At 32.5% G+C, this 143,507-nt stretch overlaps 13 protein-coding genes and 1 pseudogene across 19 annotated transcripts; 6 read left to right on the top strand and 8 right to left on the bottom strand.

The window, feature by feature from the left end:
* The first annotated feature begins 28,523 nt into the window (after nt 1-28,523).
* LOC109806651 (adenylate isopentenyltransferase 5, chloroplastic) lies at nt 28,524-31,178 on the top strand. The gene is made up of 2 exons (XM_020369123.3): nt 28,524-28,587; nt 29,911-31,178. The coding sequence occupies exon 2, from the start codon at nt 29,941-29,943 to the stop codon at nt 30,856-30,858; it is 918 nt and encodes a 305-aa protein (XP_020224712.1). The 5' UTR covers nt 28,524-28,587; nt 29,911-29,940; the 3' UTR covers nt 30,859-31,178.
* A 1,492-nt stretch (nt 31,179-32,670) lies between these two features.
* Nucleotides 32,671-34,964, top strand: LOC109806243 (adenylate isopentenyltransferase 5, chloroplastic). Its single transcript, XM_083073325.1, has one exon. It carries the CDS (start codon nt 33,417-33,419, stop codon nt 34,332-34,334), a length of 918 nt encoding a protein of 305 aa, XP_082929451.1. The 5' UTR covers nt 32,671-33,416; the 3' UTR covers nt 34,335-34,964.
* A 5,990-nt stretch (nt 34,965-40,954) lies between these two features.
* Nucleotides 40,955-47,361, top strand: LOC109805951 (ubiquitin receptor RAD23d). The gene is made up of 12 exons (XM_083073209.1): nt 40,955-41,123; nt 41,317-41,478; nt 43,531-43,587; nt 44,025-44,095; nt 44,197-44,244; nt 44,620-44,797; nt 45,502-45,645; nt 45,719-45,781; nt 45,890-45,937; nt 46,033-46,136; nt 46,704-46,782; nt 46,968-47,361. The coding sequence occupies exons 1-12, from the start codon at nt 41,058-41,060 to the stop codon at nt 47,082-47,084; spliced, it is 1,137 nt and encodes a 378-aa protein (XP_082929335.1). The 5' UTR covers nt 40,955-41,057; the 3' UTR covers nt 47,085-47,361.
* A 2,414-nt stretch (nt 47,362-49,775) lies between these two features.
* Nucleotides 49,776-51,547, top strand: LOC109806714 (uncharacterized). The gene is made up of 5 exons (XM_020369201.3): nt 49,776-49,943; nt 50,029-50,132; nt 50,358-50,529; nt 50,615-50,737; nt 50,830-51,547. Exons 1-5 carry the CDS (start codon nt 49,776-49,778, stop codon nt 51,442-51,444), a joined length of 1,182 nt encoding a protein of 393 aa, XP_020224790.1. The 3' UTR covers nt 51,445-51,547.
* Nucleotides 51,548-53,190: 1,643 nt separating this feature from the next.
* Nucleotides 53,191-54,029, bottom strand: LOC109806556 (small ribosomal subunit protein cS23). Its single transcript, XM_020368999.3, has 2 exons — nt 53,774-54,029; nt 53,191-53,674 (listed from the first exon to the last, which is right to left on the bottom strand). The coding sequence occupies exons 1-2, from the start codon at nt 53,984-53,986 to the stop codon at nt 53,393-53,395; spliced, it is 495 nt and encodes a 164-aa protein (XP_020224588.1). The 5' UTR covers nt 53,987-54,029; the 3' UTR covers nt 53,191-53,392.
* Nucleotides 54,030-56,520: 2,491 nt separating this feature from the next.
* Nucleotides 56,521-57,771, bottom strand: LOC109806538 (cytochrome oxidase assembly protein). Its single transcript, XM_020368972.2, has 2 exons — nt 57,612-57,771; nt 56,521-56,921 (listed from the first exon to the last, which is right to left on the bottom strand). The coding sequence occupies exon 2, from the start codon at nt 56,919-56,921 to the stop codon at nt 56,715-56,717; it is 207 nt and encodes a 68-aa protein (XP_020224561.1). The 5' UTR covers nt 57,612-57,771; the 3' UTR covers nt 56,521-56,714.
* Nucleotides 57,772-59,776: 2,005 nt separating this feature from the next.
* LOC109806122 (stress response NST1-like protein) lies at nt 59,777-61,921 on the bottom strand. Of its 2 annotated transcripts, none has more exons than XM_020368494.3 (3): nt 61,787-61,921; nt 61,358-61,718; nt 59,777-60,174 (listed from the first exon to the last, which is right to left on the bottom strand). In XM_020368494.3, the coding sequence occupies exons 2-3, from the start codon at nt 61,715-61,717 to the stop codon at nt 60,004-60,006; spliced, it is 531 nt and encodes a 176-aa protein (XP_020224083.1). In that variant the 5' UTR covers nt 61,718; nt 61,787-61,921; the 3' UTR covers nt 59,777-60,003. The 2 variants fall into 2 exon arrangements, with proteins under 2 accessions (XP_020224083.1, XP_020224084.1); XM_020368495.3 differs by having other exon boundaries at nt 61,792-61,863.
* An 871-nt stretch (nt 61,922-62,792) lies between these two features.
* LOC109805464 (Flavodoxin family protein) lies at nt 62,793-70,016 on the bottom strand. Of its 3 annotated transcripts, XM_020367548.3 has the most exons (12): nt 69,698-70,016; nt 69,455-69,532; nt 69,043-69,147; nt 68,675-68,766; nt 67,522-67,706; nt 66,790-66,887; nt 66,323-66,397; nt 66,027-66,137; nt 65,543-65,665; nt 64,687-64,806; nt 63,590-63,806; nt 62,793-63,490 (listed from the first exon to the last, which is right to left on the bottom strand). In XM_020367548.3, exons 1-12 carry the CDS (start codon nt 69,824-69,826, stop codon nt 62,961-62,963), a joined length of 1,863 nt encoding a protein of 620 aa, XP_020223137.1. In that variant the 5' UTR covers nt 69,827-70,016; the 3' UTR covers nt 62,793-62,960. The 3 variants fall into 3 exon arrangements, with proteins under 3 accessions (XP_020223137.1, XP_029128867.1, XP_020223138.1); XM_029273034.2 differs by lacking the exons at nt 67,522-67,706; nt 69,455-69,532; nt 69,698-70,016; XM_020367549.3 differs by lacking the exons at nt 68,675-68,766; nt 69,043-69,147; nt 69,455-69,532; nt 69,698-70,016 and having other exon boundaries at nt 67,509-67,692.
* Nucleotides 70,017-74,686: 4,670 nt separating this feature from the next.
* SWEETIE (HEAT repeat-containing protein) lies at nt 74,687-111,054 on the bottom strand. 3 transcript variants are annotated; one of them, XM_020369067.3, is made up of 48 exons: nt 110,767-111,054; nt 109,959-110,166; nt 108,713-108,819; nt 107,067-107,303; nt 106,871-106,960; nt 106,706-106,793; nt 105,175-105,239; nt 104,207-104,311; nt 97,916-98,005; nt 97,693-97,773; nt 97,501-97,569; nt 96,553-96,678; nt 95,665-95,768; nt 94,008-94,140; nt 93,490-93,596; nt 93,237-93,347; nt 92,978-93,145; nt 91,911-91,997; nt 91,016-91,109; nt 90,053-90,121; nt 89,841-89,963; nt 89,690-89,758; nt 89,271-89,375; nt 88,853-88,941; nt 87,990-88,146; nt 86,757-86,906; nt 86,384-86,433; nt 86,176-86,275; nt 86,032-86,088; nt 85,877-85,944; nt 85,046-85,139; nt 84,427-84,632; nt 83,961-84,105; nt 83,772-83,840; nt 80,911-80,967; nt 80,606-80,692; nt 80,256-80,384; nt 79,949-80,152; nt 79,359-79,814; nt 78,344-78,409; nt 78,048-78,145; nt 77,839-77,938; nt 77,512-77,656; nt 76,905-77,218; nt 76,687-76,821; nt 76,395-76,559; nt 76,184-76,309; nt 74,687-75,966 (listed from the first exon to the last, which is right to left on the bottom strand). In XM_020369067.3, the coding sequence occupies exons 1-48, from the start codon at nt 110,929-110,931 to the stop codon at nt 74,836-74,838; spliced, it is 6,999 nt and encodes a 2,332-aa protein (XP_020224656.2). In that variant the 5' UTR covers nt 110,932-111,054; the 3' UTR covers nt 74,687-74,835. The 3 variants fall into 3 exon arrangements, with proteins under 3 accessions (XP_020224656.2, XP_020224659.2, XP_020224660.2); XM_020369070.3 differs by lacking the exons at nt 108,713-108,819; nt 109,959-110,166; nt 110,767-111,054 and having other exon boundaries at nt 107,063-107,201; XM_020369071.3 differs by lacking the exons at nt 105,175-105,239; nt 106,706-106,793; nt 106,871-106,960; ... (2 more) ...; nt 109,959-110,166; nt 110,767-111,054 and having other exon boundaries at nt 97,916-97,968; nt 104,207-104,306.
* Nucleotides 111,055-117,895: 6,841 nt separating this feature from the next.
* On the top strand, nt 117,896-118,333 carry LOC145957545 (secreted RxLR effector protein 161 pseudogene; annotated as a pseudogene).
* A 1,425-nt stretch (nt 118,334-119,758) lies between these two features.
* On the top strand, nt 119,759-121,820 carry LOC109806244 (uncharacterized). The gene is made up of 3 exons (XM_083073823.1): nt 119,759-119,859; nt 119,946-120,661; nt 120,703-121,820. Exons 1-3 carry the CDS (start codon nt 119,759-119,761, stop codon nt 121,818-121,820), a joined length of 1,935 nt encoding a protein of 644 aa, XP_082929949.1.
* A 1,628-nt stretch (nt 121,821-123,448) lies between these two features.
* On the bottom strand, nt 123,449-124,587 carry LOC145956986 (putative protein phosphatase 2C 15). 2 transcript variants are annotated; one of them, XM_083073211.1, is made up of 4 exons: nt 124,480-124,587; nt 124,024-124,174; nt 123,876-123,904; nt 123,449-123,595 (listed from the first exon to the last, which is right to left on the bottom strand). In XM_083073211.1, exons 1-4 carry the CDS (start codon nt 124,507-124,509, stop codon nt 123,464-123,466), a joined length of 342 nt encoding a protein of 113 aa, XP_082929337.1. In that variant the 5' UTR covers nt 124,510-124,587; the 3' UTR covers nt 123,449-123,463. The 2 variants fall into 2 exon arrangements, 1 of the variants encoding a protein (XP_082929337.1); XR_014433442.1 differs by having other exon boundaries at nt 123,581-123,595; nt 123,840-123,904.
* A 2,927-nt stretch (nt 124,588-127,514) lies between these two features.
* On the bottom strand, nt 127,515-128,937 carry LOC109806620 (putative carboxylesterase 17). Its single transcript, XM_020369081.3, has one exon. It carries the CDS (start codon nt 128,833-128,835, stop codon nt 127,840-127,842), a length of 996 nt encoding a protein of 331 aa, XP_020224670.1. The 5' UTR covers nt 128,836-128,937; the 3' UTR covers nt 127,515-127,839.
* Nucleotides 128,938-132,006: 3,069 nt separating this feature from the next.
* LOC145957546 (uncharacterized) lies at nt 132,007-136,601 on the bottom strand. The gene is made up of 3 exons (XM_083073824.1): nt 136,192-136,601; nt 135,822-136,067; nt 132,007-132,169 (listed from the first exon to the last, which is right to left on the bottom strand). Exons 1-3 carry the CDS (start codon nt 136,599-136,601, stop codon nt 132,007-132,009), a joined length of 819 nt encoding a protein of 272 aa, XP_082929950.1.
* Nucleotides 136,602-143,507: the final 6,906 nt, after the last annotated feature.

Consider the following 143,507-nt stretch of genomic DNA (forward strand, 5'->3'; position numbering starts at 1 on the left):
GGTGTTGATGCTCAGAATATTATAGGTATTTAAGCATGTTGATTGATTTAGGACTAGAGGAGAGAGTGTTTTTGAAAGATGGATATCCCATAGTATGGACATTGGTGTGTGGTGTTCTATAAGTCTAGTTGTTAAAAAATCCTACTTGAGTAAGTGTTATCTCTTGGAGTAGGGTGTTGAGTCTCTTGTAAGTCCTTAGTTGATGTTTGATTAAGGTATGGAATTGAGGGATAAAACCCTTGATTTATTAATAAAAAGGTGTGTGGTATCACAAGGATAACTAGTGGATTGAATCTACAAGTGACTTGTTTGACTAAGATAGGCTTGAGAAGTCATGTGTGGAGGGCCATATATGCAATTCGATGGCGGTGTTGGTGAGGACTATTTTTGTATAGATTTTGTTGAGTTACTTGACCGACAATCTAAATTAATATATTATAGTTTTGGATTATTGTATATACATATATACCTTTATAGTAATTCTTTTTTTGGTTCGTCCCTAGAGTATCCACCGCCGACAGCAGTGACTAATCTCTTCGCTACGTTGGAGGCACCTCAAAGGGTGGGATAGCTGGCCCCAAGATTTAATGCGGCTGCATATACAAGGCAAGATTCGAACCTCTGACCTTGCTTAAGCGTGGATCAACCCCTACCGCTGAACCACACGCTTGGGGTTTATAGTAATTCAATTGTAGTAACAAAACTTTATTACATATATGTATATATTATCACTATGTTTTTTAGGAACCATATATTTAAATCTTATATAGTTGTTCATTTCCGTTAAATATAAGTATCATGACGAATTTTTATAAAGAAAATTTTATTTCATTTATTCACATACCAACATTTATGCAGATCATCTATACTCGAAATAATTTTATTCTTTTAGCAAATATGAAAAAACAAAGTCATCCTTACATTATTTTTCAAAAATTGTTAAAATATTCTTCATGCATGCATGCTAAATGAATCTTCCTATCGTGTGTCCCTTGTATTTGGTTGGCATTTTTACGAATATTCTTGCATTCAGTGACAGCATGGAAGTATACACCCTACAAATTAAATGTCGTATTTGTATGGAGGTCACTGTATATTTAAACATTATAACTCGTACATAATACTTGCTATTCCAATTTTTTAAAACTGAGCCAAAGATGAAACTAACAAATTCTTAATTCATAGCTTCGATGGATTCAAATGAATTCGCAGTAGTGCAATTAACGATGAAAGAAGGGATTGTTCTAGCAGTACATAATCAATTATTCACAAAGGACGAATTAACACTACAACAAATATTACATATAATGAGTAGTGACATACAAAAAGTGTCACTATAAGTATAATATCTGTAAGTATATATTTATTTGACATATAGCTACACACAATTTTAATGTTAATTTTGAATGAGATTTAACAATACATGTGATGCACTATAGCTTATACCCACACTTTTTAACAATATATCAACATATATTATATTTATTATATAGGTAAAAGTAATTTTTAGTAACACATATTATGTCACTATAGGATGTGTGTCACTATATAACAATTTTCTTATAATATAAATCGATTGATTTTTGTTTTAAGTTTATAACATTGTGTCGTTCCAAAAACAAGTTGCTTTGACTATAATTTACCTCGATGTCTTAAAGCAAGATCTTACAAAATTTTTAAAATTGATTTACTTTAATGATTATAATTTTCATGTGTTGATTTTGTAAAATATTTGATATTATTAATCATATAAAATAATATGTCACATCATTATACTATCTCTTTAATATATCAACACTTGTTATTATATTATCATTTGTCACATCATTTATCATATTATTTTATTAGTGTCATATCGGTAACAACTATTAAATTTTTAATAAAAGATATTAAAATTACATAATTATAATATTTAAAAGATTAAAATTGTTCGACTAAAATTTAAGAGTCAAAATCAAATAATTGTGATAATTGAGAAACTAGAAATACACTTTAGCCTAAATTTAATTATGTTTATATTTTATTGTGTCCTTAATTATTACTTAAAGATAGAGTGATATTTTTAATCACAATTTTATCTCCAATGCTAGGTTCTTATTCGGTTCTTAAGTTTAAGCTCCCATTGCTTATAAAAAACCTGCATTGGAGCATGTTGACATGACATGTCAAATTGCTAAAATTTAAGTACCGTTGCTTAAATAAAAGACGGTTGCTTAAGAATAAAAAAATAATTTAATATTTCCTTCCTTCACTGATGTCAACAACTATAATAATTAAATTTTTTAAAATTTATTAAAAATGAAGTATGAGTGATTAAAAAGTGAAAGTGTTTATAAACAACTTTCATTGAAATAAAAATTATAAAAATGTAATATAAGTTGCTTATGAGTGACATGAAAGTGTGAGATCTATTTAAAATGAATGAGAATTGCTTATAAACAACTCTCATTGTAAATACTTTTTATGATAACGTATCAAATCATTTATGATAACTTTTTATTAATTTATTAAATAAATACTATATATTTTATAAAGTAGGCATTGATTGCTTTAAAAAAAAAGAAAAAAAAGAAAGAAATTTCCGTAATAAGGGGAAGGTGTCGAAAGTTGGTAAATGATGAATTATTGGGTCAAAGGGGGAAGAGGGAGGCCATAAATTCATAATGGTAGGAGACGTAAATGGGGGCAACATGAGGCATGAATGTTTGGCCCCCAACCAAATGAAAGCAAACATGAGTGATGTGTGGGTGTAAAATTGTAGCGCACTTTGCGCCATACCAAATGGGTCAGACTCAGGTCCAATTTCCAACATGCCAATTGCCAATATTTACCCAACCCACCCTTTTCGTTTTGGGTCCAAAAAGCCTTACCTACCGACATCAAGGTTGCCACCCAATTTCCACAATGCCATAACTCTCTGCAATCACCTTCCACCAAATGCACTAAGTACTAACAAAACCATTCATCCAATTACTATTTTATTTTCCTCTTTTAAACCACTCCTTGTAAAATAAAATTAAATTGTAGTTGAGTGAGAAGATTTTGTGATCGGTCAAAATTTTTACTAGAGATTTTAGTTATTAATAAAACTGATGAATATTTCCTAATAATAATAAAATTGGCAATTAATATATATTTATTGTGAAGAAAAATAAAAGAGGTTGAAATAGAACATATTAAAATCATTTTATGAAAAATAGGAAAATTTTATTATGTTTCTTAATATGTGTAAAACAATCTTAAATAATTATTATAACTGAATAAAGGTAGTACGTTCTCTCTATCTCATTTTAAGTGTCATGTTAGAAAAAAAAAGTCCTAAAATAAGATCATGTAAATGTTAACCTTTTGATTTAGTATTAAGGTTTAAATATATTTTTAATCTTTCAAATTTGAGGTAAAGAATCTATCAAATATTGTGTCATATCTTTATTAGTAAAAACTTCATATTAAACTCAACTGATGTGCATAATTATATTAAATGTCACTTTCAGATATATTATTGAAGATATGAGGAATTAAAATAATTTTTAAAAATTATAAAGATTAAAAGTGATTATTTTATATTTAAAGAATCAAAAATAAATTTATCTTAAATTTGAAGAACTAAAAATATATTTAAACATAGTTTAATTTAATTTAATTTTTTCATTTATACCTCTTGATTATTGAGCTGCGTCATTTTTAAATATCCGTAAAACAACTGGCAGGAATGATGAGAACAATAAAACCTTCCGGAAAATGCAAAACCCAACTCTTGAGTCAAAACCTTCCGGAAAATGCAATACCCAACTCTAGAGTCCCACTAGAAACTAGTTACACGTTTATATTTCCCACGTTAGTGCTCCAAAAAGAAAACCAATCACACAAAGGGGAAAACAAGTTTAAGGCATAGCACGGTCATATATGATATTTTCTTGAGTAAATTTTGACGTCAAGCATTATGATGCATGACTAAAAATGAAAATTTCCTTGCTGAATGTGTTCCAACTAGAGAATGCAAGAATGAATTGTAAGAATGGGGACCATGTATAGATTGGAGAAAGAAGAAATTGCGTAATCCAACTTATTGAGTAATTTGCTGGTTTGCTTGTGTCCATTTGAATGAAGTGAATGTTTGAGTTTCAATGCAAACGTGAATTTTCACGTTTAGTTGAAGTAAAAAAATTTTACTTCCACGTAAAATCCATTTTCAACGTGGAGAGAGAGTGTAAAATCAAGTTTAAAAATCCAATTCAAACATGCAGTTGACTCCAAATTGTGAAGTTTGAACGTGAATCATTTCTTTCCAAATGGAGGTGAAACTTGACTTTCCGTGACAAAAACTTTAATGCCTCATTTGTATTATGCTAGTGGTGGTGGTTTCAATATAATTGCATACTTCCTTTTACAAGTTTTTCCTCGAGTCTTAATCAATGTCAGCCACCTATTAGGCCCGCAATCAGTTCTGAAGAAAAGAAAGGGCCAAGTAATGCATTGCGGCCCAAATGATGCAACTCTAAGGGGCTCTGAATAAATATATTTATTGCATTTTTCACTCTTGTTTACGGGCTGTACCTGTACTAGCCAATGCAACCATTAGGTACATATTTTTTTAGTTGTTTAAATATGAGGATTAATTGTTCCTCTTTGAATTCAATGAAGAATGCACGCATACTCATCAATTGCAGGCTACCATGGAATCCCACTATGAATATCTTATTGACAATTTCTTCAACCTGGTTGACAAAATTAACGCTATTCCTGATCCTCAACGTCCACCATGCACCCCCATGTCCTAGATATTCAGTTTGAATAAGGGCAAACAAGGTCTTTCAGCAGGGTCATAGTACTTTCAATCACATTTTCACACACACCCTCCACCACCACCTTTTAACCAAACCCATACTATTCATCCTCCAAAATTACAGCTTCAGCCATTTGAGGGCACCGACCCCCTCGACTAGGTTTTTTAGGCCGTTCAATACTTTTCGTTTTGTCAAGTCCCTCCTGATCAACGTATTTCCATGCTTGTGTTTTATATGAAAGGTGATGCACTCGTTTCAACTGGGTGCATCGCAATGGTCAATTCTTGAATTAGGAAGCTAATTATGTCAATTTTTATTTATAATTATTTATCATTTTATATTAACAAAATTAATTTTCTTTTAGTTATTAACTAGCTTAGTCTTTATGTTAATAATTTTTTTGTAATTAATTGGATATTAGTTACCATCGGCTAATTATACTACAAATCTCCATTTATTGTCTAATATTTGATTTGAAAATAAATTTGGAACAAGCTAAACAAGAGATGACACATGTAAGTGAAGAGGAAAGAATTTTTTAAGACCATTTTAAAGATCCTATAGCACAAGCACCATTTCTTTCACACCCAGTGCCATCTTAGTAAAGAGCATCAGTCTCTCCAATGTCGAGCGCTACTCTGCTCACACTCGACGCTATCTTGACAGAGACCATCCTTGTCACCAATGTTGGACGCCACTTTACCTACGCCTAACACCATCTTGGCAAAGAACCACCCCCCCCCCTTAGGTGTCCAACAAAAAGTGTTCATAACAAAACACCAAAAGAAGCATGGAGTGGAAGGAGACCATCAATCAAACATCTAAGAGTTTTTGAATGCATAACATATGCACATGTTCTAGATTAGCTCAGAAATAAATTGGATGACAAAGAAGAAAAGTATGTTTTCATTAGCTACAACTCAAATTTAAAGGCATATAAATTATACAATCCAAAGACAAAGAAGGTAATTATCAATAGAGTTGTGACGTTGGATTAGAAAGACATTTGGGGTTGGTCTCCTAAATCCCAAAAGGAGAAAATGGTGATCTTTGACAATTACAGAGAGTCTAAATGACAACTAGATCTTGTTGCTAATGAAACAGAATCTTCTAATAGACCAAGGAAGGTGTCATCAACTACCATCTAGATTAGAGGATTATGTTGTGAGTAATGATAATGACTCATCTAATGAAAAGATAATCAATTTTGCTTTATTTGCGAATTGTGAACCAGTGACTTTGAAGAAGTTTCAAGTGATGAGAAATGGAAGCAATGGATGATGAAATTCATGCTATTGAGAAGAATGAAACATGGGAGTTAACAAATTTACCAACAGATATAAGCCCTATTGGAATGAAGTTGGTGTACAAGACAAAGTACAATTCTAATGGAGAAGTTGATCGTTTTAAAGCAAGGTTGATAGCTAAAGGTTACCAACAAAAATTAGGCATTGATTACTTTGAAATATTTGCACATGTTGCAAATGTTAGATACAATTCGTATGATTATTTCTCTTTCGGCTCAAAATAATTGGAAGATATATTAAATGGATGTTAAATGTGCATTCCTAAATGGTATTTTGGAAGAAGTATATGTTGAGCAACCTATAGGACATGTAGTAAAAGGAAAAGAAGATAAAAGTATATAGATTAAAGAAAGCTTTATATGGATTGAAACAAACACTATGAGCATGGTACAAGAAAATTGATTCATACTTTGTGCAATATGGTTTTGAGAGATATCCTTTTGAACACACTCTATATGTTAAATTTGTTGGTCTTGGAGATATTCTTATTATGTGCCTATACATTGATGATCTAATATATACTGGAAAAAATCCAAAAATGATTACAGAATCCAATAGGAGGTTAGGACCAATTGCTTTGAGATGAAAAATTTAGGCCTAATGTCCCATTTCATTGGCATTGAAGTTGTTCAACAAGATGATGAAATTTTTATCTCTCAAAAAAATATGTAGGTATATTCTAAGGAAATTCAAGATGGAGATTTCAATGCTAGTTTTCACGCTAGTTGAAGAAAAGTTAAAGCTGATAAAAGAAAATGAAGACAACAAGGTGGATGTTGTGACACCCTTACTACCCCAACACATACATCGAAATAATATAATAAAATTAAGAAGAATAAACTTAATCAAAGTTGGTAAAAAGGGTTCACATAAAACTTTATAACTGTTTTCGAAGTTGATTGAAAAATAAAATTTGAAAGGTAAAATTTAAGAGTTTACAGATTTTCAAAGAAATTACATTCATTACAATACCAAATTCATATAAATATTCTATCCTAGAAATCCTCTGCCCCGATGTCATACTATCAGAGCATTCCCAGAATTTAACTGTTGGCATTCTAGATACCACTCGTAGCTGGATCTTCTTCACCTAAAATATCCACAATTTATACGGTGAGAAAAGAAAATATCTATATGCGAAGTACATACAAACACATCACAATATAATCTCATCATAACTCATTATTTAAAATATATACAAGCGTATATAGATATATATATATATATATATATATATATATATATATATATATATGTATCAATCACTCATCATCTTCACATCTCAATTCACATTTCACATATCTCATTATTATATACATATCTTAGTCCATCATAATCCATACTAATCATATGATTTACAACATCATTTCCACATCCATTATTCACACCAATCTTACAATTAACAATATCATTTCCACATCCATAATTCATGCCAATCTCACAATTAACACTATGCCGAGACCTCGCCACAGTTGACATAAGTGATACGGATTAATTGCCTCACTCAACCCACACCAGATCAGGGTCACGCCCTCCCTGTAGCATCACTTACCCAGGGGCCGTGCCATCCCTGATCATTTGGTGAGAGGAACCACAATCACATTACAATCAATACAATCTCTTGCAATTAACCATATGTCAAGGCTGCCATAAGCGACATAGGTGGTGGTGTTAACTGTCTTACTCATCCCACACCATGCTAGAGTCACGCCCTCCCTGTAGCACCACTTACCCAGGGGCCGTGCCATCCCTAGTCATCGATGTGAGGCACCACAATCACAATCATAATCACATCCATACAACATCTCATTTCATCACATACATAACAGATAAGCTCAACAAAGTAGGGTTTACATACCCCTCAAGCAATTCACATCAATATCATTCATTCTTAACAAGTAATATAGCAATAACATCATTAATATAATAATCAATAGAATAATTAATGTAAACAGTAAAATCCCTAATTATTCCAAAATCTAGCTCACCGCATTTTCCTTACAATTCATTCTTCCTCCCAGATCATCATTCCTACACTTCGGCATATTTATAAACCTCAACACAGATAATTTAATGGAACTAATAATTCTCCAAATAAATAATTATAAAATTAATCATGATCTTAAAGAATTCTTCCTCTACCCAATTCCCTCATGTACTCTACATATAAATAATCTCATTTTCCCCCGTACCTGGATAATAGGAACTCGGGCAGAATCTCCTCCTCTCTTTCCTTAAAAAGTGTCCGGAACTAGGCCAGAACTTCCACCTCTCTCCTTAAACAATAACCGGAACTGAAACTAGAGCAGAACCTCCTCTTATGGATTCCTCTTTCTCTCTCTCCTCTTCTCTTTCCCCTCCTCTCTCTCTTTCTCTCTCTCTCTCTCTTCTTTCTCTCTCTAGGACTTCCTTCTCCAAGTTATGAATTTTCCTTCAGTCCCTAGCCCCTATTTATAGGAATCTGGCTCATCTAACCCGGAACGGCCCGTTCCAAAAGAGGAACGCCCGTTCTAGGCCCTTTAAATGTACGCAAATTTTTGAACTGGAACGACCCGTTCCAAAACCAGAACGGCTCGTTCTCAATCTAAGTAGAACGGCCCGTGCTCCCTCCGGAACGTCCCGTTCTGCAAGGAGAACGCCCCGTTCTCCAAGCAGAACTACCCGTTCTACATTGGAGAACGACCCGTTCCAAGACCGTTTTGCAACATTAAATTCAGCTCATTTCTAATGCTCAGAACGGCCCGTTCCACTTTTGGAACAGCCCGTTCCGAGTTACTCAAATACCCCTTATACCTTTATAAAATTACGAAAATGTCATCAGTAATTACGAAAATGCCATCAGTAAAAAAAATAAAATAATAACAACTGGGTGTTATAAATCTCCTCTCCTTTTAATAATTTCGTCCTCGAAATTACCTGAAGTGAATAAAAATGGATATGCCGCTTTCATATTTTCCTCTAGTTCCCAAGTAGCACTTTCTGGTGTAGCTCCTCCCCAAATAACTTTCACCAAAGGAATTTCTTTACCCCTAAGTTGCTTTATCATTCGATCCTTAACTCTCACAGGGGTTGCTTCCACCGTTAGATTCTCCTTAACCTCAATATGATCCGATTCAATCACATGCGAAGGATCATGGATGTATTTTCGAAGTTGGGAAATGTGAAAAACATCATGAAGATTTGACAGTTTAGGAAGCAAAGCAATTTGGTAGGCAACACTACCGACTCTTTTTAGAATTTGAAAAGGACCAATAAATCGAGGAATAAGTTTTCTGGATTTTAATGCCCTGTCAACCCTAGTCCATGGAGTGACTTTCAAGAACACATGGTCACCTTCTTGAAATTCCAAATCCTTTCTCCTCCTGTCAGCATAACTTTTCTGTCTACTCTGAGCTGTCCTCATTCTCTCTTGTATCAATTTAACCTTATCAGTGGTTTTGTTGCACAATCTCAGGTCCTAAGATGACATTATCACCAGGCTCACACCAACACAAAGGAGTCCTACATCTCCTACCATACAAGGCTTCATAGGGTGCCATACCTATGCTAGAGTGATAACTATTATTATAGGTAAACTCTATCAAAGGTAAAAGACTATCCCAACTACCCCTTTGATCCAACACACAAGCTCTAAGCAAATCTTCTAAAGACTGAATAGTCCTCTCAGTCTGACCATCAGTTTGAGGGTGGTAAGCCGAACTAAGTCTGAGTTGGGTCCCTAAAGCTTATTGTAGACTCCCCAAAAACCTAGAGGTGAATCTAGGGTCTCTGTCTGAAATTATGCTAGATGGTATCCCATGTAATCTCACAATCTCATCAATATACAATCTAGCCAATTTTTCTAGAGAATACTTAATGTTAATAGGTAAGAAATGGCACTCTTAGTCAACCTATCAACTATAACCCAAATGGAATCATGTCCTCTCCTAGTCCTAGGCAAAGCAACTACAAAATCCATGGAAATGTTATCCCACTTCCACTCGGGTATACTCAAAGGCTGAAGTAGTCCTAAAGGTTTTTGATGCTCTATCTTAGCCTTCTGACACACTAAACAGGCACTCACAAATTCAGCTATATCTTTCTTCATCCTAGGCCACCAGAATATCTTTCTAAGGTCATGATACATCTTAGTTGCTCCTGGGTGAAAACTAAGTTTGCTCCTATGACCTTCCTCTAGGATCAATCGTCTAAGTGTAGGGTCACTAGGCACACATACTCGGTCTTTAAATCTTACCACTCCATCTACACCCAAGGTAAATTCTCCTCCAATCCCTTGCCCTATAGCATCACGTCTAGCTACTAGAAATGAATCCACTAACTGTGCTTCTCCAATTTCCTTCAACAACTCACTAGTCACCCGAGTCATACCTAGTCTCACACTACTATGGGTCACCTCACAAGTCAGACTTAAGTCTCTAAATTGTGCCAAAAGATCAATCTCCCTAATCATAAGAGAAGACAAATGCAAAGATTTCCTACTCAAAGCATCAGCTACCACATTAGCTTTTCCCGGGTGATAACTAAGATCAAAATCATACCTTAAGGAACTCCAACCACCTCCTTTGCCTGATATTTAATTCCTTTTGGTCAAACAAATACCTAAGACTCTTATGATCACTAAACACCTCAAATTTTGAACCATACAAATAGTGTCTCCAAATCTTAAGTGTGAATACCACAGTTGCTAATTCAAGATCATGGGTGGGGTAATTCCTCTCATGTACTTTCAATTACCTGGATGCATAGGATACGACCTTTCCTTCTTGCATTAACACTCCACCCAAACCCATCTTAGAAGCTTCACAATAAACCACAAAAGTCTTACTAAGATCAGGCAATACTAAAACAGGTGCACTAGTCAATTTTTCCTTAAGGGCTCGAAAGCTATCCTCACATTTACTATCTCATACAAACACAACTCCTTTCCTAGTCAAACTTGTCAAGGGTAATGCTAACTTAGAGAATCCTTCTATGAATCTTTTATAGTATCCAGCCAATCCAAGGAAACTCCTAATCTCACTAACTGACTTAGGTATCTCCCAATTAAGCACAACCTCAACCTTAGATGGATCCACTGCTATTCCCCCACTTGAAATTACATGTCCTAAGAAACTCACCTCCTCAAGCCAAAAATCACACTTAGATAACTTAGCATAAAGTTGTTTCTCCCTGAGAGTTCGTAGTACTACCCTTAAGTGTTCCTCATGCTCCTCTTTAGTCTTGGAATAAACTAGTATGTCATCTATGAAGACAACTACAAATTTATCCAAGTACGGATGAAGAATCCGGTTCATGTAATCCATAAAAATTACAAGAGCATTCGTCACACCAAAAGGCATTACTAGATACTCATAGTGTCCATAACGAGTCCTAAATGCAGTCTTCGGTACATCTTCATTCTTAACTCTAATTTGATGGTATCCTGATTTAAGATCGATTTTACTAAACACACAAGCACCTACCAACTGATCCATAAGATCATCTATCCTAGGCAACGAATATTTGTTCTTAATGGTTACCTTGTTTAATTGGCGATAATCTACACACAATCTCATGCTACCATTCTTCTTCTTGACTAAGAGTACGGGTGCTCCCCAAGGTGATACACTAGGCCTCACAAACCTCTTCTCCAACAAGTCTTCTATTTGTTTCTTTAGTTCCACTAACTCTATGGGTGACATCCTGTAAGGTGCAATAGAAATAGGTCCTGTTCCTAGAACTAAATCTATGGAAAATTCTACTTCTCTTCTGGGTGGTAAGCTAGACACATCAGAAAAGACATCCGAAAAATCACACACAACAGGCAGTTCATTTACCAAAACATTTTTCTCAGAATTCAGAGAAGCTAACAACATGTACACTTGGGCATCTTCTTGCAAAGATACCTTAACTTGGTTGGCAGTCAAATAATCCTTACTCACTTTTTCAACAGGCTCACCAAAAATAATAGATTTACTAGCACAATTTAAAAGGACATGATTGGAAGATAACCAGTCCATACCCAGAATAACATCTAGTTGACTTAGAGATAAACAAATTAAGTCAACCATGAAATCTCTACCTTCAATAGTCAGAGGACACTTTGAACAGACATCAGAAGTGATTATTGAACCACTAGTGGGTGTTTCGACAATTAACTCGAAAGACAAGGAAGAGACAGGTAATTTTAGCTTAGACACACATGCATGTGATATGAAAGAGTGAGTCGCACCAGAATCATATAAAACAGTTAGAGGAGTTCCATTAATGAAACACATACCTTGAATTAAGTCTTCGGATTGAGTAGCTTCAGCACCACTCAAAGCAAATACTCTTCCTGTGGCTCTAGGTTTGCTCCCTCCAACTTCTGTTGTTTCTTTCCTATTCTGGGGACATTCACTAGCTTTGTGTCCCTCTACTTTACATTTGTAGCATGTCATTACCTTTTGCATCCGACACTCAGCTGCTCTATGACCTGGCTTCCCACATTTGAAACAGTTGTTGTGTGGAACAAAACTCACACTTCCTCTTCCAGAATTTTGGTTAACCATTGGAACTTGGCTTCTTTGTTGCGTAGAACCTTGATTATTCACCTTAGAACTTGAGTCCCCTGTAAACTTGGTATAAGGTTTATTCTTATTGGATGAACCAAACTTATTATTTCTCATCGGTCCTCCACTTTTATAATGAGTTACCCTAGCTTGGTTGTCCTCATCATATACTCTGCACTTGTTTACCAATTCATGGTAGTGCGTGATCCCTTGATAATTGAACACTTGTTTGATCTCAGGGCGAAGATCGCTCACAAACTTCACGCATTTGTCCTCCTCATTGTCTACACCATCATACATAGGACAGAATCTAACCAAGTCTTCAAATTTAGTCACGTATTCAATCAATCGTCATTTTAACATATCAATAAGTTCAACAATCAATTTACTACACCATTCATCTACCAAACAAGCATAACAGACTCATAACTCACGGCCGATTGAATCGACCTGCTCTGATACCACTAAATGTGACACCCTTACTACCCCAACACATACATCGAAATAATATAATAAAATTAAGAAGAATAAACTTAATCAAAGTTGGTAAAAAGGGTTCACATAAAACTTTATAACTGTTTTCGAAGTTGATTGAAAAATAAAATTTGAAAGGTAAAATTTAAGAGTTTACAGATTTTCAAAGAAATTACATTCATTACAATACCAAATTCATATAAATATTCTATCCTAGAAATCCTCTGCCCCGATGTCACACTATCAGAGCATTCCCAGAATTTAGCTGTTGGCATTCTAGATGCCACTCGTAGCTGGATCTTCTTCACCTAAAATATCCACAATTTATACGGTTAGAAAAGAAAATATCTATATGCGAAGTACATACAAACACATCACAATATAATCTCATCATAACTCATTATTTAAAATATATACAAGCGTATATATATATATATATATATATATATATGTATCAATCACTCATCATCTTCACATCTCAATTCACATTTCACATATCTCATTATTATATACATATCTTAGTCCATCATAATCCATACTAATCATACGATTTACAACATCATTTCCACATCCATTATTCACACCAATCTTACAATTAACAATATCATTTCCACATCCATAATTCATGTCAATCTCATAATTAACACTATGCCGAGACCTCGCCACATCTGACATAAGTGATACGGATTAATTGCCTCACTCAACCCACACCAGATCAAGGTCACGCCCTCCCTGTAGCATCACTTACCCAGGGGCCGTGCCATCCCTGATCATTTGGTGTGAGGAACCACAATCACATTACAATCAATACAATCTCTTGCAATTAACCCTATGTCAGGGCTGTCATAAGCGACATAGGTGGTGGTGTTAACTGTCTTACTCATCCCACACCATGCTAGGGTCACGCCCTCCCTGTAGCACCACTTACCCAGGGGTCGTGCCATCCATAGTCATCGATGTGAGGCACCACAATCACAATCATAATCACATCCATACAACATCTCATCTCATCACATACATAACAGATAAGCTCAACAAAGTAGGGTTTACATACCCCTCAAGCAATTCACATCAATATCATTCATTCTTAACAAGTAATATAGCAATAACATCATTAATATAATAATCAATAGAATAATTAATGTAAACAGTAAAATCCCTAATTATTCCAAAATCTAGCTCACCGCATTTTCCTTACAATTCATTCTTCCTCCCAGATCATCATTCCTACACTTCGGCATATTTATAAACCTCAACACAGATAATTTAATGGAACTAATAATTCTCCAAATAAATAATTATAAAATTAATCATGATCTTAAAGAATTCTTCCTCTACCCAATTCCCTCATGTACTCTACATATAAATAATCCACTTTTCTCCCGTACCTGGATAATAGGAACTCAGGCAGAACCTCCTCCTTTCTTTCCTTAAAAAGTGACCGGAACTAGGGCAGAACCTCCACCTCTCTCCTTAAACAATAACCGGAACTGAAACTAGAGCAGAACCTCCTCTTATGGATTCCTCTTTCTCTCTCTCCTGTTCTCTTTCCCCTCCTCTCTCTCTTTCTCTCTCTCTCTCTTCTTTCTCTCTCTAGGACTTCCTTCTCCAAGTTATGAATTTTCCTTCAGTCCCTAGCCCCTATTTATAGGAATCTGGCTCATCTAACCCGGAATGGCCCGTTCCAAAAGCGGAACGCCCGTTCTGGGCCCTTCAAATGTACGCAAATTTTTGAACTGGAACGGCCCGTTCTCAATCTAAGCAGAACGGCCCGTGCTCCCTCCGGAACGTCCCGTTCTGCAAGGAGAACGCCCCTTTCTCCAAGCAGAACGACCCGTTCTACATTGGAGAACGGCCCGTTCCAAGACCGTTTTGCAACATTAAATTCAGCTCATTTCTAATGCTCAGAACGGCCCGTTCCACTTTTGGAACAGCCCGTTCCGAGTTACTCAAATACCCCTTATACCTTTATAAAATTACGAAAATGTCATCAGTAATTACGAAAATGCCATCAGTAAAAAAAAATAATAACAACTAGGTGTTATAAATCTCCTCTCCTTTTAATAATTTCGTCCTCGAAATTACCTGAAGTGAATAAAAATGGATATGCCGCTTTCATATTTTCCTCTAGTTCCCAAGTAGCACTTTCTGGTGTAGCTCCTCCCCAAATAACTTTCACCAAAGGAATTTCTTTACCCCCTAAGTTGCTTTATCATTCGATCCTTAACTCTCACAGGGGTTGCTTCCACCGTTAGATTCTCCTTAACCTCAATATGATCCGATTCAATCACATGCGAAGGATCATGGATGTATTTTCGAAGTTGGGAAATGTGAAAAACATCATGAAGATTTGACAGTTTAGGAAGCAAAGCAATTTGGTAGGCAACACTACCGACTCTTTTTAGAATTTGAAAAGGACCAATAAATCGAGGAATAAGTTTTCTGGATTTTAATGCCCTGTCAACCCTAGTCCATGGAGTGACTTTCAAGAACACATGGTCACCTTCTTGAAATTCCAAATCCTTTCTCCTCCTGTCAGCATAACTTTTCTGTCTACTCTGAGCTGTCCTCATTCTCTCTTGTATCAATTTAACCTTATCAGTGGTTTTGTTGCACAATCTCAGGTCCTAAGATGACATTATCACCAGGCTCACACCAACACAAAGGAGTCCTACATCTCCTACCATACAAGGCTTCATAGGGTGCCATACCTATGCTAGAGTGATAACTATTATTATAGGTAAACTCTATCAAAGGTAAAAGACTATCCCAACTACCCCTTTGATCCAACACACAAGCTCTAAGCAAATCTTCTAAAGACTGAATAGTCCTCTCAGTCTGACCATCAGTTTGAGGGTGGTAAGCCGAACTAAGTCTGAGTTGGGTCCCTAAAGCTTATTGTAGACTCCCCAAAAACCTAGAGGTGAATCTAGGGTCTCTGTCTGAAATTATGCTAGATGGTATCCCATGTAATCTCACAATCTCATCAATATACAATCTAGCCAATTTTTCTAGAGAATACTTAATGTTAATAGGTAAGAAATGGCACTCTTAGTCAACCTATCAACTATAACCCAAATGGAATCATGTCCTCTCCTAGTCCTAGGCAAAGCAACTACAAAATCCATGGAAATGTTATCCCACTTCCACTCGGGTATACTCAAAGGCTGAAGTAGTCCTAAAGGTTTTTGATGCTCTATCTTAGCCTTCTGACACACTAAACAGGCACTCACAAATTCAGCTATATCTTTCTTCATCCTAGGCCACCAGAATATCTTTCTAAGGTCATGATACATCTTAGTTGCTCCTGGGTGAAAACTAAGTTTGCTCCTATGACCTTCCTCTAGGATCAATCGTCTAAGTGTAGGGTCACTAGGCACACATACTCGGTCTTTAAATCTTACCACTCCATCTACACCCAAGGTAAATTCTCCTCCAATCCCTTGCCCTATAGCATCACGTCTAGCTACTAGAAATGAATCCACTAACTGTGCTTCTCCAATTTCCTTCAACAACTCACTAGTCACCCGAGTCATACCTAGTCTCACACTACTATGGGTCACCTCACAAGTCAGACTTAAGTCTCTAAATTGTGCCAAAAGATCAATCTCCCTAATCATAAGAGAAGACAAATGCAAAGATTTCCTACTCAAAGCATCAGCTACCACATTAGCTTTTCCCGGGTGATAACTAAGATCAAAATCATACCTTAAGGAACTCCAACCACCTCCTTTGCCTGATATTTAATTCCTTTTGGTCAAACAAATACCTAAGACTCTTATGATCACTAAACACCTCAAATTTTGAACCATACAAATAGTGTCTCCAAATCTTAAGTGTGAATACCACAGTTGCTAATTCAAGATCATGGGTGGGGTAATTCCTCTCATGTACTTTCAATTACCTGGATGCATAGGATACGACCTTTCCTTCTTGCATTAACACTCCACCCAAACCCATCTTAGAAGCTTCACAATAAACCACAAAAGTCTTACTAAGATCAGGCAATACTAAAACAGGTGCACTAGTCAATTTTTCCTTAAGGGCTCGAAAGCTATCCTCACATTTACTATCCCATACAAACACAACTCCTTTCCTAGTCAAACTTGTCAAGGGTAATGCTAACTTAGAGAATCCTTCTATGAATCTTTTATAGTATCCAGCCAATCCAAGGAAACTCCTAATCTCACTAACTGACTTAGGTATCTCCCAATTAAGCACAACCTCAACCTTAGATGGATCCACTGCTATTCCCCCACTTGAAATTACATGTCCTAAGAAACTCACCTCCTCAAGCCAAAAATCACACTTAGATAACTTAGCATAAAGTTGTTTCTCCCTGAGAGTTCGTAGTACTACCCTTAAGTGTTCCTCATGCTCCTCTTTAGTCTTGGAATAAACTAGTATGTCATCTATGAAGACAACTACAAATTTATCCAAGTACGGATGAAGAATCCGGTTCATGTAATCCATAAAAATTACAAGAGCATTCGTCACACCAAAAGGCATTACTAGATACTCATAGTGTCCATAACGAGTCCTAAATGCAGTCTTCGGTACATCTTCATTCTTAACTCTAATTTGATGGTATCCTGATTTAAGATCGATTTTACTAAACACACAAGCACCTACCAACTGATCCATAAGATCATCTATCCTAGGCAACGAATATTTGTTCTTAATGGTTACCTTGTTTAATTGGCGATAATCTACACACAATCTCATGCTACCATTCTTCTTCTTGACTAAGAGTACGGGTGCTCCCCAAGGTGATACACTAGGCCTCACAAACCTCTTCTCCAACAAGTCTTCTATTTGTTTCTTTAGTTCCACTAACTCTATGGGTGACATCCTGTAAGGTGCAATAGAAATAGGTCCTGTTCCTAGAACTAAATCTATGGAAAATTCTACTTCTCTTCTGGGTGGTAAGCTAGACACATCAGAAAAGACATCCGAAAAATCACACACAACAGGCAGTTCATTTACCAAAACATTTTTCTCAGAATTCAGAGAAGCTAACAACATGTACACTTGGGCATCTTCTTGCAAAGATACCTTAACTTGGTTGGCAGTCAAATAATCCTTACTCACTTTTTCAACAGGCTCACCAAAAATAATAGATTTACTAGCACAATTTAAAAGGACATGATTGGAAGATAACCAGTCCATACCCAGAATAACATCTAGTTGACTTAGAGATAAACAAATTAAGTCAACCATGAAATCTCTACCTTCAATAGTCAGAGGACACTTTGAACAGACATCAGAAGTGATTATTGAACCACTAGTGGGTGTTTCGACAATTAACTCGAAAGACAAGGAAGAGACAGGTAATTTTAGCTTAGACACACATGCATGTGATATGAAAGAGTGAGTCGCACCAGAATCATATAAAACAGTTAGAGGAGTTCCATTAATGAAACACATACCTTGAATTAAGTCTTCGGATTGAGTAGCTTCAGCACCACTCAAAGCAAATACTCTTCCTGTGGCTCTAGGTTTGCTCCCTCCAACTTCTGTTGTTTCTTTCCTATTCTGGGGACATTCACTAGCTTTGTGTCCCTCTACTTTACATTTGTAGCATGTCATTACCTTTTGCATCCGACACTCAGCTGCTCTATGACCTGGCTTCCCACATTTGAAACAGTTGTTGTGTGGAACAAAACTCACACTTCCTCTTCCAGAATTTTGGTTAACCATTGGAACTTGGCTTCTTTGTTGCGTAGAACCTTGATTATTCACCTTAGAACTTGAGTCCCCTGTAAACTTGGTATAAGGTTTATTCTTATTGGATGAACCAAACTTATTATTTCTCATCGGTCCTCCACTTTTATAATGAGTTACCCTAGCTTGGTTGTCCTCATCATATACTCTGCACTTGTTTACCAATTCATGGTAGTGCGTGATCCCTTGATAATTGAACACTTGTTTGATCTCAGGGCGAAGATCGCTCACAAACTTCACGCATTTGTCCTCCTCATTGTCTACACCATCATACATAGGACAGAATCTAACCAAGTCTTCAAATTTAGTCACGTATTCAATCAATCGTCATTTTAACATATCAATAAGTTCAACAATCAATTTACTACACCATTCATCTACCAAACAAGCATAACAGACTCATAACTCACGGCCGATTGAATCGACCTGCTCTGATACCACTAAATGTGACACCCTTACTACCCCAACACATACATCGAAATAATATAATAAAATTAAGAAGAATAAACTTAATCAAAGTTGGTAAAAAGGGTTCACATAAAACTTTATAACTGTTTTCGAAGTTGATTGAAAAATAAAATTTGAAAGGTAAAATTTAAGAGTTTACAGATTTTCAAAGAAATTACATTCATTACAATACCAAATTCATATAAATATTCTATCCTAGAAATCCTCTGCCCCGATGTCACACTATCAGAGCATTCCCAGAATTTAGCTGTTGGCATTCTAGATGCCACTCGTAGCTGGATCTTCTTCACCTAAAATATCCACAATTTATACGGTTAGAAAAGAAAATATCTATATGCGAAGTACATACAAACACATCACAATATAATCTCATCATAACTCATTATTTAAAATATATACAAGCGTATATATATATATATATATATATATATATATATGTATCAATCACTCATCATCTTCACATCTCAATTCACATTTCACATATCTCATTATTATATACATATCTTAGTCCATCATAATCCATACTAATCATACGATTTACAACATCATTTCCACATCCATTATTCACACCAATCTTACAATTAACAATATCATTTCCACATCCATAATTCATGTCAATCTCATAATTAACACTATGCCGAGACCTCGCCACATCTGACATAAGTGATACGGATTAATTGCCTCACTCAACCCACACCAGATCAAGGTCACGCCCTCCCTGTAGCATCACTTACCCAGGGGCCGTGCCATCCCTGATCATTTGGTGTGAGGAACCACAATCACATTACAATCAATACAATCTCTTGCAATTAACCCTATGTCAGGGCTGTCATAAGCGACATAGGTGGTGGTGTTAACTGTCTTACTCATCCCACACCATGCTAGGGTCACGCCCTCCCTGTAGCACCACTTACCCAGGGGTCGTGCCATCCATAGTCATCGATGTGAGGCACCACAATCACAATCATAATCACATCCATACAACATCTCATCTCATCACATACATAACAGATAAGCTCAACAAAGTAGGGTTTACATACCCCTCAAGCAATTCACATCAATATCATTCATTCTTAACAAGTAATATAGCAATAACATCATTAATATAATAATCAATAGAATAATTAATGTAAACAGTAAAATCCCTAATTATTCCAAAATCTAGCTCACCGCATTTTCCTTACAATTCATTCTTCCTCCCAGATCATCATTCCTACACTTCGGCATATTTATAAACCTCAACACAGATAATTTAATGGAACTAATAATTCTCCAAATAAATAATTATAAAATTAATCATGATCTTAAAGAATTCTTCCTCTACCCAATTCCCTCATGTACTCTACATATAAATAATCCACTTTTCTCCCGTACCTGGATAATAGGAACTCAGGCAGAACCTCCTCCTTTCTTTCCTTAAAAAGTGACCGGAACTAGGGCAGAACCTCCACCTCTCTCCTTAAACAATAACCGGAACTGAAACTAGAGCAGAACCTCCTCTTATGGATTCCTCTTTCTCTCTCTCCTGTTCTCTTTCCCCTCCTCTCTCTCTTTCTCTCTCTCTCTCTTCTTTCTCTCTCTAGGACTTCCTTCTCCAAGTTATGAATTTTCCTTCAGTCCCTAGCCCCTATTTATAGGAATCTGGCTCATCTAACCCGGAATGGCCCGTTCCAAAAGCGGAACGCCCGTTCTGGGCCCTTCAAATGTACGCAAATTTTTGAACTGGAACGGCCCGTTCTCAATCTAAGCAGAACGGCCCGTGCTCCCTCCGGAACGTCCCGTTCTGCAAGGAGAACGCCCCTTTCTCCAAGCAGAACGACCCGTTCTACATTGGAGAACGGCCCGTTCCAAGACCGTTTTGCAACATTAAATTCAGCTCATTTCTAATGCTCAGAACGGCCCGTTCCACTTTCGGAACAGCCCGTTCCGAGTTACTCAAATACCCCTAATACCTTTATAAAATTACGAAAATGTCATTAGTAATTACGAAAATGCCATCAGTAAAAAAAAATAATAACAACTAGGTGTTACAGATGCAACCCAATACAAAAGTCTGATTGAAAGTTTGAGATATTTGGTTGCAACTAGACCAAATATAGTATTTGGAGTCAATTGCTTAATAGATTCATGGAGGAACCATGTGTTTGTCATTTACAAGGAGTAAATTTTTCATTATATCAAAAGTGCTCTAATTGATGGAATTTTTTACTCCAATAATAATACATCTTGGTATGCATTTCATTTAAGTATTGATATAATATAATGGTCTTCAAATAAACAATTGATTGTTGCATTTTCTACCAAAAAATGCTTGAAATAATACAAACAAAATTTAAGAGAGACAATATTAAAAAAAAGAGTTAAATGAAGCATATTAATAATTATAAAAAAAAACCTTCATAGTTAAAAATTTTAGTCTTTGTAATATATTTTTTTTATCTACTATCATTTTGAATTCAATTATTACGATTTTGACAGGCTTGTATTGAATGCATGACAAATATACTTAGGTATTAAGTACTTTATTGTATTACTTAACCATTAAGGATATGTTACTTTGCCTATAAGAGACTACTTGTTGTACACCATGATTTATGTATATCAATTAAAATTCAGTGAAATCAAAATTCAATTATAAAATTCTTCCTCCCTCTCTCTCATTAAGTCTTTTGTTGTGATTGTGAGTTTTATTTGTTATCTCACTGATATCATACAATATAAACAGTAAAAATAAAAACAAGTGTTAGGTCAAAAGCATTTCAAATTTCTGAGTATATCTAGCAAACTCACAAGTCGTAATGCAAAAATGGATGATTAGCAACTTCCAAAAACTCGCATGAGTCCACATTAGAGTCATCTGTTTTACAATGCAAGTAAAATATCTCCTTCATCACCTTAACAGTTGTAACGCCCAATTTATATAATAATAATTATATATAATATTTTCGCAATAATATCATTAACAATTTTTTTAATAATAAAGATAAAAATAAAGAAAAAGAATATTTTGTAAAATTATACATGACATATCGTTCTAAAATAGTTACAATAATTTACTATTTTACACGTTATTTATTTCTTCCACTTCTATTACAATAATTACATCGATAGTGAAAAGAAAATTACAATTGAAATAATATGATTGACAAATAAAATTATAATAAATCCATCAAATAGTCTCCATATTCCAATTTCTTCAAAGTAGGACAGCGGTAATAACAACTGCAAAATGATCTGGAATCCCAAGTAGATCCATCTATTTTATAATATATTTAATTTTAAATACAAAGAAAAGAGAGGAGTAAGAACAATATCCAATAAATACAATAATTCAAAAGAATAAACAGAATTATTTATAATCAATATTAAACATATATATATATATATAAATATATATAGAAATATATATAGAAATCATATATTCGATTTTCATGATACAATAAAATTTGAATTATACTTGTAGTGACTAGTCAAGATAAATGAGCATCATCATAATATCAACCAATAAAAGGATATTTCACCTTAACCAACAATAGGATATTTCACCTTCATTCTTTACTCATTTAAATCCCCAAGGTCAAACCTCCAGCTACAAATAATTCAAACTTTATCTTCTATGGCCATAGAAAAATATTTATCTTCATAAATACGTGAAGAAATAACAACAAGACGAGTCCAAGATATCACAACTATATCATAGTTGATTATAAATATATTTACAATAAATATATTTACGTAAAAAGAATATATTAAGAGTACCAATGATATAAATAAATATGATAATCATTATAAAATAATTAAACAATATAAAATATGAATACCGTAGTAATTATTATGGATAAAAATAATCATAGATTAAACAAATAAATGAGGTTAGGGACACCCCACTAAATAAATATACATAAAAAATAACATAAATAAATATACATAATAGTATATAAAATTTTAAAGAGATAAGGTTCTCCTCCCCCTTACCTGGATAAGTAGGAGCTAAAACTTGGGCAGGACCTCCCCCTCTGGATTCCCTTTTTCTTTCCCTCTCTTTCTTTCTCTTTCTCTCTCTTTCTCTCTCTTTCTCTCTCTTTTTCTCTCTCTCTAAGATTTTCACCTTCTCACTAAGTTATAAATTTTTCACAGCCCAAGCCTCCTTTTTATAGGCATTCTGGCGTACCCGGAATGGCCCGTACTGATTTCGGAACGGCCCGTTCCAGATCCTTCGAATATATGCAAATTTTTCAACTGGAACGACCCGTTTTTAAAAAGCAGAACGGCCCGTTCTGAAATCAGAACGGCCCATTCTGGAGTTTATTTTTACACATATTGACCATAATGAGAACGGTCCGTTTTCAACTTGGATTTTAGGCCATTTTGTTTATCTGGAACGGCCCGTTCCACTATTTGGAACGCCTGTTCCGCTTTTAGGAACAGGTCGTTCCGCTTTTTGGAACGCCCGTTCCGCTTTCTGGGAACAGCTCGTTCCGCTTTTCGGAACAGGCCGTTCTGGGCCTAAAAAAATCATAATTAATTTTTTTTATAAATAATTTAAATTATTACAAACTTTTAAAATATTCTATAAAGCCCCTTTTAATTAACTAAAATAATAACCTTCATAAATATAAAAATAAATAATAATTAATAGCCTATTAGTAGAAAATTCGAGATGTTATAACAGTAATAAATATGCAAGAAAATATGACTACAATTCCATTAATGATTACTTAATTAGAACCATATTCAACAACACAACTAGTACGATTTTTTATTTTTATTTTTATAAAGTTGTATAATTTCTTTCCCGTGAGTTGGTCCTTATAAAGATAAATACTATTTTCGATCATTATTTCATGTTCAAACAAAAATTATGCCGTAATTTTAATTAAAAAGTACAAATATCAAACTATTTGAACTAATGAAATTTGATTCATTATCTCATACCTATTGTCATTCACATAATAAAATACACAAAGCTCGGAAAGTCATAAAGATTAATGTTGTTAAATACTCACAAATTTCATTTGATTTTTGGGAAGTGAAAATATATATTTGGTTCAAGTTTTAGCATATTCAATTAGCCAATAAAATACAAGAAGTGACATACAAAAATGTTTTAAAAAGGGAGAAAAATAATATACAAAATAGTTATTTGATATTCCAAATTCAATGTCAATTGTGCAAGAAATATGAATGCGTCCACACAATGTTTAAAAAAGGGAGAAAAATAATCTACAAAATGGTTATTTGATATTCCAAATTTAGTGTCAATTGTGCAATAAATAGGCACGCACGAACACACAACTATAATATTTAATGTTATTAATAAAAATACTTATAAATAAATCTATACGCAGATTTTTTTATATATATACATTATTATCATTAAATTATTATTATATTTCTTCATTGTAATATAGTATTTGTAAAAGTAAAAAAAATATGATTTCTTATTAATTTGTTTATTTAGTAATTATTGTATATAATTAACCTTCATGTAATCCTATAAAATATGTGTATTTATTAAATTTAATAAATACAATTTATATTCATTAAATATATACTTTTTATATCATTTGAATTTTATAGAAGAAAGATAATATTTAGAAATTTTGAAAGTCCGTACAGGGGATAAAATATTTGTATAAAAAAATAATAAAATAAAATAAAATAAAAGAAATAGAAGAGATTTTTTTTCTTCTTCTAATAACTACATGTTTTACTTTCACCCACTTTGAATACTGTTTGCATTGTTGAAGTTTTCTCAAATTGTTCATGGCTACCAACGGTTTAAGTTAATTAGTTGTGTAATGTGCATGATTGATCGTAATTTTTTGATATCGTGTTTAATTTCCATTGATAAAAAAAAAATCGGTGTAAAGCTTCAAATAAATAAAAAGAAACTGTTCAAGGCTTCAGATTAAAAAAAAAAAAAAAAAAAACTGCAAAACGTTAACGTTTCAATCTCGCTATTTTTGTATGCGTTTTCAAACACTTTCATCATTCCCCTATTTATATGTTACAAAATGTTTTCATTATATAATATTTTTTCATTTATATATACACATATAAGGCCTCTCTTTTTCCTTTTTAATTTTTCATCAACTACCTTATTAAACATTTTGCTTACCAATGTCTACTTTGCAGTTTTAAAAGAGTATTCACTATTCAGGGTAAGTTTTCCCTTTTTTTTCTTTCTGTAACAAACAAAACATTGCATCTTTTCTTCCTTTTCATTTGCTTCATATAAAAAAATATATACATATATATACACACACTCATATATATATATATATATATATATATATATATATATATATATATATATATATTTCTTTTTATTATTGTCATTCTTGAATTATGAAAAAAAAAATCTTTTTATTGTTATCATTTTTGTTCATTCTTGATATGTATGCTACGTCCTTTTTTTTTTGTATTTACTTCTAATTTTTGTTCCTTTTTTTTTTCTCAATGTTTCGTGCAAATTAATAAGCTACGTTTTTACACCAACATATAATTTTATGTGAATTATCTAAATTAAGAACCTGATTCTAGCTCCTTTTTTTTTAATCTATTTTATTGTTGTGGATTTTCATTTGTATTGTTGATATCTTTTAGTGAAAATAAGTGAATTCATATCATGTCCATATGCCATTTGTTTCCAAGGAGTTCTATTTTAAATATGTATGACCTGCATGTGGCTGTACATAACTTTTATGCATTTATATATTCATCTTCATTCAAATTAAAACTAAATTTTATTTCTCCTGTTTATATTTTTGGTTTTGTTATCTATTTGATTAAGTATTATGATCTGTCATTGTAATTCCTACAAATATAGAAAAAGTTGTGATATATGTCAGATTATTTTAATTTGCCTCTTCAGGCCTAAATGTCCTCTTCATAGTAAATAATAATGTCGACCCATTGTATTGTTGGGTATGAATTTATTCATAATCGTGACTTTTTATTATTAATTATATAATATAAATCTTAATTTTGGCATGGCGTCTTGTTATTTCTACATTTTCGATTTGAAAAATTTGAGTCATGATAGCTTGACAGTCCCCTATATTTGTTGTTACAAGTAAATTATTACAACCATATTTATAACTTTTTGTAAAAAAAAAAAATCCACAAACATTTTTTAAGTTAATTCTATAATTTCAAATTGAGACGTCTAAGTTGTTACATGATGATTTCACTTTTTTCCTCCTTTATAAATAAATTATTATAAATATTATCATTAATATATTCTTATAAAATATAATAAAAGGGTTAATTTAAACATAACTTTTTTTATACTATTTTTATTCTTAATAAAATGTTTTAAAATTTTCCTAATTTAATAAATATTGGTGACACCTCCAATAACTAATTTGCATTCATGATATAAGTTTGCATAAAGAATAGTTTAAATTCTCAAAGTTTAAAAAATATTTTTAAAATATAATTAGTATAATTAAATAATAATAAATAACTTTCTTAGTTAAGATGAATCGTTTTTTATATTTAAGAACTGCATTTTTAATCTGTTAAAAATTGTACTTTTAAGATAATTATTACAAAATTTAATAATTTTATCATATGTTAATCTATGATTAGAGAATGACATAGAAACTTTTACACTCTCATCATTTCTAATTAAATTCTATCATTAATTAATTAAAGTCTAAACGATTAGATACTTTGTATTCTTTGAATTTTTGTCTTTCATATCCATTTTAACTATCTAATTGTGATTTAACAACAACCGATCTTAATTGTTTGTTTGACAGAAACAGACGATCTTGTTAATTACATTTTTTTAAGGAATTAAATACTTTTATATATTTAATAAATAATAGTTATTAATATATTAATTGATATCTAAATACTTTTACACTCTCGTGTCTCGATTCATTGTAATTAACTTCTATCATTGATTATCCAAACAATTAGATACTTTGTATTATTTCTATTTTTATCTTTTAGATCAATTTTAACTTTTTACACACACATATATATATATATATTCTCAAGTTTAAAAGTGCCAAAAAATTATACACTAAATATTACATATTAATTATTGATTGTTAATTTTGAGATACTGTTTAGATCTGATTCATAAACTAAAAAAAAATATACCAAAAAATAAAATTTAATTATATTTGATCCTTATAGTTTAATTATATTTATTTTTTAATTCTTATAATTAGGAACTAGACAATTTAGTTTCTACACATTCTACTTTATTAAATTTGTGTTATTCTTGTTATTAGAAGTGACTTTTTTTTTTCTTCATAAAAAATTATAATGACAATAATAAGATTCAAATTTAAAACTGTATTATTCTATCTTTACCCAAGGTTGTTTAACTCCCTTAAATAAAACCATAACAAGATTTATGACTGTTGTTAAATCGTCACTTTGACAATAAAATTGTGGCAGAGTACCTATCAGGAAATTTTTGGAAGTTTTACATCGTGAAATTATATTTTGTGGCAGTTTTATTTGATGAGTTAATACACATACACAGTCAAAAGCAAAGACTAAAACAAAACTAATCCTATGTTTAGATGAGTAGAAAGAAATCAAGAAAAATGAAAAATAATTCAAATTCAAATTGAAAGGAAAGTATATTGTATTCTGTGTTTTCTTTTCTTTGTATTTTCTTTCCTCATCTAAATCTCTTTAAACATATGGTAAAAGTGTGCATGTAGCTAAATGTCTAGTGTATGCATATAGAGAATGATAAAATGAAATTAAAAAAAAAAGTTTTTATTATTTAAAATAAAATGGAATAAGAAAAAGTCATGCATCTCATTTTATTTCGTTTAATATTTTTAAAAAGTGTGCATGTGAAACTAAAATGTTTAACATATAAAACAGTAAAATCAACATAATAATAAAGAATTAAGATAGTATAGACATGATTCTAATATCATGTTATTGTCATTATAATTTTAATGAATTAAAATAAAGGTCTTTAGTAACTATGATTTTAGAAATAGTGGCTGGGGAGTGATAAAATGAAATGAAATTAATTATTTTGTATATTATTTATATTAATTAAAATAAAATAAAATAGGAAAAAGTTCATGCATCTCATTTTACTTCATTTTTTTTTCTTTTGAGAATAAAGATTAAAGATTTCTATATTTTATAACAAAAAAACTAAAATGGGAAAATAGCAACTTTTTCTAATCCATTCATTTTCTGTACAAAGTTCCATCGCTTGGATGTATATAAGTTATAACACACCTCGCCACTATCATAATCCACCGCTGGGTACCTGATTTCATTTCCTCGCAAGCCACATAAGAGGTGAGTTAAAGCAACTTCTTCTATACAAATTGAATTTTTGTTCTTTTATTTTTTTTCATACATAAAGTCTATTAGATAAAAGTTTAAATGTATTTTTGAGAATTTTTTTTACTGAAATATACTCTTTATTTTTAATGAAGAAACATTTAAAATCTAAATATTTAGTGTTATTAATTAAATATAATTCTTCATGAATGTATGAATCACATTTGCATCGAAGGTATCATGCATTTCATACAATCAATTTGTCGTCTTTTTTCTCCTTTTACTATCACCTTCCATGACATTTCAACCATGTTTGCAAAAACCTCCTTTTTTCTATTGGAGAGAAAAATATTGAGTCCACCAGTCACTCAAGGTTAAAGCTAATAAGATATTTGCTTAAAATAATTTAGTAATAATAATTTAACCATTAAAGTTAATAAGATCTTTGCTTGAAATAATTTAGTAATAATAATTTAACCATTAAAATTGACATAGTAGTAAAAAATGAAACAATGTGTATCATCCTAAGTTTTAACTTTTAGTGTGACTATTGTACACTAAAATTAATCAGTAACTATCTTATTTATTTATTTATTCATTTTGATAGTTGACTTTTCATACCTTATTAAAAACACTTAAATTTTTTTTGAGTATATAAAATTTAAACTCTCATTACAATTCCAAATTAATAAAAAAAATGAAGGTATTATTATCTTATTTATAAGAAATTTAAGTCTACACTATAAAAAAAATATTTTATAATGACACATACTTAATAGTAACACAATAATTATCACTAAAAATTATTTTTATCTATAATATATGTTAGTAAATATATTTTCATAATTGTTAAAAGTGTAAATATATGTTATAAGAATATATAATATATGTTATTAAATCTCATTTAAAATTAATATTAAAATTAAATATGGATATATATTAAATAGAATAGATTTACTTATATTTACATATATTATACTTATAAATATTATATTTATAATAACACTTTTTATATATATGGATATATGCAACATTTATGGTATAATATCTACTTTAAAATGCATTAATGGATAATATCCATTTATTCCTTTAATTTACCATAAATTTATTAATGAGTTATGGAATATTTTTTATGAATATAGATGTAATTATGGATTCTATAAATCGTGTTTATTAGTTAAAAAATTTATGAGTAAGATGATTAAATACATATATAATTAACATTATAATTATTTAATTCTATGATCTGAGTATTATTATTAAAACAAACTTTCAAATTATGAAATTAGTAATTAAAGAGATAATTAATCTAATTATGTATTAATTTGTTATATAAAGGAAGTAGTATTTGTTATCTATATCTATTCGATGGCGCCTTTGAATTACTCTACACCTTCTTCACCTGGTGAGAAGAAGAAGGTAGTGTTCATAATGGGAGCAACTGGCACGGGCAAAACCAAGCTTTCCATCAACCTGGGCACTAAATTTCCCTCAGAGATCATAAACTCTGATAAAATTCAAGTCTACAAGGGACTTGACATCATCACCAATAAGGTTCCAGAGTCTGAACGTGGTGGCGTTCCCCATCACCTGTTAGGCGTAATTGAGGATCCTGATTATGACTTCACAGTTGATGACTTCTGCAAGAGTGTTGCTGTTGCGCTTGATCTCATCATCGAAAATGGACGCCTACCAATCATCGTGGGAGGCTCAAACACTTACCTGGCAACACTGCTTGAGGACCCCAACATCGCATTTCGATCCAAATATGATTCTTGTTTCATTTGGCTTGACGTGTCTTTGCCCGTCTTGTTTCCCTATTTAGATAAAAGGGTGGATGAAATGCTTGATTTAGGAGTTGTGGATGAAATTCGACAAGCTTTTGTGCCTGGGGCAGATTGCTCTCGTGGGATTAGAAGAGCCATTGGGGTTCCTGAGCTGGCTGAGTATTTTCTGCTAGAGAAGGAAATAAGTGATGATGTGGCTCAAAAGGAGAAAATGTTGCAACATGCCATTCAGAGAACCAAAGAGAACACTCGTAAGTTGGCTGAGATACAACTCTTGAAGATCCATAGGATGAACTATGAACTTGGATGGACAATGGCCAAAATTGACTCCACACAAGTCTTTGAAGCTATTTTAAAAGGAATGGATTACAAGCAATTGTACCAAGAGATTGTGTTAAAACCAAGCATTGACATAGTCAAAAGATTTTTAGAGAAGGCAACTCGGGAATGGGAGAAGACACCCCTACAAAATACTGAACAAGCCACTATTTGTACCTAAAAGTTAAAACATCATTCAATTTCAATAAGGACCAACTTATTGTGCGGTCCATAATAAATAATATGATAAGAATATATAAAAGCAAAATTAATTAGATGTTAATAGTGAATGATGAATTGGCTTATAAATGCTTTTATATATTTTTTTCCTTTCATTGTATATGCCCTACCTACTCATGTTAATGAGTAATATTATAATCAAAATGTTATTTTACTTGTCAATTGTATGAATTATTTTCAATCTTATATATTATTTAATTAAATATATTAATTCAATAAATAATATTAGTCTATATGACTTATATGACTTTTACATCGTGATTTAATCACAAGTTAATTATCTTGTAATCTAAAATTATAACAATGGTGATTTATTTTAGTTATTAGAATTGTGTAAAAAAATCACTCATGGTGCATGTCTAGTAAATTCACATTTTATACATTTAAGTTATAATTGTTTTTAAATGAAATATAGTGAAAATGTTCTCAATGCAAATATGCATAGATATATTAAATGAATAAAAAAAAATAGATGTTAGCGAAAGAGGGATTATATTATAATTGCTCTTATATTTTTTTTTTTCTACTCATGGTAGACCTACGTACTCATGTTAATGTGTAATATTATATAATAAATAAGTTATTTTACATGTGCATTGCATGAATTAATTTTAGTTTTATATTATTTTTAATTTTTGTATAAAAACTAATAATTAATTCATATGAATTCAAATAATTAAGTTAACTAAGTTTAATTAATAATAACATAAGTTTAAATTTTATTTTACAAATATTTTATAATTAAATAACTTAAATGGTAATTACATTTAATAACACTTCTCATAATTCAAAAGACAAATTTTCATTGTTAATAGACAAATAAATGCATCCACTTGTTTGAAAAATAAATGATACATGATCAATAAACTTCATAATAAAATAAGGATATGAAAAATATGAAAATGACTAAATGAGTCTTTGTTTCCTTAACCGTAAAAAAAAAAAAAAAATAGTGTGTGTCTCATGATTCAAAAAAAAAAAATAACGTACTAAAAGCTGTTAAAGAAATAATTTAACACTTTTATTTCTTAACTAATAACTTTGATTTGATTGCTACTTTAGATATGAGGTCTTAATTAAAAATATTACTTTACTACTATATATAATATAGGTTAATTTAGTGATAATGAGTTATACGTGTTAGCTATACCAAAGCAAAATCATTTATATAAAAGGCCAAAAGTAATATTATTTTAGATTTTAATTTGATTAGAAAATATTTAATGAATAAATAATATGTACATTAGTTATCATGTAAAACACTTTTATATCATCATTAAAAAACAAGTAATCATATGTAATACATTCAGAAAAAAATTTATATATGCATAAAATAAATAAATAAATATATATATATATATATAACAAGTTAATTGTGATTATAATTAATCACGAAAATTAAAAATAATTAATTTTAAAGTGTTAATAGTTTAAAATGTAATTAAAACCACATCGATACGATAATTCATATATACATTTACGAGTGAAATACTAGTCAACATATTTAAAGGAATATAATCATCAAATGAAATGTGTTGTTTCAAAGTAAGTGGCTTTGAATATCTTAAATATGCAATTTCAAGATTGATTTCAAGATTCGTGTGAACAGAAGAAGAAAAAAAGTAGAAATAATATTTCTCTTTATTATTTAATATTATGAACATTGAAAGAATATTAATTACATAAATATAAATAATGTTTCTTTCTCTTATTAATTTAATATTATAAGTTTTCTGTGGTCAAAAAATATAATATTATAAATGTTGAATGACTCTTTATTACCTAAGTATAAATATTGTTTATCAACACTGTTTAATATTATATTCATTTAATTAATGACTATTTATTATTACACTTTTTAAATGCATTAAAAAATTAATTTTTCCTCACTTTTTAGGGATTACAAGTGTTCTTTATGAGTGGTAATATTATTTGATGTTGAATGTTGTTATGGATAATAAAATTCTTCTTATGAATATTTGATGCAATATACCCAAAGTTTTTATCATTGTTTTGCCCCCTAAATATTAATATTATTTAATTTCTTCCTTTAATAAAATTCTCTCTCTCTCTCTATATATATATATATACATTATATTTTGTTCCAATAAAATGCTTATATAAAAAACTTTGTGACTTAAATAATTTTATTAAGTTATTTTTATTAATTTAAAAATATACTTTTACAATAATTTATAAACATCTATTTTTTTCTCATTATCTTTTTTTATTGCATCATTTATGTAGCACATAGTTTCTATGTACTTCTCCTTTTTTATAATGTGTTGAAAAAGAAAATGAAGTAGATTATCGATGTGTCTTTAACAATATTTTTATGACACCTCAAGCTAGTAGACAATTGCATATTAAAGAAAGTGCAAAAGAAGAAAGTATAATTGTCATAGACTCAAAAGTGATAATGTGATTAAGAGACATATAAATAAGTACTTGTGGTGTGAGTGTGAACATATAAGAACATATACTGAAGAATCTCATCTAATGGCAGCTCTGACTTGCTCTGCAGCTTCACCCATTGGCAAGAAGAAGGTTATCTTTATAATGGGTGCAACTGGCACAGGAAAAACTAAGCTTTCCATCAACTTGGCCACAAAATTCCCCTCCGAAATCATCAACTCTGACAAAATCCAAGTCTACAAAGGCTTTGACATCATCACCAACAAAGTGTCAGAGTCTGAACGTTGTGCCATTCCCCATCACCTGTTAGGCATCATCGATGACCCTGATTATGACTTCACTGTTGATGACTTTTGCAAGAGTGTTCTTGTTGCTCTTGATCTCATCATCAAAAATGGAAGCCTTCCCATCATCGTTGGAGGCTCAAACACTTACCTCACAACACTGCTTCAAGACCCCAACATTGCATTTCGTTCCAAATATGATTGTTGTTTCATTTGGCTTGACGTGTCTTTACCCGTGTTGTTTCAGTATTTAGATAAGAGAGTGGATGAAATGCTTGATGCAGGTGTTGTTGATGAGATTCGAGAAGCTTTTACTCCTGTAGCAGATTACTCTCGAGGGGTTAGAAGAGCCATTGGGGTTCCTGAGCTGGGGGAATATTTGCTTGTAGAGAAGGAAATAAATGATGAGGCTCAAAAGGAGAAGATGCTACAACATGCCATTGTGAGAACCAAAGAGAACACTCGTAAGTTGGCTGAGATGCAACTCTTGAAGATCCATAAGATGAACTATGAACTTGGGTGGAGAATGACTAAAATTGATTCCACACAAGTCTTGGAAGCTGTTTTAAAGGGAATGGATTATAAGTACTTGTACCAAGAGATTGTGTTCAAACCAAGCATTGACATAGTGGAAACATTTCTGAAACAAGGAGGGACACCGCACCAAAATGACCAACAACTCATTTTTTGTGCTTCCAAAATCCTTCAATTTGACTAGCTAGGGACCAACTTAGTGCAGTTAATAATAAATAAATGGAGGAAAAATATAAAAACAATATTATGTATAAATAATTTTTTCCTCTCAATGTAAAACTACATGCTCATGTTAATGAGTAATATCATAAATAAAATAAGTTATTTTACATGATTTTTTTTAATCTTATATATTAGATCATTAATTAATTTGATAAGCATATATATGAAAGTAAAAGCCATATTAAAAGCAAAAAAAAAATGTTAATAATATGTTAAAATTACTATAATAATTATATGTAATTATTTTATTTATATAAAATAATAAATAGAATAACTAATTTAATTATGCACCTAATAATAATCTAGCTATTTTAATTTAAAATAAGTTTAATTACCATTTTTATCTTTAAATTTTCATCAACTTTACCTTTTAATTTTTATAATTAAAAATATTTCATTATTTTAGTTCTTATACATATAACTTTTATTTTATTTTTTTATATAAAATTTACTTTTTAGAGACATTAAGTTTTACAAAGACTTTAAAATGATATGTATAAGGATTAAAAAAAGAATATTTTAAATTATAGAAAATAAAAAGTAAAAAAAATATTAAACTATAGAAATTAAAAGGATAATTGAACCTTTAAAATATTATTATTTTTAATTATTTAATATTTCATTTGTTATGAAAATACATATTTTGAAAGATATGATAATGGTAGGTACTAAAAAAAACTAAGAAAATGTCAAAGAACTAAAATTATTTTTTTAAAGGAATAATTAAACGAGAAAAAGTATATGAATATGAATTTAAAATATATTTAGACATATTTAATATCGTAAACTTTGTAAGACTCTTTATTATGAAAGCATAAATATTATTTCTCTCTATTATTTAATATTATAAATATTCAATGACTATATATATATCACACTACTTTTTTACACCATTTATCACACTTTTTAAATAATTAAAAATAGTATTTTTTTTAGAGATATTGGTTTTTTTACAACTATGATATCAGTATAAAACATATAGTGACTAATTTCAATCAAGGATCATAAACACATATAAGATGAATATTATTCTTTCAATATATATTATTTCATATTCAATGTTAAGATTCAAATCCTAAACAACTTAGGTTAAAAGACATAAATCGTTATCACTTGTGTTAACAAATATTAGTAAATATTAGTATGTTTTAATAAGATGCAATCTTATTTGAATTATATAGAACTTTGTGATTACACACTCAAAGTTTTAACATTTTTTCTTCTTTTAAGTGTTAACATAATTAAATTTCCTTCCTTCAATAATTCCATATATATATACATTATATTTAAAGATTAAAAAAAATAAGTTATATATATATATATAATACTTATATAGAAAGCCTTTCGAGAGATTTGGGACAAAAAATATTAAAAAAAAGACAAAACATATTGTATAAATCAATTTTATATATTAATAATTTATCATTGATAACTTAAATATATTTTTTTGTAATAATGTATATATTTAATTTTTCTCTTTATCTTTTTTTTTATCACATCATTCATTTTAATACATTTTTCTTTATTTTCTGCGTCCTTTTTTTAATTATGTGTTTTTTAAAAAATAAAATCGATTATGAGTGTCTCTTTGAAAAATATTTTTATGGAAACTTCATGCTAGTAGAAAATGGTAGATTAAAGAAAGAGATAAAAGAAAAAAAAAATTATCAATGCAAAAAAAAAAATAGTAGAAAATGGTTTCACTACTTGGATTGGTGAGTTAAAATTTGAGGTTGCGTATTTGTATTTCAAGTTCAGTGTGGATTCCATTTATGGTTTACGTTCATGTAACTTTAGGAATTATTAGCAAGAAACTACGATGTGGTTGTTACATATAAGGGTGATAATTTAGAGAGATAAGTGCACAACTATATATACTCACTTCGAGAGTTATATAAATTGTGTTATGGTCATATCATTTGCCTATTAATGATTAAAATAACTAAAAATACAAGATGAACCAATACTTTTAATTAGTCACTACTATTGATGATAGATATTGCAGAGATGAAAAAAAAAAATCAATACTTTCAACAAGGTTGTGAGTTTCAAGAAACTCTTTATTCGAAGAAATCACATACAAAGTAATAAATGTAATATATAACATTATATAAAGGGAGAAACTTTGGCATCTCCTTTAATTTTCACTTTTGCACAAACTATTTTTTCCCTTTTTATTTTATCTAAATATGTAAAATTTTATATTTTTTAAGTACCAAAATTTCACTAACTACCTATTAGTTTTTTTAATTGGTTTTTTTATTCTTCACAATTAATAATTATGGATCATATTTTTTTTCACAAAAATACTACTTTTTTTTTTCTATACAAAACATATAAAAACACGAATCACCTTGGTTTTAGTAGTCATCATAATTGTATTAGTTACATTAATTCACTTGTGTAGGTCCAAAATTGTGGAATAAGAAGATTAAAATGCAAGTCAAAGGTAAAGAATTCAAACTCTATATATTACTAGGGTAAGTAAAAGATTTCAACATGTCTCAAAAATTATTTATATAATACTTCTTAAATTTGACGTCCTAGTGCAATTTCATTTTATGACACTTCATATGATACTTCACACAACTCTTTTCAGTTAAAAGCCTTCAGTCTTTCGTAGGTAATCTTTTTTTAAGATATTCAACTGTCTCTAAGATTAATAGTTGTTCCCATAAACCAACATAACACTTTTTAGTATATTTTGTTTCCACTCACAAGCTTTTTGAGAAACTTCTCAAAAGTTTACTGACTCATCCTTAAATTATTCAAAGTCAAACATACTTAACTATAAAATTTTTATGTAATGAACTATTAAAAATATATACATCTTATTAATATAGATAGTACAAATTAATTCTTTTAAGTTATTATACATCATTCAAATGTGTTCAGATTGTTTCAACTCATTCTAATTTGAGAGAAATTTTTGCATCACAATAAATGATATTAATATATAAAAAGGTGACAATATAGGAACAATGTAACCATCTAATTACAACAATCACATATAGTAAGTTAATTAGTCTTTATAATAATTATTTTAAAATTACGTGTTAATCATGATTTTTTTTATTAATTGATAATGTACATGTGAATAATTTTTCATCGGAAATATATAAAAAATTAACCAAATATTATATTTAAAATACAGAAAGAATGTATAATTATTTCTTTTTAATTAGTTAATTGGGTAAGTATTTTTTACGTAGAATGAAATTAACCTCTATTATATTTAAAATACATATAACAATTATTTGCAAGTAAATAAAATTTTACATATTAACACATTAATAACGATATCACAAATTTCCTAAAAGGAAAACATATCACAAATAAATGTTTACATGATATGTAAATAATTTATTTAAAAGCATATTAATTTATAAATTGTATAAGTAAGTATTTATATTATTCTAAAACATTTTTATATATACGATATGAATTTCATTTATTATTGTTCTCCGACATTTTTTTTACCCTTTCTAAATCATTCTTAAATTACATTCTTTTTATAATGACTTCACGTAGTTAAATATTAACATCGTACTAGAATTGAACACTGCACATAAATTATATTAGTAACAAAATTATAAAAACAATATTTATATTATTGCTGCTGTTGTAATATTTTTCACTCATGCATTACAAACTTTCATATCTTTAAATTTGATGCAGTGTAATTTCACGAAGGTTTCGGGCTGTCACCTCACTAACATAGATACATTTCCCTCCCATTTAGAGAACTGCTGGGTATATTCTTTGCTGCATGCTGTTATCTACTTTGCTCGTGACTTATAATTTTTTTTATTATTGTTATTTCACTGTATGAGATGAATTAGTTTTATAATTATATACAATACTTTCGAAAAGAGAAATAATCTACTAATATCCTGCTAATTTTCTACATTGGTAATATGTTTTATATTATGTAATTATTAACATAATAAAACTTAATATATATATATATATATATATATATATATGTTTGTGTGTGTGAATATTATAATAATTTTAGTATAACTTTTATTAAGTATTACACCGTTCAATAATTTTATATTAAATGTAAATTTTGTAAACTCAATCATTAGAATAAAAGTTCATATCACTTTATATGTTTATATCAAATTTTGTTAAAATTGAACAATAACTTGAATGTAATTAAAGTGTTCATATTTTAGTATATTTTGAAATGTATATAATATGTTAATTTTGTTTTATAAAAATAAAGTATCAAATCATCTTAAATTAATATATATAAAATTATATATATATAATTTAAGAGTATATAAAATTTTATATATATAATTTAAAAGTAAAGAACTTTCAATATAATAATTAAATTTATATTTAATATAAAATTATTAAACAGTATAATATTTAATAAAAATTATACCAATGTTATTAACTTTTTTATTTTGAAAAACAAAATGAGCTAAGGCACCACCAACGACAAAGAAAAAAAAGAGTCATGTCATAATCAAATTCATGCTCCTAAACAAGTGTGTACCATGGGTGATTGAATTCACATCCACCCTTGATGAGACTTAAGTTATTGGGGAATCAAACTCCACCAAAACATTATAGAAGCTCTAAAAGAGAAAAGCACGGGTCCTTGTGAATGCCATGGATCATGATCACAAAACATACTCTTATATTTCAAGAAAAGATTTTTGTATGTAAAACCATCCATGCACATCAACCACAAAGAAGTTTGAGTATTATTCACAAAGATATTCCCATAACTTGAAAGTCATATTTAAAAATCTAGTCTATTAATCTATTTAAAAATTTATTTTATATTAAAAAATTTAAATAAGTCAATAAATTAATTTTAAGTAAGTTAATAAATTTATTTTAAATATATATGAGTTTTTTTTAATTTGCTTGATAAAAAAATAGTTTACTCCATTATTATTAAAAAATAGATTTTAAAATAAAAATAAAAAATAATATAAGAGGGACAATCCATACATACCTATATACACTAACATATACTCTTACACAAACTATGACAAAAAAGGATAATCTAATCTAATGAATTTATAATACAAAAAATCAAATTACATGATAAATGTAGTGGAAATATAAAAAATATTGATAGTTTATTTTTTTAATAATTTTTTTATTTCATTATATTTTTAATAATGTAATATGCATATTTTTTTATTATACTATATAGACAAATAGTAACAAATTTTTTTATAAGTTTAAGTCTAACTTTTTAGATAAATATATTTTTTTAAATCTCAAGTTTAATTTTTTATTAAATAAACTAGATCATACCACACTTTAAACAATTTTTCCCTATTTAATATTGATTCTCGTCCTTACATATAGAGATAAAAATAAGTCAAACTTTGAATATATAGATTAGACATGTTGTGTAAAATTAAAATTAAAGTTTAAATCTAACCTATTATCTATCATAAATTTTTTTATAGGTCTGACCAAAACTTTTTAAAACTTGATTAGCTTATTAACCTATTTAAAAACTTATTTAAATTAATAATATTAATTAAGTTAATAAATTTAATTTTAAAAATTAATAAATTTATTTTTAAAATATAATTTACTTAGTATTATTAAAATTAAATTTTTTTGAAAAAATATAAGAGAAAAATTGAATCATTTTCTGTTGAATGGATAATTCATGTATGTTGATGTACACTCAAGTACAGATTGTAAGCTTATAGATCAATAATGAACAAAATAATTATATAAAAATATATTTTAAATATTGATGAATTATTTTTATTTTATAAATTTATTTATTTATATTTTTAATAATATATGTATATTAATTTCGTTATATTATATAAATAAATAGATTAATCTATCAGGTGTAACACATTTTTCTATAAGTTTAAATTTGACATTTTCAAATAAATAAACTTTTTTTAAAAGACAAAATTTAATATTTTTATTAAACAAGTAAGGTCATACTAGACTTTAAAGAAAACACGTTATAAATTCCTAAACTTATTCTCATTGCCACTTGTAATAATATTTAAGCATTTTTTTTTGTCATAAATGACCAAATATTGCACCTTCATATCATAAACTTTAATAGACAAGTTATTAAACATGATTATTTTTTTAAAAAAATATTTATAATAAATTAAATTTACTATACATTATTAATCAGTAATTAATTAATAAAAATATTTATCAATAAAAATAAAAATAAAATATCTTAAAGAAAAATATTATATCATTCTTTAACTTATTTTTTTAATTAATAATTAAAAATCACATATATATATATATATATTTTTTTTTTTTGATGAATCACACTATTTATTTATTAGTTTTATTATTTGTTATCCTAAAAATATAGTTAATAATAAAAAATAGAACAAAAAGAATGAAGATAAAGACTAAAGAGTCGTGTAAAATGACATCCAATATGCAAGAAAGAAACATGAGCAAGATTTAATTCAATCCATCCGATCAGATAGTGAAATCGCACGGATGGCCACGTGCTTAACTGGGACGTGGATAGAGTTTCTGTAACTGTGGTCGCACTCTCACATGATAAGTCACCGCTTCCATGTATTCATATATAAACGTAACGGAGTGCTGCCTGCTGTGCTGACTTGGTTGGTGTGTGCTTTTCCCCCAAAAGAAGCAAACCACTCCTTGCGCCGCGCGCGGTGTTCGGAGAACCCAAACCCCAACCAACATGAAGATTAACGTCAAGACTCTCAAGGGGACTCACTTCGAAATCCAAGTTAATCCTCAAGACACGGTAATGCTATCACATGATTTTCCTTTTGTTTTCCCTTCTGATTTTCTCGCTGTTCAAGTTGTTTTCTTGGAGCTATAGTTGCATTTGTGTCAAATCAAAATGCTATTAGATATTTGGGATTGTCTTTCTCTGGAATGTTAATTTAATTTTGTTGTTTATTTGGTCTGTGAAATGTTGATTTTCTTAATATTAGGTTGCTGATGTCAAGAAAAATATAGAGGCGGTGCAAGGTGTGGATGTTTATCCTGCTGCTCAGCAAATGCTTATTCATCAGGGGAAGGTGCTTAAGGATGCCACAACCCTCGAAGAGAATAAAGTTGCTGAGAACAATTTTGTGGTGATCATGTTAAGCAAGGTGATGTTATTGTTTTGGTACCTGGTTTGTGTTGTTCTAATTTTTCAAGAATGAAGGAGTAAAGAAAAAACTTCATGTTCTCTTCCATGGAAAGGAGAAATATATGTATAAACTGTGGGATAATATTTAGATGGTCAATATATATATATATATGTATGTATGTATATATGCATGTATGTAACTTTTTTTAGTGGTTGACCACTAATTAATTTTTAATCTGGTAGCTCTCATTTTTTCATGATGAGAAGAGTAAGATTTTGAATTGTGATTTCATGCTACTCTTTAAATTATGAGAAATTTGGGGACAAATGTGGCCACAATTGCAGTTGTGTTGCAGAAACGGACATTCTAAAACCGTTGATGTTACAATTGAAATCTTGAAGTCACAAACTATTTTTTAAAACCTTGAGGACATCCCAAAACCGTTGATGTTACAATTGAAACCCTGAAGTCACAAACTGTTTTTTAAAACCTTGAAGACTCTCCAAGAGTGTTGACGTTGAAACTGCGGCGTCACAAACTGTTTTTAAAAACCTTGAGGACACCCCAAGAATGTTGAAGTTGCAATTGAAACAGTGATGTCACCAACTGTTTTTTTAAAACTGAGGACACCTCAAAAGCGCGCCTGAAATTGTGATGTCACAAACTGTTTTGTAAATCCTTGAGGACATCCAAAAAGCATTGATGTTGCAACTGAAATTGTGACGTCACAAATTGTCTTTTAAAACTTTGAGAACATTCCAAAAGCCTTGACACAGCAATTAAAATCGTGACGTCACAAGCTGTTTTTTAGAACCCTCATGATGCCCCAAAAGCCTTGACTTTACAACTGAAACTGTGATGTCATTAACTGTTCTTTAAAACTTCAAAGACACCCCAAAAGCCTTGACACTGTAATTGAAATCGTGACGTCACAAACTATTTATCAAAACATTTAAGAAAAGTCTTCACTTGATAGGACACCTCAAAATCTTGAACTTACAACTGAAGTTTTGTCGTCATAGACTGTTTTCTAAAACCTTTAAAAAGAAGAATTTTTTACTTGATACGTACACTATATTTCTTAATTGTTTTAACTATTTGAATTTATTGGGGAAGTTAGAAAGCTTGGGTTGGTATCTTTTATCTAACTGGGATACTCCTTACACAGCACTAGATGATTCAGCTTACATGGCACACTTTTGCATTGTATGATTTTCCTTTTTGAATGGTCAAGCTCAGATTTTAAGCTGTGGTCATGGTTGTGGACCTCACGGTTTCATGCAATCCTTGATATTGTGGGAAATTGGGGACAAATGTGGCTGATGTGGCCACAATTGCTGTTGCATTGTGGTTGTAGAGACCCTAAAAACCTTGATATTGCAGTCAAAAGCACGGTTGTGAAATGTTGAACTTTTGTGAATATGTTTTTTGTGGATTAAGATCCTCTATAATTTTGTGAACTCAATCATTCCTTTAATTTTAACATTTGATAATTTGATTTATAAGGGAGAGAAAAAACTTGCATGAATGGGGACTGGGGAGATCAGTAACTGCAGGGTGCAGTTCTCTTTCAAACTGCAGGAGATTCGTTTTCCATTTTCTATTGTGTTTGCAATGATTAATGCTGAAAATAAGAAGAAATCTTTTATCTACTTTTTGGTTATAGTTATTTGTGGTTGCACCATATTAAATCATACCTGCATCCTGGTTTTTTTAGAAATGCCGCATATCTGTGAAAAAGATTTTAATTTTTGCTTGTTGCATGGTTGAAGGTGGGAAATCACTTTCTAATTGCTTTTCTAGTTCCCAAAGTTTCTGGTTTGGAGTGCAAATGAGCTCCACTCCACACAACCTCCTCATTTTTTCCTTTTCCAGTGCCAAGAAAATCCGAGACTTTTTATGTGATAGTTGTATCAGTAAAGTTTTTATTGAAATTGTACTATCTCGGGAGGTGGTAATGGATACTTTTTAAAGGGGGAGAAAAAACATTGCTGGTATCCTTCCTTGTTAATTTTAGTGTTGCTTCCATTGGCTTATTGCTAAACATCTGTAGTGATCTGCCCATTGCAGAGTAAGGTATCATCATCAAGTGGAGCCTCAACTGCCTCAGCTGCAACCCCAAACCTGGTGACTACAAAAACCTTACATTTATTTATTTTTTTCTTATTTTTTGTTTTTATCAGTTGAACATTTTTACATTTATTGACTCCTCAAAACTTGAAGCTTGATGTCTTTACTTTTGTTGCAGTTGAATGGATATTTCAATGATCCTTTAATGATTTAAAAAGTAATATTGTTTCATTAAGTCTTCTCAATGTGTGTGTACATACTTGTGTTGGCATTCAAACACAATTTTATAGTGATTACGTATATACTCTTTATGCCAAGTATCTATATTTGGATATGAACTGTTTTTGGTTAATTTCTTTTAATTCATATTATTTTAATAATATTCAATTTTTGCATAAATATTTAGGTCTTGTTTTGACTTCATCCACTGACCACAATAAAACCTCATTTTTCATATTTTTTTGTTTCCTTTTACTTACTACTTACATGTTTAGGCAGCCCAACCTGAAAGTTCTTTGCCTCTTACTTCATCACCATCTCAACCTCCTGCATCGACTGTAGTACAGTGAGTTCATATTTGTTTCCCTGCTTCAAAGTTTCAGCATGATGAAATGTTCTTTTTTGGTTTCACGGAAAACTCTTTTATTTGTCCCACTTTGCTTTCAGGGGAGTATCCAATTCTGAGCAAAGTCCAGTTATAAATCCTCCCACTACGTGAGTATCTGGCATTTTCTCTATCACGGGCATCAATATGTCTTCTGTACTTAAAACATGGTTGATAATTTGTTGCAACTTTGATGTTACCAGCTGCTGCTCACTTATTTTGTAAATGATGACTTTTTGCTATCACTGCACACTATCTTACTCATGGGCTATTTTTTTCTTTCACTCTGAATAACTTAGAGATCCAAGTTCTCTTAATTTGTGTGTATTATCATTGCTATCATTATGAAGTATCTTACTCATGGGCCATTTGTTTCTTTTACTCTGAATAACTTAAAGATCCAAGTTCTCTTTATTTGTGCGTGTATTATCACTGTGTGAACTTAAATACTTTTTTTTTTTTGTTGTATATACCGGTTATTGCAGTGCTGTGCCCAGTACCTATGGCCTTGCAGAATCAAATCTTGTTGCTGGAGATAATTTAGAATCAACTATTCAACAAATTCTAGAAATGGGGGGAGGAAATTGGGATCGTGATACTGTTATCCGTGCTCTTCGGGCTGCATTTAACAATCCTGAAAGAGCTATTGAATATCTCTATTCTGTGAGTATCTGTGCAGACTCTGGCTTCTTTCCTTTGTAAAGTATGATGTTCCAGCTGTTAGTTTGGTACTTTGTTATCTGTTGGATGCTTTCTTTAGAGACTCCTTTGGCTACCCATGCCATTTTCAAATTTTGATTGACTATGCGGCAAAGAATTATTCTCTCAAAACTTGTGCTTTTAGTCAACTATGCTGTCTTGTGCCAGTACTGTTTTATTGATATATCTATATACACTGAAATACATGTCTCCAGCATCCTAAATGGAAATGTTTGGGAATAGAAAAAAATTAAGATAATAAGATTGAAATCAGCTGGAGTAGATGGTTGTTTAATTTTTGAGTGTCAAACATGTGGCTTTTGTGTTATGAGATTAAATGTCTGAAACCATGGTTATGCTATAAAAAACTACTTGTAGAGGGAAAATTATGTTTTGTACCTGTTGTGTGATTTTTGTATCATAAATTATATGATTTGAAATAACTAACTAGATCATGTCATAAAGCTGTCAACATTTATCATCATATGGCCTATGTAATAGTTTTATGTGTATTTGGAGTAAGCTTCGGTGCTTATGGTTTTGTCTTGACTCCTTAAACTTTGAAGCAAATTCAGAATGTAATTGTGTCTCAATAATATTGTTTTGTTTTCATGTTTTGGCAACTTTTTTTTATTTAATCTAAAATTAATGCAAAATTTATCTGTTAGGGCATTCCTGAACAAGCTGATCTACCAGCTGTTGCCAGATCCCCGGCAACTGGTCGGGCAGATAATTCCTCATCAATCCAGGCTCCCCAACCAGCTGTACCTACTGGTGGACCCAACACCAATCCACTCAACCTGTTTCCCCAGGTATATATACTCTATTATGTGGTAAAGTTAAATTTTGATATTGGCTGGTTAAATACAATTATGTCTGAATCAGGGCCTTCCCGATATGGGTACAAATGATGCAGGAGACTTGGATTTCTTGCGTAACAATCAACAGGTAGTTTAATTGTATTTTCTTTATGGAATCTAGGCCTCATTTTAGTTATTTTTTAATTTTTATTTTTTTTATTTATGCATCTAAAAATGTTATTCTTTGACATTTCAGTTCCAAGCATTACGAGCGATGGTGCAAGCAAACCCCCAAATTTTGCAGGTACTATTGGTACTGGTAGATCCAGTTACTACGATTGCCAATTTGAACCTCACCTAATCACCGGACATCATAAATAATTTTTTTCCCCATTACAGCCTATGCTTCAGGAACTGGGCAAACAGAATCCTCAGCTAATGCAGCTCATCCAGGATCATCAAGCTGACTTCCTTGACCTTATAAATGAACCTGAAGGGGAAGAGTAAGATGGCTATTTTAAGTTTGCAGTATTTCTTTTAATTTAATAGTTTATTAAGATTTAAATGAGCTCCAAATTAGGTCCATACCCTTTTCATTAGCAGATAAAGTAATTCAGAAATCAGAAATACATGGATGACAAAGTTTAGAAGAAAAATCTTGAATTATGAGTTCAAAAAGGATTCACAGACACACGACCCAAAAACATATATTTTCTTATCAAAAAATACCCCACACACCAATGCATCCATTGACCTCAATTATAATGACAGAATAAAAATAATCAGATGTCATGCAATGGAGACATAATATATAGGATTTATGGAAATTCATTGTACAAAAGATTATTCATTTGTTTAGGATTGATTTTGACTTACACTAGTGTCATATGATCTTAATCCTATACAGGGGAGGCTAGGAAATATTGTAGGTTTGACACGATTTGTTTTTTTTTTAAAAACTATAATCTGGAGACTCATGGTGAGAAAGGGAGGGGAGGGAGGAGGATAGGTATGTTGGCTTTCTTTGATATTTAGATTCTCAAGCTATTGTGTTGAAATTGTGTGACCAGGAATCTACAGGGTCAGTTGGCTTCCATGATGCCTGATGCCATCACTGTCACCCCTGAAGAGAATGAGGCCATTCAACGGGTGAGCTATTGACACTACTTTCCAATGAGTTGTTTTAACTTGAGCTTCATTATTGTTATCTAGCTGCATTGGCTTGATAGTGCATTCTTGGTTTTGGCACTCAGTTGCTGTATTGCCATTAGCAATAGTTTATGAAAGTTATCCAAATATTTGAAACTTGCATGTCATTCTCATCATTTTGGCAGCTTGAAGATATGGGATTTGATCGAGATCTTGTGTTGGAGGTGTTCTTTGCATGCAATAAAAATGAGGATCTAGCAGCCAACTATCTGTTGGATCACCAGAATGATTTTGAGGACTAGTTAAAGTTCTAGTTCATCTTCTCCAACTGAGATCTTCTATGATGGTTCTTTGGTGTCATTTGTTAGTCTTCTGCAATCTTTGGAGAAATGCCAATGTTAATATTTGATATACTTTTATCATCCTTTGAACAATAGCATCGGTACATCGTTTAATGCCATTGACTAGAATACAGAAACCTTTATTTTTCCCCAGCCTATATTCCTAGTTTTATAAATTCGTTTATTTGACGGTCTATTATTTATATTAATGAGAAGCTAGAAACTTATTGAACTTCAAGGCAAATGGCAAAGTCTTTTTAAGTGGCGATGCACTAACACGATGTTTGAAGGGTTTCTCCACTTTAAGCGGTATTTTTCTTCTTCATACTAAGGATCTTTTACCTTTAATTTTTTCTTCTTCACCACCATCACCTCCTCTTCCTGCGGTCATTGTTTTCACCCCCTACGTTTCCTTTTTCCATTATCACTTGCATCCATTTCTCCTTTTTAACTTTACAATTTTATGGTACTTCTCTCTATATTTATCCCTTTCATCCGGACTTATTAAAGTCATCCTTTTCAACTTGGCTCCAAATGACCAGTTATTTTAGGCAGCATTATTCTACTCATATTTACTGCCTTTTTCCGAGCTCTATCACAATATTATTTTACTCAAATTCATTTCCAGTTGTTTCGAGTCATCTCTGTTTGAATTATTTCATACCCTTAATAATATTTATTGATAATAGTAATTACATTTAATTTAAGAGATATTCTTAAAATGATAGTATTAAATAGGACCAAGTTTGTTAGAATTTTTTTATATTTAACTCCAAATCTTTAATTTTTTATTTTTTTTTTTGCTTATATATGAGTGTAGAGGGAGTATTTGCTTATATGTTTAGCTTTGAATGTGCATGCATGCCTGATTTGTTGTGGATTATCGTCATGTTTTTCTTTTAACATGTTCTTTTGTAAGTTTCAAAGGGCATTTTTACCGAAGGATCCTTTGACCAAAAATAAAAGTCGTATTTAGTTGTAAAGACAATCACATCATTATTTATATCACATATCATTCCTTATTTGGGGGTATATGTCAATTAATTTACATGTCTTATTCTCACTTTTTACACAACTAAACAAGAGAAAAATGTTTTTATTTTATTTGATATTTTTTCTAACTAGATAATTAAAAAATTATCTCACATTCTAGTAATTTTCTTTCTTTTTCTTTATTTTCTCCTTCACTTTCTTAGTTTTATATCTCCTTTCTAGATCAAAGAAATAAGAACAATAAATTACTCGCTATATCTTTATATGGATAGTTAATATTAAAAAATATATATATATATGCACAATTTTTTTAATTACTTGTGTATTTTATCAACTTTTGATCTTAATTTAAGTATAATTGCGTGGGGAAAATTTGTCATTCTGCCCTTTTTAAAATTACAACTAGTCTCATGTCTATCAGGCTAATTTCATGTATATCACTGCAAAGTTTATATATTTACTACTAATTATCATTTTCACACAGACAAAAAAAAAAAAAAAACTAATGTGAATTGGATCACCGGGTTATAACTCATTATGGGGATCTTTTTTTATTTTTATTTTTTGGATACAAAACTTATTGCATTTGTTGTGTCCACCATTTAGTGAATCCTCGGCAACATTAACTGGATCAGCTAAAGTCTATAAAGTGATATATGATATGAACTACGCCTGAAGCTTTCAAATTTCAATTCGTTTCATTGAATTGTACCAAACGCGCTTGACCACATCCCAAGTGCTACCTTGTCATGGCAGCCAAAATCACTTGTTTAAATTTTCTTCTTCTTTCTCTCTGTTTTTTTATTTGCTCAAAATATTTTATTCCCTAGTTAGAAAGCAGCCATATAAGAAAATGCTATTACTACGCGCCTCAATCAAAATTTGCAGCTTTTCTAAGAAAAAAGCTATTAGTATTACCACGCGCCTAAGAATTTCAACCTTTGGTAAACATGTATTCCCTCCTTCTCAAATGTCATTTTAGTTTTTTTAATATTGTATTAATTACTTTTCTATTTATATCTTTAATAATAATTTTTAACCAGAAAGATTAATGAGATTAATTTTATAAAATTATTATTCTTTTTCTTCTATTCATTAGTTTTTTTTTAAATATATAAAATATCTTAGAATGACAAGTATTATGTGACGAATAGAGGATTATTAAGGTCACTTACCAAACCAACGCTTTCCTACAACTTTAGCCGAATAGGACAAGTAAAATAATTCACAAAAAACACATAATGCAATAATATATGGTTTTTGACCTTTCCAAACTTGCACTAGTTGCATGAGAAGGAGTCATATCCCACGTGACATCCCTGTTATGGGTCCCGTTAAAGGTGACGGGTGTCCAATAAAAATTATCAAAGTTTCTAGTATTTATGTTACATATGGAAGAAGGTAAGAACTACCCAAACTAAAGTTTAGGCCAATTCAAAGCAATAAACAACTCTCCTATATAATTATGGTACTGGGGACGATTTCATTTATAAGTGATGGACGCACATTAACATTAGCGTATAGAATAAAGTCAAATTTGAACTCTTATCTACTATAGTGGTTTTCTTATAAAGGAGTTTCTGATAATAAAATCCTTCATTCCCCTTCCCTTTTGGATACACGCCAACGTATAAGGTGGTAGCAAATTCCATTCATAACATGGGTCTGCTTGGAAAAAGCTTCACTTCCAAATTCAAAAGCATCACCACACTTGCTGTTTCTAGGATTGTTATCTTGAAGAACCAGCACAAAGCTCGAGCCACTTATGCTCGCTCTGATGTTGCTCAACTCTTGAACCTTGGTTACCATGATCGTGCTTTACTTCGTGTAAGTTATTACTTATAACCATTCACCAACAGTTTTCTCTCTTTTCCTCTCACAAATATTGAATTTATCTTTTACTTATTAACAGGTGGAGCAATGGATAATAGAACAAAACATGTTGGAAGTATTTGCTATGATAGAAAGTTATTGCAGTTTCCTTAGAGAAAGAGCTGAAGTTCTTGAAAAGAACAAGTGAGTTTTCTCCACTCCTTGCTTCTATTTCTATGGTTGTTGCACCAAACTGAATTGGTGATGAATAATTCAATGAACCTGTTTGGATCAAAGCTTGAAAAAAGCTCCTTATTTTTAGTAGAGAAGCTTTTAAAAACTCTTCTAAACTTGTTTCCAAATAGGCACAATGACATTTTACTCCTAATTTAATTTCTAATTTAGATGTTTGAAAACGTGTTTATGTAGGGAGTGCCCCGTTGAGCTCAAGGAAGCAACATCTAGCCTTATCTTTGCATCTTCAAGGTGTGGAGAATTTCCAGAGCTGCACAAGATACGAGAGATTTTAACATCAAAGTTTGGGAAAGAACTTGCAGATCATGCTGTTGAGTTGCACAGAAATAATAGAGTGAACTCTAAGGTATCAGTTGTTGCATACATCTTGTGAGAACTCATTTTAAGAGAATTTTCCCATTATTCTGATAGCTTTTCTTCGGTTTATGTAGATGATACAAAAGCTTTCACCGAAACGCCCCACCATGGAAATCAAAATGAAAGCTCTGAAGCAAATTGCTTCAGAAGTTGGAGTTACTTTGAGTTCGGAGCAGGACATTATATTGATCAAGGAGGTAAGAGAACCTTGTCTCAAAAATAAATAACAACATGCACTAACTTCATTGTGATATTTTATAATGAAACAAATTCTCTTACACTATTGCAGGACAAGTTGAATGTTGACCAAAGGCAAAATGAACCTGAAACCAGAAAAAGTAGTGTTGATGATCATAACCATAAAGAAAATATCCAAAATAATCCTGCAAAAACAGCTGCTTCTGTTGCTGAAAAAGCCTTAAGATCAGAACCTTCTGAAGACAGTAAACACTCAAATCATAGGGTTGCTCATGGCAAGATGCATGTGGATCCCATGGTGAGCTCTAGTTCTAAACAAGAGGATGAAGTCATATCAAAAAGCAACCACGCTATTGAATTCAAAGCATTGGAAAGGAGGGTAATTTCCAAGGAACACGTGGAGGAAGCAAATAGAAAGGGCAACATGGTCAGTGAGTTGGTCTCAGCCAAGAGCTTATTGGATAACAATGATCACAACAATAAGTCTGATGAAGCTACGGAAAATGAACATTTCAGTGAAGAAAGAGTCGACCCTTCTTCCCATGCTATAAGATGGAATGCACAGAGATCTCAACCTGATCCCACTTCAAATCCCGTGGTAAGAAGTCATGCGATGGAAACTAAGGGTCCAACACATTTTCCAAAAGAGATACATACAAATCATGAACATTTGGACTGGAAGATGATGTCAGTGAGGACTAGATGAACACAAAGACGAACAAAAAAGTGTTCTTCAAAAGTGTACAAAATGTAAAGCCCCAAAATAATTTAGCTCTTGAAATTAAAAAAAGTATAAAAAAAAAAAAAAATCAATTTGCAAAAATTTTACCAGAATATGTAAAATCCAATTCAAACCCTAATAGAAACATTTTGAAGCCAATCCTGTTGCCATGTGGTTTCCCTCATGCTAAATAAAAGTGTAACAATTTAGCCTCTTGATTGAAGCCTGGAGCTTGTTCTTCTCAATTTCTCATGAATGTCAGGATTTAGCTAACCAGAAAGGCAACATCAAGAAGTTGCTGCAGGGCCAAAAACGTAAAAATGTTAAGGGTAATGAATATGTACACCTATATATCACAAACACTTTCTTATCTCTTTCTTTTTATTAAGTCATAACCTATCAATACCTATATTTCTCTCAAGGTGTCAAATAGCATGCGGTGTCCATGCTTTATCCAACTTTTCAAAGGGGAAAACCACTTCTCATTTGTCTGAGGATTAAGAGGATAGTCCATGTTATATTTTATATTTACCCTAATAACGGAGAAAATCAGGATAAGCAATGATGCTAAATGATCACAAAGCTAAATCATTGTTGCCAGCAAAAGGGATAGTCAAATTCGAAAATTATTATTAAAAGCTTAGGCTTACAGTGAAATGGTTCAATGCGAGCATGAGACTTGTATAAAGTATACAGATTTTCGTGCTTGATCTGAAAAAAAAAGAAGGTAATTTAGCTATCAAGGAGCTCCTTTACTTCAGCACCTGACTTCCTGTCAATAGGTTATATACAGTTTTCAACGGAAAGTTGATTATTACATCTAAGAAATGATGTTTAAAAGCTTATATTCTACTGAGGTACAAATGAGTTTCTGGATTAGTTAAATACGTGACCACAGCCCACGGGTGGTAAGTTTTGATGGCAATATCTTATCATTATAACGTTGAAAGTGAAGATGAACCAATGCAATGACAAATCTAAGCAACCAAAATCCTTGTTATTGTTCATCTAGCAAGAAGTTACCCTCAAAGTCTCTGCAAGCAACAGGTCCTTTATCTCATGAAAATATGAGTAGTACATAGATGAACAACGCTTTATTAAGGGTGAACAGTGAAGCATCCAACCTTGCCAATCACAATATGAACTGTAAAATACAAACACCGAATGTAATTTCCCTTCGCAACTAATGAGACAATAAACTTACTCCTGACTCCAAAGAGTCTTGATTATCTTGTGATAATGCATAACAAGGTCTGAGTCCATTCTTAAGAAAAAAATGTTTCTAGATATTTCAAAACTTCAGTTATTGTACTTCGAATTCTACAGATGACCATTACCATATATCTGCATCGAAGTTTGAAATTATACTTCAAATTCTACATATTACCTTGCATTTACATCAAAGTTTTAAATTGCAGTTGTTGTAGTAGTTTCTTCACATTTCTTAATATTATGAGACATTGACAAACATAGACGATCCTATCCAGAGGAGTCTAGTTCAATTAGTGTGCGTGTGAATTGTTGTATATTTTTTTATTCTTGTGGATAAAGAAAAGAACATACACGATCCTGTGACAGTTGTGGTTGTGTTGCAGGCACTCCTAAAGCCTTGACGTTGCCTCTAGAACTGCGGTTGTAGACATTTTTTAAAACCGTGATTTGCATATTATGGCCACCAAGAGGTTTGCAATCAAACATTACAGGGTGATACAAAATATGACAGAAAGCTAATGAATCATAAGAAAGAATTTTTAGATTAGTTGATAGTAATATTAAGCACATGGCTGATATACAAAGCAAGAGAAAGAGCGTACAAACATAGCTACATAACATTAAAAAGGGAATACCAACATCCTATAATAAAAAAAACATCACTGATTACCCCAAGAATAGCAAAAGACAAAAATGTTTGAAATGAAAGATGTTCCAACACTCAAGATAAGTTGCCACCACTCTGCTGCCACAAATTGATGATATCAGTAGCTTGATTGAGAAGAATAATCATCTGCTTCTGAGAGATCCAAGGCTTGCTTTCGAGCAACTCCTTGAGCTCTTCCCAAGCATCTTTTCTGGGCCAAAAGTAATATGGGCTTAGAGGAATGGTGCCATGGCCCGGTACCATCTGGTCAAGTGCAATTCCAATGTTCTTCTCCATCCAAATGAACTTCAACACGAGTCTTGGCTTCTCCATTGCCTTCACTACCACTCCAAGCTTCTAATAATCACAGCAACAGCCAACAATGAACAAAATGAGATTTTTTTTATTATTTAAAGAAAAATTGCCGAAAAGAGAAAACTTTTGAGAAGTGAGAACCTCGGGCTGGGGCGAGGGAGGGGCGTCTTCTTCGGCGACGGCGGCGGAAGCAGAGAGGGTCCTGAAGCGTGTGGGGGTTTGAAGAGGCACGTGCGAGCGTGAGTGTGAGAAGGAAAGTGAGGGTTTGAGTTTGATGGAAGAAAAGGTTAAAGGGTTGGGATGGAAAGTGGGAAGAAGAGTTGGGTGAGCAAGTGCCATGGATAAAGTGTTCATTTTGTGATGCCACACACAACACAACACAACACAGAGGTTTCAACTTTCAAGTGAACTTAACAAGATAAGGAACCTGCAGTGTCTTCACCCGACCCGAATCACTTTCAATCGGGTCACCCGCAAATTATGTCACGCCTTTTATTTTGTATAAACTTTATTTTATTTTTGTAAAATTTTACACTTCCCCTCTCCATACTTGCAAAAGTTACTGCAGTCCCTATGTAATTAAAAGAGAAATGCTACTTTAATTTTTTTAGAAGAAAGAGAAATACTACAAAACACTCTTGTAGTTGTAACCACTGCTTTTATTGTTAAAATTTAATAAAAATTATACAATTTTATGAGTTTCACATCAATACATTAAACAAAGATCAACTCGCATGAAATTATTTCAATAACCTTAATCAATGATTTTAAATTCAAAATTTAAATATAAGACTGTATGACATCATTAAAAGTTTAATTTTGTAATTCTCTACTTACTCATATGATTTGAATAAGATTATCTCTAATAAGAGATAAATATTTTTTAGGCTTAAATATGTTTTTAGTCCCTCAAATTTAAGATAAATCTGTTTTTGGTCCTTCAAATTTAAAATTGTTGTTTTTAGTCCTTGTAATTTCAAAAAAAAATTATTTTAGTCTTTATATTCATTTTTTTTAAAAAATTTATCAAACATTATTGCATAAAATCTACCTATTGTCCCTATCAGTGAAAATATCACATTAAATCCGGTCGGTATTGCATAACTGTCTTAATTAGTCACTTTTAAATATGTTATTGGTGACCTAAGGGACTAAAATAAAATTTTTGAAAATTACAGGGATTAAAAATAATAATTTTAAATTTGAGGACCAAAAATAAATTTATCTTAAATTTGAGAAACTAAAAACATATTTAAACCTATTTTTTACACAAAATAAATTTCAATTAACAATAAAATGTGTTATAAATATTATGTTTGTGGCACTTCTCTAATTAAAATACACATTACACCCCTTAATCAAATCAAGTAAGAGAGTTCATCAAATTTATGGATATGATAGTCGGATATTTCTTTAGTTCTTAACTTGTAAATCATGATTAGTTTTAGTTCTTTTTGAGTAAAATGACATTTATTTAAATTTGTAAAATGTTAGTGGAGATTGGATATAATATGCATAAAATTTTAAGTTTGAATTTGATGTTATTATTGTAATTACTATAGATAAAAAAAATTCATAACATTCTTCTTTCATAGACAACCAGAATTACGCCCACTTCTTTCGTCGATGGAGTTTAGGACATTTAAATTTTGGAACAATACTGAAACATACTGATTTTAGTTTTTAATTTAAACTCAGCAATATTGTTTATGCAACTATTTCCATCTAATTAGTAACCGAAAACGCACTTCAAATTTATCTGTTCACAGAAGATCCTGAAAGATTAAAATCGAAAGTATGCTTTGGAACGTTAAGTAACAACCACATTCTAAAGAATCTAAACTACTAGTATTTGGATTTTCAACATGTTACACATTATGGGTCTCAAATGCCCAAAGACTAAAGATATCGATACCACTTGTTCAGCTCTTGAATCTATTTTATTACCCTATCATAAAAGTATTTAAAATACTTTATAAAATATATTACTGAACAAAAATTATCTTTTAATTATACTTTAAACGAAAAGCCAAAAAGACAATGCGTAGACACTCGAGTCGTCTTATCAGACATAACCTAAGCAACTAAGAAAATATTAAATCCAAAAGACATGACAACCGAAAGAGACCAAAGTGTTTTTTTCCTTCCCTTTGGGGAATCAAACATCAATAAGGTGAAGTCAAATTATGAAGACAAGAGATTATGAACAGAAGACTGTTTGCTAGTTTTAACACTCTTAATTATTAGCTGAAATTTATTAAAATATGACTTTTTTAATTTTACATTTTATTTAATAAGTCTCTCATTATTTAAAAAAACTCATTAAAATTTGTAATTTTTTTTTAATAGTAGAAAGCATATTAGTAAAAGAGTTTTTAATAAGCCTCTTTGCAAACACAGGACACAGTTCTTTTTTATTATTATTATTTTAAGTTTGTAATGACATTCTTCCCTGAGCCCCACACTCAATAACAGTAGTAGCTGTTATTACATATCATATGATCACAGATTTGTGTTATCAGCAACATTTTTAAGATCACAATTTCATTGCATTTCTTGAACACTCCAAAAACCTTGACGTTAATTCTTCTTCCTTTCTTGCTATACGCAATTTCTTTTTGATCCCTTGTACAAAGAATTGAAGCAGTCAAGCAGTAAAGCTCGTGAAAGAAAGTGAATTTTCCGCGCGGATAAAATGGCATTTTTTTTTTCTGTAGTTGTATTACCTCAGTGATTTAATTTAATCAGTACTACCAATGTGAGCTAGGGAAGAAAAGCCATTGATATCAATGGATCAGTATCCACCCATACATCTCCGTGATATACTGGTATCCTATTGAATACACGAACTGTTTTTTATAACCTTGGTTATCAACAAAGCACTTCAATAAGACCAAAACAGGATCCCAATTATAATTTCCTTACTACGCAGTCATTGTACATAAAACTGGTTAACTTATTACAACTAGATTCAATATCATTCTGTTTTAACATTATCATGCTGAGTGAAATGTTTGATTCCAGACCAAAACAGTAAATGCACCCAAAGTATTGTTTTTATTGTACAAGCAATAAATAAGCCTTAGACCTTTGATGACAAGTTTGCATCAGCCTCACTCTTGCTCTTGGCAGCTTCAAACTTATCAATTGCTACCTGTAGTTCATCGGTGCCTCCAACAGCCCTCATGGTGTAGAAGTAGGCACCAAAGACAAAAGCTGTCAAACCCCCAGCAACTACCAAATTCTTCGCTTTAGGTGGAAGACTCCTATATCCTAAAGGTCCAGCCATCTAGGTTAATCGGGAATAAAAGGGTTAGCACAATTTCACTCAATCGGAATAAATAAACTATTAATTTTGTCACTGAAGTATTACTTTCTCTCTTTACTGAAATTATAAAAATAATCCCTAAAATATTAGAAATAAAGTTACATACCTCAATGTTAGTAAAATATGTAAGCCCAAGAACTCAATTGATGGATATTCAATCCTTTAAGAACTAATTATATAATCTCATTATTTTAAGAACAGTTTAGGTTTGGGACTAATTATATGATTTTATTATTTTAAGAACTTTTTAGGAGAGAAGGAGATACTCCTAGGACTAAATTAATGGTTAATTTGAATTACAAGTGCAGAAAACACAAAAGATAAAATAAAATAAAAAATCTAAATTGTGATGATGAGGGGGTTGCAAGAAAATAAAAGGTAAACATTTCCACAAACAGAATGAGGGCAGTCCCAATCCCAACGCGATTGAAAGAGTTGTAAAACGAAACGTATTGAGAGGTGATTACATTGTTTCGTATAAAAGAAACAGTTTCGAATCTTTCGATGGGTGCTACTACCTACTCATACTGCTACAAATAAAACCTTTCAATTAAGTTTCTATGAAGTATGAGCATTAATAATATAAAAATTTCAGGAAATGATGACATAATATGAATTGAAGAAAGCAAAGAAAGAGGGAATTTGCATTACCTTATCGAACAGAAGAGATAGGATTCACTTTTCTCGCTTTGTGAACAGAGCAGAAACGGTGCTCTTCCTTTTACAAGATGGAACGGAACAGAGCGCAGCTTCGCGTGCTTAAATATACTTTTGTTACATGTAATTTTTTTTTGTTTTTGTCTTTATAAAATTATATTTTAAAAGTATTCTTGTAAAATTTATATATTTTTTTTTGTCTTTTTGTAATATGTGAATGACATACTTTTGGTCTCTATTTTTTTTCTTTTCAAAATAAACTAATTCAAATTGATTAAAATGTAATATTAAGACAAAAATGAAAAAAAAAACATTATAAAGACTAAAATAAAATAACAATGATCAAAATAAAAAAGTAAGCTTTATATAGATCATTTTTTTTTTAAAATTACAAAGATTAAAATAAAAAGAAGCATATTATAGAGAAAAAAAATCTAAACTAAAAAAGTACAAGTTGTATTTTTAACTTTTAAGAATCCATATACTATCGCAATATTTTTTTTTTTTACAACAAAAATTATCTCAATATTAACAATTAATATGTTTGGTGTGAAATGTTCAATCACAAAAGAAATTATTATTATTATTATTATTATTATTATTATTATTTAAATACCTATAACAAGTGAAAAAGTTGCGTTAAATTATTATTATTATTATGTTAGTACAAAGTTAAATTTAAAGAAAAAAAATACACAATTTATTGTAACGTAAAACATATACAATAATAAAACAAATTAAAAAGATAATTACTTCTGAAAAATGAAAATAAACATGGCAAAATTCTTTAAAACTATATGAAACCTATATACCAATGTTAAATTTCAACTTGTTTTTTTACCTTCTTTTTAATCTATAAGAATCAAACTTAGTGCCAACAAGTTAAAAACAACTCACACTATTCAACCAAGTTAAAATCCCTTTGTAACTTATGTTTTACTCAATTCACATGAATATTCAATAATTTATTGGTTATTGATCAATTTGTGAGTTCTATTTTTTTTATGGCTATATTAAAAGTAAACATGATTTAATTATAATAATTTCAAATAATTACATGATCAGTTGCATGTTTCAAAATTCATTTTCATTCCAATTTCATTCCTTTTATTTTAATATTATCATGTTATAAATTCATAATATTCATTAACTCTATTAATTATTAATCTTTGTCAATAAATTAGACTAATTACAGAGTCTCCTCTACAAACCATTCATGTCAATTCTTGAATAAACAAGTGATATCAATTTTAAATCATACTGCATAAACTTAGCTGACTTTTAATTCCACGGTTAATCCTGATTTAGTTTAGAGGAAGGAAAATGATAGAAACTAGAAAATTTTGCAATTTTACTAAAGAAAATGAAAAAATATTTTAAAAATCAACTTTTTTTTCTTTTTTCTTTTTTTCTTTTTTTTTTTTCTCTTCGATAAATATGTGCATTATTATTATCTTTGACTTCTCTGTTTTCTTTCATCTTATACAGGGATAACAAGAGAGATGCTTTAGCAAAGCATTGCACAGGAACAACAATGAGAGAGTGACCTTTGCATTATTATAGTTTCTACTACGAAATGACTCTGGGAACGCATTTATACGGAGCTACGTTGAGACTATGACCTTATTATTGTACAATCATAAAACCCATCTCCGTTGGCCAATTGCATACGGATTACTCTTTCAGAAACCAGTCTTTACAATACATATAAATGGAATAATGAAGCTGATTGCATTTAAACTACAGGTGCAATAATTGTATAAGAATAAAATATTCATGGAAAATAAAATATCGCTTGAAACTCTAGTAGATGAGATCAAGCCTTTGGACAGGTAGGGGAAAGGAACAGAATGGCATTACTTAAATGAACAAAGAAGATAACCAAAAAAACATGAAAAAGAAGCAAGAATAGAATCAGGGGAAGTCAGCTATTGGCTATAATAGGGCTAGAAAAGTTCCAAAAATCAGGAACACAAGGCTTCTAAAACCAAGCGTCAATATAAATTTAAAATCAGTGGCAGCTGTTACTTGATATACCGTGATCACAGATTTGTGTTATCATCAAAAAACCTCAATAAGGCCAAACCAGGATCTCAATTATAGTTTCCCTACCACTCAGTCATTGCACACAAAGCCACTTGACTTATTAGCTACTAGAATAGATTCAATATCATTCTATTTTTAATATTCTCATGCCGAGTAATAAGCTTGATCCCAAACCAAAACAATGAATAATAATACATCCAAAGTATTGTGTGGGCTATAAGCACAAATGTGATCATCTAAATGCAAAAACTATTTTTATGAGGCTGCTTTGAACACAAGCCAAAATTCTACTGACCAGTTAACACAGACCTCAACCAATAAATCCAGAACTGTAAGGAGCTCAAAGATGCACCATATCAGAAATGGAATCCAGAAATTTTTTTTCAAGATTCTCTTCATCAATCCACATCGAACTTTGTCGATGCATTAATTCTTTCTTCTCTGCCTTCTTCTCTTCGTGCATTTTGACTTTCATCCTCCAGTTTGCAAGTTTCTCTGCTCTTTCTTTCAACTGACTCACAAAAATAAGAAATCAATCAATGACAATAAGTTATTTTCAAGAACCAATCGCTTATTTTATGTCAGCTTTTCTGAAAAAGCTTTTAAAAAATAAGCAATCATGTTCCCCAAAGTAATCTAAAGCAAACATGAAACAAACACTGCAAGAAACAATTTGATCAAAGACTCACACAAAATAACATGAGGAAAAGAACGAAAGAAATAGTTCAAAGTGCATAACACATTGGAATGATAGATTTGTAACAAACAAAATAAAATGCATCAATATACAAATAATAGCAGTACAAAGTGAAAAATCCAAAGAGATAAATTGAAAACAAATTGCAGTCATAACTCTACACTAAAATTCACCTTAACTACAGAAAAAAAATCCAATTCTAAATCCCAAGAGACCTCTAGATTAATACTTGTTTTCACAGAGTAGGACGGGACAATAAATGTATTCAACGGTTCACCATGTTAACAAAACTTATCACGCATCAAGCGTTTTGAACGTTAAAAGTGAAATCAAAATCCAAAAACTGAGCCTTCAACGTTCAAATTGCAATATGAACAAACAAATTGACATGTCAATAAGGGCCTATTTTGATAAACTATTCTATAAGCATTTTTGGGAGAAGAAACAAAAAAAGAAAAATGAAATAAGTTTATCCAAAATAAGTTAATTTGTAACAGATTTCTCACATTAGCTTCTCCGAAAGTTATTTTTAACTTAGGAAAAAACTTATTTCATTTTTCCTCCTTATTTTATTTGTTAATGAAAAAAGTTATCCAAACAGATCCTAAATTCAAGTTCATTTTAACTTTTTTGGCAAGCATATACTTGTTAGTGCAAAACTTAACATGCAACTTCTTAGGTGCACTTGGTGTTGTTCACAATAAAAAATTGAAATGTTAATTAAGGTCTCCTGTTCGAGTCTTGTATACACTCCATTAAAAATGGTTAGTCACGTTCTCAAATTAAGATTAGTCTACATACCAATAATATGGTTAAAAAAACTCACCTAGATAAACCCTAAACCCTAAACTATGTTAATATTCTACAGAAACCCTTATCATGCATATTTCCGAAGTGAAAACTTGAACTCTAATTAGAGAATGATACTAATAGGCAAAAGCAGGCAAGTAATGTAATTATTGAGAGTGGAGACAAGAACTGGGTTGGGGGAACATACGAGGGTTTCTCGGAAGTGTTGTCGTTCAATGTGACGTTCCTGCGCTCTGAGCTGCGCGGCCTGAGCCTTGAGCTTCTTGCGCTCTTCATTGGCGACGCGGAGAGCCTCCCTGCGAGCCTCGTCCTTGCGGTCCTTCTCCATCTTGATGGCCTCCATCTCTCTTATATACTCCTTCCGAACCTCCTTCACTTGCTTCGCGTATTCCCTCCGCAGCCGCGCCAGCTTCGCCTCCGCCTCCTTGGGGTCCCGCGGCGCCTCCCAGCTTCCCAGGAAGGAGTTCGGCGACAGGAAATTGTGGTTCTGGAGCTGCTTGGACGCCCTCGCCGACGTCGAAAACGATCGGAGCGATGAACGGAGCATACTAATCGACAAACAGAATGAGTGCAATTCAAAATACGAGAAATGAAGAAATGAAGTGAAGAGCATTACCTTACACGACACAACAGATCCTACGCTTTTGATCTGAGAACCAACACAACGCACAAGACAAGAGAGCCTCTTCTCTTTATATTTATTCTAATTTTTATATAAAAAGTTTTTTTTTTTCAAATTGTATTCTCTGCTATCTATATAGTTTTGTTTTAGAAAAAAAATGAAAATATTTTATTTTGATTGTCCTTTTATAATATATATTAAAAAAGCTCATTAATTTTAGTTTTCTTTTGACAAAATAATATTTACTTTAACCCTTAATCACAAAAAAAAAAGATAACAATATAGTGAAATTCATTATATCCTGAATATCTAATGATTGTGAGGGTGAAGTGAAATATTATAGAACGGAAGAAATTAATATAAAATAGAATACAAATGTGTCTTTTATTTAAACTTTCATGATTAATGGAATAAAGTTTTTAATCCATTATTTGTTAAGTGAATGAATAGGAATAAGTTATGATTTTATTATTTCTATCATACTTTCATTTTTGTCCTCTCATGAACAATTCACTGTTAGAAACCTATTTTCCTCACGATAATGTAACTATTGTTTGCATGAAGAATTCTCATACACAATACATAATTTTTCATTAAATAAATCAGCTTCATAAAGTGAGTGTATAAATATTACGTTAACCCATCATATTCTTCATACCTTTGACTCCTCGACACACATTAAAAATCTTGTAATAAAAAAAAAATCAATTACAAAGGATCATCAATGAAAAACTCCTACATTATTTTTAATGTTTCAGTGAAATGACCTGATTTTCATCATACAATTTTGGTAAAATCGACATCATTTTCTAAGCATCGATACCAATATATACAAAATATTCTCACTTACTCTAAACATGTAGCAACATTGTTTATCTTAGACTTTTTAAGCATTTCTATGGAGCTACATTAAGAATATGAATGACCTTTGCATTGTACAATCATAAATCCCTTCTCTGTTGGCCAAGTGCATACGAAATCCTTCTCAGAAAACCAGGGATATAAGTGATACAATATATATACATGAAAGAATAAAGCTCGTTGCATATAAACCACAGGTGTGATAATAATCATCATAACGAAAAAAAATATTCATCGGAATACAAATGACACTATTGGCTATAATTGCACTACCAAAGGTCTAAAAATCACGAGCCCGTGACTTCTTCTAAGACCATGCCTCAATATGATATTTACCACACTTTTCTAACGCTCTAATCCACCTAGCTGCATCTTCTGTTGAAACCTCATTCTCCTTGGCTACAATTTCTTCAAAAGCTGATGTTACATCTGCAGGCATTTTAGTTGAAGAACCTGCTACATAAACAGCCGCCCCCTCAGCTAAAAGGTCCCAGATCCTCTGGCTGTGTTCCCTCATCTTATGTTGAACATAAACCTTCTGGGGCTGCTCTCTTGAGAAAGCAACATAGAAACCTCCACCCTTTGCTTCTGAAAGCACCCCTTTGTTCTGTGAATGATTCAACCAGAAGTCACGGTACAGAAAGTCGCCGTCTTCATTCCGGCAGCCAAAGAAGAAAATGATTGGAGCAGTGGAGTTAGTTCTACTTTGCAATGCTCTTTCCTCGACAAATCCACGAAAAGGTGCGCATCCTGTCCCAGGTCCAACTAGTATGAGGGGAAGTGAAGGTGATGGTGAAGGAAGGGAACCTTTATGGAACCAGGCTGGAACATAGATGTCTGCTTAGAACAAAAAATTGATTAAGCACATAGCGGTAAACTGATGGTTCTGATGGTTACTTAATAAATTGCAATAAGTGGCTGATTTTGTTTTCTTACCATCACGGGGATCTAATGCAGCAAGCCACGAGGAGCATAGTCCTTTCTTTTTCCTCTTGTAAGGCGTTGTCCAGGACACCACATTCACAGTCAAATGTACTTGATTGGGATGAGCTGATTGAGAAGAAGATATGGAGAATGCTCTTGTTTTCAATGGAGGAACCAATTGGACTAGCCACTCAAATGGCATTTGCACAGAAGGAAAATCATCTAACACCTTTTTTCCCCAAACAAAGAGAATAGGTATATGCATTAGTTTGAAATGAAACAGAGACAAACAAGGAATATCCGAATAATTTTTAATTGGAGGTTATCATATCCACTTTCTTTTTTCTTTTTCCCTTCCAATGATTTTTTTTAATCATTATCCAAGAAGAAAAGATATTATGATTGAAAATAATAAAATTCCAGAACATAAATTTTGGGATCTACTTCTGCATTCCCTGCATAAGCAATCAAGCCCCTTGGTTTTTTCCCCTTAAATTCTTTTTTCTTCCTTTGAAACAATTGTGCCAAACAAAAATTCCACCAAAATAATGTATTTTGCCTAAACTATTAGTAGTCACCGATTCATACAAAACACAACCACCTTTCAACAAAACAAATAAAATCAATTTCATGACTAGAACATAACATAGGTAGTTCATCGTTCATTAAATCAACATCTTTCCAATTCAATTGTAGCATATTCATACCAAAGAAATGAGTTATATGACTAACACTGAATAAAATATTAATTTAATTTGAATGAAGGCATTAACCTGTAAAGAGACAGAATTTTGGGCCTGAAACTGTCCGACATTGTAATCTAATAATTTCCCTCACCTTAAGATTTTAACCTTTATTAAAATATTTGCCTTATATCACTATTCTTGGTTTGGTAGACTATTTATATGCATATTACATCTACTTTTACAGCAAATTTGAGTCAGTTTAGGAACCACCATGACTAATTATTTTAATTATTTTCATTCATGGACCAGTTCTAGATACAGCCCTTAAACCATTCCCCACTTTCTTGCATACAAAACATATATTAAGTTGCTAAACACACAATAGAAAATTCCATAAATAAAAAAACAATGAATTGACCTAACCTCAAGAACAGTTCTCCTTTCCCTCTGGTTATATTGGTACAGGTCATCTCTTCCTTCAGGTGAACCAAAATATTCAAGTCTTTCCCTCTCATGTTCCGCTGTTGCAAAAAACCTCATAACCTGGAACATAATATTATTACTAGGTTAGCTTTTAATGCAGGAAGTTATAGGCACAATAAGACTTTCAATTCGTGCAGAAACTCAAATATCCAAACTTAGGTCAGTTTTTTTTTATAATGCTTATTTCCTATGGTCTATATTTAAGAAATCATAATGTGCCAGGACAAATTTATATGATACACATCATACACAACATCTTGCAATAGAAAAGTAGATATCATGTCCAAACACTCACTCATCTAGCATAGGGCATAATAGGTTTTACATAAATTAACACTAACATACATAAAAGTGAACAATACATTGGATTTCTGAATTTATTTTCAGTCAGAGGTCATTTTCTCTCCACAGCCAAGATGTGTCATTAGCAGTTTCACTACCTTAATGCTGTTATAAAGTCGCTTGTATGTTATTAAGCGCTTGGCCCGCCATGTGACTTGATCCAAAAGCCCACAATGTGACTTTTAATGGAGATTTGCGATGGAAAGCCAATAAACATATTGAAAATCAACATTCATCAGCCCATTGTGGGAGTTTCTGTTGGATTCCACAACCACAATGCATCCAACTCCAGCAATTTATTAACTCATTATGCATCCAATCCATTCCAAGATTAAAAACTTCAAATAAAAAATAAAATAAAATAAAAGACATAGAGGATAACATTGAATTCAATTACATAATTTTCTTTTAAAATGGCATAATAAAAGGGAAGTCAAGACATGCTGCATCTTACCTCAAAGAAATACCGCCGTGGGGATGCAGAATCTACATCCATTGAAAATTCCACAAAATTTTTTAATTTTACAGGGATTCTAGAGTCATGTGCATTTTGATCATCCATTTCTCTTGGACTAACCTGAAATTTTGTAGATTTCCTATTAGTAAAGTTTATGCATACAAGGCATGTACAAAAGCAAAGTACAAGTAGAAATGAGCAACATATGATTCTGCCATTCCCAGATAGAAAACTACAATGGGAGAACATGGCTTCTGAAATCCTGAAAGCATGAAGTAATGGCAGAAACAGCCATAAGGCTTGTTTCTTTTATTTCTAAATCCCATTGAAAAGAGTTCATCAAGCTGATTAAATGTATCAAACAATGTTTGAAGGATGCAATAATCTTTATAAATGAAGCAGAATAATGTGAAGTCAATGCTGAGGAAGGTCGGAGAATGGAAAACTCATTAACATTAACTAATATTGAAAGACTACTTACAGTGATGAATGAATCAGGATCCAAATTACAACGTTGTATGAAAGCATCGACTGCAGCTGAATCTTGGCCAGGGAGAATTTCAAGGACATCACCAGTCTCATATTCAAGTGCCTGAGTAAATCAGGATGCATCTTTTAATTCAAATGAGGAAGATGAATAGTTTCGTAGCAATTAACTTCATCACGTGATATTAAAAATAGGATCTGAAGCATTGTAATCTGTTATTAATATGTACCAAAATTCACAAGGTTATGCATCTATCCACCACATGATTAAACAAGACAAGGGTAGCTTACATTTGAAACAAATTCAAATTCAAAATGACGGACATCTTTTCCACAGTTCAATCTGGTCAAAGGAAGATTCTTTAACTGCAAGATCAGAATAAAATAAATTGAGGCATGTAACGGAAACAGATGACTTGGCAGTAGAAGAGTTTTTAGGAGGTGACAGAAATGGATCCTAGAGTCAATTGATCCTTTCACACAGACAAAAATGCTTATACATAATTTCTAGATTGATACATAAATAGCATTTCCTGTGTAACATGTAATGGATATAAACCAATATAACACTAAATATCAAAAGTGCTATTCTGTACTACAAAGATGAAAAATTGATCTATTAAATATACACTGTCATTAATGAACAATAGACAGCACCAAGCTTATCAGTCACTGTTACTGAACACTGACAATCAGCAGAATGGGCATATTCTAAATATTTTTTACAACTACTGATGATAGAGTGTCTTATCCAGTACCATCTTAAGAAAGCAGTCAGGCCTACTTCTGTCAAATGAAGATTTTCCAGGATGCATTGATCGAGCACTCCCAATTTGAATATTAAGAGAAGTTAAATCTGAAAGAATCACATGTCATTCTAATAAATAATAATAATAACAATAACAACAATAATAATAACAATAACAATAATAATAAATCTTATCAACAATGAGGGTAAAAATCTGTAACTCAAAAGCAAACCTTTATGGCTATAGCCAAACCAAAGTGAGCCATGCATAGTATTGAGAACATCAAAGCAAAATTTCCACAGCCAAAACAATATATATACACATACAGATTACATCATTTGAATAATATATAAAAGGTCTAACGTGTTTTCCCAAATGTGACATCCAAAAATCAAGATGCTCTTAGAAGTTTAAGCACCAAAAACTTTGATTACTTTACCATAAGCAATTTAAACACAACTAATATCCCACATCCAATAACATGTCAAAAATTCCATAAAACGGCTATCTAATGAAGCAATAATAGCAAGGGGTTCTACCAATTTCGGGCTGGTTCATTACTTAATATGCAAAGTCTTATTACTGAAGCAAACAAACTGTGTCCCATTCAATTCAGTTATTCACAGAGGTGGTAAATCATAAACAACAAAAGCAACATACATACAAAGACTTTCTGAGTTCACAAAATAATTGCCAAGGGAACATTGCAAGTCAACCAAGAACTTAACGAGTTTGGGATACCCGAGGCACTAGAAAAATGTGATTCAACATTTTCAATGTTGTGATATGTGATCCGGACTTTGGGTTGATCAATCAATACTGTATCTTGAATCACAACATCAGGACCATTTGATAAGAGTTCTGGTTTAATCATGTTTAACATTCTCCACAGGGAAGACATCCAAGGATCCAGAGAAGCTTCATAGCTACAAATAATTATACCATCTTTAGTCACTCGAAAGATAATTTGTATATTACAATATACAATGACAAAGAAAATATTAATTTTGATAAAAATATAAGAATTTAATTAGAAAAACATTAATTACAAAGCACGAGGTGTTCACCTAGTTTAACTAAGTTTTCTGTGGCAACTAGTACCAAGTTCTAATGCAGAAATCTTAAAGGTAGATTAATATCTTCTATAGAGCTTTACTCAAAGAACCCATGGGTTTCCCATTCTGACCTTTTAAGATAAAGAGTAAATGAAAACAATAGCAAGCACAACTCAAATTCAGAAACAATTGGTCATTTAATCCTGACATAGTGTCATGAAAATGTATACTTTCTTAAGAAGCAAGTTAGTTGCAGTCCTAGTCCTAGATACTCTTGAGGACATCCTCTTATTCTAGAACAAATTCTGCCATTAAGGTTTCTCTTTCTGGCAGTGTGCTGTTTTAAAATTTGGTTCAATTGGTTGAAGCAGAATGCAGATAACATCAGCTGGTAAGGTTTTCAGGATTTAGAGAGATAAGGCAAAAACTTGGTGACAACGTTCTGTTTATTTAAATTTGTTGCATTATTTTGGAGCATAATGCTCACATTTTTAAATTCTAGTTTTTAATTTCTAAGGTTAATTTGGGAGAGCAGTGTTCATAATCTCTTTACGGGGTTCTGTTATGGTCGTTTCAAGGGAGTGACCATTTTAGTCATGTATAGAAATTAGCATATGAACATTTTGAATTTTATTTTTAGCTGATGTATCTTGTTCGTCCTATTTTGAATGATTTCTTAATGCTCTCTTAGCCATACATTCCCTCTTTCCTCTTTGTGTCCACACGTGGGCACATGTGTCTAAAGATCAATTTTTTTCATACTTCATAAGCATGAAGGTGTATGTTACAACTAAATCGAGTAAAATTATCTTAATTGACAACATAATATGTAGCCATACCCTGAAGGGTGCTGATCATCTCCCAAGCCTCTTTCTACAATAGCTGTTCCTCCGAGGTCCAATAACCTTTTGTCCAGCTTCTTTGCAACAAACTGTGACAGTTCACATGTAAGGTTTTATCCAAAACATCAAACTAAAGAAAATAAACAAATCAGCCAAAACAGTAAAAATCGCTTTGATAAAAAATGTAGAGTAACTAAGTCATTTTAAATATGAGAGAGCCTACTTTGCCCACATTCTCATTATTTCAGCATCAAGATGTACATAGTCACAATAACCAACGCAACACTCACGAGTGTAACAATACTTCAACTAACAAATAAAACACAAATTTTCAAACACAAAGCATGCGAGAATAAATATTTTACATTGTACTTCTGATAACTAGAATCACCCAAGCCAAAAACAGCATAATGAACCCCTTTCAACCAATGGTGGCCTAGGTTTCTCTGAAGAAGATATCTCCAAAATACCTGCACAGGCAAAAGAAGAAGAATCAAAACAACTTAAAAACAAGTTTAATTTCCGTGCACCATACTGTCAACCAATATAAATCACCATAAATATGCTTTTAAAGTAGTTTTTTTTTTACAAAAGTCAACAATTTTACCATACAACCTATGATTGAACAATAATATAAAAAGCTTTTACCCCGTCAGTTTATTTAAATTAAATAAATGAAAACAATCTCAAATTATGCCACGAATTCGAAAAGTTCAAAAAAAAAAAAAAGTGAATAGATAGTACATAAAGACCCTTTAAAGTTAGTCAGTTAGTTACCTTCATGGAATCAGGTGCATCACCCTGGCCTGTGGTAGAAACCACAAAAATCACAGCCTCTTCCTGAGGCAACAAACTCTGTACAAACAGAGCATCATTGCATAAAAACCATCAGCAAAAAGAAAAAAAAAATCAACTTTCATTTCAGAAGAACATTTTTTGCCACAGCCAACAACGCAAAACAAGTGAAATGACACATTAAAGTTGGATTCATTGAATAGCAAAAGATGAAACGCAAGTTACAGGGTCATATTGATGAAGGGAGAGAAGGTTGATGGGGCAGCCTCTCCGTTCAGCTTCGCGAGAAAGACGTTCTGCTGCGTCCAATGCATTGCCGGTCTGAGTGGCGTAGAGTATGAGCAGTTTACGCATGACTTTCACCTTCAACAATTGCTAAGCTGAAAGCTTTTTGGTGAATGAGAAAAGGGTTTTAGGGAGAAAATAAGGGTGTGCGCGGATCTATCACTTCCGAGACTTTTGAAATTCCACCACACACGCTCAGTTAAAGTTGTGATTTTACAAAGTTGTTTTCAGAAGAAACTTGGTTTGGTTCACCATTCACTCCATCTAGGAGAGTTACAATCAGAGGAATAATATTAATTATGGATTGATATTTATAAAAATATATATATATACATCGTAATTTTCAAAAATATAAAAACTAAAAATATCAATTTTTGTAGAGATTAAAATCGAATTTTGAAATATTTTTAGAGATTAAAATTAGAGTTTATTTTATATATTTAAAAAAATTTATTGTCCAGCTTTATAAAAAAGACAAAAAAATCAAAATTGTTATTAAAAGAATATTTCTTTTAGATTTTTGGATAAAATAAAAAAGACAAAAAAGTCCATATATAAATGAGAACCAAAATAATTAGTAAAAAATATATTTTCTTTATACAATGATATAAATAAATATATAGTTTGATCTTATTAAATAGTATTTTAACTTAGATGATGAAAGACATTCTCTTTCATTGTTAAAACAATTTTAACTTTTAAGGCCATTAGTCTTCAGTATTTTTAATATAAAATAAATATTTCAAGCATTCTTAAAGATTAATGTTCATAATCATTTATATTAAAAAAATATTTATATTTATAACTAATCACATTTCATTATCTATATTTTATAAAAAAAATATAAAAATAAGTTGAGTATCACATAATTATGAACGTAAGAATTTGAAACTTCTTACAAAAAGCAAAATAAGTTAACCAAGATATAAATATATTGATTATATAATTATTATTATTATCATTATTAATAATGAAATCAAGGTATTTTATATCACTACTCACTATATCTTTATCTTTTTTTGGTAAATTAACAAAAAGCTAAAAAAATACTATATCTTTATCTAATAAAAATATTTAAGAACTACAAATATTTGTTAAATTAATTATATTGTGCTTGATCTTCAAACTTCAAGAGTTTAAGTTCAAAGTCTTCTATTTATAATAATTAATTTTTAATATTTAAAAATTAAAAGGTAGAACCATCTTAAAAAATAAGTGCAACAAATTAGATTATCTTGTTTATATATATTATAGATTATTAGAAAATATTTGATAAATGTTAATTAACAAATGAAATTCCCTTTTAATTTTAAAAGAGTGGCTTAATTTTTTTCTCAAGAATTTTTTTTGTGTGCGCATTTTGTCTCCCAATTTACAAAGTATCGCAAAATTCGTCCTATCGTGGATTTAATGTTAAATTTCAAACAGAGTGGTGATACGGCAATCTTTTTTTGGACGATGTTGAACCGCTAGTATTTAAATAGTTCACAACTCATTCATTTTGCTTTAAACAATTTTCCTTGTCTTATTTTTTTTTAATAATTTTAATTTTATCCTTTTTAATCCAACTAATAAGAAATGAAGAAGAAGAAAAACACTACTTGCTTTCAAGGAAATAACAGTTTATGGAAAGGCTAGGTCCAAATTGAGGTGTGTCACTAGTCACTCTTCTCTTTCAGCATATAACAAACTCGAGGACCTCACAATGGCTTGGTTAGAATATCTGCGAATTGATTATTTGAATTGATGAAGTTAATGATGCTGTTTCTAGATTAAATCGCCGGTGGGGTACCGTATAGAGAAGATCATTTCAATAATTCACATAGGTGCATTATTACCACTCGCCAATAACAAATGTTTACAACTAACAATACAAATAAATAAATAACTAATTTGGTTAAAATTTCTAACATTTTGGTTGTATATTACATGAATGTAAAATAATATATATATATATATATATATATATATATATATATATATATATATAAAGAGAGATCTATTTACTTCAGAAGTAAATTTATCTAAACTTATTCTGTTCAATAATTTATGTTCTACATTAAATTTCAATTATCCAATTGCTAAATTTAAAATTTTTAATATATAAAACAAATTTGTAAATTTTTTAAAATTTTGAAAATTATTTGATATTTCATTTTATTAATTCAAATCAACGTATAAAATGACTTTATAATTATTTGTTAATTTAAATTAATAAAATAAAATATCAAATAATTTTTTAAAAAAAATTACAAATTTAATTTATGTATTAAAAATTTTAAATTTAATAATTAGATTGTTAAAATTTAATATACAACATAAGTTATTCAACAGAATAAGTTTATTTTAGTAAACTTAATATATATATCATAAAGTAAATAAATTTCTCCTTATAATATATATATATATATATATATATATATATATATATATATACTTTTAAATTCATTCATAATGTATTGGTTTATTGTCAAATTTATTATGTACTTTAGTCAATCAAATCGACATAATTAATGTGAAAATCAAAATGAAATAAAATTAATATTTTGCTAAATTACAATTTTATCTTTTTATTTTAGAATATAAATATTTAGTTCTTGAATTTTTAATTTATTGATAAATTTGAAATTAATTGATAATTAATTTTTAACATTTATTTGTATTTAAATAATATGGTATATTGTGATATGACATTTAAATATGAAAAAAATAAAAATAATAATCATTCAAATAAATTTTATTAATAAAATAAATGTCAAATACTTTTTAAAATAAATATAAATGAAATTTTTTTGTATGATATTTTTTTTAATTTTTATCTTTACACGTCAAACTAGTATATATTACATCACTTAAGTGTTAATATGTTAACAAATAATGTTAAAATTTAACGCTCAATGAAATCAAATTAATGACAGGACAAAAAATCCTATTTTTAAAAATAAAAATAATAAATATTTATATTTTAAAATAGATGAGTTAAAATTGTAGAACAAAAATAAAAAAAAATCAAAAATACAATTTAGTTTTGAAAATATTATAAATAAATAAAAAAGAAATAAAAAACTATTAGGATCCACTTAATAAGTGATAGATGCATGGAAATTTAGATTCATTTTTTATTTATGTTAATTCAGTATCGTACAAAAAGAAAAGAATGAAATAAAAATAATAATAAAACAAAACAAAGAATAAGAAATTTTTGTTGTTTAAATTTATGTATACCGTGTTTAGGGGTACATAATTAAAAAAAAAAAAACTCTTATATTTGTATAGTTTTGTTATCACTTAAAAATGTTATATTTATTGGAAATTAAGAAGCAAAAAGTTTTATTTATATGTGTATAGTTTTGTTATTTATTATTGTAAAAAGTTACCAATTAAATTATACTTTTGATCTTTTTATTTTAGTTAATTTGTAATTTATATATTTTTATTTTAAAATAAAAATATTTAGTCCCTTTTTTTTAAAATAAAATAAAATAAAATTTTGGCTATACCATCAATTTAATGTTTATTAATTGTTAAATCTTGACATTATTTAATGATCTATCACTATTTAAATGACATAATTAATGATGTGACATGTAATGATAAAAATTAAATAATAGTATACAAATAAAACTTTGTTTATGTATATTTCAATGAATAATCAATATTTATTTTATTAATAAAATTCATTTACATGTTTCTTTTAATTTTTTTATCTCCTAATATCATATTATTAAATGTCAAATCAATTAAATATGAATAAATATTAAAATTTAACGATTAATAAATACCAATTTAATGATAGGAATAAAATCTCACATTTTAAAAATTAAAGAAACTAAATATTTATATTTTAAAATAGAAGAACTAAAATTGCGGATTGACGAGAATACAAGAACAAAAGGTATGATTTAACTTATTTCTAATAACATATATTTTCAATATAATGGATACTTTAATATAATTTTTGACCTCGTAATTTATCATTTTTTCACTTTTCGTTCTTGTGAAATTTTTTGTTATTATTTAATCTTTAACCTGTTGTAATATTTCAAAAATGGTATGTCATCAACTTCTATTAAAAAGAATCATAAGTAACAATTGAAATACGTATTATATTTGTTATATTATACTTCACCATTGTCATGTAAGTTAATTTCAAAATGTACGTTATTATTATCATTTCATCATACTTTTCACGCACACCCTTCTTAAGCTGTGGAAAGCTGTGTCTTGATTCTCGTTGGTGACAAAGCTGGATCATCAATCTCCTTTCTTTAATGAGTCATCCCCTCATTACTACGTCAACGATCATGATAGGTGACAAAGATCTTAAGATCTTGAGCTAATCGATAATTCTTCTTGGTCGTGGAGGATGCAACATTGGCAATGGTGCAATTGAAGTGATGAACATTATGGCAACACATGAATTCTTGCACAATGAAAGAGTAGTGAACCATGAAGTTGAACTTCTCCAAGGTGAGGTGATGACCAGTGACAACTTCACAAAGATGATGATCGTTGAGGGCAAACTCAACATCATTATCGAGATTGCAAATTATGAAAAACTGTTCCTTGTTGGAAAAGCTATTCCTATTGGGAGGATTAGGGTTGAGATTGAGAGATTTAGAATTTGCAACGTGAGATTTGGATTGAAGAGGAAATGCTTATTAACGAGAGTTGTTTGGCTCCAGTAAAAATATATTTAATGAATATATATATATATATATATATATATATATATATATATATTATGTTTTTCATGTAGATTTTTTTTAATAAGAATTGACAATAAAGACTTTTTAAAATTTTATAAAATGTTAGAGATGAAATAGTAAAATTATATTTAAATCTAATGAATAATATAATTATAATATTTTAATGTTTTATTTCTTATATACAGAGACACAACATACGACATCCTAATTAAAAAGTAGATGCTATAAATAATAATATATGGATTGGAATTAAATAAAGGTCTCTACTAGAGAACACATTTTTACAATGATTAAAATTAAGATATTTTGACGCGGTTTTCATGCTATGGGAGTAATAATAATCAATATATCTTATACCCTTCCATTTACTTACTCTTTATGGTCTTCAGCAAATGGTTCTAATTTTGTGCTATTATGTTCACTCTCGTTTTCATTCAGATTGTCTTTCTCAGCATCTCCATCACACCTATTACGCTGTTCACTATTACCCGATTCACTAAATCCATGTTTAAGTGTCGGAGAATCTGACACCACTTTCTCTTCAATTGATCCTTCAGCTTCTACCTCAGGCTTCTGATCACAAGAAACTAGTTCATTTCCTGGGATTGATGTCCCCTCTTCTGTAAGCCCTGAATTTTGCAATTTTTCTTCCATCTCAGCTTCTACTTCAGACTTCTGACCACAAGAAACTAATTCATTTCCTGGGATTGATATCCCCTCTTCTTGAAGCCCTGAATTTTGCAATTTTTCTTCCATCTCAGCTTCTACTTCAGACTTCTGATCACAAGAAACTAGTTTTTCTTGAAGCTCTGAGTTTTGCAATTTTACCTCCATCTCAGCTTCTACCTCAGGCTTCTGGTCACAAGAAACTGGATCATTTTTTGGGATTGATCTTCCCTCTTCTTGAAGCCCTGAGTTTTCCAATTTTTCCTCCATCTCAGCTTCTACCTCAGGCTTCTGGTCACAAGAAACTGGATCATTTCCTGGGATTGATGTTCCCTCTTCTTGAAGCCCCGAGTTTTCCAATTTTTCCTCCATCTCTTGATTCTCATTATCACGTGTCTTGTCAGAACCTGGATAAGTTTGATCATCATGTTTCTCTTGGACAACCTCTAGACTTTCATCACTTTTCAGCCCTGTTTCACTATTGATGGATTTGGAAATACAACCTTCTTGAAATTCAACACCTTCAATAGAGCTTTCCATTTCTGATGATATTTTAACCTGGCTAGGAACTTCGCCTTCAGCAGCATGCTCTGTTTCTGAATCATCTCCGTCGTCATTTTTAGAGACAGGAAACGACTGAAATGCATCCCAATCATCTTCACTGACATCATCTTCTTCCTTGTCATTTTCATCTGTTTGCAACACAGCAGCTGATGATGGTACAGAATGTTTCTCTTCAGTTACTTCTGAAGGCTTTGGCATTTTTATTTCCAAAACTGGTATTTTTAGATCTGTGGGATTTTTATCATGTGTTACAGAAGCTCGGATTACACCCTGCACGTAAAATATATTAGAAATTATAATGGGAGCTTATTATTTTTATGGACAGAAAAAGAAATTCTCCATTTCTAGAAATATAATCTGCATCAGGGGTCTTTCAGATGGTAAGTTAGTATTTGTAGAAATCACAAGAGGATATGCTAATTGAGCAAAATATATGTAAATAATCATATCACAAACACACCCATCACCATCAGTAACATAGAAGTACCTGAAGTTGCTGGCGGTGCAGAGGAGGCATTGATAGTAAAACATCCTTGAAATGAATGGCCGATGAAGGAATTTGAGCAAGACGAGAAACAAGCTTAACGGCTGTGCTTCTTAAATCACTAACTTCCTGTCATTTGTTCACATGATCAAAAAAATGTATAACAAAATTAAGAAGAGTTAACTTTAGCAATAGAAAATCCTGTTCATATTACCTGAGAAAACCCAGCTTCTGTTGACAAGAAAATCATGACAATGGCCTCCAGAAGTAGGTTCATAAAACTTCTCTGACAGTCATTGCCTTTTGACAGGGTTTGTAACAGCACCAGGAGACTCAAGCATTCACTAGCAATGGTTACCGATTCTCTTGTTATAGTATTCTGTTATCAATAAAAAATAGAATCCTTTAGCTACATCGTGAATTGCGAAGTTCAATGAGCAAATAACATGAAATGATGACAATATAAATTGCACTAATGAAAAAACATATGCAAACGCTGTCTATACCTTCAACATTTTGTGGATCAAAGTGAAAATATCGGCAATTAGCTCCCCAACAAGAAACATCATGAAAGAGTTATCTTCTGTATTTGCACCTCTTTGAATCCTGGCTTTAAGAAATTGCAATCCTATTACTTGAACCTGTTTAAAAGAAAGTTCTGTCATTTTCATCTCTTTTTAGGTAATAGTCATGGTCTGTGTGATTTTCTCGCATATTCATTTACCTGCATATTTGAATCACTAAGTACAGTTTGGATACATCGAACACAATATCTCAGTGCACCAACACAGATGGAGTTCCTTGCTTCACAATCTTCGGCATATTTACTTTCAAGAGCTAGTTTAGAAATGGATATAATTTGTTCAAGAGAAAACGCAAGCTTTGTATGCATTAGCTTGCGTTGGTTGAAACTTTTAACCTCCTGCAAATGGAAGCCCTCAATGCAATCCTTAGTCAGAGCAGCAACTACACTCAAACAAGTTCCAAACATATCTTTTAGAGGGAGAATGCTATCATCAGGCGCAGCTTCAGCCTCATCTACAAAACAAAATTGGGTACAAGATCCATTAGATGTGCTGTTGAATGAATCAAAGTTGATTCTTCACTCGTATATGGGTTAGCTTGATGCCAAGATCGAGCTCAAATCTTGAAACTTGAGGGACTCGAGTTGTTTTTTTTCCACAAAAAGATTGTGCCATTAAATTAAAACCAGTAAAAATGCATTCGAGCAAACAATGAGGAAATACGTGTCAAATATTAGCATTCAAACTAGTTATTCACATGGAGATGCATGAATATGGACCAAACTAGTTTCGACTAAAATGGCTTACCATCAATGATTCTCTTTAATAAAGGACTTGTACAGTTGACCATGTCAATGGCTTCTGATAAGCACACCTCAGTTGTAGCTTCCCTAACGCACTTGTAGCCAATTAAAACTAATGCCAGAACCACTGATTTGGGATTCTTGTGCATCTTGAGCAATCATCATAAGAACAAATCATCCATGAATATTATTTGAGAATGAATACAATAAAAGACCAATTTACAATAAAATATTGAAAAGTACTTCCATGAAAACAGAATAATAGATGATTGACAAAAAGATAATGGCCAAGACAAAATCAATCATCCAGTATCATAGACAACAGACACACCTTGGTTTCAATACGGTTAATAACTGCCTTTGTTGTGCTACATAGTGTATGGATCACAGTTACTTCAGAGTTTGGATGAGACACTGAAATTGTGTCAGCACTAGACAACAGAAAAACAAGATCTCTTTACCAAAGTATATATATCCAATGCAAAATGTCCAATAGAAATTGAAACTGCATTAAATCATCAATCACAGGAAATTAAATACCTCTGAAACACTTTCAAAAGGTAGTCTAAACAAAGTTCCATTGTTATCAAAGCAAAATTTTCACTATTGAAAATTTCTTGGGGACAATTCTGTGCAACCTGTGGGGAAAAATTGAAACTTGAACTTACACACGTCTCAGAAAAGTTGAAGAAGCAACAAAAGCTTACTAGACTAACATGAGAACCTATTCTACCTTAGGAATAAAGTGCTTGAAGTGTTGTTGTAAATTTACTCCATAAAGGAGATAAAATAGAATGCAGAGTCAAAATCCTTAAATCAGTTTATCTAATGTCTACCTGTGATAAAATGGATATCGCAAGACTATTCCAATGGTTATCCATGTATGTGGAATACGAAAGAATCTGCATCCATTAAAATGAATAAGAAATGTAAAGAATAGTCTTTATTTATGCCCATTCCATATGATATGCATTCAACCATATGAGCATAGGAATTATTGTGAATGTAAACAAGCAAGACTATTCTACACTTCAATCTCTCCTTAGACACTGTAGTGGATTACCATTGATATATTAACATAGTGCAGATTAGTCTCAATCTTTTCTACCTTTAAATAGTCCAACATTCTACTCTGAACCAGTAAAGACAAAAAAGTATCACTTATTTATCTAGGACTGTTGGTAGATTTAAAGAAGTTGCCGATCCTCCAAATAAAATGTGAGTATCCACGAGGCTCTAAATAAGATGTGGTTCCAAATGTTTACTAAAAGTATATAAGAAAGAAAACTGAAGAAGCTAATATTCCAAAATAACTAGTTTATTATGAATATTCAGTGTGCATGTCAAGCATGTATGCAAGTTCTGCTTTAAGGACCATCTCTCTTAAAACTTGGGCGGTTAGGTGGAGGTACAAGATTGATTTTACACACCCCTTCACGCAAGAGCCCTTAAGCATGGACAATGCATAGGCTCTCTTTACCTTGTGTCAACCACAAAGGATCAATCTATTGACCACGTAGGCACAGACAACCAAATCTCATAAAAGCTGAAGTTGTTAGGTGGAGGCACGTGAATGGTTTTATGTATCAGTATCACACTATCTAATGTAATACTTACTTAATTCACTTAGGCTCAGAAAATCCCTTCTATATGGAGTTGATGAATTTACTAAATGAGGAATATGCATTTATATATTCAAGGGAAATTAAATGGATAGGTACAAGTAAATGCCATTTAACATAATATCTGTTATCTTAATAGGGCATGATTTAGAAGACAGTATCCACCACAAACATTAAAATGTTGTTTTGGAGTTGTATGTCAAAGAATCCCATTAGAGCAAACACCCACCTGCAGCAGTTCTTTGCAAATATCCATGGTAAGTAACCCAGCTCCAAAAAACCTTTCAGTCAAAAGAAATTGAAACACAGGTAGTACAATTTCATATAATTTCAAGCCTAAGGGTTTCACTTCATTACTTGGAAAGTTCCCACCATGCTTAGCATTAACAAAAGCCAGCTGTATAATTGGTCTGCAGAGGATAGGATGTTGTGACTGAAACAGACCAAGAAGGGAAAATCCCCACAGGAACTTAAAATCTTCACGCTTCAATTCAACCATGCTATATTGATACGTATCAACACTATGTTTTTTGGTGTTTTCAACTGAGGCTTCATTTCCTTCAGAATTCACAGGAACTGCATCAAGTGCAAGTGCTTGCAAAATTACTGGCCAAGATTCATCTAAGCATGGACGCAACTTTGAAGAAACAATAGGTGATTGCAGTCCATCAAGGAACAGATTCCACTGAAAGAAAGAAGCAACTAGAATGAGAAGGCAGCCACAATGATATTAAGTGTCAAGTCTTGTTGATCCAGGTTTCATCTCCCAGATGAAATTATGCACTCATTAACATCTGCTAAGTTCAAATTCAGGCTTACCTTCCTCTTTGGGCTCAGGCATAAGCATATATAACTATAATCCTTCAATGTATGGACCCAGTACTTCCCCAGAATACTTGAGCTTTTTTGGAACAATGGTAATAATGCCTGGTACTTATCTGGAACTCCATCTTGGTGCTTCCTCATGGATGCATATATATAACACTTAAGAGAAGCATGAGCAGCCAGAAGTCTTATTTTGATCTAAAATATAAAAAAAAATAAAAATAAAAAATAATAAGACAAAAAGATCAATAAACTTATCAGAAAAATTAACAAGATACATAATAACAATTAGTTCACATGCCTTGCTTGTGACCCATTCTGCAAATGAAGGATAATAAATATCCTCAAAGTCATTCAGTGGGCGTGAAATCAGTGAGAATATGCGCCTGACCACTGCTTGGTCTCCACTGATGATTCCACTTGTTAGTATCTGAAAATTTTTAAACAAAGTAGTTAAATTGTATTTAACTTTAATCACTTACTTAAGGAACATCACACATACATTTCCAACTTCCAAAGAATTAACATAAGATATGTTTGAGGGATGCCCACAATTGGATTTACAGAAGTAGTTTTGGGGGATTTCTAGAAAAGAAATAAATCAATTTCAAAGATAAAATACGAAATGAGGAGAAAAATGAAGTCTGCTACCTTGGTAGCCAAGTGCAAGCCTGCCTCCAATAAGCTAGGGCTAGAAGATGTGTCCAAGGTAGTACGAACTGCAGATACTAGCTGGGCCTATATTTAGTACAGTTTCAGTTATTCCAGTGATTCACAAAACTCATAATCTACTTAACCATAAAACAGCACATATTGTAAAGGACCTTGTAACAAATAGATATGTGAATTAATTAAATGATCTTAATAGAAAAAAAAAAGAAGAAAAAAGTATCCTCCATTAACTAAATAATTGAGATCTTGGCATGGAAAACAATTTGGCACATCTTGTCAAATACCTGATACTGCTCCAGAAGAAGATGCCCAGGAAGCTCAGGGTCGGTTGCTTTTTCGAACTGTTAATCGAAATTCACATACAAGAACAAATTAATAAATCTTCATCAGTAGGGAGATGATATGATTAAGATACATCATGCAGTCAATACACAACAAAAAACTAAGCAGAAAATATATATGGATTAGTATATTTCAACATGAAGTCTAGATAATTAATAGAAGTGATTGAGCTCTTCAACACTTAGTTGAACATTTTATTAGTCTTAGAATTTGAGTTTGAGCCTAACTCAACCTTACAAAACTGACTAATAAGGTAAGAGTTGCCCCCACTATATACCCCATCTTGGCCTTATTTCTAGAGGAGAAAGATGTTTGGTTGATGTGGAACATGAGTTTTTCCTAATAATTTGTTACAAAGTAAACAATGGTCAAATTATACCCAACTGTTTAGACAGAAGAAAATATGTCAGTTAGTATTATAGTGTATCTCAGCTTTTTGTTAGCTCTCTGTTGTAGTATATCTCAACTCAACTGTTAGTGCTCCAGCTGATGCTAGCTGTCGAGTTAGATATAAACTGTTGTCTCTGTCATATAGTTAGTTTCTCATAACAGTCATCTGTTATGTCTATATATACTCCAGTTGAAATCAGATTGTAATTGTATTGAATACAAAATTTATCTGAGACTCTAAACTTTCTTATTCTCAATCTCTTTCTTCCAATTTGTCACCTATACTAAAACCTTATAGTCAATGTGTGGTAGGGGTGGCAAGAAATCCATTAATCTACCATCCATCCAATTCATCCCCAAGAAATTCCACCAAATCCATCCATTATACAATATAATATTGGCGGATTGTATCCAACCATTTATTTAATTTTATGGATAATTAGTGATTCATCCACCATGTTTTCAAAATCCTTTGTATTATAATAAGGGGATAAGTTGAATTGGGATTTTCTTTTGCTACATTTTTTAAAACTTTTTTTGGTATTTATATGGATTGAGATTTTCAAAGACTATTTTGGCATAAAAAGTCTTATAGATTTTAAAAGATTATATAAAAATGTAATGACATATAAGATTTTTTTAAAAGACTTTATGGATTTATAAGATTTGAAAGGACTCCATAGAATTTAGAAAACATTCAAAGTTACAAGTGAATGAAAAATATAATGAAAAAACTGATAAGGTTTAGATTTTGATAAACAAAGTAAAAACTAATACATTTTTTAATAACTAATATTTCAATTTTTCTTCGCAAATGAATATGAAATCTCACTTTCATTATAGAATAAACAACAGCCACAAAAGAAGCATGTTGGAGATCCCACACCAACTAGGAATAAGACCACAATAGTGTATATAAGTAGAGGACAAACCTCATCTTACAAACCGATTTTGTATTATTGAGTTAGGTCCATAACCCACATTCTAAAGATGATATCAGAATCTATCAGAGTCTATATCTTAGCGATTTTTGATTGTTAGTGGGCTTATCAGACCATCTGCTATTAGGTCGTTATTGAACCACTCGCAGATGTTCAATCCTGCAAACTTCACACTCAAAATGCTTAGTCCTCAGCGTGAGGAGTGTGTTGGAGATCTCACATCGACTAGGAATAAGGTCATAATAGTGTATATAAGTAGAGAACAATCCTTACCTTACAAGCTGATTTAATAAGAATGAGTTAAGCTTTTAACCTACTTTTTTAAGAGAGCATGTTGAATTTGCAGCAGATATAAATTTTGTGGTAATAATGACAATATTATGACATTTAAGATATATTAATTGTGTGGATAGATGAATAATAGAGACAGGAGAGTGAAAAAAAAAAGATAGACAAAAGGGATAGCAAACAAATATTTCAAAAATAAAAATTATTTAATTTTTTAAAATATTATTTTCATGGATGGTTTGGATATCCATCCAAATAAAAATTGTTAATGGATAGGTTAAATTTTTGAATGATTTTTTAGTGGATCTAAATGGATTAATAGATTATTTTAATTTGATCCATTATAATCCAACTACAAAATTACCCAATCCAACGCTTGCCACTTCTAGTGTGTGGTACTATTAAACAGAAGAAATAAAGATTTTAGGACAATAGGAGGATAAGATATCATCAAAGGCAATTGAGAAACATAGAAAGGATAAAATAAGAGAATTCAGTACTTTTAATAAAGTGGTTTAAAAGTTTAACTCAATTTTACAAAACTGACTTGTAAGATAAGGCCACTTATATACAGAACTAGACATTTGATAGCGGGTGGCCTAATAAACCCAACAACAATCAATAATCGCCAAGATAGACTTTGACACTATCTTAAGAAAGTAGTTTAGAAACCTAACTCAATCTTACAAAACTAGTTTGTAAGGTGAACATTGTTCCCCACTTATATATATTCTTTGTTAGCTTCATCTTTAGTCGATGTGGGATTTCCAATAAATACAATAAGACTCTCCAATGCATTTGCGTATTTGTAATGGAGGCTCGCTTAAAGATACAGTTGGCTGAGCACAAAGAGATGCCGAAGACTGAAAGTGAAAAGAATTCACGGAAATACAGGCATTTCACTCAATCAATTAGTCAAATATAACAAAGAGTATCGTAGTTACAAAACCACCCCAAAGCCTCTCCCTTAGGTCTACCACAGACCCTGGAGTTAATAACAAGTTGCTCTGGGAAAAAAAATAAATAGAAAGAAGAAGAAAAAGAAAAAGAAAAAGAAATGTTAATTAGCTCCAAAAGAAGTTTTTATTTGCTATTAAGTATTTTGCATTGTTATCAAAAAAAGATAAGAGGGATAAAAGGCATTCAAGTTGTAAAGCCATCATAGTTCACAGGGAACATATTACCTTGTCCACAATAGTGCCGAGAAGACCGACACCTACTGGCTGCATGTTCTCAAACTGAATTGTGCTAATCTGATATGGGGGAAAAAGAAAGCGGAGGTCATTGTTGAGTTTTAATATATCTTCAATATTCAATACAAGTGCAAATGGTAAGTCATGCAAGGCTAATATATTCTGAAAAGAAAGCAGTACCTGATAAGCAAGTGATATTAACTCTTGCAAGTGGAGAACTAACCAATCACCAGTGGCCTGCCCACTTGCATGTTCTTTCCTCGCCAAAAATAGATCAAAATGTGCAGGATTTCTTCCTACAGCATCTGGTAGATGGCTCAAGCATCTGCAATAACATTAATTATTCAAATAACAAATAGTAAAGAAAGATTGAAATCATACTTTTTAATCAGAAAAAGAACAGCCTCAAAATATAAATCATGACATAATTTCAAGATTAATTCTTTCCTAAAGAATGAGGATATATTATATTTAGCATTAGATAAATTAACATCACATGACAGAATCCTTTTTTAATTATCTTTAATAGTAAAACAAAGGGGTGATTATACTTAAATTTTAAATTGGGTAAATTTATCATTGTCAGAAACATTAAGTTCAATACATTCATATAAAATTTTAAATTACATAGTTGAGAAATACGTACTCTGCGGCAAAAAGTCTTGTCTTATATCTGAGGTACTTCTCCCTGTTAGTGGCACCAATGGGACCTTGAAACTTGTGACTCTGCATGCTGTTGGAGCCAGGAACCATATTTTCGTCATCTCCAAGGTTCAACCTTGAATCCCCATCTGAGTTATCATTTGCCGCAATATTATTATTTTCAGTGTTCCTCATTGATGTTGCAAGGACCTGTAATAATTCCATACCATTGTGAAGAGTACCGTAAAGTGTCAAAAAAATTTTTTTTACCAAAATATAAAGGAGGGATGAACAATTGACAGCATATGCTTGTAATATTCCACTAGTACCTACTATGAATTGAGGAGTAGACTGGAGGCAATTTATGGTCATATAACTTTTCAACATGACATCACCATCAAGTGATGTTTTCTATCTTTTTTGCCCATTGACAGTTTAGTAGGAAAAGTAGTTACTGTCATTTGAACATCCTTGCTTTTCCTTTCATTGACGTTGGACATCATTCTTTCATTTATTTTCCTTTAAAAACATCAGTTTTTCATGTCTTTTTGCAGTACAGTTTCTAGACATTGTAACCGTTAAAAGCATATAGAATATACTGCTTTTAGAAATAGAAAGCATACCACTTTGCGACATACTGATATCCAATGTGAAGGACATGAAGGACAAGATGCACAGAGTAATCGCATGATTGTGGTTCGCACCAAGTTACCAATTCTGCACAAATGAAACGAGTAAGAACTAAGCAGTCTAAAAGCCAAATGCCAATAACTATGGTGCACCATGACCAAGCCAATTTGTTTATAAATACAGTTTGTTAATAAAATATAAATGATAACTGTGGTTGACTATGGTAAAAGCCATCATCCACCATTTCCCTCTCAAAATGAATTTGTTAAACCACTCCCTCTCCCCGACTATCCCCCCTCTATAAAATAAAATAAAATAAAATAAAACAAAATTGTGAAACTTGAGGGAGAGCCAACAAACAATCTTATCAGAAAACAAGGCTGAATATAAACATCTCCTTTGAAGATTGAAATATTTAAAACAAACCAAAGGCAACAAAGGAAGGCATGCAAAGAAGAAAAACAAGAATAATTATCAACAAACATTCAGTATTCAACAAATCTGTTACAGTAGAGTTTCATTCTCAGTTTTTATTGCACATTGCACACTTCATTATTGTCAACTGGTATTGCCTTCTATTGACCTGTCTAGAAGAACGACTAATTCCAGGTTTTGTATTTCTTCTGACATCACTCTGCCTCTCTAATATAAACATAAATATTAATTTTTATTTATAGTATAGAGGCGAGACAATTACAAAACAAATGCATAGGCAATTACCTAAAATAATTTCATGAAACTAATAATAAAAAAGGTGTTTGATCGTAACCCAAAAACTAATCAGCAAGAAAGGGTTAGAAAGCTCCTTTTTTCTATATACGTACTCAGAATCAGTTTCCTCATCCAGCATATAGAACAAGTTATCTTCAATCTGCTCAACAATAACTGAAGCCTGTAAAGATTAAAATCACTTCTCAGCACAAAAATCCAACGTGCTATTATTTCTATATTAAAAATAATATCAAGGTGAGAAACCAACTGGATCTTTCTCAATTAGATGCCTTAGAGTAGAAACAGCAAGATGCCGTAAAGTTGGCTGCATTTTTAAGGGGGGAAAAAGTGTAAGCAGAAAAGAAGAGTGAATAACACATTACCTATGATGAAAAATAAATAAGAAGGAAACCTGTTTCGATGACAAAGTAGATAGAAGAGTCTGCACATGGGAGTGTACAGAAACAGCTTGGGGTGCGAAAAGAACAAGTTGTTGCGTGAAGCGTGCACTCCTGCAATAGAACAAGCAAAACTTTTGATAACCATCAACAAAGACAACATGAAGACAAAAACAAGATCACTGCAAGAAAATGTTAATTATACTGAATGAAGAAACTTACTCAAGCATAGTTGAAGTTTCTTGCCAGCAGCTAATCTCAGCAATGGCAGACTGGAAAGGAAAAAAAAAATACTGTATGAACTATACATTGAAAAGAAATGATGATCCTAGATCATGTGAACAACTTCAGTGCCTATAAGTTGTAGGCTACAAGTGCAACTCTCGTATCTTTATGGAAACTTCTTTGACGTAGCAACTGACTGATTTGTGGAAACTTCTTCGACACAGCAACACTTATAGATTTTTTTTAATATCTCTCATTTGTGATTTCCTTTTACATTAAAGGGGATTGCTTACCTCCAAATTCCTTGTAACTATTTTCTCTTTCTTCTCAATAAGTTTCTATTTTCACTAAAAAATACTAAAACTATTACCTTAGAGCGTGAGAAAAAGATGCTTCCTGGGGCAAGCTCAGGACCAAGAACAGTAACTATAGCATTTATAAGGCGGCCAACTCCTTGCTGAATGTCTACTAAACCATTCTCATCAGATAAAAGAATGTCCATAGCTAGAGAAAGGGTTGCCTGTAAAGAAAATTAGAGAAAATCGTGTGATGTCTAATAAAATATATTGCATAATAAAATGAGGTACATTTATCTGATCAACAAATAAAAGCAGCACATAGTTTTCCCTATGTTTGGCTATCTTATAGAAGTAGAGGACAATGGAATAGAACAAACTAAAAAAAAAATACCACTCAATTGTTTGGATATAAGATGATGGGATGGATACTTGTTTTGGTTCAATCCAACCCCCTTCCCCCCAAAAGCAAATGGAAGGAAATAGAAGTTGGGGTTTTGGATGTAATGGAGTGGAATCCATTCCATTATGTTTCATTTCATTCCATTCTAGTTTAAAAAATCCAAACAATGGAACATTTCAAAATTTGGGTGCAAAAAGATAGATCAAAGAAGTAGATACTAGAAGGATGTAAAGGCAGAAATGAACTTCTATGTAAAAGGCCAAGACAGGCGGCAACTAAGTGAGGGATAGGCCTTAGAGCCTGTTTGGATAAGTTTCTCCAAAATCACTTCTAGGAGAGAGAAATGGGAAGAAAAATTGAAATAAGTTTCTCCACAAACTAAACTATAGTTTATGCATGAATTAAAAATTAAGATTTTGGAGAAGCCAATAGGAGAGAACTTCTATAAATTAGTTTATACATAAGTTAATTTTAGGCTTTTAGCTAATTGAGAAGCTTATTTCATTTTTCTTTCCTATTTTTTTCTCCAAGATGTACTTTTGGAGAAGTTTATCTAAGCAGACCCTTAGTAACAAAACAAAGAACTAAAACTCAGTTCTTATTATTGGTAAAACATTGGCAGCATTTTTCTCAGCCATGTCCACATAAATGCACATTTATCATTGAAGAGTTTGCTGTAATGGAGTTGGGTAATTGTAATAATTAATTAATTTAAAATAAAATAAAAAAACTGGATGGTCATATGAATCAATCAGTAACATTTCATAGTACTAAGATTTAATTGCTCCTTAACAAATATTATCACATTAGAACAAGGGAAAAGCTCTTCATACTGCAATTATTCTTTCATACAGGTCATCAATTCTTATTGATCCGAAGATGTTTACATTTAAAATGGGAATACCTGGACATGAGAGACAAAAGACAAACCAGCAGCTTCAATAGTTAAAAGAATCCCATGCATAGACCAAATTTGCAGATTAGCTACTGAACTTTTAGCAAGTGAGGAGATAGAGCTCACTGTTGCAGGCACTAAAGTTGACAAAGCAATTCCTCCTGCACTGCAGTCAATATATATATATAAGAAAAAACTGTCAAAACTTATATAGAGAAAAGATAATGTTGTAGTCTAGGGACAGGGTGCCAGATTTATAAAAATAATAATAATAATAATAATAAATTGACCCTATAGCAAGAAAAAGGAAGTAAAACATATAATCAGTTATATAAGTTTGAAGTAGTTATTTGATCGGCTAAGCGAAATATCTAAGATGATATTATAAATTAAATGTACCCTTGTATTTATGACTCCAAATATAAATGCATGTTTCTCATAGTATAGCAATTCAAACATACGGAATCTATCTCATGTCTCTTGTGCATCTCTTTCTAAACAATTTTCATTGTAACTTTCTTCCGTTGTTGTTCTCGTGGAAGGATTTCTTATCCTCCTTTCTTTAAACTCAACTTTCTTACTAATCTTTTATCATTAAAAAAAAAAAATTAATCACCCTTTATTTCAGGCCAACACATTCAAAAACCCAGCACAGAATTTTTTTATTTTATACCCTTAAAACTAAACCTGTCAAATGTTGATTCTCTATACTTTAAAGCAGAATTTGTGCTAAGGTATAGACAAACACAGCTCGAACAAATCAAAACTCATCAGTGATTCAGAATGAAAGGATGATATCTTGGGGGAATTAAAGAAAATGTTAAAATAAACATGCAAACTATTAAGCATTGATTAGTATTATAATAAATGACCTGCGATGAATGCAGCCAAGTGCCAAAGCAATTGATCCAGCATAGTTGGGATCACTTGCACCATTTAGGTCACCTAGTAGTGATCTAGTCTGCTTGCCACCATCATTGATGAAAAGGACAATCAGAAATGAAAACGTAATTAGCACGGACAAAATTGAGAAGCTATGTGCATGAGTGCTAAGTGAGAACGCAAAAAATGAAAATAGCTAATCTTGCCCATATAACCATACATGGATTGTTAAGATTACTTTTATTCAAATTCAATCTTAATTGTCCATGAATGATTGTATGATCAAAGATTAGCTGTTCTTATTTCTCAAATTCTCACATAATATGCAACCTACAAAATGAAGAGAATGTTTCTTATAAACAGAACAGTGAAGAACATGTATCTTGAAAAGCAGACTGAAGAACTTGCCATTCTTGCAGTGAAGATATCATTTCCAAATCGAGCTAGATATCCAAGACTTTCAGATGATGCTCTACGCTGTGATGCACAAATGTCTCCCTCTTCCAAAATTCCCTTCCATTTGAATTCAACAAACATGTCACAACATTTAACAAAAGAAAAGAAAAAGGGCAACAACACTTCAACAACAATAGGTATTTAAAAATAATTGAAGAAAGTATTGATTTTTTTTATATATATTTTCATTCTTAGAATGTGAATTTAGACCTAACTTAACCCCACAAAATTGACTTATAAGGTGAGAATTGTCCTCCCATTTATCTACATTAATTTAGTCATATCACTAGTTGACATGAGACTTGAGTTTTTCCCAATACCAAGATACTAGATGCATTTACTTTTTGTATCACTATTAAAGGACTTCCTACCAGGAAAATAGATTGTGCCAAACCCAAAATCTCTTGTCCTAATTTTTGTGGCCGAAGTGACAGCAAAGCCTGGAAATGATACCAAAAACATTATGTTAGGTGATATCCACACAAGATCCTTTATTAATACCAATAGAAGGATGGAGAGAACCTTAAAGCCAGCATGTAAGCCTGCACAAATATTGGTAAGACTAGCTTTACGCCAATGTTGTTTTTTCCCAGCTTTCAAACACTGCTCTATAATGCTCAGAAGGGAGAGCATGCCACCACTATCCTGAAATATAAAGAAACTAACTGATGTCAGCAATACAAGCAACCACTATCTGAAAATTCTGCAATATGCGAGGTTGTGTGATGAACTACCTGAGAAGCAAAAATGATCCCAAAAAACAGAAGCATCTGATTCACCAAAGTCTTGCTTATTGTCTCCGGCTTCATGGTTAAAATTAAGTTGTTAGTGAAGTATAAATCCATCCAACAATAATAAGACAGCATCAAAAAAGATAATGTGAATGAGTTGGATGAACAAATAAAAATTTATTTAAATGTGAAGAGAAATTCTAACAAAATCCTTTTGAACTAGGTGGAGTCAGGTGTCAATCACATGAATATTCATCATAGGATACAATTAAGGAGAGTCAAAGCGATCGGGATTAGTTACAGTAATTAGTTAAAGGACACTAATGTAAGTTGGGGAAATAGTAGAGAGGAGCATTCAAAATATTGTATTTAATGAGAATTGGCATAGTGTACTGGATTATAAGAAAGGGGAAACCCTGGGGGGAGGATTCTTCATCCTCGTGTCTGTTCAATTTCACTAAATCAATAAAAATTACTTTTTTTTACTCAATTCCTAGAGAGGTTCCTATCAATATTTGTGCAATAAACTTTTGTAACGTGCACAAGGCCTTCTCCACCACAAAAAAATGCCAAAAATAATTTTCTAATTTGCAGCTTCTACTCGATAATGTTTCTGCTTTTGTGGTGATTTCAAAACCTTCCAAAAGCTTGTCAGACAAAAAGAAAATATGTTCCAAATTCCAATAATTACTTGATAATACATTAAGGCGAAAAGAGTGCATGTAACAATCACAAATTTAATTGAAAGATTTAAAACCATAATATAGACTTATAAAATCGTGGGTCTATCTAACAAAAACAATGGACAATTACATTTTAGGAATACTAGGCAAAAATATATCTGATATTAAAAAAAGTTAGAGACAAATGATCAGTTAATATATAGTTAACCCATTAAATTATGTTTGCATATTGGTAACTACATACATAGCTGATTGTGAATTGTATTCTCCAAAGAACTAATACCTGAGGAAAGCTAGAAATTTCATTCTCCCATACACAGGGCATAAGGCCATCTTTTCCTCCTTGAAAAGCACGAAGCTCATCTTCAAACCAATCCCTTTTTTCACAGATAGACAAGTTAGAAATTGAGAAGCAAAAGAGAGACACCTAAAAGGACCTCTCTACTTGTTTTCAAAATAATGCTGAACATTCTATATAAAATCAGTCTCACCTATATCAGACATCATAAATAGATAACAGCAATATTAACATAATTGATGACATCACTAAATTCCATTGCCACAATTTGGCACTTTGTTTTAGAATATAAAATGCTGTTGCAAAGGAATGGAAAATCTCATGCACTGAAATTCTATTGAATAAAACCCAGTATTTTGGGGCAGAATCATCAGATAGGGTTGACAGAGAGAAAGTGAGGAATATAGATCACCTATTTAAGTCAGTTAGTCGACAGAGGCATCTAATGCTTTGGGAAGCAGTTAGTGGCAGAGGAAACAACAAAAGATTGAGAGAGGAGAAAAATACAGATTCTATACAAGTTTTCTTTTTATATTTTTTTGATAAAAATATTTTATTAGGAGAAAGAAACCAAATACATTGAAGTGCCACCAAACTCCTGTAAAGCTTAAAATGGATGAAGGAGAGAAATGTGGGTTGATACAGGGAAGAAAAATCAACATGTTTTAGCCTACCTAGAACAGCTTCAAATACTCCAAGAGTAAATTGATGGAACCTAACACAGCATAGTATGTGGTTCTTGCAATTAAAAGGGAGACTTTTTTTAACTTCGCAACAAGATCTTTGTAATTTCATCTGACATCACGGGTTCATTGTAATATACTCTAATAAAAAAAATAAAAATAAAAGAGAGCTTAATTGCATAGCAGCAGATAGAAACCTTCCAGGAATCCATGGACCCAACCATGCATCTCTCTTGTCTAAGAGCAATCTCAAGCACGAACTTTCTTCACATTCTGAAGCATATCTTATTCAAACAAGCAACAACAAATACTCAGATCAATCAATGAAGATTTAACAGTTAATCAATTGTTAAAAACATGAAGTAAAAGCAAGAAAATCATTTAAATTTTCACTTAAGTATACTGATAAGATGTCACAATGTAGCACAATTTCTTGTGTTTTAAACATGGTTTATAATTTTTTGGGCTAACATGATATTCACTTTCTCATTCAATCTAATTTCTCTCTGCATTACTTTATCATACAGTCCAATTGATATTTACTTTCTCATCTGTTCTTAAATTGTTCTGTTGGTGTTTCTCCATGGAACTCTTTTATTTGGAAATGGAAATTTTAGTGAATGTTGAGTGCGTCCTAACCCTAGGTCCTTCTACTGCCTACTACTTTTTGTTGATTAGCTTAATGGTTTTGGTGAAGTGAAGAAGCCTAAAGTCCTGTGACAATGGTGCAGTCTACACTACAATTCGATGTATATGGTTGGAGGATAACTTTTGTATTTATAAAAAGTTTTCTATGGCACAACAATTGATCTAGGATAAGAACAGGCATTTGGCCTTTATTTGACGTAAGGTTGTAGTATTTTTTTAAGGGTGTTTCCACAACAAAAATTTTGAGAGATAGGGTAGCTTTTTCTTTTTTTCTTTGTTGTTTTGTGTTGTGTTTAGATCTATGTCCTTACCTCATGTTCATTGAAATTTCTTCTATTCCTCAAGAAACTATTTTTTAATGATCACAAAAAAAAATAATTCTTAAAAACAGAAAATTCTTGGAAATGACATCAATCAGTAAAATAGAAAAAGAAAAACATTATAATGCCATTTTTTAAATATTTTGTTACAAGACTAAAACATTAATTACATTACATGTCATTTAAAAGAACCACTACTTCACAGACGAGAAAATTGGAACATCTTTTATATTTTAAACAAATCACATTCAACCTCAAGTCAAAATATTAAATGGCAGAAACAGTGTAAACACTACCTGAACGGAAATGTACATAGTTGAATAATCTGAGGATGGTCATTCTTAAATGACATAGGATCAGGAAGAGATTGGTAAGCTATTAAAGTTTTGATGACAAATACATCCACCGCAGGCTTTACATATGGCAGTTCCTTGGCTCTCAATGCTGATATGTATGATAATGCACTGCATTCAACATATAATAGGAATTACTATAAAATGTCAAATGAAGTCAGTCATAATTGAAAAAGAGCAGGTATACAAGACCAAGTTATACCTACTAAGGTATACAAGAACTGGTTGAAGTAGTACTCCACCATTCACAACATTAGGAGATATGAAGCACTTTATAAATGCTGTGAGTGCATGAACAGCTGCAGACCATACACTACAAAATACAAGAGGAAATAATGAATTACAAAGTAATCACCGGATGGGTGAAGAATTCAATTAATGGGAGAGAAAAATAAGATAATCTAAAAACAACTTTATCACAGAAATGATACAGTCTAATGTTAAGATGTACTTACTGTATCATCGACATTAAATCTTCAGCTTTTGTAATTTCCTTTTCTGGATTCCCAACAAATAGGCTAGCCCATAAGGCAAGAATATCAAAGACATCCTCTTCAAGCTCCTGTGTGCAAGGAAAAACTCCATCGCATGAGAAACTTGCTTAAAAGTTAAATCAATTATTGGACATGTCATAGGTCCTATCTTAATAATAATTTTCAGATTTCATCTTAACAAATTTTATGAAACATGTAGGAATTTCATGTTATAATTTTCCAAGAGGATAGATAACTAAAGAAAATCAGAAAATGGACATGGGCTTGAAAAGAATTGGAAATATCAAGGACTATTCTGAAAGTAGCCACTAAGACTGACTCCCTTGAATATATGATTCTTCTCATTAATGTTGTTATCAAATACTAAGGTTAAATTTATGTAATGCTGATACCAAATATTTACAAATGATTTCCTTTAAAAAAAAATTCATAAAAAAAGTATAGCTTAAGAAAAATCCTAATTATCAAAAAGTCCAAACCTCTTTCGGTAAAGAAGCCAATAATGAAGATAAAAGCAACCACCCAGCTTCCTTTTCAACTGTGGCTGCCACTGGATTGCGACTATGTTCTGTCAGCATTTTCTTTGAAACCCCAAACACTATTCCAGGAAACCTGGTTATAGCACAGCACAGTATTACAAATTAGTACAGCAAATCAAGCAAGCATTAAATTTCATAAATAACAATTATTCTGTCGTTGTCCATTAGTGTGTGCTGTATGACACCTGTAAATTGTGTTTAGTAGTCTGATAGAGTAAGTTAGAACTGTTTATGGCAGCCTGATTATATAAAATATATTTGGTGCTACACAATGATCTGATATATATATATATATATATATGTGTGTGTGTGTGTGTGTGTGTGTGTGCACGTGCGCGCGCGTGAGGTGTAAATCTCTGCCATACAACCATACCCATGATTAAAATTAAAAATTATTTAAAATCACAAAATCACTAAAAAAAAAGGTTACAAAAATAATATATAAATACAATTAGTACCGTTTTGTCTTAAAAAAATGCATTTGACTGATACTGCTACCGGAAAAAAAATTGGGATGAAATAATGAACAAATAAACGAATATTTTTTTGTTCCAGCAAATAAACAAATATAAGAATAAGTGTATAGTGTTGCAAATAAATTGACAAAAAAAAACTGCAACCAATCTGAACAACAAAAGATCACATAATTACAACTTGCCACCACATTTTCATGAGCGTTTCCAGAAATATCGAAAACAATAAAATTTTGTTTTCAAAATAGAGCTTCTTTTGAAAATATTTTCATATTTTCTAAAATGAAAACTAAATGTATTTTCAGTGTTATTTTCTATTTTCTTTGAAAATGAAAACAGAAGATACTTAAACCAAACATACCCTCAACGATCTCCGTTAAATTAAAAGTTCTTAATGTATAGCTTAAATATAAAATTTTTTAAAAAACTTGAAAATTATGATACTTTGTTATATAGACTCATATACATATACATACATACACACACATATATATAGTTTCTATACTTCTAACAGAAATATAATCTAGCAGTGACTGACTGACAATTACGTAACTGATTAACAGTCCTAACTAACTCTAACAGTCTCTAATGACTCAATGTACAAATGCCATACAACACAAACTAATATTACCTAGCACCAAAGTGAAACTAAGAATGCAAATTATAATTGGAGTTGACTTAGCAAGAAAATTTGATCCATGTTAAAGAAGAATGCTAGAAGAGCATATCCTGTAAAAGCACTGGTTACCATTGATGCCCTTTAATGGAATACAACAATAAACAAAAAAACCAATATTTATATCTAGTATCATATAGCCAATACAAAAAAGTATAAGTCTGAATCATTTGATGCTTTTATGTACAATTTAGATTCTTTTATACTTCAAATCATTTCAAACTTCCTCATCCAAACAAATCAAGGTGCTAATCCACTTCCATTCCATCATAGAACATGGATAAAAATTACAACCCAAGCAAAACGACTAAGCACTTCAAAATTCAAGGCATAGTCACAAATATTTAAATAGTAGAAAGAAATTCATAAATTTGATGTGAAAATATAACTTGTGCAGGTATAAAATAAAATACAAAATATAATTAACGAGGGAGGCAAGACAACTTACCTTGCTGGATAACCAAGAGGTAATTTTGGTGAAATAGAAACCAAAGCTGCCAAGACAGTAGCCTGCCCATGCAAAGAATCGAGCTCAAACTGTAAATTGCTTCCCTGCAAATAAGGTATCAATGTTAGTTTATAGAATGAAAATTTACAAGAGAGCCACTAGTTGAAGATGGCTTTTTCATAATCCCTCCACAAATAAAACAACTGAAATTTTTTATGTATGATACGAACTTATTCTTGTTTTTAAAGATTCACTTGACAAGATCCATGTAGTAATAATAATTAGTTATATTTCAATGGCTAGGCTGTTTATAGTTACTAGGATTTTAACTACATAATCTATTACAAAAATAGAATCCTATATAATTGAAGCATATATAGCATATAAATCTGAGCTATATTCTATTAACATGTGTGAAAAAACAAACTAATCAGTAAAATAGTTCTAATATGGTAGATGTAACCTTCCAACTCAGCTAATATTCGGTCAATATATAACAGCCATTGTCCCAAAACAGCTAAGAACAAACAACTCACATATAGGAAGGGGAACCTACTCCTTAACCATGAATTCCCACTGTTAACTCAGCTGAAGCACTAATGAGAATACCAAACCACCAAGAAAACAATAATTTGCATAATGAAATGAAGGAAACTGGACTTCATCAATCAAAAACAGCCTCCGATCAGCTGCCAACTTAACTAAATTTAGTTATCAATACATGTTTGTCTATATTTTTCATGCATCTCCTTTGTACATCAGCTGTGAAGATTTGTTACCTTCTTCTGTTGAACTCTTTTCATATTTCATATTACCTTTAATAGAACTTTTTCATCAATAATAATAAAGGATGCAATAGTATAAATATTAAGATTTGATGAATTTTACCTTTTCAAACGAAACACTCTCTCTTAAAGCAGTAAGATTGGTCACCCCATATGAAGTTAAACCACCAACACAAGTTGGATCAACTTCAGCCAATGCATGTAATGCCAAAGCAGCCTCAATCCGAACCTAACAACATGCATATTTCAAACAGATATGACACAAAATAAATTAAAGCCTGAATATAAGAACTATGCTGTGAGTCCATATTTATCAAGATTAGATTAATTTAGAAAGAGATATAACAATATGCACACTTAGTATATTGATTTTATTTAGATATCTAATAAACACACACAACCCCAAAAAATGATAAAGCTTAAAGTATACAAAAAGCACAGATAGACTCGTCAGTACTCAAACTTAAATTTGATTAATTTACAAACAGAATGAAATTGTTATAATCATGCATTGAAAAAATGGTCAAAGAAGCTTTAATATCATGTATAGGGCCATGAGTATTATTTTTTTACATCTTTAACATCACCCAACCACCAACCAAATAAAATAAAATAACCTCCACAAGCACCTCTTCCAATTTTTCTTAATTCTCAAAACAGCTAATATTCCTTTGACTCATGTATAGCAACAATAAAGAACTCAAATTTCATTTTGAATAATTGGGGAAAAGGATCCCTTAATTTATCATAAGAAGCACAATTAAACCTTAAAGGTCTTCAAATAAGTATGTGAAGAACTCAAAAAGAAAGGTAAATTCATTTCTCTCCACAAACCGCCATCCTAATGGAATTTCAGCCGTCTTGTCTTTCACATTTTCCTTGAAGAAACTATCTAAAGGCCATATCATTTTTACTTTTTATTATTTCATTCTACCCAAGAACAAGATGATGTGTTAAACTTAAATAAGAATTGAATCCACAATGAAAAAGATAGAATTGTTTGAGAACAATAAATTATATCTTTAAATAAAATATGGCATCATGAGCTCACTAGCTTTGAAGAATGTGACACTGCTGCAACTATAGTGTTGTCAAGAACTTCCTTAAATTCAAATGGAACCTGCACGTGGAAAATTTAATATAAGCACACCTTGAGACATCCCAGTCCTGGCTGTATTTCCTTGTTGAAGGCATCTAGATTTCATTACCTAATTGAAACGTAATCAGTTCAGTTATGCCTTACCTCTCCCAGTGTCTTTAGAGTATATGACAGTGTACGTAAGGCTGCCACTTTCATGGAGGGACTCGCTTCTGGTGCTTGGAGCTATAATTTGCCAAAAAGTGGGGAAGAAATGATTTGGGGGGGTAAGAGTTTCAATACACATCATTAAGATGACATCAAAGCTGAAATACTCAAAACTTGAAAAACTTATGGAAACTACTGATTTATTTTAAATAAACTGTACCTGCTTTCCTAAAAAAACCAAGAAGCTCCTTTGAGTAGGTTCAGTCATTTGATCTGTTACAGCAACACGAAGGACATAAAGAACACATGCCTGTAGCAAGAAATAAGGCACTCTTCTCAACAGTTTCCAATCTAGAAAATATTACAACCCTTTGAGAGAAGCAATTCTTAGAAGAAAATATTATTGATTAATGAATTCAATAATGATACAAGAGAAGTGTATCTGCATATATACCTAACGGACTTAACTAACTCAAGAGTTAGTAAGTCAGTTAGACTAACTAACTAACCTAAAGGTATAAGCTAAAATACAATCAGAAAATATATTTGAATACACGTAAATAAGGCAAGAAATAAAAGTATTTATTATCCTATTCTATTCTCTAATACACCCCCTACAAGCTCAAGGGGGATGAAGCAAAGTGGATGGATCAGCAACATTGAGCTTGGAAAGAAGAAGACGAAAGCGCTTGGGAGACAGGGCCTTGGTCAGAACATCTGCAAACTGATGCTGGGCAGGTATATGCGAAACAACAAGGGACTTGTTGAGCACTTTTTCACGAACAAAAAAGATATCAAGCTCCATATGCTTGGATCTTGCATGTAAGACAGGGTTGTGTGAGAGTGCAACAGTACTTTGATTGTCACAAAGTACAGTGGGAGTGTTTAAAGGAACCTTTAATTCCTTCATCAGTGACTGAATCCACAAAACTTCAGTTACAGCTTGAGCTAAGGCTCTATATTCAGCTTCAGTGCTGGATCTGGCAACAAGTAGTTGTTTCTTGGACCACCAAGGCACAAGATTAGGACCAAGATAGAGACACGCTGCTGAAGTGGATCTTCGGTCATTTGGATCAGACGCCCAATCAGCATCAGTGAAAGCAGTGAGATTGAAGGGAGTCGTGTGCTGTGCAAGTGAGAATACAAGTCCATGACCGACAGTTCCTTTTAGGTATCGAAGAATACGTTTGACAACTTTCCAATGCTCTTCCATGGGAGAGCACATGAACTGACTTACCTTATTAACACTGAAGGCAATTTCAGGCCGTGTAATTGTGGCATATTGCAATGCACCAACTACGGACCTGTACAATGTAGGATCATCAAATAGAGTACCACCTTTAGCAAGCTGTTGGCCACCAATCATAGGAGTGGAGATGCCTTTTGAATCTTCCATGTTGACCTTAGTAAGGAGATCAATAATATACTTATCTTGAGAGAGTAGCAGCTTTCCATGAGAGAGAGATTTAACTTCAATGCCTAAGAAGTAGTCCAGAGTGCCAAGATCTTTAAGGGAAAAGGTAGCATTGAGTTGAGTGACAAATTTTTGTATCAAGGAAGGGGAATTTCCAGTAAGAATGATATCGTCAACATAGACAAGCATAAAGACAGTTGCATCGGATGTGAAGAAAGTGAAGAGGCTAGGGTCACACTTGCTTTTGCTGAATCCAAGCATGAGTAGGACAGACGTGAGTTTGTCAAACCATGCGCGAGGAGCCTGTTTGAGGCCATAAAGGGATTTGTGTAACTTACAAACAAGACTTTTATTGGCAGAGTTAACAAAGCCAGGGGGTTGAGACATATAGATGTCCTCCTCAAGCATGCCATTGAGGAAGGCATTATTGATATCAAGTTGTCGAAGAGGCCACTGGAAGGAGACAGCAAGAGAAAGAACAATGCGAATCGTTACAGGTTTTACAGCAGGAGAAAAAGTTTCAGAAAAATCCAAACCGGGTTGCTGATGGAAGCCTTTTGCAACCAGCCGAGCCTTATATTTATTTATTGAGCCATCAGGATTCTCTTTGACACGAAAAACCCATTTGCAGCCAATGGGTTTTCTGCCAGGTGGGAGAGTAGTTAACGTCCAGGTGTTGTTGTTATGTAGGGCTGTGAGTTCAGCTTGCATGGCAGCAAGCCAATGAGGGTCAGCTAGAGTAGTTTTGACGGTCTTGGGCACAATATGGGAGAGAAGAAGTGTGGGGTTGAGTCTGGGTTGAACAATACCATTTTTGGAACGTGTGGTCATTGGATGAAGGTTAAGGGGTCTGGCTGGTTCAGAAGTTGGACCAGAGCAGTAGAGGTATTGGGTGATGAAAAGGAGGAGGAAGGTTGAGGATCAACAGATGCAGACTGAGGATGGAAGAAACCATAATCTGAGGAAGCAGAGCTCTCAAGTAGAGCAGGTTGAGAAGGGTTAGAGGAGGAGACAGTGGGAGGGTTGATAAGGGATGGAATGCTGGACACAGAGGTGGCGGGAGGAGACGAGACAGGTTTGGAGACGAAAAGATCCTGGTAAGGAAATCTGTTTTCATTGAACACTACATCTTTGCTGATGTAGATGCGACCAGACTTGCTTAAGCACTTATAGCCTTTGTGAGTAGGAGAGTAGCCCAAGAAGAGAGACTCCTCTGACCGGGGTTGAATCTTATGCTGATTATAGGGTCTAAGTAATGGAAAGCATGAACAGCCAAAAATTTTTAGAAATTGGTAATCAGGTTGTTTGTGGTGAATTAGTTGGTAGGGTGAATGATGATCAATTGAGGAGGAAGGGAGCCTGTTAATGAGATAGACAGCAGTTAGGAAAGCATGATCCCATAATTTGAGGGGTAGCGAAGCATGATGAAGCATAGCCAGTCCCAATTCAATAATATGCCGATGACGCCTTTCAACCATGCCATTTTGATGATGAGTGTATGGACAGGTAAGTCGATGAACGATGCCTTCTTTTTGTAAAAACGGGATTAAGGGACGAAACTCACCCCCACCATCGGTTTGAACAGCCTTGAGTGGAGTTTGAAATTGTTTTTCCGCAAGTGCCTTGAAGTTAAGAAAGTGAGAGAGAACATCTGACTTTCGGTGAAGAAGATAAATCCATACATATCTAGTACATGCATCAACACACGTCAAAAAATACAAGTAACCGCAACTGGAATCTAATGATGCAGGTCCCCAAACATCAAGAAAAACAAGTTCAAGGGGTTTGGAGTAAACAGTAGTGGACGTTTTAGAAGGAAGTTTATGAGATTTAGCCACACAACATGAATCACAAAAATTGGAAGTTTTATTAATGTGAGGAATGCGAATGTTACACAATTGTAGAGCTTTGATTAGTGCAACATGATGGGGATGCCCTAATCTTAAATGCCACTGTTTGTAAGTATTGGAAACAACATTTTCACACTGTTCAAAAACAAATATACAAGGTGCAGAATTAAGAAAAGTAAGTTGCTTGAAATTGTCGTCAGAGTTGGAACTAGTCTTTGCAAAAACTGGATGAAAATGATAGAGACCATCTTCACCAAGCTTGCCCTCAAGAAGAGTCTCGTTCAAATCCTGTGATTTGACAAAGCATGAATGAGGGTAGAATACAAAATAGACATTGTTATCTTTGGCAAATTTAGAGACACTAATCAGGTTTTTCGTTAAAGTAGGGACAAGTAAGAGATTTTTAAGACAGAGAACAGTGGAAGGTTTAAGTGGGGACCGAAACACATTAGAGCCAATTGCAGTAATAGAGGTACCTTGACCATTGGCCATGGCAATATGCTCGGTTCCAGTGAACTGAGCACTTTGAAGCAGATGTTGAGGATCCGGGGTGGCATGATGGGACGCACCAGAGTCAGGGATCCAAGCTGTGGCAGTATTCAGAGTTGGCACGGCTCTTGGAGCAGAGGAGGAAGCACCAGAATAGCCTTGCTGAGTAGGAAGAATAAAACCAGGTGGTGGCATATAGGAAGTAGACCCAAAGGGGCCACCCATGGTGTAGGGAGGCAGCGAGGCTTGACTAGAGAAACCAAGCATATTTGTGGTGCCAAACTGTGGAGCAGCACCAGGACGAGGAGGATAAACAGGACTAGAGCCAAAGGTAGGATAAGGAGCAAGCATTGGAGTAAACCGCTGATAACACGTGGAGGCTTCATGACCACGTTTGTGACAAATTTGGCATTGAACCTGAGAACCACGATTTCGACCACCACGACGACCGCGACCACCTTCTCTGGTCTGAGTAGGAAAATTCTGGAACGTATTAGTTTGGGGATGAGACAGCTGGGGTTGTTGGAAGGCTAGATTGGCATTGGGGGGCACTTGAGGAACAGGAACGGTTTGGGCTAGGTTAATTGTGGCGGGTTCTTGAAGGACAGCAATTTTTGCCTGGTCAAGACGAGCTTCTTGAGCAAGAATGACATTCTCAAGTTCTGCAGGAGAGAAGGTGTCATCCCTGCTAGCAAAGGCGGTGACAGTGGAGATTAACGAGTCATATTCAGGAGGAAGGCCACCAATGATGCATTCGGCATGCTCACGGGATGAAACAGGACTACCAATTGAAGCAAGCATTTCAATAATGGTACTGATGTGAAGGAGATATTCAGAGCACGATCGGGTCCCTTTCTTGATCGTGCGAAGTTCAAGACGCAGTTGGGCAGCCTTGACTTTGGTGAGAGAGTAAATGCTGGAAGACAAGGTCCCAAATCTGATAAGAGTGCCAACAAGAAACGACGCGAGCCTGAATGGACTCGGAAAGGGTCGAGAGCAGCCAAGAAAAGAGTAAAGAATCTTTGCGGTCCCAGACAGTATACTCAGGGTTGATGGTGTTGGAGTCACGATCTTCAGCAGTCAAGAACTTGAGTGGAATTTTTGGATTGACAACAAAGCGTTCGAGGTCATGAGCGCGAATCACAGCAGTGACCTGTTGCTGCCAGGTCATGAAATTTCAGTCATCCAATTTGCACGTGACAGACTGAGAGAAGGTGTGCGAAACGGAATGATCAGAGAGCAAAGCGGAAGAAGCCATTGGATCAGTGTAGGTAAGGGTTTGCACAACAGCAAGGGCGCAACGAACGCGCAAGAAACAGCAAAAGTGAGGCGCGAAGAACACGCAAGAACAGCAAGGAAGAGGCGCGTCAATCGCGCGAGCAGCAGCAAGGGAATTGCGCGCAAGAAAGATCGCACGAGCAACAGCAATGTGGGCAGCGCGAGGGTCAGATACGACGGAAGTATGGGCGGAGAAACGGAAACGAACCGTGCTCACGATGATACCATATGAGAGAAGCAATTCTTAGAAGAAAATATTGATTAATGAATTCGATAATGATACAAGAGAAGTGTATCTGCATATATACCTAACGGACTTAACTAACTCAAGAGTTAGTAAGTCAGTTAGACTAACTAACTAACCTAAAGGTATAAGCTAAAATACAATCAGAAAATATATTTGAATACACGTAAATAAGGCAAGAAATAAAAGTATTTATTATCCTATTCTATTCTCTAATAAACCCAACCTAGTTTATAACAAAGAAGCAAATGGATAGTTCACAAACCAGTTGCACCAAGGAAAACCCAAATTTGAAATCAATTGAAAGTATCACAATTGAGGCAAGAAAAACTATTCTATCTCAAAGACAATACATTTAAGGAAATCATTGGCTGAAAATTCTAGCAGTTTGATCTAACCACATGCACAGTGTCTGGAGAAAGAGCAGAAACGCACCAAAATTTCCCTTTTTTCCTGTCCCAAAATCTAAAATCGTGTAGGTCAAGGATTTTGCAAGTCCTCAGAAACTCATTTCACAAGTGTATTCCTATCTTTATTCAGTCAGACACAGTTTAGAATAGCTCAAACATTCAAATCTAGGAGGCCTTGTTAGCAGAAGCCAATATTTAACTTTTACTTGAATTTCTAAGTTTCTTTTTGGCATCATCCAACCCTTTCCAATGTTTGACTCCTAATGGCATCCAAATTTCAGTGAAATTTCAGTTCCATAAGAATTTGAATGGCAAGTAAATCCAAGATGTGTTCCTAACTCTATCATTTTGTTTTAAAGTTCTTCTACATGGGCTAATGACGAATATGTTTCACAGAGATGAATCCACCTTTTGTTCATAATTAATTCTTTTTCAGAGACATTAGACAGTGATAGTGTATATGTTAGCGTTACATCTATAATCTTATCCTTGTAATTGCACATAGTCTATTATCTGTTGTAGCTAATTAACTGCAGTCAGTTATGCTGAGCTGTTACTTAGAAGGGCTGTAGTATAGCCAGCATAGCTTCCTCCACAAGCTATTGCAATCTACATAAATACAGATATCTGTACTTCAACTAAATTCCTACAAACAGAGCCCAACTGCCAAAATATAAAATTAACAAAATAAATTAACTTTAAAAAATAGCACTATTTTATTTCTCCTCTCCTATTTCCACCAGTCTATCTTAATAAATGCACATCTGAAAATAAACTGAAAGCAAAAAGTCAAAGAAAAAGAATATTTGATTGAAAAAAAAAATACCAAGGCATGAGCATCAACAGAAGTTTCAGCACGGAGCATTTCCATAACTTGCAATGCAAAATGTTGAAGCTCACTATCAGGAAGCAGATATTTTATACGAATGACCTGCAAGAAAGAAATTACCAGAGAATAGTATTGACAGTCTGAACAAGTAAATGCATTTCGATTTTCTTGTTATCAATAACTGGCTTAGAAGCTACAGAACTACTAAGGGGAACAATTTACAAATACATAATGGTAAATAAATCAATAAACTTCTTCACAACCATAAAATATAAAAATGAAACATCAAAATACACCAAACCCCAGCAAAATAAAAACACTTCCATGAAATTTCAACTTCAATTCATATTCCACATGTCTCCCTAATAGAATTGTGTGTGTGTGTGAGAGAGAGAGAGAGAGTGGAATAGAGAAGATGAGAGAAAGTTTACAATAGGCAAAATATGTTTTTCATTAACTAACTAAAAAAGAATACAAGACAGGTTTATATAGAGCCAATTTATATTGGTCTATAATAACGGTAATAAATGTGCACATATACTCCCAACCTTAATAAGTAGAAGGTAGTGGCTTGAAGTGTCTGGATAAAAACAATTCACCAGGGATAGAAAAAAAATGGTTTCAAAAAGTAAATACCATTATACCATAACTAAACTATTTAAAAGGATTAAAAGAGGTCAGTGTCAGTGTTCCCAAGAAAAAATAATTAAAAAGTAACTAGCCAAAATTAAGAAATGAAGTCAAAGTAAAATGACAATGTTTCATTAAGAGTAAAAGAATTCATTAACGGCTAAAACACAAAACAAAAGAAGGATAAGTATCCCCATTAATAAAACAGAAAACAATACAGGGTTCTATGTTCTAACAAAATAAAATAACAATGCTATCCAATCTACAAATATCCACAAGAAAAATGCCTCTAAATAAACTGTAAGCTGAACATCTATCAAAGAAATGTGATTCACCTGTAAGAAAAATACCCAAGCTAGAGTTAAGCCAACCCGAACATCCCTAGACTTCACTCCACTTGCTGAAATGGAAATAATAAAAATCATTACAAGCCCACAAAGAATCTACAGCATAAATGGAAGTCTTAACAAGAAAATGAGACAATTGTAAATTTGTAATTTTTAGATGAATTTAGAGTAGTATCTAAGCAAGACATGAACTCCATTCTTTACTTTGGGCTTGTCACCTTCTGTTAATTATAAATCTCAATCAAAAGACAATCATTTTTTCTTTATAGAGATGTAAGCAGGGTATAAATTTAATCAGCACATACAAAGAAAAAGCATACTGAATTGAAATACAGACGATGTGTGAAAATAAAAACAAAACAATCTGCAGCCCATTTGAAACAAATTTGTGTTCCATGTTGAACAGAATTTTTTACTGATAACAAACAGTAAAAACAATATTCATTCACCCCCTCCATGTAGACTAGCATTGCTATCAGAATGAGCAAGGCCCAATTGGCTGGCTGACGAGCATAACCCATTTTCTAAATATTGCTGCCTATCATCCTATAACTCACTTGCAATCATTCATTTGATCTCCAATGATCAAATAGAAACACCAGCATTCAATCGCATTTCATTATATATTTTAGAAATGAATGAAAATGGAAGACAATGGTAGAAGTGTGGGACAATAAGAGAAAGTGAAGCAAAGAGTGAACAGAGAGTCATCTCAAGAGTTGTAGACCTAAAAACGTGAAAATGTAGATTCAGTTAACTTTGTGTACAAGCTTCAGCTAAATATAGACAGACAATTCTGTTACAGCAAAGCAGTAACAGAGAAGAGATTTAAACAAACTCTAAAGTAATGTAGAGGAGTTAGCTTGCAAAGCGCTCTATAACAATAGAGTGAATAGGTAGCACCAATACAGTGGCAAACCTAACAGTGATCTGTCACTGAAAAATTCAACAGCATAAGTAGCAATATAAGAATCCAAAGCCTCCACAACTAATAGTGACCAGAAACAAAAAAATATGGTATTTATTGCCCTAAGCCCTGAACTTGAGTAGGGCTTTTATGTATGGGGAGGGGAGGGGTGCGAAGTAATATTTGGCCCAGCTTTTTTTTTGGCTTAAAAGTTACATTAAAGTTAAAGATCAAAATAAGAGTTTTTAAAATATAGTAAAAGTTGCTTCGAAGAGTTAGCTTAAATGCTCCATTTAAACCAAAATTTGTTTTGTTGTCTAACATCAATTAGTTAAGGATGAGAGAGACAAAGGAAGCCTAAGGTATGTAGCTTATTTTTAAAAGTTATGCTCCCCCTTTTTCTTTTATAAAAATTAATAATTAAGCTCCTTAATTTTTCAAGAGCTGTTTTCTCCATGAGTGTTTGGCTCAACCTCTCCTTTTAAAGAAAGAAAAGCTAAAAATAAAAAATAAAAAATAAAAAAGTTAAGCCAAAACACTAAATAAAAATATGCTACTTTCCCACCATCTTTCTTGGCAAACAAAAATAGTGATCTAAACAGAGCATCAAACCTTTTGTGAAGGCCAAAATCAAATGCTTCTGCAATCCACCTTCTTGTTTTTTCCCTGGAGGTAAAGGATTTTTTCCCCTTGGTTGAACCTATTAAGATTTGGTGGGGGAAATTATGAATGATGCAAAAATCAAGGAAAAACCAGACAAAAACAATATATAGAAACCTGTGCTTCAGGATTCATTCCAAGAGCAAGTAAGGAACCCAAAGTTTCAGCAAAGGCATCTCGAACAGATGAAACAGGATCTTCAAGTGCCTATCAGAAGTAGCAGTGACAAAGAAATGTATAGAATACTATGATTTTGCACCAAACAATTGGCATATTATAGGTGAAAGAGATGAATTGAGACAAAAATACCTGCCTTGACACAGTAAGAGGATGAATTGTCAAGTTCTGCCACACCTAAGCCTGGACCTCCGATGCAAGCAAATGCCTTCAAACATCTTGCAGCAGCTATTCTCACAGCAAACGACTTATCCCCGGTGGCAGATCTCATTATGAGACGGAATGCCTCTGAATATGCTGTTGAAGCAGCACTACCACCAGAGCCTTCTAAGGCATTCTGAAGCATATATAATGCTTCTTGTCTTACAAACTCCTAATGTTTGAGTAATAAATTCTTCAAAAGAGAGTACATGTAGGTATAATAGAATAGGTGCCTTTGTTTAATTGACAAATGACACAGAAATGACAAATGCAAGAGATGAAAAAGTAAACAAATAAAGGCCCTTTGCCAATTTATAGACCCTCCCAGACACCAATGAAACATTGAACTACTGTAAGTTTAGGAAAGAAAGAACTATAGGATAATTTAGACTTCTCTCAAGTTAGTCGATGCAATTATTCATATTAAATTTCCTAAGGTTTCCCTAATTAACATTTTTCATAAACAAAAAAATTAGGAAGAAAGAAAGGAGGGAGATACAAATGCAAGAAGATACGATATCCTCAGAAGACCAAACCAAGAAAGAAAAACACAAGAACATGTAGCATTCAGCAGGGGCCTGCCAATCTCTCAGAAGATCTTCCAAAGACACCCCTTTTATTTTTTAATTGTCATTCTTTTCTGGGTTGTGGAACAGCACAATTGAACAGTAGATTTTTTTTATCCATTAGATTTACATTGACAACACCAGTGTTTGAACCTAAGACCACGTGCATACCACTCCAACCCCCCTCTCACCACTAGGCTGACCCAATTGAATAAAGTAGATGAATACAAAATATCTTAATAAAAGAAACAAGAAAATGAAACAAAAGAGAGAGAAAGGTAAGTCAACTAAGAAAAGCTCAAGTTCCATTTATAATGAATTTGACTGTTTAATGAAATTGATTAATTTATCAGACTAAAAAATTACATTCTTAAATAGTAGTATGCTGAAAATATTACAAGACTTGGGAATTGCATTATCTAAACCTTCCATCATTCTTTCCTAAAGCACCTGCCAACTCCAATAACCATTTTATTCACTTTCTATGATGTGATCAACCCCTTCATTCCATACATCTGCCATATGACCACATCCGTCCGTGCAAGATGTCACCAGAGACCTATCTTTTATATTTTTTCCTCTTTTCATTTTCTTAATCTTATTCAACAATTATTTACATGATCATATACAGGTGACCTCACATCTAACTAGTTTGATAAGATCCTCTGGTGATGTTAAACACATTCCCTGCAACCCAGTGCCAAACTTTTTAATGGTTACTGTCCAATAACATTGTATCCTTTCACTCAACAGTTGGTTTACGGACATTTCAATATATACTAAAAATAAGACAAATAACAAATATTTCAATGTAAATAGGAGCAGCAAAAGAATCATAAGAAAGTAGTAATAAAAAAAGAAAGGATTACAAATTTATAGTTCTAGGGCAAAAGAAAGCAGGCAGGCATAAACCAACACCACCAACCAAGAGAAAATTTTCTGTGAGTTTTTCATTTGATTTAGTTATTAGTAATTTAAATTTAAACATACAAACATACAAGTTGTAAGGAAATACCTCATTGAATTTCATAAGTTTAGTTGCTATGATTGTTGTTTCAAGTAAACCTGAAGTGATTCTTCTGCCAAAGTGCTTATACAATTCTCCCAAGCATTGTGCAGCACCTATAAAGTTATGTTCAGAAAAATTAGTGAAGTAAAAACAAAAGAAAAGTGACAGGAACTGAATAATTAAATGCAAGCAAAAAGAAGAAAACCAATACACTCCCGAAAAAACATGCAATGCGAAATTTAACAAAACTATAGCATGTAAGAGTCATGTGATGCCAACAGCAATCCAAAAAATACCTACAAAACAAAAGTAATAGACACTTATGCTTAGAGATTTGATTCAGTCCATAAACTCCTTACCATTTGACTTCCTTTGCAATAAGCTTGTTTTAGTGCCTTGTTGTGAGGCACTCCACTTGTTTCATTTCATGGAATTCGGCACACAAAAAACTCTCGTTTTACTTGGGGCAATTGAAAGGTTATAGCCTTGTAACTTAGTGGCCACATGTTTAAATATTGTTTGCTCTAGGGAAGACACTTATCACCTTTCTTACTTGTATTTTCCCCGTCCCTCAATAATATTTTATTTGGGTAAAAAGAATATACATTTAGAGTAGTTCTTCCAAGTTACAATCCAGATTTGAGAAGATCCAGCATAAATCAAAAATAAAAACAAGGAGTTTCCTTTATTATTTTGCAAATAGACTTGCTACATTTCATATTCTTTCTTTTTTACTTACCACAAAAGAAATCCTAAGGCTTAATTAGGGGTATGGGAAAAGATGAATGCATGTGAACATTTTTCTTCCTTGTGCTCCTTATTTTTATCTATTTTGGAAATGTCTCGTCTTCCCCATAATTTTATTCTTTCTCTTTTATTTCCAACAGTTTATCATTGTAAGCTTTATATAGCCCTTTAGTTAGTGTAATTGAAGTAGAATGATTGCATCTTCAAGGGCGTGTCTTTGCCCCTAAATTTGTTGTGGAATAGAATTATGTTTATGGCTTCCCTTTCATTTTTGTGCACATGACTGCTTCAAAGGACACAACAATGTAAGTACACGAGTTTTATATTGTCATTATAAGTTTATCTGGAAACGTGGAGAAGGAAAATATCATAATAATAGAGACAAAATCACTAGCCTTCATATAAGATTCTTCTACATCTATCAGAACTCGGAACAATCAATCACAAGCATTGCAAAAATTTAATATCCATCTAAAACTTCAAGATATCTTTAATCATGACAAACCTGCAATTTTCTGAGGTTCACTCCTCTTCCCATCAGAAAGAAATCCCTGAAGGCTGCTCGCTCTAGAGTAAATTGATATTGAATCTCCCTTAGATATGATCTTTGCCATCGCTACCGATGCCAAGTGACGCACAGGCCGTCGTGCACCAAAAACAAGCAGGGAATATAAAGCATCCTCACATCTCCTTTGACAAAATAAAATACTCTCCTGGAAATCATATTCTATGACATCAGATGTTGAGAATCACCACTGAAAGAATTTCAGGCTAAAATAAAATTGCCAAAAATTAATAAAATGACATTGAACCTCCCGCTAGTTATGGAGCTCCAGTTTATACACATGTTCTGAAAAGGCAATAAGTGCCTTCTTATCTTAGTCTTAGTCTTAGGTTACTAATTCAAATCTTGAGTGCTCTATTCAGCATGCATTGAATTTGAAATTATAGCTTAGTTAGCTCATCACAGCATGATAGCGTGAGAAGATAGAAGCAAAGCAACAACGGTTTATCCTAACTGACGCAAGCAATGTATATCACTCTAAATTCTGAATCTCAAACTTAATCTACTAAAGCAGCAACGGTTTATTCGAACTGAGAAAGCAAATGTATATCATTCTGAATTCTAAATCTCAAACTTAATCTACTAGAAAGAAAATTCGAGAAAAGAAAAACGCGAACAAATCCAAAGAAAGAGAGTAACACAAGTAAATCAGCGGCATCCGGGATCAAATCAAATATCGAACAAACGAAAAAAATGCGGAAAAAATGAATCGAGTGCAATGCGAAGGAAGGTTGAGAGAGGGAGAGACCTTGGTGTCCTCGTCGATGGCGGTGATGAGATCGGAGAGGAGATCGAAGCAGAGGAGTGGCTCCGGAGATTTGTGAACGGCAGAGGCGACTATGGATTCGAGTTGCGCAACGAGGACGCCGCACCGTGACAGCGGCGCCGTCGCCGCTATGTAATTCTTCGCCATGTAAATCCAACTTCTCTTCTTCGCTGCACCGCGGTGACTGTGTGGGTAACGGTCTGGTGAACGTTCAGGGACTTGCCTGGATCCGGCAAAATGGTGTGGGAAAGTTAATGGAATGGGTAATAAAAATTACAAACTACACCCCTGAGATGCACATAAATATTAAAATAATAATATGGGATAGTAACAAAATTTTATTATTCTTCTTACTTTATAAACAAAATTTTGGTTTGTGGGATAGTTACTTTTTTTTCATATACATGTATCTTAGTGTAGTCCTATCAGAATTACTCTTCTAAATTAAGTTGCTCTAGTATACGAAACATGTGTAAGCTTGTTTTACTTTATTTTAACTAACACTGCATTTAAATTTACCTAACATGTAACTCTGTATATTAAATATTTTCAAAATTGCGCATTTATAAAATAATTATTCTCTAATGTATACAAATTTAACATGGCAAGGAAAAAAAAAATATCATTTTAATAATATTTTATGTATTTAGTCACTCCAATTGAACTAATTTATGCACATATGATGTTATTATTGATGATATTAATATAATAATTTCATCACAGATTAATTAATTTATACCAAAATTTTATTTAGAGAATAACCTCTCCCACTATATCATGTTCTACGTGGTGGATCAAATACAAATTATTTTATAAGAAAATAAAATTAATAATATATAAAAATATATGTGAAAATAAAGACAAAAAGCATTAAGATAATAAGTTTTTAATATATCTAATTAAATAAGTTATATATCCTACAACTAAAAATATAAAATTTGACAAGGAATGGATTAAAAAATATAAAAGTAGGGAGCAAGATACAAAAATCAAGATATTTATTTATAATTTCATTGAAGTGAAAGGATGTATATACAGACCCTAAACTACAAATAGGTCGGGTAGTACATATATAGAAATCAAATTGTGATTGCATGCTTAATAGGTTAGGTTATGTACCAACTATATATCATATGTATAAAAGGCCGTTTACATAGATTAAAAGATGCATTTTACGTGAGCGTAAACTTTCTACATCGGTTACACATTAACAATGTTGAACTATAGGGAAAAAAAAGAAAAATCATAGTAGCAACACACCTCCTCACAACACCCCCCCCCCCTCCCCTCCCCTAAGTCCCCTTGCACCACTTTCCTTTGTCTCCCACTCCCTCGTGCATGTCCCCTTGCATCACTCCTTTCCTCTTCCCCTATTCACGACACACTAACTTCCCTACTTCCCAACACGTCATGTTCTCCTCTTCCCTCACCCCTGACCAACATAATTAGGATGTATTAGTACAAAAATGACTTTTAAAATTGAGGTTTTAAAATCGATCATAAGGTAGCCGATTTTAAAAGTGACGCGGTGGCAATTTTATAAATAATGGCACTACTTTTAAAATCGGCTCTTGAATAACCGATTTTAAAAGTGCCACTTTTAAAATAGACTTTTGAAGAACCGATTTTGTATGTAGTTTTTAAAATCGGTTCTTAAATAGCCAATTTTAAAATCGACTATTGAAGAGCCGATTTTAAAAGTAGCATCAGAGACTTAATCTACGCTCTACACTCTCATTCTCTTCCTAGCTCCATTCTCTAATATTTGGCTTCAATAGTGCATATATTATTCTCTTTACTCTCTCGGGCTCTCATCTAAAGTGTGCAGCTTCTCATTTTCTTGGAAGAATACAATAACAAGGTAACATTCTCTTCTCATGTCTCTTATTTCGTTGTTGTTGGGCGAATTTTGAGTCTGGAACGACCCGTTCTACTTGCAAAACGGCCCGTGTTGCATGCAGAACGGCCCGTTCTGCAAACAAAATAGCCCGTTTTGCAAGTAGAACGGGCCGTTCTAGGGCCATTCCAGACTAAAGTTTTAGGCATTTTTCAGATTCCAGAACGGCCTGTTCCAGTTTAGGAACGGCCTATTCCAAAGTGTGCACCTTTATAATTTCTTTTTTGACTCACCATTGCTTTATATAGACAAATTAGGTACCCAACTTAGAAAATTAGACCCCTTGTATATATATGTTATATATTTGTATTTTATTAATAATTTGTGATATAATTAATGTCTACCTAGTAATTTAGTATTTAGAAAAATTAGGTGCTTTATTTGATGTTATATTTATGCACATATTGAGTGAATCTTAGTTTCCCATTCGAAATTTAATACAAATGATTAAAATAGTGAGATTAACATGTTAGAAATTTTATTTCTAATAATTATTGTGGGTTATATATATTATTTGTAGTATTTATATTAGTTATTTACATTTGGTTGGGCTCAATAAAAGTGATCTAATTTTAGTGAGCCTTTAGACTGCCAACAGAAAAAACTGATATGGGCCTAAATAAGTGGAAACCAGATTTGGCCCGTTAGGGGTTAATGGGAACCCTAATAGGTTTAAAATCATAAAGATGGTCATGGTCCCCAATATGTCAAATTAGAAACACACGTCTCTTTGTCTCCCCATCAGAAGAGTAACATCAAGTCCCATCAAGGAATCCAGTGATTTGGCTAAGGAAGATCATTGTACCAAAAGACTATTCCGCTGCAACCTTTTGATCAACGTCAATGGATACAGGTACGTATTATTATCATTAACTCTGTAATCTGAGACAAAGGTTCTTAATATTGATTCATGAAAAATTTCTATTTGGCTTAAGAAATTTATCCCAACAAGTGGTATCAGAGTCGCCGTTGTTATTAGGTTATGGGGTTCTAAAGTGTATTGTTACAATTTTTTTTCTCTCTTCATTGATAATACGTGTATTTGAATGCGTTGGTCTTTTTTTTTGCTTCAATTTGGTTTAATTGATTATACGGATAAAGAGATCGATTAAAAATTGAATTTTTATTAAAGAGAATTTTTGTGAAATTGTATAATTTTCTGTGAATGTTATAAATTTGTATATGTAACAATTTTGCAATGATCCTGAAGACATTGTCAAATGTAGAAATTTTTTGAATTTTTAATTTTCTCAACGGAAGTGAGTTAATTGTGCAAAAATGAAATAAAGGAATATTTTCTCACCAGAAGTGAGTTAATTGTGCAACAATGCAATAAAGAAATATTTTTCTCACCAGAAGTGAGTTAATTGTGCAAAAATGCAATAAAGGAATATTTTCTCACCAGAAGTGAGTTAATTGTGCAACAATGAAATAAAAGAATATTTTTCTCACCGGAAGTGGAAAAAATAATATTGTGTTTGATCCTTTGAGTACCACCAGAAGTGGGATTTTTTTTGTTTTTTTTGTCAAAATCATTGTTGTTATATTATATGATTAATATACGATTTTTTTTTAATAGCATTCGCGTAAGAATTATTTTCTTAAAATTTGATTGATATTATGTTCAAATTTAAATTGATATTTTTTTTATATATCAAATTTGAGTGCGAATGTTGACAGATTATAAAATCTCTTTATTAATTAATTTGTCTGATAATTTTTTAATTAAATAAAATGATGTAATATATTGTCAAAGCAATCCCTATTATAGAAGTTAATTTGATTAAAAAAATTATAATAGATGTTAGTATGAGATTATTTATGCGATTTGTGCTCATCCCAAAGGAAGACACAATTTAGCCAAATAATAACATGTCTGTGATGATAAATATGTGACAATTATAAAGTTACAATCATGTGAATAATAGTCGGTCCAAAGAAAGGCTATTATTTGACAGAATTAATTGTCAATATTTGATCGTTGCACTGAGAGTACCACTAACAAGTTAATTTGTATGTCCAAATACAAAGAATTAATGTTATGTTCAGTATCTTGTAATGGGTCTATTATGTAAATAATCTGCATGTTTTATTTATTTTATTTTACTGTGAGCATGTAATTAAATTAAATTTTTTTATGTTCTATTACAGTTGTTGTTGCTAGTGTTGTTAACTTATCTGCTCAAATTAATTGTATACCTATGCTTAATGGGACAAACTTTAAGGCCTGAAAGGAAGCAGTTGAGATAATTCTTGGCTGCATGGATCTTGATCTTGCACTTCGGGCTGAGAAACCCACTCCAAATCCGGAAAACCCGGATGAGGATAAGGCTGAAAAGTGGGAACGCTCAAACCGAATGTGTTTGATGATCATGAAGCGATCTGTTCCATAAGTTTTTCGGGGCTCTATTTCTGAGAGCCACAATGCTAAAGGTTTCCTTGATGCCGTTGAGCAGTATTTCACCAGTAATGAGAAAGCTGATGCAAGCAGTTTGCTTGCTAAACTTATCTCTATGAGATACAAAGGTAAAGGAAACATAAGAGAGTACATTATGGAAATGTCTAATCTCGCGTCAAAACTAAAAGCATTAAAGTTAGAGCTGTCTGATGACTTGCTCGTGCATCTAGTTTTGATTTCCCTTCCTACACACTTTGGACAATTCAAGGTGAGTTATAATACTCAGAAAGATAAATGGACCTTGAATGAATTGATTTCTCACTGTGTGCAAGAGGAGGAAAGGCAACAAAGAGAAAAGACTGAAAGTGCTCATTTAGCGTCAAGCTCTCAGAGTAGGAAGAGAAAGAATAATAAGGATGTTGTAGAAATGACTTCTCAGCAAAAGAAAGTCAAAAAGGATGAGAACACACCTACTTGCTTCTTCTGCAAAAAGCCTGGGCACATGAAGAAAGAGTGTTCCAAGTACGCCTCTTGGCGTGTAAAGAAAGGTAATTTTCTCTCTTTTGTTTGTTTTGAAGTTAATTTAGCTTTTGTACCACGTGATACTTGGTGGGTAGATTCCGGTGCTACTACTCACATTAGTGTATCCATGCAGGGTTGCCTTTGGAGCCGACCACCAAGTGATAATGAAATATTTATATATGTGGGTGATGGCAACAAGGTCACAGTGGAGGCTATTGGAACACTTAGATTACAGTTAAAAACTGGATTTCATTTGGATTTATTTGAGACTTTTGTTGTACCATCTTTTAGGTAGAATTTAATTTCTATTTCTAGTTTGGACAAATTTGGTTTTTCTTGTTCATTTGGAAATAATAAATTTAGCCTCTATCAAAATTCAAATGTTGTTGGTTCTGGTTCTTTAATTGATAATTTATACTTACTAGATGTAGTTAGTTCCAATAAAGAAAATTTTCACATTGATTCTCGTGGTACGAAGCGTAAAATAAATGAGAACTCAGCCACTTTATGGCATAAGCGTTTAGGCCATATCTCTAAACAGAGAATTCAGAGGCTTGTGTCGTATGAGATTCTTGAACCCTTTGACTTGTCAGACTTTGAGGTTTGCGTTGAATGTATTAAGGGTAAACAAACAAATTCTAGAAAATTAGGTGCCGAAAGGGCTAAGGGCGTTTTGGAATTAATTCACACAGATATTTGTGGACCATTCCCTACGGCATCTTGGAATGGACAACAATATTTCATCACGTTCATAGATGATTATTCAAGGTACGGCTACCTATTTTTAATTCATGAGAAGTCTCAATCCCTAGATGTTTTCAAATCTTTTAAAGCTGAAGTTGAGCTTCAACTTGGAAAGAAAATTAAGGCCGTCAAATCTGATCGTGGTGGTGAATATTACGGTAGATATGATGGATCAGGTGAACAACGTCCAGGGCCTTTTGCGCTTTTCCTAAGGGAATGTGGCATCGTTCCTTAGTATACTATGCTTGGGAAACCAAGCATGAACGGTGTTGCAGAACGTAGAAACAGGACTCTTAAGGATATGGTGAGAAGTATGATAAGTCATTATTCCTTACCAGAGTCATTGTGGGGAGAAGCGCTTAAGATTGCAGTCTACATCCTAAATAGGGTACCAAGTAAAGCAGTTAACAAAACTCCTTATGAGCTATGGACGGGTAAAAGGCCAAGTCTAAAACATTTACACATTTGGGGTTGTCCCGCTGAAGCGCGTCCTTATAGGCCGCATGAAAGCAAGCTGAAGTCAAGGACTGTTAGCTGTTATTTTGTTGGTTATCCTGAACGCTCTCGGGGCTATAAATTTTACAATCCCACTACTAGATCATTCTTTGAGACGGGGAATGCGAGATTCCTTAAGGATGTTGAGTTTGGGAAGGAAGAGAACATAAGAAATGTTGTCTTTGAGGAAAAACCTGTCATTGACAGTGATCAAGTCCTCGTGCCTATTACTATTCCAGTACCTACCCCAGTAATAGGTGACAATCATGGAGTTATTCCTAACATTGTCCCTACACAAGACAATATTGAAGTTCTCCCTCAAATACCTATAGAGAAAGCTCAACAATCTCAAGAAGTGTCATTAAGGAGATCCACTAGAGAAAGGAAAAGTGCAATTCCAGATGATTACATTGTGTTTCTTCAAGAACATGAGGATGGCATTGGTTTAACAGAGGATGATCCAATCAACTTCTGTCAAGCTATGCAAAGTTCTAGCTCTCAAAAGTGGATTGATGCCGTGAAGGATGAGATGAAATCTATGCAAGACAACGATGTCTGGGATCTCGTTGAATTACCTGAAGGTGTGAAACCTATTGGTTGTAAATGGATATTTAAAACCAAGAGGGATTCAAAAGGTAATATTGAGAGATATAAGGCTCGTTTAGTTGCTAAAGGTTTCACTCAAAAGGAAGGCATTGATTACAAATAAACCTTTTCTCCGGTTTCTTCAAATGATTCTTTTAGAATAATAATGGCACTCGTAGCTCATTATGATTTAGAGCTCCATCAGATGGATGTTAAAACTGCGTTTCTAAATGGTGACATTGAAGAAACGATTTATATGATGCAACCAGAAAATTTTGTGTCTGGTGACTCAAAGTCCATGGTATGCAAACTAAAGAAATCCATCTATGGTCTCAAACAAGCTTCCCGTCAATGGTATCACATGTTCCATCAAGTTATTACCTCATATGGTTTTGAGGCAAATATAGTTGATGGTTGTGTTTATCATAAGTTTAGTGGGAGTTTTGGGCAGATACTTAAGTAATCCTGGGATGCAACATTGGAAAGCAGTAAAGCGTGTAATGCGCTATTTGAAGAGAACAAAAGGATATATGCTCACTTATCAGAAGTCTGACAGTTTAGAGATCATTGGATACTCAGACTCTGATTCTGCCGGATGTCAAGACAGTAAACGCTCCACATCTAGATACATCTTTATGTTGGCTGGAGGAGCTATCTCTTGGAAGTCTGTTAAACAGACTAGTATAGCTTCATCAACCATGACTGTGGAGTTCATTGCTTGTTTTGAGGCATCCAATCATGGGATATGGCTGCGAAATTTTATCACTAATTTACGTGTGGTTAATGGCATTGAAAGGCCATTAAAAATCTATTGTGATAATAACTTTGCAGTTCTTTATTCCAATAACAATAGGAGTACAACCAAGTCAAAATTCATTGATATAAAGTTTCTGGTTGTTAAGGAATGAGTTTAGAATAAGCAAATTTTTATAGAACATATAGGGACTAATTTTATGCTAGCTGATCCACTTACTAAGGGTTTGGTGCCTAAAGTCTTTCATGAGCACACTGCTCATATGGGTGTAATTCCTTATAGTACCTTAGTTTAGTGGGAGTCTCATTTATGTTTTGTGTCTTCTTTATTTTTTTTTATTTTTCCAGATATTTGTGTTATTTGGATTTTCTACAGAAATAAAGTTGATGTTCATAATTTTATTCTGAGCTTGTTTTTGTGCAATATATATATATTGCGTTTTGAATGGATCTCTATAAAGAATAAAGTTTGGACCAGTTGGAAATAGACATGATTAAGATCACGTTGCATGTAATTTCCATGCCACTTATCTATATTTGATCTATGTCATTGAGTGCATACAATTGTGGTGATCATTGTGGTTTAGTCACATTAGATAATGATGAAAGCTGCAGTGGTTCCTTGTTATTGTATGAGATGGACCAGATTGTTTAAGGGGAGTCTAAAAGTAAATAGCATAGGTTGCGCGCCTAAAGAATTTTGTGATATAAATATTTAAATGAATATGAAGCCCAAGTGGGAGATTGTTAGAAATTTTATTTCTAATAATTATTGTGGGCTATATATATTATTTGTAGTATTTATATTAGTTATTTACATTTGGTTGGGCTCAATAAAAGTGATCTAATTTTAGTGAGCCTTTAGACTGCCAACAGGAAAAACTGATATGGGCCCAAATAAGTGGAAATCAGATTTGGCCCGTTAGGGGTTAATGGGAACCCTAATAGGTTTAAAATCATAAAGATGGTCATGGTCCCCAATATGTCAAATTAGAAACACACGTCTATTTGTCTCCCCATCAGAAGAGTAACATCAAGTCCCATCAAGGAATCCAGTGATTTGGCTGAGGAAGATCATTGCACCAAAAGACTATTCCGCTGCAACCTTCTGATCAACGTCAATGGATACAGGTACGTATTATTATCATTAACTCTGTAATCTGAGACAACGGTTCTTAATATTGATTAATGGAAATTTTCTATTTGGCTTAAGAAATTTATCCCAACATAACATTCATGGTCTATGTTTTTTTTAATGAAGAACAAAAGTTATGGATAAAAGTTGGTTATTGAATCGAAGTTGGATACATGCATCATGTATAAGTGATGAGTATGAGACTGGAGTAGAATATTTTATTGAATGTAATACGAAATGTTAATGATGATATGAATGGAAGGTTTTTTGTCCTTGTGTTAATTGTTGTAATGCGACTCGCCTAGAACTTGATGTTATAAGAGAACATCTTTTGTGTGATGGATTTCTTAAGAATTATACACGTTGGATATGACATGGTGAAAATGTTGACATTCAAAGTGTATCAGTCGAAACTCAAACTCAAACATTTACACACGAGATAGATATGGATGATCGGTTAGAGGAGATGCTTCGTGATGTGGGTCCAGAATCATTCAAGCGTGCACATATGTATGAAACTATGTGCAACGATTTGGAGAAGCCGTTGTATCCAAACTGTACAAAATTCACAAGACTTTCAACGATATTAAGATTGTTCAATTTGAAGGCAAGAAATGGATGGGGTGATAAAGCTTCACAGAATTGTTAGAGCTACTGAAAGAAATGCTTCCAGAGGGTAACACATTGCCTAATCGTAACTACGAGGCAAAAAAGGTGTTGTGTCCTATGGGTTTGGAGTATAAGAAGATACATGCGTGCCCAAATGACTGTATGTTATATCATGGTGAGTTTGAAGGGTTGCATCAATGTCCAAGATGTGGGTTGTCACGATATAAAAAGAAACAAGATGATTCTGATTATGATGTGAGCACTAAGGGTCCTCCAGTGAAGATTTTATGGTATTTTCCAATTGTTTCGAGATTAAAACATTTGTTTGCTAATGCAGATGACGCAAAGCTAATGAGATGGCATGAAGATGAAAGGAAGTGTGATGGAAGTCTTAGGCATCCAACAGATTGTTTGCAATGGAAAAAAATTGATTCTATGTTTCCAAATTTTGGCAAGGAGCCAAGAAATGTGAGGCTTGGACTAGCTACGGATGGAATGAATCCGTTTGGTAACTTAAGTACTAATCATAGTTCATGGCCTATTTTGTTGACAATTTACAATTTACCTCCGTGGTTGTGCATGAAACGCAAATATTTAATGCTAACTATGATGATTTCTGGTCCAAGGCAACCAGGAAACGACATTGATGTTTATTTAAGTCCATTGGTGGAAGACTTAAAGATGTTGTGGGAAGAGGAAATTGATATGTTTGACGGGTATTCAGATGAATATTGTTCAGGTTGCGTGTCATGTTGTTCTGCACAATCAATGACTTTCCAGCATATGGAAACTTTTGCGGCTATAGTGTTAAGGGGCATAAAGCTTGCCCTATATGTGAAGAGGACACTTGTTACCATCAACTACTTAATTGGAAGAAGACAGTTTACCTTGGCCATCGAAGATTTCTTAAACCTAATCATCCATATCGAAGGTTAAAAAAAGCTTTTAATGGATTTCAAGGATATGACAGTGCTCCTACTGCATTAACTGGTGAGCAAGTTTATGAACGGGTGAAGAATTTAAATATGACACTTGGAAATAAGGGAAAACAACCCAAAGAAAGAAGCATATGGAAGAAGAGGTCGATATTATTTAATCTTCCATACTGGAAAGTTCTTGATGTTAGATATTGCATTGATGTCATGCATGTTGAGAAAAATGTATGTGATAGTGTAATTGGCACACTTCTCAATATTCAAGGCAAGACAAAAGATGGACTCAACTCTCGTCTAGATTTGCAACTCATGGGAATACAACAACAATTGTATCCACAACCTAAGGGTAAGCGAACATATTTGCCCCCAGCATGTCACACATTGTCAAAAAAGGAGAAAACAAGTTTTTGTGAGTGCTTACATGGTGTCAAAGTGCCGCATGGTTACTCTTCTAATGTAAAAAGTCTAGTATCAATGAAAGATTTGAAATTAGTTGGCTTGAAGTCTCATGATTGTCATGTACTAATGCAACAACTTCTTCCTGTCACGATATGTGACGTTTTACCTAAAAATGTGAGACAAGTCATAACTAGGCTTTGCTTGTTTTTCAATGGCATATGCAGCAAAGTAATTGATCCACATAAGTTAGATGAGTTGGAAAATGAAGTTGTTCTAATATTGTGTCAATTGGTGATGTATTTTCCTCCTTCTTTTTTTGACATTATGGTTCACTTAATCATCCAATTGGTCAGAGAGGTTAGGTTGTGTGGTCCTGTCTTTTTGAGATGGATGTACCTAATTAAGCGATACATGAAGATATTAAAAGGGTATGTGAAGAACCAACATCGTCCAGAAGCATCCATTATAGAAAGGTATATTGCAGAGGAAGCAATTAAGTTTTGTTCTGAATACATGTCCCAAGTTGAATCAATAGGCATTCCTAAGACTCGTCATGAGGAATGAATTGCTGGGAAGGGTACGATAGGCACAAAAATTGAAGAGCATGCCACGAGAAGAAGTGCTTCAAGCACATTTGTATATATTGAACAACACCAATGAGGTTCTTCCTTATTTAAATGCCCATAAAGACTTAGTGAAGACAAACAACCCTCGAATGCCTGAAAAATGGGTGTTGAATGAGCATAACAAGACTTTCACCGAGTGGTTCAAAAAGAATGTTGGGACAGATTTAAATGTTTTTGAAACTTTACAACGCCTAGCTCAAGGACCTAACTTTGATGTGTTTACTTTTTGTGGATATGACATTAACAATTACTCATTTTATACAAAGGCATGACAAAAGTATCATGCAAAATAGTGGGATTATGATAGTTGCTCAATCTATACATTTCTCAACCAAAAATGATAAGAACCCTATCAAAGCGTCCATGTGCTATTTTGGAGTTATTGAAGACATATGGGAGGTCGATTACGGTCCATTCCGAGTACCTGTATTTAAATGCAAATGGGTTGATAGTAATAGTGGTGTCAAAATTGATGAATTTGTAAGTTACTTTGATTACATATATGGTTGACATTTACCAACTATTGTGATTTGTATGTAAATTGGTCTATTAAAAACATATGAATTGTCTGGTATTTTATTAATTTGCAGGTTTTGTTCAGGGATCCTCCTAAAATTAGTCAAATATTTTAAAAAAATTAACCACTTTTAACATCGATCATGGCATGACCGATATTAAAAGTCTTACTTTTAACATCGGTCAATGTTGACTGATTTTAAAAGTCTCACTTTTAACATCGGTCAGCGATCGATGTTAAAAGTCTCACTTTTTAAAATCGTCTCTTTTAAAATTGGTCAAAGAACCAATTTTAAAAATAAAAAATGACCAATTTTAAAAATATTTTTTCCACTAGTAATGAACAAATGAACCTCTGTTTAAGAATACTTGCGAATAATTTTTTTTATTAATTTTAAATGGATAACGAGTACTTCCATAATAATGGAATAAGAATCCACAATAAGTTATTCACAACTGCTTGCACTTTAAAAAATATTAAAAGTATTCATCATTATATATAAAATAATTTAGTTTTGATTTATTTTTAAGCTAAATATATGTATCATATTTTTTTATAAATATGTTACAAAATTAGTTTTTAATATAATATATTTTTTTAAATTAGTTATTTTTTATTTTATTTTATTTCTTATTTTTTATTTAAAATTATACATTTCATCAAATATTTATAAATATCCATAGATATTAATATTAATATATATATATATATCACTACAAAAAAAATGTGTGATTTGTAGCGGCTATTTTGGCAGTTTCTGGCTGTTAAAAACCGCCACAAATTGCATTACCGGTGTCGTTAATAACCGCCGGATCTACGGTCGCCAAAAATCGTTTGTGGCGGATATTTTGTAAACGCTGGTTTTGAGCGCCAGAAAATTCAATCTCTTTCTGGCGGTCTGAAACCGCCAAAAAATACGTTTTGGTTTGACTTTTTGACATTTTCTAGCGGTCTAAAACCGCCACAAAACTGCATTTCTGTTTGACTTGTTCATCATTTTCTGGCGGTTTTAAACCGCCACAAAATTCATTGTAATTCCACCCAATGCGAAATTTCTGACGATTTTAAAACCTCCTCAAAATTATTATTTTTACGTTTACATTTTCTGGTGGTTTTAGATTGCCAACAAATACATTATTTAGAAGATTCTCCTTGGCATAAATAGCAGCAGCAGATCCATTGTGTCCATCAAATAGCTGTAAAACTTTTGAATCAGAAAATGCAACCAGGAAAAAAAAAACAAGAAATGAAAAATTGTTTCATTAGCTATGAATTTGACAACAAAATCTGTAACTATTACTTCGGTAGCATGCAAGGGGGAAAAACAGAGCAAAGGGCATTTTTTGTTGTTGTTACTTGACCATATTAAAACCCTCAGAAAATCTAGGTTCTCCAATATTTTCCTTGGTTCTAACCATTATAACCCTACAAGTGTCTTACATTATAATGTGTACTTTACTACTGAGGGATGCTTACACAATTGAAGATGGTTGGAGCACCAGGCCCTGCATTGTGAAAGAAAACAGAGTTACCATGGCAATCCAATTAAGAAAAAGAAACGAAGAAGCACAACTCATCATAATTGAAACACGTCACCCTTTTCCGCCAATTTCTTGGCTCTCACCTATCTCAAGGTCATGCCACAGGTGTGCAGCAACAGATCTCCGGGTCATGGATGAAATAATCCTCTCATTAAGAGGAGGATGTGAGGAATGATGAGAGATGGGAACATTTTTTGGAGTCTCATTGGTTGGAGCCGCATTTGCATTTGCAGCCTGAAATAGTCATCAATAATAGAATGGCTTAACACAATTTCTTAATCTCAACTATATATATATATTATATACACCTAAAGATAAAAAATAATTTTCCAATTTAACCTTTCTGGGATAATCAAAAACACCTTATCTAAAAACTAATATTATAATGATATCACCCACTTGACGTGCGAACAAGCCACAAATGACAAAACTAAAATCTTAATAATATTATATAGATATGGATGCCCCGAGTTTCTTTTTCCAATCTAATTTAATAAACAAAGCAAAGTCACAAATGTGATATTGTTTGCAGTAATTACAGTTTCGGTATCCATCTCGATCTCAACCATGACAAGTGGCCCTTCTGAAACAGTAAATAAAATAAACCTGCTATTCAAAGAGCATCAACCACACTTCTTATTCATATAAAATATATAGATGAATCACGCACTCTATTTTTTTTTTAATCAATCCAGGACACGTTTTACGTTTCAACCGACAAAAGACGAACCGAAAACAGGGAGAAACCGTCGGGGGAAAAAAATCGGAAATGACTGCAGATCTAATCAAATTGAAACATCGAATCCAAAACATACACTAAGCAGAACGGATTGGAGTTTTAATAAACCACCACACGACACCTCAAATTGTTAGAACAAACGCGCTTCGCAAAGGAATCAGATGAGCAATGCTCTACGTTTTAGATTCAAAACATAATTTAGAAAATTAACAGAAAATTTAGAACGAGTATCTATGCGAAAAGTTTGATAACGTTGCAAACACTGAAAAAGGAAAGGAAGTGATCGAGGTCGTGAACGAAACCAGAACAAAACCCGATGTATACAGTTCTGAAAGCAAAACTAGCAAAACGGCGACGTAAGAGTGTGAAGCGAAAGCAGATATAAAAGAAACTCACCGGCGCAAGGTAAAGCTCGTCTGCAGAAGAAGGCAAAGTAAGTGAAGGTTTAAGCACAAATCTCGAAAATACGAATCAAGTGTGTGAGAGAAGTTAATGCGTGTGTGCGTGTGTATGCAAAAAGCAAAATAGAAGAGAAGAGATTGAGGTGAAAACCTTCGGGCTCCGCTTGCTATTCTATGAGTAAAGGAAAGAAAGAAGAGCACAAGTAGAGGAATAGGAAAAATAATATTTATTTAAGATAAAAAAAATGAATATTCAAATATTTTTTCCTTAAAAATAAGAAAATAATATTTTAATTATTTAAAGATTGTGGCGGTTTAAAACCGCCTAAAATGTATCATTTTTTTAGCGGTTAAAATAACTGCCAGAAATATAATCTTTTGTGGCGGTTTTTTGAAACCGCCAGAAAAAAACCCCACTAACTACCTCTTTTTTTGTAGTGTATATATATATATATATATATATATATATATATATATATATATATAGAAATGTATACATATTTATTAAATAATTATTCACATTAAATGACACCGATGACGAGAGGTTACTATCCGTCTCCAACCCATTGATTGACATTCTTAAACACAATCTCGAGAAAATAAAAAACAAGAACCATAACTAGATCTAAAAAACATAAAAACAAAAACAGCAAAGACACCAATAGTGACAAAACACCAACATGGTGACAGCAACGGAAGAGAGCAGGGACGAAGTAGGGTGATCAAGGTTGCAAAATAAGAGCAGCGGAAGAGAAGAAGAAGAAAACGAAGGGTGCCATGACAAAGAATGTGCCAAAAACGTATGCATTGTTTATACATTAAAGTCATTATACTATTATGGGTGTGTTTGGTGTTGCGTTTTAAGAATTGATTTATTAAAATCAATTTTCTAAACGTAGAAGCTATTTTTATCAGTTTCAGGTAAAATTGATTTTTACCCTTGAAATTGTGTAAAGAAGAGAAAATCAAACATCTATTCAAAGAGAGGAATCACGTTTTTTGAAAAAAATACGCGTTAGCCTGATGCAATGCGCATCCAAACACGCTGCAAGTGAGTGTTTACATTGGAATCGAAACGTGATTTTTCATGTTTATTTAAAAATAACAAATAATAGTTTCCACTTAAAATTAGTGTTGGACGTAGAGAACAAAAAATTACTTTACAAAATGAAACCAAACACACACTAAATTTATAATCAAGGTAGAATTAGTTTTCTACATTTATGGCCAATATAAAATGTGTTTATTTATGTTTCTTATTTTAGTACCAACGTAGAACACTTTAAAAAAAATTTGTCACTGCCTCACTTTTTATATCAATTATAAAATAAATCATGTAAAATTCTGACAATAAAGAGTGTTTTTACGGTAATTAACATACAAGTACCATAAAATTTTGGAAGAAATTAAGAGATTTTTATTTATAAAAACGATTATTTATTTTTGTATACTTAATTTTTTTAGTATTTTATTCTTAAATTTTTAAATAATACTTTAAAGTTTAAAAAGCAGACACGAATTCAATGAACAACAATGATTCTTAAACATTTTTAAACAAATATTAAAAATACAAACTTCACTGATATAAATAAAATAAAACAAATTCATAGGTGGCCAGCGCTATGATGTCCATAGTGGTCCTATATGGGACAATTACGTCCTCCTTGTAAAGCATCATTCTCTTTGAAGAAGTTCTGACTCGTATTCCCTTCAGTGAAGAGCCCCAGTTCTGAAGGGACACCTACAGGACTCACTGGAATATATGGTTGGTCAAAGACAATAATGTCTGAAGAAAGAATAAAGATACTCAACATTCAACAACACGGACCACCCCTTTTATTCATGCACGCACTGTACTCTGCCTGTTTCCCTTTCATTTCTGTTATTGCGTTTTTAATTTCCCATTACATTGAAACTTGCACGTGGAAGTAGCTATCAGCCTGACTATTCTGAACTTAACTCTAGCCTAGGTACAATATAGGTACAAAAAGGAATAACACCATCATATCTATCTGAATTTCAGAACTCATATGATCAAGAGAGTTTATTTATCAAAAACTTTTATCGATGAAAAGTGTTCCGGAAGATGCTTAAAACCTTGAGTCGGTGTTACTTTTGTCAAAATAACACTGACTTAGGAGTAACTATTATTTGGGCTTGTCATGCGGCACATGGCAGATGCTCTCCCTGGTATTTGTTTAACTACCTATTAAATGTTCATTTGACACATCTCTTATCCTCGGGACTTAGGCGCCAAAGTGTCTTTACATATGTTTGGAGGTTGAGATCCCACTTCTCATTAGAGGTCATTGTTTCTTGTTGAAATTATCTTCATTGCTTGAGCATGCATCCAACATGTTTAGAGTACCAAAAATACTTCGGAACAAAAGGTAACTGGGATGGTGGGAGATCGAGGGAGTATTACTATTTAACAGAAAAACCAAAAACGTACTCTAGTATTTTTTAGTATGCTGAAATGAAGATAACTTTCTGTTACAAAACGAGTGTTGTGATTCCTAGAAACAAACTGCAGAGTTACATAAATGCCTATCAACCCCAGATTTTTGAGTGTTACAGATATTTTCTCAAACTCTTGTAAATCTTTGTACATAACGGATTGAAACTACAAATACCAAAACAACCACTCTACCTAGTTATGATCATGTGCTACAGCCTACAGCCACTATCGAATTAATGTAAATAGATACTCCCAACAACAGAAAACAACACGCATATCAAACATGCAGTGCAGGATCGAGTTAGTGATTAACAAAGTTCCTGACATGAGATATCATTTCTTGGGTCCGGGAATGGGAAAGATGGTAATTATGCAGCACTTGGAAAGCATGTCCTACGCCTTTGTACACAAATGTCTCGACCCTTTTCCCTGCTTTGGCCAAAGCGTTTGAGAACTCCAAATTCCTATCTCTCAGTATGTCCATTTCTGAAACACACACCATAACGGATGAAACCCTCAAATCTCTCAGGATTCCATGAGAAAGAGGGTTGCAATAAGGGTGGTCACGTGTGGCCCCATGAGGAAGTGCCAAACGCCAATAAGTGTCAGAAACGGGTAAAGTGAGTGCTGAATTTGGTGGCTGAAGGAAATGCTTCTCAGAGCTAGTTCTTTCCTCTCCTCCAAAGAAGGGTTGGATCAACACAACACCCTTGAGAGATAATGTTGATCCAATGCGTGTGGCCACATTGTAAGCTATGTTGGCACCTGCACTGTCACCAATTAAGAAAAGAGAAGAAAGGTTGCAATGACTCAGCCACCACTTTTGCACACTAGACACATTCATTGCTTCTCTTTTCACCCACATGAGAACGTTGAAGCCATCATCATATGCTACTGGAAGACGATTCTCAGGGGCTAGGTGATACTCCACTGAGAGAATAACACAGTTTGCTTTGGAAGCAAGGTTGGTCAAGAACTCATGGTAACAGCTCCAAGCAGCGGAACCAACGCAGAATCCACCACCGTGGAAGTACACAAGCAAAGGAACCTTGGTGTGACAAATCAGTGGCACGTACGCACGTGCCCATGAATTTGTCTCTTTGTTGATCATAACATCTTTGGCAGTGACACCACGTTCTGACGCCACTGTGGAGGAGACACTAGGCACAATTGGAGGCCTCTCCACACGTCCATCTCTGTGGACTCTTATGAGTCCATGGATTTCTTCAGCGATGATTTCACGTTGCTGGTTAGTGTTGTTTACTTGCAGGTTATTCCTGAGTGAAATGGTAGCCATATTGTTGACTCTTGATTAATATTTTGAAGAGTGGAAGTTTGAATTCTCGTTGTGATGATGTGTCATAGTGTGCTGTGGTTTGAGCCTTTTATAGAAGATTAGAGAATATAAGACAAGTGGACTTGGCCAATGAGAAGGATTCAAGTTGCAAATAAGGTTGAGATAGAAGAAGCTTCAATCTCATAACCATGTGCTGTTATGAAGATTCCCGCGTGAAGTTATATTTTGTCTCTTTGGGGTTGTACTTAAGATTTATTAAGATTTCTATTTATTTAATTTTCTATATGAAATTCAATCTTTGTTGATTAAGGCACTGTGGAAATCGGTCCAGTGTGAAATTGAACACGGAGAATCTAGTTGAATGAGGGGGGTGTTGAGGATAAACATTATTCTTATCTGATGATGGAGGTAAATGCAGCATTTCATGCGTTACTTTTGTAATAAGCATGAGTTGCAACTTGCACCGCTATTATGACATTTAAATTCTGTAACTTTTTTATTTTTTCTGCACGTAACAAGGATGGAGATATAGACATGGCCTATCTGTTTGAGATTTTGATACCCAATCCATATAAAGTGAAGTGAACTGGGACATTTGTCATAGGCCACTTCAAGGCTGCTTTATCTTTTGAATATTATTTTTGTTGTTTCACTAAATATAGTATAATTGGAAAATAATTATATGTTTTTAGGCATGTTAATAAGGAATCAATATTTAAGTACTTATGTATAAAAAATTATTTATTAGAAAAAAATAAATTTCTATATCAAATAATTAGCATATAATTAGTATTAGAAAAATTTTAAGTTCTTCATTTAATAGAAAATAATTTTTAATATATAAGTTAATTTTATAAAATTGAATTAAACATGGAAAAAAATATTGATTATACAAGAGTTGGACTTTGAGTTACCTTCGTAACCTTTGGTCTAAAGAAAATGATTTAGTGGATGTCTTAGTTACCAACTTACCATGTAGGGGGATACATACATTTTTTTGTAATGAAGGTACTGTTACATATAAATACACGGGTCATCACTTTTTTACATTATTATTACAATATTTCTTTAAAGAGTACTCACACAGTAAGGTGAATTTCATATGGTATATAACCAAACAGGTCTTTTGGCTATGATTTGTTAATTGGTCTATAAACTATTTTGAAACACTTGTTCTTTTGATCCGCTTTGACTAAGAATAAGGTTGTGCTTGAATTAATTTATTTTTGGGAAATGATTCTTTTTTTTTTTTTTTTATCATTTTCATAAAAGTTTTGCGGTGGAAAAATAATGTTTTTGTTAAATAAATTGTGACTAAACATAATTTAGTATTTTTTATCTTTTAAAATTTTATTTTTTATTTATTTTAGAGAAATATCTTATTAATTTTAAATTTTTAAGAGAAATTTTAAAACTAAATAATTATTTTCTTAGTATATATGTTGCCGAATATAAACTTAAATAATCAACGTATCATTAAATCAAGTAGAATAAATATTCAAATAACATCTTAATTCGAGTCATATGTGGATGAAAAACATGATTAAAAAAATACATTACATTAAAAGTGGTTAGTAATATCTCTTGCAAATATTATTTATTATTAATCTTAGTAGATGTATTTCACATCTATAACATATTGATGAGAAAACATATGCTTAATGAATAAAACAAAATATTGAATGACAATAAAGAATTTAAACTAAAGAGTTTCATTGAAACACGTGATTTCTAATTCATGGTTAAATGTCAGTTAAATTCCATTTTTTTTTCATATTAAGAAAATTTAATCCGCTTTATTTATAAATGGGTTTTGTGGTATTGAACTAAATTTAAACTCAAATTGTAAAATAATATAAAAGTCAATGTTAAATTCTTATCATTCTAAGCCCATTTGACTAATTAAGTCCACATTTTAGATAGATAATTTTTCGAATATTTGATTTGAGTGAAATATAGGTTCGGTGCTGCCAATGCCATCATATAGTGTTTGACTGTTTCTTTCCTTATCTTTATAAATCCAGAAGACCGATGGTTTTGTGTTAGAAGCTACTGAATGGACCAGACAGAAAGACTAGCAAAATAAAAAAATAAAATAAAAAAAGGATATTCTTGTAATACCAAGTACAAGCAAATGGAAAGTTAACTTTATTCTTAATTTAAATATTCCATATCTCTCTACATATATGATGAAGATTTTCACAATCTCTCCACTAAGCGGACCAAGTTTCGAAGTAGTATTTGAATACCGTCCTCAGGGATTTGAGTGTTTAGTAATTCTTTACTCTAATGATCCAATAAAATATGTTGATGGAATTGCATTTGAGTTAAGATGATGTAAAGCAACACAATGATATAAAATTAATAACAATAATTTTAAGAAACAAGGATTGGTTCAGAAGTACTTGCTAACTCGTAGATCTTCTTAAAATAAATGCGATTCTAATTTCATTATTTCCACGTTCATTTAGTAATCCAACAAGATTCCTCAAGTTTGAATCCTAAAGTCATTAATCTCAAAACATGATTCCTCTATATTTTGAGTTTAACACTTCGCATTAAGAACAGTGTTTTGAACAATGTGACTAACCAAATCAAGTCTATTCCTAGAACGAGAAATGATTAGGTGCAACATTCAGTTTTGGTTTTCAAAAACGTTTTCCAACTGGATTCAAAAACCAAAATCATACCACGGGTAATCAAACCGATCGAAGCATTAAGTAAAGAATCAAGAACAAATAATGATATCAAAATGCATATATTTAAGAAGAAGAAGAGTTAGTAGTTACATCCAACCAATCCTTAATGAGTTTAGCCACACATGGCCATTTCAAGATCCAAGAGTGAAAGAAGAAATTACAAAGTAAAGGATGAAGAAATGGAGTTGATCTTCGTTCCCAAAGGATTCAACTTCCAAATCTTTGTTCTCCCCTTGTTCTTCCCTCTTCAAGTGCTCCTTAATCTATTTTTATCTGTTTTTCCGTGATGTCCCTGTTTTTCCAGATTTTCCCCTTTTATATGAGCTTTAAAACAGGGGCAAAAAGTGATTTTTCCTCTCACAGCTGCAGCTATAAATCCACAGCTATGGTTGTGGAGAGTCCTTCAGAGTGAAGAAACCTCCAACGATGCAGCTGTGGTTTCACGGCTATAGCTGTGGCAACTCCTTCAAGCTTAAGGAACCTCTAGCGCTGCAGGGGTGAAGCCACAACTATGGCTGTGGATCTCTGGAGTTTTTGCTGGGTCCTGGGTGCTCCATGACTTTAGCTGTGAGTCCACAGCTTTAGCTTCAACTTTTTGGAGTTTCAAATTGCATTTCAGATTTTCACAGCTATAGCTGCAGATCCACAGCTATAGCTTCAACTTTATGGATTTCTCCCAGATTTCCACAGCTCGAGCTCCAGATCCACAACTATGGTTGTGGATCTTTGCCTTCCTAAAAAAACTTGCAAAAAATGAGGAAATTCCTTAAGATTTTGCTACTACTCCTCTACTCTTTTAGTATAACTTGATTCTTTAAAATAAGGGGGGTAAAATAACATATATAATATCTACAATTACCAAAAAGAGTACCAAAAATTGAGTGCAAATCATGCATAAAAGACACTCAACAATATATGCCCTTTATTAATCTCATTGATTTTATTGTTCAAATTTCGTTTTCAATTCTTTATTTCTTTTAAAACTGAAAGAAACAACTTTATATTTGCTTTCCTGATATATATTTTTCATTTATACATAATTATCTTGGTTTTTGGCCAAACATTTATATAAAATATTTATCTTATAAAGTTTATAAACTGCTTTGTTTTTCTCCAAAAGGGCATGTTAGTTATTTTTATGCAAAACGTTGTCAAACATCTTGCATACTTTTGCAACCATTTTTATCACAGAATTATTAAGGTCTCCTTACACTAGTACACAAAGGGTCTTTTACGTCGGGTATTTTGAGCCTTTTACGTCGAAAAAGGTTCCGACGTTAATACGGGAGACGTAAATTTACGTCGGATATTATCCCAGCCCGACGTAAAAAGGGACCAAAAACATGCCATAATTTTACGTCGGACATGGCTTTGTCCGACGTAAATTATGGAGTTTTTTTTTTAAAACGTTTATAAATTTTTGATATACCCAACACCTGCATATATATAGTCCAGAATACCAAATCTAAACCAGGCAGTCCAGAATAGAAATTCAAATTATATTTCAAAATTGAATGACAAAAAGAAAATAATATATAAATCTTAAAAATCATAAATTATGACAATGTAAATCCTATTATCCTAAAAAAGCTATAAAACATATGTTTGTCAATGCTATCTAACTAACTAAACTAACTAACTATCAAACTATAAACATAATATCTAACTAACTAAACTTAGAAATCTAACTATTATATACTTTGAAGAAAAAAAGTTGCCCATTGTTCTCTTATCTTGAGCATCTCATCTTCGGACAATGGAGATAGATCTTGAAAGACCTGAAACATTAATTTAAGTGTCATTAATATGCAATGTTAATTATCCTAAAGGTAAATATACTTAAATAAATTTTGATATGAATTACCTGCGCCCAATAATCAATAATACCCGCAGAAACTATGGCTCTCATCCAATACATGATGTAATAGCCACATTCAAACGAGTCTTGTTGCCTATTACACTAAAATGAGAAACAAATAACTATTATTTCCAAAGTCAAAAAATTTAAATATTATTGACTATATGAATTAATTTGCTAACCTTAGGGTATATGAAATGCAATGACTTTGATGATCTGGCTCTTCCACTTAAAATATTAACTCCAGACACGATTCTAATTAATTGAAATAAAAACAAATGTTAGCCAATATATATAATTAAAGTTTTAAAACATAATGAAAAAATTTAGTTACTCTTGTAATTGGCATTTAATTTCGTGGCTTGGTTTTCGATGTAGTGAACAAAACCACACCACGGTGTATTCCTTAGGAATGATTACCATTAACTGCCAATGGGACCTACATTGTATGACAAACAAAATAGTTATAAAATTACCATGATTAAAAAACCAATTAAAAAACTAACCCGTCAATGTATGGAGCCATGTATATATCTCTTCTTGAGTCACTCATCCATGTTTGCATATATTGCTGGATCTGGACCTGAGTGTTTCCTGATTTTTGGATGGATTGAGGCTCAATAAATCCATATATTTCTGCTTGTACATGCTCCACACTCAATTTGTCCATGTAACTAACACAAATAATTATTATAAGTTAAATGTAATTATTGTAAATTTAGACTCATAAAAGAAAAAATGACTTACATGGTCCACAGCTGTATGATAGAAATATTTAACATGGAGTTTCCCCCAACAATCTCTAATGCATCAGGCATAGATATGTATAGTGGAACAGTAGCGCTATCAACTCCAAAAACTTTAATGTCCCACTGCAATTGAATTGGATTCTTCTTTAATCGTGGTAATATGATTAGAAGCGTAGATATGGGATCATCCTCAGCTGCTGCGATATTAGCATCATCAACATAAGGTTCTCTCATGACCTCCTTACCACGATTGATAAAATCCTAAAGAAATAATCACAATTAGTTAAACAATAATAGAATTATAAGAATATAAAAGAGCAATAATATAATTACCTTTGCCCGTGCTGAAAGCGGCATGACCAAACGTTTTGGCCAAGCTAAGAATGTGCCGGTTGCCTGCCCCACTAGTTGAACCTCTGTATTGGGCAAAGGCACTGGAGCAGCAGCATCTTGAACTTGGTCAACCACAACCCGTGTCCAGTCTGGCTGTAGAGGGACACCATGGATGGTTGAGCCACCCTCAAATACTCGGTCAATAGCCACTAACCGTGGGGGTCATCCTCAACATATAACTCACACTGGTTTGGTACATCAGTGTGAGTCTGATCCGGTGAGGGATCTGGAGCAGCACAACTCCCTTTAGTGCTGACTCGAACACCATCATGAGCAACTGCAGTTTGTTGCTGAGAACGAGCCAAAAGTTCAAACTTCTGTTCAAACTCTTTTTGAATATTCTTCAATTTCTCTTCAAACTGCATCTCCAATCTCTGCTCCATTTTTTGCATAACCTCTTGATTGCAAGAGTCAACAGTGCTCCTTGATGATCGGGCACCAAAGAAATCTCGGTGGCTCCAAGAACCACCAACACCACGCACACGGCCTCCGTGCTCTGGCCTTCCTATGGCCGTTGTGAGGATATCATCCCGACCATGGGAAACAAATGAGCCCTGGGTGCTCTGCTCAACTAAACCCTCCTGCAACATATTAACAATAAGTATACCCTAAACTACACTTATGAATTAAATGAGTTGAAATGAAGAGTCTTAGTTTGTATATTTTTACTTACTATTTTATCAGCAACGACCCTTGCAGACTCAGAAGTCATTTGCCCATCTGATTTTGTCCGGGCTGCTATCCACATCTCATGGCGGGGAGGTGACTCCACACGGTCAGCAGACTCAACCCCTATTGCCTCTGCCCTAGCCTTTTTCATTTCCTTTTTTTTTCTTTCATATCCCCCTCTTGACAATAGATGGGGTGCATCATTCTTGGCCTGTCGTTCTTGGGCAGCTATTCTTTTAGCCTGCAATAATACAAAAAAGAAAATGAGATTAATTAAAATATACCTTAAGTATTTGTGTCAATGTAAGAGTTATCAATAACTAACCTGCCATGAAGGGTCCAATCGAGTGGCACGAAATTGCATCCACTCCTCATCAGTGATCTGGTACTTTAGACAGGGAGTCTCATTTTGTCGCTCTCCAAATACATACTCCCGTGTCAAGAAAGTCTTGAAGTCTCTCCACCTGGTGGCAAGGACAGATAACATCTTCCTCCTCATGACCTCAGTGTTGGGAATGTCAAAATTTTTCTATGAAAATAACAACAAATAATAAATAATGTATTTAAGTTATATAATATTGAAGGGATGTGAAAGTATATACCTGAATATCCTGCCACATGAGGTTCTTGTCAACCTCCTGAACGTCATCCCATGATGGAATGACAATAGAAACATGTCGTGGAGCTAGGACTCCCAAATAGCTCTTAAACTTGGCAGCATTTGGGCCTGATGCCTTGCCAGAACGAGGATCCACCTCAACCGGTGTCCTCTCCTTGGCAATGCGTCCAGCTGTCAACCCAGACAATCGGGTGACAGATCTACCTTCCCTCCTTCCACTGCCAGACCCAGAATCCTCCATAATCCTAAAAAAAATTAAACTTTCATTATTAAAACAATGAATTAACTGAATAAACAAATAAAGTAAAAAGGATAACAATATAGAAACAAAATAACTAATAAAAAAACAAATAATACACAAACAGAAACCTATTAGGTTGGAATGTTTTCCCATATTCCTTCATCATGATCACTTCGATAGCATGTATTTCGTCCACTTCATTGTCCGCAATAGGACCAAATGATCTGGTAGAGAAAGACGGTGTCTCATGCATATCTAGAGACTCATCTTCGTGAGTTCCATACATGGTTCTTCCTTCGAGGACCACTGACCATTTCTTATTACATGGATCCTTGACATAAAAAATTTGTCTTGCTTGATATGCCATAATAAAAGGTTCATCCTTATAACCGACCTTATTCAAATCAACCAAAGTAAATCCTAAATCATTTGTCCGCACACTCGTATTGCCATCAACCCATTTACACTTGAACACAGGCACTCTAAACGTGACATAATCAATTTCCCATATGTCTTCTATGACTCTAAAATAACTCATGGATGTTGTAATGGGATTTTTATCTTTTGAACTAGCAAAGTGCACAGCCTCACCCTGAATTGTAACCCCACTATTTTGTACTCTACTTTTGTCATCTTTTGTCTTTGTATAGAAACAATATTTGTTAATATCATACCCACCAAATGTAATGACATCGTTGTTAGGCCCACGCGCGAGTCTCAAAAGTGTATCAGAAGCATTAACCTCACCATAAACCTTTTTCTTGAACCAAGCTAAGAAACTCTTGTTATGTTCATTCAATACCCATTTCTCATTCATCCGGGGGTGTGCTATCTTGATTTCATCTATGTGTTCAGATATGTAAGGAATTACTTCATCAGTGTTGTTCAATATGTACAAATGTGTTTGGTCAACTTCTGTTCGACTCACAGTTCTAATCTTTAAACTTCGAGTACCCTTACCAAATTGTTTCCCATCATGTCGAGTCTTGGGAATTCCTATTGGTTCTGATTTCGACATGTACCCTGAACAAAACTCAATGGCTTCTTCTGCAATGTACCTCTCCACAATAGAGGCTTCTGGGCGGTATTGATTCTTGACATATTCTTTTAAGATCTTCATGTATCTCTCAACAGGGTACATCCATCTAAGATAAACCGGGCCACACAATCGAATCTCCCTAACCAAATGAACTATCAAATGCACCATGATATCAAAAAATGAAGGTGGAAAATACATTTCCAATTGACACAAGATTGTGATTGCTTCATTTTCTAACTCATCTAACTTTACAAGGTCAATTACTTTGTTGCAAATGGCATTGAAGAATAAACACAATCGAGTAATAGCAACTCTAACAGAAGATGGTAAATGTTACGAATAGCCACAGGAAAAAGTTGTTGCATTAAGACATGACAATCGTGAGACTTTAAACCAATTAACTTCAAATCTTGCATAGACACCAAACTCTTAACATTTGAGGAGTACCCTTGTGGAACTTTCACACTGCGTAAGCACTCACAAAAGCTTTTTTTTTTTTCTTTTTTTGATAGAGTATGACAAGCTGGAGGCAAGTAAGTGCGTCTTCCAATAGACTGAGGATGTAACTCAGAATGTATACCCATGTCCACCAAATCTTGTCGTGTTTTCACTCCATCTTTAGTCTTTCCTTTGATGTTTAGCAATGTCCCAATTACACTATCACAGACATTTTTCTCCACATGCATCACATCTATGCAGTGTCTAACATCTAGCTTGCACCAATAAGGAAGATTAAAGAATATTGATCGTTTCTTCCAGATATTTTTCTCAGTTGACTTCTTTTGCGTCTTTCCGAACACAATGTTAATGTTCTTCACCCGCTGATATACTTCTTCACCATTGCGCGGTGTCGAGGCAATTTCATCCTCCTGACATCCATTGAATGTTTTCTTCAATCTACGGTATGGATGACTACGAACAAGAAACTTACGATGCCTAGTGTATGCAGTCTTTTGCCCATGTTTCAATTGGGTATAACTTGTGTTTTCTTCACATATAGGACCTGCATAATGACCCTTCACACTATACCCACTCAAGTTACCATATGCTGGAAAATCATTTATTGTGCGAAATAACATTACACGCATGGTAAATTTTTCTTCACGATATGCATCAAAGACCTCCACTCCTGTCTCCCACAACATTTTCAAGTCATCAATCAATGGACTAAGATACACATCTATGTCATTTCCTGGTTGTCGGGGTTCTGATATCATCATAGACAACATAATATATTTTCTCTTCATGCATAGCCAAGGAGGCAAATTGTAAATGACCAACAAAACTGGCCATGAACTGTGTTTACTACTTAAGTTCCCATAAGGATTCATGCCATCTGTAGCTAGACCAATTCTCAAGTTTCTTGACTCTGCACCAAATTCTGGAAATGTTTCATTAATTCTCTTCCATTGCGGAGAATCAACTGGATGTCGAAGAAAATTATCACATTTTCTACCATTTTCATGCCATGTGAGGTTTTTTGCATCATCTTTAATGGCAAACAATCTTTTAAACCTAGGTATTATTGGCAAATACCATAAGACCTTAGTAGGGAGACCCTCTATTTCTTCCTCACCACTACTTCTATCAGTTTTCTTTTTGAACCGCGACAATCCACATGTCGGACACACTTTCAATGTAGCAAAATCATTTGTATACAATACGCAATCATTAGGGCACGTGTGTATCTTCTTATACTCCAAACCCATTGGACATAGTATCTTTTTTGCCTCATAGTTGCGATTAGGTAACGTGTTATCTTCTAGAAGCATCTCCTTCAACAACTCCAACAATTCTGTGAAACTTTTATCAGTCCAGCCATTTCTTGCTTTTAAACTAAACATTTTTAAAGTTGCTGATAATCTTGTAAACATACTGCATCCTAGGTACAATGGTTGCTCAAAATCAGACTTTCAGGTATCATACACATGTGCTCTTTCAAAATTTTCTTCACCAACATCACGTATCATCTCTTCTAAGTTATCGTCCATCCCTTCAAAATTTTCAGTTGTTGACATTGTTGGAATGTCTAATATTTCTCCGTGCCATGTCCATACTGTATAACTCTTCACAATACCATATATAAACAGGTGATCACGTATTTCTCCAACTTCTTGACGTATCTGATTCAAACAACGAACACATGGACAATAATATGCCCCTTTGATGGGTTTCCCATTTTTTCTTGCAAATTCCAAGAACTCTTCAACTCCATTTTTGTGCTCTTGACTAATGCAACTTGCATTCATCCAACTTCGATTCATTATCTATATATTAACACAAATTAACTATTGACTCAGTTATTCATAATTTTTCTAACCTAAACTACAAACTTAAAAAATCGATAGTAATTTTGGATAAAATCCATAAATATTTCTATTAATACGATGGTAAACTAAAGCTCAATGCCTAAAAAATTCCATCTTTAATGCATTTAGAACAACTCATACTAAAATCAGAACGGGTCGTTCCAGATCAATAATTTACAATACAAAAAATTTAAGCAGAACGGGCTGTTCTGCAACCAGAACAGCCTGTACTGCTTGCAGAACGGCCCGTTCTGCAAGCAGTACAGGCCGTTCTGGTTGCAGAACGGTCAGTTCTGCAAGCAGTACATGCCGTTCTGGTTGCAGAACGGTCAAATCTGCAAGCAGTACAGGCCGTTCTGCCGTTCCAGATGAACAAATAGCAGAAAATAGACCAAAAATTTGCGTAGACAAGAAACTAACCTCAAACGTGTAATGTGCAGACACTTAGAGAGTTACAAACGTCCAATGTAGAAACAAACGCACTGGGAGACTTAGAGAATGAGAGAAAAGGGATTATTAATTTCCGTAAACAGGGAGCGCGGGAATGAAAAATGAAAGGCGCATGATTTTAGGGGCATATTTACGTCGGGTTAGGGTGGTGCGACGTAAATTTACGTCGGACAGTGTGACATCCGACGTAGATGGACTAATTTATGTCGGACTCCCCTATGTCCGACGTAAATTAGTCACCCAATATTTACGAAACTACCACCGCGTTTTTACAACGTCGGGGTTACTAGTTTCCAACGTAAATTAGGTGACGTAGAAGCCCTATTTTGCACTAGTGTTAGCTAGTCAAATGTCAAAGTGTAAAATAAATAAATTGTTTTACATTTTTTTTATATAAATCTTTTTTGTCAACCGAATATAATCTTATTTAAGTCGAATCACACTATTATGTATGACAAAAAAATTTCTTTGAATATTTAACAATAATAATGTATTTTCTATTTTTTTATGATAACAACATGTCCATGAGAATAAGATATACATACTTCAAGTTTGAACCATATATAACTTTTTGGAGTATCATTTATATATTATGCTTTTCATTACACCTTGTCATTTTCTAAATTCGATTAATTTATACATAGTAATAATTAGAGATATCTAATTCTTTCACCGCAACAAAGGATAAAGCAGACGAAACGGGGAAAGAAAAAGATAAGCTTCATGCCCCATACGATTGTTCGTCTACCCAACATGAACATCCACTCGGATTAACAAAAGAAAAAAAAAACCATGTTTTGTCTTGAATTAAAATTTAGGTTTAGTTTTCAGAACATACTGAACAAGATGAATTACACTATTTGGCATGAGGAATTATATTCATACATTCAATTTCTTTAACAACTCACTTTTTGTTTTTAGGACATTTTACAACTCACTTTTGCTTTTTCATTTCCTATTACATCATTTATCATATCTTGTAATTAGTTCCTCTATCTTCTTTCATTTTTTTCTCTATCTCTCCTGTTTTCACCGATAAGGTGTGTGTTTTTAACATTTTTTTGGCACCATTATCTTGAACAATGTCAATCTCTACGGAGGGTCAGATTCTACATATTCTTCATATTAGGGCGTGTGCATCTAGTTGCATGCACAATCACCGTGGATTCCATTGCAATTTGACTTTGTTTTAACCAATAGTGCTGATAACTACTAGTCGGGATAAGACATGTTAATTACTGGTGCGGAAGTACGAAAATTTTGTTGTTGTTTTATTTCATATATATTTCATGATTTAAGGAAAAACACGCAGAGAATCATACCCTTTGTCAACTTTGGTGAAATTTTCCGTGTCACAGTATGGTACATATCTTTTAATATTCACGTGTTTATTCATTTATGCACGAACACCGCACCCAGTACGTATCTCTAATCAAATTAACTTGTTGGATTCGACCAATTCTTTTAAGTTTACGTCTTAACCGAAAGTAACTCATTAACTAGATAATGTTTCTCTTTAATTACTTGAACAGCATGAAGATATACAAATTGCCACTAGTTTTGGAGTTCTGATATAGCTATTGAGTGCCAACATATTCTTTTAATCTCTCACGTCTATGCTTTAATTTTGTTAGTAAGTACTAATTGTAAGTATATTCAACGCAAACACTGCTTAAGAAATGCCCTTTTTTTCTAACAAGTATTGCTTAAGAAATTCGAAAAATATAAAACGAGATTTTTATATAGGTTTTTAGCAGAGGATTAGGTAATTGTGCTTAGAGCCTTTAGTTACCTTGTGATGGAAAGGTTTTGAATATATATTCAGTAGGTCCCATTTGGAAGATTTTATTCGAAGAATCTAAATCTCATGCAATTACTTAACGTCGTGGAGGTTCATGATCCACTGAACTGATGAGGCGTGGAGAAGTACCTCACAAAAAAATGACAACATTTATACTAGATTCTGCAGTGGAACCCACGTACAAAACAAGGGGTCATACTAACCTTACATAAAGTTCATGGTGGTAACGGTCAAGATTCTTCTAAAAAACCATTGACATGCTGCCAAAGGCTTTTCATCTTTATTCCTTAGGTTAATTATTCCTTCCTTTCTTCTTTTTTTTTCTTTTTTCTTTTTGACCGTCTCCATCCATATGTATGCAGCCAGAGCAAAGATAAACCACAGAGACGGTGAAAAGGTGATCTTCTCACTCTCACCAGAGTGATCTAGATATCAAATCATTTTAGCTAGGGATATAGATCGAGTTGAAGATTTGTGCAGGAAATGGTGCAAACAACAAAACATTGTTTTCATCATTTCCTATATACGTATCTTTCAAACCAGGAAATGAAAACGTGGTATCCTTGTAAATATTGTTAATAAAAATAGAGAATATTTCCTTCAACCAAACATATATACCCTCAGCTTAATTAAGAGAGTGATGTCCTTTTTACTAAGCATAGATTAACATGGCTCTATAACCTAGTGGTAATTCATTCCTTCTGGTTAATTAGGTAAGCCCCAAACATAGTGCACAGATAAAAAGAACTAAAAAGGAAACACAATCAATAATCATCTACGGATTTGAAGAATAGACAACGCAGCATGCCCTATGTCAATATTATTTAAATTCATAAACCCATATTTTCATATGCAAGATGAATCAAAATAATCTTCAAATCAATGTTCATAAACCTATATGAATTAAAATAATTGCATCTGCAATAAACTAAAATACATATACACAGTATTCCAACCAGCGCTTATTATGCGTTCAATGTTAGCTCTGAACACATGAAACTGGTGCAGGATTGCTCTAGCTTAATTAGTGTTCATAATCCATCAAAATTAGTTTTAACTTTCAAGAGGAACCTAATATATAATTATTGCTCCCCTTTTCCAAGCTGCTTAATGGAATTAAACTCAAATAGATCCAAAGTAAAATCCCAGCATCCTAATTAATAAATTATTGCCAAAAGCAGTGTTCTTAGACACATATATAAGCTTATAAAGAGTGAGTGCATAACTTCACCTATTAAATTAAACTGATAGCATTGGCTGAATTGATAATTGGTATCAAATGCCGATATTCAAGGTTTATACCCATTCAGCTAAAAGGATATCTATATACATTTTATGTCAAATTGTCATTTGTCAATATGATCAAGAACTTGCATCGAGTCAATAATTGGAACATGAAAAACAATCAAGGCAAAGGTACTGCTTAGGTTCGATTCTATTAGAATCATTATACCTAGCATTAGAATGAGTTTTAACTTTCAACCTATATCGTTTATAGCTAAACCATTTGGATGGTCTATATTTTTCAAAACAAGAAAAATATGTCTATAACCCAAAATCCTAAATCCAGTACATGGCCATGCGTAAAACATGCTAGTAAAGGCAAGCCGACAATAATCAGAATGTGCGAAAAAAATTCAAATGAACATGCTCAAATTTAAAACCGCTCTATTTAAAACAACAACCAATTGAAAAAATCAACCCACATTGTTTATATAAAATGGGTTTTAAAAGTAGAACCGTGATAATTAGGTTTGTTACATCTTTTTTTTGGTGAGGGAGAACAAAAAAGGAAACAAAGAAACTAAGAAACTACATCTAACAGAAGCCACTTGAGTACAGATG

Source organism: Cajanus cajan, chromosome 4, assembly GCF_000230855.2.
Source record: "Cajanus cajan strain Asha chromosome 4, NIPB_CcT2T_4, whole genome shotgun sequence".
Lineage (NCBI taxonomy): Eukaryota > Viridiplantae > Streptophyta > Magnoliopsida > Fabales > Fabaceae > Cajanus > Cajanus cajan.

Excerpts from the sequence above, each read along its gene's own strand:
- LOC109806714 (XM_020369201.3), top strand. The coding sequence starts at position 49,776 with ATGGGTCTGCTTGGAAAAAGCTTCACTTCCAAATTCAAAAGCATCACC. Across the intron at positions 49,944-50,028 it reads ATGATCGTGCTTTACTTCGT|GTGGAGCAATGGATAATAGA; the intron begins GTAAGTTATTAC and ends ACTTATTAACAG. Across the intron at positions 50,530-50,614 it reads ATAATAGAGTGAACTCTAAG|ATGATACAAAAGCTTTCACC; the intron begins GTATCAGTTGTT and ends CGGTTTATGTAG.
- LOC109806556 (XM_020368999.3), bottom strand. The coding sequence starts at position 53,986 with ATGAACACTTTATCCATGGCACTTGCTCACCCAACTCTTCTTCCCACT. Across the intron at positions 53,675-53,773 it reads CTCCCTCGCCCCAGCCCGAG|AAGCTTGGAGTGGTAGTGAA; the intron begins GTTCTCACTTCT and ends TGTGATTATTAG.
- LOC109806620 (XM_020369081.3), bottom strand. The coding sequence starts at position 128,835 with ATGGCTACCATTTCACTCAGGAATAACCTGCAAGTAAACAACACTAAC.
- LOC109806538 (XM_020368972.2), bottom strand. The coding sequence starts at position 56,921 with ATGGCTGGACCTTTAGGATATAGGAGTCTTCCACCTAAAGCGAAGAAT.
- LOC109806243 (XM_083073325.1), top strand. The coding sequence starts at position 33,417 with ATGGCAGCTCTGACTTGCTCTGCAGCTTCACCCATTGGCAAGAAGAAG.
- LOC109806122 (XM_020368494.3), bottom strand. The coding sequence starts at position 61,717 with ATGCTCCGTTCATCGCTCCGATCGTTTTCGACGTCGGCGAGGGCGTCC. Across the intron at positions 60,175-61,357 it reads AACACTTCCGAGAAACCCTC|TTGAAAGAAAGAGCAGAGAA; the intron begins GTATGTTCCCCC and ends TTTGTGAGTCAG.
- LOC109805464 (XM_020367548.3), bottom strand. The coding sequence starts at position 69,826 with ATGCGTAAACTGCTCATACTCTACGCCACTCAGACCGGCAATGCATTG. Across the intron at positions 69,148-69,454 it reads ATGCACCTGATTCCATGAAG|GTATTTTGGAGATATCTTCT; the intron begins GTAACTAACTGA and ends TTGCCTGTGCAG. Across the intron at positions 66,138-66,322 it reads AATTTGAATTTGTTTCAAAT|GCACTTGAATATGAGACTGG; the intron begins GTAAGCTACCCT and ends TGATTTACTCAG.
- LOC109806244 (XM_083073823.1), top strand. The coding sequence starts at position 119,759 with ATGGATGATCGGTTAGAGGAGATGCTTCGTGATGTGGGTCCAGAATCA. Across the intron at positions 119,860-119,945 it reads AACGATTTGGAGAAGCCGTT|CTTCACAGAATTGTTAGAGC; the intron begins GTATCCAAACTG and ends GGGGTGATAAAG. Across the intron at positions 120,662-120,702 it reads TTCAGATGAATATTGTTCAG|CATATGGAAACTTTTGCGGC; the intron begins GTTGCGTGTCAT and ends ATGACTTTCCAG.
- LOC109806651 (XM_020369123.3), top strand. The coding sequence starts at position 29,941 with ATGGCGCCTTTGAATTACTCTACACCTTCTTCACCTGGTGAGAAGAAG.
- LOC109805951 (XM_083073209.1), top strand. The coding sequence starts at position 41,058 with ATGAAGATTAACGTCAAGACTCTCAAGGGGACTCACTTCGAAATCCAA. Across the intron at positions 44,096-44,196 it reads CCTGCATCGACTGTAGTACA|GGGAGTATCCAATTCTGAGC; the intron begins GTGAGTTCATAT and ends CTTTGCTTTCAG. Across the intron at positions 44,798-45,501 it reads CTATTGAATATCTCTATTCT|GGCATTCCTGAACAAGCTGA; the intron begins GTGAGTATCTGT and ends TTTATCTGTTAG.
- LOC145956986 (XM_083073211.1), bottom strand. The coding sequence starts at position 124,509 with ATGGTTGAGATCGAGATGGATACCGAAACT. Across the intron at positions 124,175-124,479 it reads TCGAGATGGATACCGAAACT|GCTGCAAATGCAAATGCGGC; the intron begins GTAATTACTGCA and ends TGACTATTTCAG. Across the intron at positions 123,596-123,875 it reads CTCCAACCATCTTCAATTGT|CTATTTGATGGACACAATGG; the intron begins GTAAGCATCCCT and ends AAAGTTTTACAG.
- SWEETIE (XM_020369067.3), bottom strand. The coding sequence starts at position 110,931 with ATGGCGAAGAATTACATAGCGGCGACGGCGCCGCTGTCACGGTGCGGC. Across the intron at positions 106,961-107,066 it reads CATCCTCTTACTGTGTCAAG|GCACTTGAAGATCCTGTTTC; the intron begins GCAGGTATTTTT and ends TACTTCTGATAG. Across the intron at positions 84,633-85,045 it reads TATCAGTATGTCGCAAAGTG|GTCCTTGCAACATCAATGAG; the intron begins GTATGCTTTCTA and ends GAATTATTACAG.
- LOC145957546 (XM_083073824.1), bottom strand. The coding sequence starts at position 136,601 with ATGAGTTATTTTAGAGTCATAGAAGACATATGGGAAATTGATTATGTC. Across the intron at positions 136,068-136,191 it reads AAAACATTCCAACCTAATAG|GATTATGGAGGATTCTGGGT; the intron begins GTTTCTGTTTGT and ends AATTTTTTTTAG. Across the intron at positions 132,170-135,821 it reads GAGGTTGACAAGAACCTCAT|CTATAGCTGTGAAAATCTGA; the intron begins GTGGCAGGATAT and ends GTGGATCTGCAG.